Source organism: Haliotis cracherodii, unplaced genomic scaffold (assembly GCF_022045235.1).
Source record: "Haliotis cracherodii isolate W230 unplaced genomic scaffold, xgHalCrac1.p SCAF_12, whole genome shotgun sequence".
NCBI classification, from domain to species: domain Eukaryota; kingdom Metazoa; phylum Mollusca; class Gastropoda; order Lepetellida; family Haliotidae; genus Haliotis; species Haliotis cracherodii.
In genome coordinates this window covers 40,235,119-40,362,946 of record NW_027266267.1, presented here as the reverse complement: position 1 = coordinate 40,362,946, position 127,828 = coordinate 40,235,119, and the positions used below count along the sequence as shown (strand labels likewise).

Genomic DNA, 127,828 nt, shown 5'->3' with positions numbered 1-127,828 from the left:
ATTAGACCTACCCTGATGGAGGAAATGTCTCTTCTTATCGAGCAAAACAAGCAACTAGCAAGCGAGGTGGCCGAATTGAAGTCCAAAATAGACGAGAAAGATGAGGTAATAGAAAATCTGTCTGATAAGCTAGACAGAATGGAACAGTATACAAGGAGGAATAATATCAGAATTACTTGTATCCCTGAAAAAGCAGAAGAGTCAACCGATGAGATTGTGATTAACATCGCTAAATCAATAGGTGTGGATATATCCCTGGCGGATATTGACATCAGCCACCGAGTGCCGAGATTCCCGACAACACCCCAGTCAAACCCGAGATCCATAATTATGATGTTCATCAGCAATGCTACCAAGCGTGTTCTACTCGCTAACAGCTCTAAGTAGAAAAATATGTCACCAAATTCTCCTAAAGCCTACATCAACGAGGACCTTACAAAAACAAGGGCGTTCCTAGCAAAACAAGCCAGAGGTTTAGTCACCGACCACAAAATAGAATCAACCTGGGTGACTGGAGGGGTTATCATAGTCAAACATAAATATGGGAAACTAATGAAAGTGACAACAAAATCCCACTTACAGGAAGTGTATGAAAAAAACAGACTTAAGATGCTTATACAGCTGAGCCAAACCCCAACACCTAAAAACCGAAGTGGTGATTGACAGTGTGCATATAAACTGCACCTATTCATCCCTAGGAGTGAGTAAGACACTAGCAGGTGGTGACTGTTTTTTGTGCTTAAATGTGTACTGGTTACAAATGGTATTATACAATTTTAGTACATGACTTAGTACCTCAATCAAGGGCTGTGTAGATAAATCATGTGGTGATTTGTTATCTACTGAATATCTGTGGACACAGGCATAGCATTCATCCTAAATCCTATCTGTCGATAACTCAATAAAGCGGTTGAGATATATATGAATGTGTATGAATCTGATGACTCACAGATTGCGAGCCTTTAATTTTGTAAATTACTTTTATGTGTTCATTGCCTGTGCCCTTAGAATCTGTTGGTACATGTATAAGACATATTCCTGTATCTGGTGACAACAAAATTTCACTGGCAGGAAGTGTATGGAAAAACAGACTTAAAGTGCTTATACAGCTAAGCCAAACCCCAACACCTAAGAACCTAAGTAGTGATTGACATTCGTACATTCGAACTGCATATATTAATTCCTAGGATTGTGTACAGCAACATCATGTGATGAGTGACTTTGTGCTTAAAATAGTCTTCACATTCCAGGATTCTGTAAATGAACATGTACTGGTTATCAACGTTGTTATAAACGGTTAGTACATGTACTTGTACCTCAACCCAAAGATCTTGAAAGATAATTCATGTGGTGATTGTCTTCTTAATGAATATCTGTGGACCCATGCATTACATGTATTCCTAGAACCTATCAGTTGATGACTTAATCATGTGGTATTGGCAAATATGAATGTCTTTTTGAAACTATTGGACCATTCATAGATTGCAATCCTATGATTATGTAAATTACTTTCATGTGCTTATTGTTGGTGCACTTAGAATCTGTTGGCACATGCATAAGATAGATTCTTATATCTGGAAACCTTAAAAAAAACCACACACCCAAAAAAACTAACTATGTATATGTGTATATGTATGTATATGTATGTGTATCTATGTGTATCTATGTGTATCTATGTAAATGTATGTGTATGTATGTGTATGTATGTGTATGTGTGTGTATGTATGTATGTATGTGTATATATATATATATATATATATGTATGTATATATGTATGTGTTTATATATATATATATGTATATGTATATGTGTGTATGTGTATGTATATGTGTATGTATATGTATGTGTGTATATGTGTGTATGTGTGTGTATATGTGTATGTATATGTATGTATGTATGTGTGTATATGTGTATATGTATATGTGTGTATATGTGTGTATGTATATGTGTGTGTATGCATGTGTATATATATGTATGTATATTATGTGGAGTTTGTAATGTGGGTATGGATTGTTTTTCACATGCACAATATGTACTTCTGACTGAAAAGGTGTATTTTATTTAAAATTTTGATTTCGGATATGTACAGTCTTAGTACACAAGTATGTGATCACAACAAACATGTCTATAACATATCTTCCATTCTACTTTTGACGTATATAACGTACTCTCGGGTATTAGATTCAAAGTGTATATACACTAATTAACTTGAAAATTATGTTTAAGTTGATCAAAATTGGAATATGAATACACTCTTCATATGCTGATCCACTTATTATCAAAACATAAAGGATTATACTTTAAGTATTAACTTACACAAACTGATCAAGTCACAGCTAATCACATACTAAATAACTCAAATAGTGAATACTCTATAATCATAGCTCAAAACTACCATCCCAATCCAGTAAATTTTAGAATTCAATGTCTAAACACTGATGTGGTCCAATTTGCTTGCATATAATAATATTATGATTGTTGACATATTTATAACCCCGGCTGACCACTTATTCTGATACAGCGCCATATATTTCCCCCAAACAAACATTATTTAAAACATCTATTGCACAACTCTCTTAAAATTGTATTCAACATAAACTTACCTTTTGTGTTTCCTTTCTTTATTGTAATGGGTATCCAACGGTATGAAAACAGCCGACAGACTCGCATCGAGGTCGCTTGCGTAAAGCGTGCAGCAGCTTATGTTATGTAACTTAATCGAGTCTCCCGTATTACCCCAGTATGCTGCGCTTACGGCATACAAATATAGTTATCGTAAATTATTAGCCACCTATTTCTCTTAAACTTTACGTGTACTGGTACCTCAACCAAATGACCTAGTAAAATAAACCATGCGGTGATTGACTTTCTACTGCATATTTATGGACACATGCATTGTATGCAGTCCTACTTTAAATTTTAACTTATATAAATTGAATCAAGTCGCAGCTAATCACATATTAAATAACTCAAATAGTAAATACTCTATAATCATGGTTTAAAATTACCTTCTCAATACAGTAAGTTTTAGAATTCAATGTCAAAACACTGATTTGGTCCACTTTGTTTGCATATTATCTGATTGCTGACTTATTAAACGCCGGCTTGACCATTCATTCTGATACAGCGCCATATATTTCCCTCAACCAAACATTTAAAAAAATATCTATTGCATCACTCTCTTAAAACTGTATTCAACAAATACTTATTTTTTGTGTTTTCTTTCTTTATTGTAACAGGTATCCAACGGCATTAAAACCACTTGCGTAAAGCGTGCAGCCAACTTATGTTATGTAACTTAATTGTGTTTCTCGCCCTACCCCAGTATACAGCGGTACCATACAACTATAATTACCGTATAACATTGGCCATCATTCCCCTTGAGTATGACACTTGCATTATGTCCAATGGCTGTAATTCTCTTTTGTATTGATGTGAAACCCTAATATTAAGATATGCATTAACCTTGATTGTTTTTATCGGATATTTTGTTTCTCGAACCGAAAAAAAAACTAAGTTTAAGTTGTTCATTCACTTTTTCATCTCTGTTTTTGATAATTTTTTCATACTTGTTTGTTGTCCAAGAAAAGAAAACCAACATAGTGCCTATTTATGTATCTTGTACCGAGCCATATCTGTAGCTTGTGTGTGTCTGTGCGTTTGTCCATTTCTTTTGCGACCCACTGTGCCTTTGTTTATCATACTAACATTCGATGTCGGTTGACATATCACAATATAGACAAGCAGTGGGTACATTTGCAGTTACACTTCATGTTAAATACTCATCAAAGTTTCTGATTTTTGTACACATTTCTAAATTTCGATGTTTTTATAATCTACGGCTATCAATTTTCTTCATTTTTCTACTCCTCTGCTGTGGAGATGTTCACCCACATCCTGGACCTAAATACTTAAAAGACTTAAATATTATACACCTAAATGTTCGTAGTCTCAGGGATAAATTGAATATTTTAAGCGCAGAACTTTGGTCATACGATGTAATATGTTTGACTGAAACATGGTTAAGTGAAGATATTCGAAACAATGACTCACAAATTCCCGGTTTTCAATCTCCATTTAGAAAAGACAGAACAAAACGTGGTTGTGGGGTTGCGGCTAATGTTAAAAATAATCTAAACGCTAAAATAATGAGAAATTTAGAACTTGCTGAGCTTGAGGCGATATGGATACAGGTTATATGTAAAACTCGAAATTACTTCATTGGTACATTTTATCGTGCCGATAAATGTGTTCATTATTAGAATTTAATTGATGAATCAATAGGCAATGCTGTTGATCTTGATATATTTACTATTTTTACTGGCGACTTCAATCTAGATATTCTATGCGAAACCACAAAAAATTAAACATTTACAATCTATGTTGGCCCAGTCGTCTAAGGCACCGCGATTCGCTGTGCAGAGTTGCGTCCCTTGGGCACGCCAGAAACCTATGATTGTGGGTTCGAATCCCGGTTCGCCCCGATGATGTTTCTAGGTTTGTCAGCACCATACCCGTGCTCGTGGGTTTCACCGAAGTGGTTACGTCTGAGACCTGCATCACTTTGGGCTTTCCTCCCACATTATGCTGACACGCCACGATATAACTGGAATACTGTTAAAAGCGGCGGTAAACTAAACTCACTCACTCACTACAATCTATGTACGGTTTAAAACAAATAATTACAGATCCTACAAGAATAACCTCTAATTCAAAAACTTTGATCGATTTAATATTCGTATCCTGTGTAAACAATGTGAGGTCTTCTGGTGTACTGGATCCAATCTGTAGCAATCACTGCCCTATCTTTGTTCATATAAAAGAAACTATACCCAGAAACTATGCGTTTAAGAGAAAAATATATAAATATCCCTTGGCAGATGCAGATGGTTTAAATCAAGGTATTAATGAGATTGACCTGGAAAGCCTATTCTCATCTGATAATATTAACATTATCACTGAAGATCTGACTTGTAGACTTAAAGACATATTTGATCAATACATTCCAAATAAAACTGTCACAATACGAACAAAGGATCCTCTATGGATAAATAACGAGATACGCTCTCTTATTAGGAAACTTAATCGTATTCACAAAATTGCTAAAAACAGAAATCGACCGTCAGATTGGGTAAACTTTAAGCTTTGCAGGAATAAAGTAATATCATCAGTCAGAATAGCCAAAAGAGCTCATGAACTAAAAATAGATAACATCATAAATACTTCATATGATACTAAGATCTGGTGGCGACTAGTTAAAAAATATGTCAAAACGCACACCGAAAATTCGTCGTTTCCGTCAATAGTATCAAATAATGTTTTATATGATGATATTGAAGATATTACAAATGTCCTAAATGATTTTTTCACTGATCAAGCAAGAGTAAGAAACCCCGATTCTGACCTTCCATCTATTGGACCATATACAATCGACGATCCATTACTATCTGTGAATTTAAATCAAGAAGAAGTTCAAGATATTCTTCTTTCTGTAGATACAACTAAGGCAACAGGGCCAAATGGTATAGGTAACAAGTTACTTAAATTAACAGCGACTCGTCTACCTCCGATCCTGACAAAACTATTTAACTTGTCGCTCAAAAACAAAACCTTCCCGTTAGTTTGGAAACAAGCTTCAGATCAGTAACACCAATTCACAAAAAAAGGCGATGTACATGAATGCTCAAACTATAGACCTGTAGCGCTCACATGTTGCTTAGCCAAATTTTTTGAAAAGTGTATACTCAAATATGTGTTTAACATTTTCAGAGAAAACGAATTGTTGACAAATTTACAGTCGGGATTCGTGCCTGGCGATTCCACATCTTATCAACCCACTTACCTATATAATTTTATTGCTAGGGCATTAGACGAAGGTAAAGAAATCAGAGCTGTTTTTTTTGTGATGTCAGCAAAGCCTTTGATAGAGTATGGCACAAAGGAATTATTCATAAACTCAATGCTTACGGTATCCAAGGTGATCTTTTGAAATGGTTTGAAAGCTACATAGAACATAGAGTCCAAAAAGTAGTCATTAATGGTTATACCCCAGAATCAAAATTTGTACAAGCTGGGGTCCCCCAAGGGTCAGTCCTTGGACCACTGCTTTTTATTGTTTATATAAATGACATTGTCGAAGGTATCGAGAGTAATATACGCCTGTTCACAGACGATACATCTATATATGTCATCATTGATGATCGAATCTATGCAGCAAATTGTATCAACAATGATTTGACAAAAATCTCAAACTGGGCCCAAAAATGGCAAGTAGGTTTTAATCCCGATAAGACCAAAACTGTAACATTCAGTCGCAAAGTCAATTCTGGTTTTAAACCAAACTTATACATGGAGAGTACTGTTATTAAAGAAGTACACATTCATAAACATTTAGGAATTACACTTCAATCTGATTCGGACGGCCAGTCATGTTAAAATTTATAACGAAACAAACTTTCAGTCCTTAAAAGAACGACGACACCACTTCAAATTGATTACATTTTACAAAATGAAAAACAGTATTTCACCTGTATATCTCAACGATCCATCATCTGCGTATTTGGAAGTTTGAATTTTGGTTTAAACACATTTTTATTTCAAAAGAAATCTAAACAAGCAAGCGGTGTCGTCGTTCTTTTAAGGACTGAAAGTTTGTATCGTTATAAATTTTAACATGACTGGTACCCCGAACTGCCCCACAAATAGTTCTCGATGCGTCCAAATGTAAATTCTCGAGTAACAATGATTGTTCGTTTGTACAGTTGTCCCAAATATGACAGCAGTAGTCGAAGTTTGGTAGGATAAAAGATGTGTACATAGTTTCAAGCATGTTTCTTGTTAGCCTGTATTTAAAGCTCCTTAGACAGTTGATCATTGGACTGATTTTTCTAATAATTTCGTGGCAACTGGTAACGCCACGAGTAGATCTTTCCTTAACTTAACTAAAGAAATCAGACACTAACCCACCAATGTATCAGCAAGAATATAATCAATTACGAAGCACTTACAACACTTCTAAGTCCATATTTACTGATGGAGCCAAAGACGGTGACGCAGTTGCTAGCGCCACTGTCATTGGATCCAGAACCATATCATCCAGATTACCGAGTGACAGTTCATTTTTTACAGCAGAATCTCATTCAATCTTAACATCTCTGAAATATATTAATACTAAGTCTAAACATAAGCAGTTCATCATATTTTCTGATTCCCTTTCCTGTCTTCAGGCCATTGAAAATATTTCATCTGAACATCCACTTTTATGTGAAATTATAGAATTACATAACGATCTTGCGACTGGCCAGTATGACATCGTCTTTTGTTGGTTACCTAGCTACGTTGGAATTGTTGGTAACACGATGGCCGATGCTGCTGCCAAAGCAGCACTCAACAAATCTGTGACACCACTTCTGATCCCGTACACTGATTTTAAACCCGTGATTCGATCTTACATCCGAGATCGTATGCAACAGAAGTGGGACGCCCAAGTAGGTATCAATAAATTACGTGAAATTAAACCAAATATCGGTTACACCTACTTGGGTTGTCAGTCCAGATTTGAAGAGGTCATTATGCGACGATGTCGTATTGGCCATTCCAGATATACAAATGAGTATTTGTTACAAGGTGAAGATCCTCCGTTTTGTATCCCCTGTGATGAACGAATCACAGTCAAGCATGTCCTGCTTGACTGTATTGATTTTGCCATCACTAAGGGATACTTATTTCAATGTTTCATCTGAATCTTTTTAATATCAGTTCTCATTTAGTTATTGGTTTTTTAAAAGGAATTGCATTGTACTATAAAATTGATTAATATGTTGTGTATATAATATACATTTTTATAATTGACAGAATAAATGTAATAACTGAGATTGTTAGTGGCTGTATCCTCGACGGGGGTTGAAGTAATGTAAAATGATTGTCCCCTGGAGAGGGCATGTAAGACCACGTCATTCAAAGTAGATTTCTTCTTCCATCGGTTTTAAATCGTAGTATATTTGTTAGTTTTAATCAATGGCTAAACTTGCATACAAACGCCAGCGACTGAAGGGATGGTATAAATCCTGCTGGGGTCCATGTAGGTAGCAAAGGTACTATAAGTCCCCATGGCCCCTAGTATGGTGATCTACCTTCAATTGCTGGCGATCTATAGCCCGTTTTTACAACATATTGTTCTCGTTAGTAATAGCTTTTTATGGTCACATACTAGTTTTAAAAACCAATTGATATCTGTGATAAGTCTAGTAATTTTACTGTCCTTTGCTGACAGGTTTTTATATAGTCTAAATTAATGTTGTTTTTCTGTATAAATTGCTTCGTCACGATATGGCTGAAATATTGCCGATGTGACTTTAAATATTAACTCACTCACTCACATTCTTATAATTTCGTTAATGTGTGTTTTCCATGAACAATCAGATTGAAGTGTAATTCCTAAATGTTTATGACTTTGTACTTTACTGTTTGTAGTTTAGTTATTACTCTGTCATTTTTTATTTTTTTTGAGTGGCTTTTGAAGCAGTTGTTTTAGTTTGCTATCAGATTTCTGATAGTTATTTTGCCACTTTTGGAAGATTTTCTTCTTTGTGATACTTTCAATTTCGTTTTTTTGATATTGGTGGGTTGATGCTTAGTTATAATTTTAGTGCTGATTTCGCTGCTTTGTCTGCGTGTTCGTTGCCAAACATTCTAACGTGGGCAGGGATCCAAACTATTTCTTTGTCTTTACCTAGTTTACGTAGATTGTTGGCGATTTTAATTATGTTGTATTAGTTTTGGGCGCTTTTTTGTGTGTTTTTTGCACTGGAGCCCACTTAATGAGTCTGAAAGTATTAGTATTTTGGGGGGTATATTTATTTGATCGCTGTGCATGGCTGTTACTAGCCCAAATTAATTCGGCTGTGAAAATTGATTGATTATTAGGGAGCCTATAGGATTGTGTTTCTTTTGGGGGTTTGTTGATATGGATGCCGAATCCTGTGCGTTTTGAGCCCGGGTCAAAGGACCCGTCTGTGTACATGTGACACCAATTTGGCCATTGTTCATGAATGTATGCTAGTGTGATGGATTTAGCGGTATTTGGATCAGTTTCTTTACTTAGTCTGGTGGAGAGAGATATCTCGATTTTGGGTGTTTGGAGGTTGGGTGTGAAGGTGCTGTGTTTAACTGTAGGTTATTTAGGTTGTGTGTATTTAGGTAATTTATTATGCGTTGATTGGTGTCAATGGAGGGTTTTTGCGAGCTAGAGCTTGGAGTCTGGGGCTTATGTTAGTTTATGCATCTGTTGGATTTGTTTGTTTTGTGGGGTTGAGGCCCAGTAATTTATTGTTAGATGTTCTCTGTGTAGATCCATATGTGCGGCGTGCCATACTGAGTGCGTGTGATTATCTTAAGTGCTTGATATTGAATTGAGTTTAGTTTATCGCTTAATGAGGAGTTTAAGGTGTTGTATTTTTGGCATCCATCGTCTATTTTTGATCTATTAGTGATTTGTGAAGTGATAGTAGGGTCTCCTTGGAGGCCACCCAGTTGGAACCTGTCAGGCAGCGAAGTGCGTTTAGGTCTTTAGTGCATCTATTTGTTAGGTTTTAAATGTGAGCACCCCAGGTGAGGTGTTCATCAAAGATTAGTCCACGAAATTTGGCTTCTTTTTTGGTTTTTGGTTTAGTTGTTGATTGGGGGTGTTTGCTCGCATATTTCTGTGTTTGAATACTATCCCTGTGGTTTTTTCCACACCAGAAGCATAAACATGGCTAAAGCTTTACTGCAGAATGCATTAAATATAATTCAAAAATGACAGAGTAATAACTTAACTACAAACAGGCCAGACTAAGTGAAACTCCCACCTACACCAAATTTAAAAAAGAACAAAGCGGTAAATGCCCCCACTGCAACTTAAAAGAAACGCCTGAACACGTAATACTATATCGCACACATTACCAGCAAAACAGAACAACACTCCAACCCACACTAGATTGCAACAATCAAATGACACTAGCAACGGTACTAAATCCCCTAAATGACTTACAAACTTTTAAAGAACTAGGCATATATCTCATCAAACAGGCCTACTTGGCCGCATTTAAAAATAAAAGTACAACAAACAAGCTGCCCATAAACCCTAAAATTCTAAACCTATAAAACACACAAACTCCTTTTAGTCAACAGGCTCATTACCTTGTGATCATAATGTTTTTCTTAACAGTTTAGAAACAGAGAAGAAATTTGAAGTTAACTACAGTGGAAAATAAGAGAAGAAATTAATAGTCAATGTTTTTATCATAAAAAAACTCTGTTCAGTAAACAACAGTTGTTTTAGTACTTTCAAGAGGATTCTCAAACCCTCTCTTACTCTGTTACGATATATTATGTCAAAGTGAAAACATTAACGTACAACAAAGCATTTTCCATGGACTTGTTTATTTGCTTATTGTTGATATACATGTGTTCAGATTAATTAAAACATATACTTTATCAACTATAAATTTCTTCCGTGTGTGAATGCGTGTAATATTTGCATATTGGCACCCTAGTTCTCATAATGCTTGATATGAAAGCAAAATTGTGTGTTAAATTAACCTCATCTCTCCTGTCAGTGACTGATTTCAAAGCGCATGTCTTGGTGTTACACAGCCAGTGTCCTAACTCTCGTGTATCTACATTAATGTTACGCCCTCGCGAAATGTCTGTGTATGTTACATCTAGTACACACAAACAGGACCGTTTAGCCTATATAAGGAATGTAGCAGGCAGTGGATCTTCCAGCTGGCTGACTTACTGTTGATAATATCCGTTTTCTTTAAGCAAATAAGAGGATAGTTAGAAATATATGATATACAACGAATATTTGCAAAACTATAAAAAAAAACCATTTGACACTGACACCGCATCAAACCCCGCGGTAGACCAGAAACAGTTATGTGCGCACCGATTAGATAATCCCTACCGACAGGGTGGGGATGGTGGTTCAAAGCAGAACGGACAACCCTGTTTGTTGTCTAATAAATGCTGGGCGGCGCCTTTGATCTTGCCTCTAACCATTCATGTAGTAGGAGTAAATGATGACCAGGATGGCCTGGAAATAAACAAGATTCTTTCTTGCTGCATATCAAGGCACCAATTTATCGGTCGCAGGTTTATATATATATATATATATATATATATATATATATATATGTGTGTGTGTGTGTGTGTGTGTGTGTGCCCAGTGTATCCACAGTTAACCAGAATGTTTCATATCTACAAAAATGTATATGCGGCATGTATAATGCTTATTCACGCTTGGTGTGGCAGACTGATATTGAACATTATGATAGCGTCAGCAGGGATGATAGAGGTCATAAGACATCATTTTATTTGCTTTTCTGGCCACAGACCGTGGCATATGAAGATCATACATAAATTTATTTAAGTTACATGGGCAGCAGTGTAGATTATTTACAGCAATACAGTTCAAATATTGTGTTCAATAAAAGAAAACATTGATAGAGTTTTAACACACTTATTTTTGTACTAATTAACAGACTGTGGACTTTGAAGACATTTTCGCTTATTCTTATAACAACAAGGTAAAAAGTTATATCTATCTCTGAAATCCACGAGCATAGTTGCTGTCAAACATAAGAACATAATCAGGGCGGCCAGTTTTGACTTGTCATTTGCTTTAAAGTGATTTTAAACATGTCAACAGTAAATTACCCAACAGTATAGGACCCTCGTGGAATGGTTCATGCCATAAAAGTCCAGCAGCCGAACACTATTTAAGTCGGGCCGACCTTGTGTTTATGGTCTGGTGACCACAGGTCAATGACCGCTCATCAACTCAAGATTCACAGCTCACTCACTGTTTTGTTTTTTCTTATTATTCATTTGATATATTTGTAAACTTCAACTGAAACCCGGTCCCGTGTTACACGTATGGCACACGCGTGTGCAACGAGTGACCCACGCGTGCTGTAAGGGTTGCACACGCGCTGCACACGTGTTGCACACGCGTATACAACGGGTTCTCAATCCGTGTGCAACCAGTTGTGCACCCGTGTCACACACGTGTTGCACGCGTTCTCAACGCGTGTTAGGGAATGAACTTGTGCTCATCATGCAACATTCATGTCTTGAACGTAAGCTCAGAAACGGACCGTGAAATTGGGGATAATGCATTCATTGGGCAGAAGAAAGGTTGATAGCTTGTTTGGTAAATAAAGAAGTTTTTATTCATGAATTGTCTCTACTTTGTGTTACTGACCTTAACAATATAAACTGACAATTTTGACAAATATTCAAACAGTGCGATAATAAAACTAAATGCATACTGTGTTATATGGCAGTGTACTTTTTGTGTGTAACTGTGTTACTTTGTTTATGTTGTAACTTGGTAGAAGCTCATTGCATTGATTTGGACAGTGATTAGTTGTCAGAAATGTTGTACTGTTTAATGTAAGCATTTTTTTAGGAAGATACTATAGATGATAGTGTCATGTGTAAACTTCCGGGAAAACCGTGGACTGTGATAGTGTGTTATAGGAATATAAGGAATGTTATATGTTGTGAGGGCAATATGTGGAAGTTTCCAGTAGCTAGTAGACTGTATATAAGGGGACAAGAGCGTGCCTCTCGTATCCCTCTCACACATTTCATTACATCGAGATGAGCTTTCTTGTGGATATCATCATCCCTGATTCCCTGCCTTTATCTTTCTTGGAAGCTTGACCACTGTCACCACTGAGTGCATATACTATTATCATTGACTTTTGCTATCACCACTGTATTTTTGTATTTGATACTAACCAGTGCAATCATATTATATACTGCCATTCAATTTTGTACTGCCACTATATTGTGTACTGCCATTGTATTTGCTGTGCAGTAATTTGTATTGATTTGTAAACCTAGGTAATTTTGTAATACATCTGTTGAGTGTACTCCATTTGTTGGTTGCTTGTTGTACGTACAGATTGTGTTAACACATTCACGTAACAACTGGCAATTTAGATACATATTAAAACAGTGTCATAAGGTAACTGAATACATAAATTCAAATACATCATAATACGCATATAATTTATCACTAACTTGTAAGAAGGATCTCAGAGATCAACTTAAAATCCACGAAAAGGACGGTTGTGGTCACTCAATACGGTTGGTGTGCTGAGTGCTAGGATGTCTAGACTGGAACAATCAGGTGTAAGCTGACTTAAACAAAGAAACAACAGAAAACAATATAGAATGACCAAGCCTACCTGTCATACACCACAACTTATTATTGTTGATGCTCAGGCTTTAATATACAGTCGATTAAAAAAAGTACATAGGTTAAGTTCATATTCTGCTGAAAGAAGCTTTGTAGAGTACAACAGCTACATTAAAAGGCCAATACATCATTTCAATACAATATGTCAAAATATGCAAAATACAGAGAGTGCCCTTAAAAACAACACTGCCTCATATATAGTCTTATTCACGTGTTTGGCTTTTAAGTGAGCTCTGACATTTTTGTTAGTGTATATGATGTTTTACTGTAATCAGTTCGCTGTTACATGTATACAAGGTACACTGCTGGAGCATTGACCTTACTGAATGTGATGTTTTGCGTTTCCTGTTGCAAACAAACTTTCATAAATAAGTCACACTCTTGTTTAGTAAGTGATACATGTTTGCAAGTCTACCTCTTTCAATCTTTCATAAATCTTCTCTTTTCCAGTGCCCACAACTGAGCATGTCAGGGTCGGAAGCTATGCCACGTTGTCATGGACTCTCCCGGAGCCTGGGACCAGGGAGTTCAGTGTGTGTAACAGTGAGACAAAGACATGCATTCTTCACGTCACAAGCCACAATGATGTCAGAGCTGCCAGTGACAAGTTCACATCTAGAGTGAGATTCATTGGAAAAGTGTCATCATCGGGAACTGGTTTGTTTAGATTCGTGCTCTCTGATGTAAGTTGGGAAGACGCAGGTCATTACAAGTGTTACATAGGCTCACCAGAATCATGGGGACCAATCATCCCTGACTGTGGACAGAAGCTGGTGGTGCAGGGTAAGTCATATTCAGAAAATTCCGTCTACTGTCTGATACGTATCTGTTGCCTACCAAATGCCTGAAATATCACTTTGATATTCATACTGTTTGATAATGTTGACATCTTGATTAGCTTTCTCACAATGTATGTGTTGGTTGACATTTTAGAAACTGTTAAATACCACGACTAACACATATATGGATATATTTTTGATTTATTGGAAATGTAGTTCCAATGTACACGTAGTGTTGTTCAAATAGAGACAACCTTCTGCATAGCTCTGACACTGTTATTGCATGTGTTTACTTTTCGTTGGTCAAGCAACTATCGTTGCCAATATGATTGCTACACCCTGAATGTTTGTGCTTATAAATGTCACTTATGACTGCTCTACAGCAATGAAATATGTCATGGTGAGGATTTAGAAAGGTATAATGATCCAGAACCATGTCTCTTCTTGATTTTGCTTGTAATACTGACATGTCAGTTAAACTTCTTACTTCAATATTTCTGTTTCATTCAAAAAGTCCTGAAATGAGATCCATGAAATCATTTTATATACACATTCACACCGACTGCTGTCATTAGGTAAAACAAACAACAAGAGGACAGTCATTACTCTTTAATGTTAAACATCATTATGAACAATTCTGAATCACGAGATAGTTATGGTTTAATGTAAAAAACATTTCAAGAAATTATTCTTATTCCAGTCTGTGGAATTATACCTATTATCATATGACATGAAAACCCTGCCAGCATAAACACCAGAGATGTATCTGTAAAACAAGAAAATATTTCTGTGCATTCCTTAATTATGGAATACAGATCTTGCAGCACAGCAACAGGGCAACTTCTGCTCTTATCAGATCCTTCCATGGCAGCAAGTCGCAAGCCATGGAAGTCAGCCTGCCTCTCCATCTCAGTTGTCGACTTCAAGTGACTTTGATATGCTCATTCTCTTATGTAACAACATGAATGCAGCACGTAAAACACAATCTCTGGGGATGCTTTTAATCAACCGGGCCCACTGCACAGAGCATCCTTAGTTACCATCGACCATAGGTGCTTACAATCAACTTTACGAAATACATGCCTGAGTCATATTCCATTTGCACAAACTGATCTTTGTGCTGTTGTAAGACAGTTTGGATTTTAAATCGCGATCTTGCCTCAGACCTTTAACAGTGGAAATACGAATACCTTTAATTTGATTTCTGTCTTGAAGCCGCAAAAGCGCATAGCTTGCTGCATACATCTACCGTGGAACCGGTTCAGTGCCTTCCAACGCACCTTGCACCTTGTTTTAACAAAGCTTTAAAAAAATCAAAGGAAAAGATTACGAGGATAATGGATTATTCTTTCTTCTTTCTTTCTTCCTGGATCGACACTTTCGTAATTGAAGTGTTTTGATTTTGTAACAGCAGCAAGATATATTCCCCAACCATGTTTTATGAAAATATTGAAATTCGTAAGAACACCTCCATAAAGTTGGCTTTAGATTTAGTTACAGTTTGGCATTCTAGAAGTTATGGAGCACCTAAGGAGTACATATTTTTAAAAAAATCATAATACTTATGTCACTAAGCTAGATTAGGAAACACATACTATATGTGTTCCATATCTTGATGTAGTGACACATATATTATGGAACTTAACATAATTATACAATAACAGCAATATTTTGTCGTAACCTGACATGAAAATGTATAACCGACCAGTGGTTGTTATTAGAATTACCTGTCCCTGCCACAGCCAGCTGCACATCGAGAGTGGGTCCTAAGTGAAACTAGCAATGATAATCAAGCTACCCAAAAGACAGACAAATATACAGATAACAACAATGCATGTGCTCTCCAAAACGCATCTAGTGTCAAACAATCAGTCTTGCCTCAGTGATAGAAGATAACAAACTCTCAGCTACTGAGAAATACGGATGTGGCTAATCAAAACATTTCAGCCAACCGTATGACTCATATTTGAACTTGTTGTTTTGGAACATCTCAGGAATTACAAATAAGAGTGGAATCAGAAGGTTTTCTCATTTATTGCACAGTATGAAATCATCAGTTTAACAAAAACTTGGATTGATGATTTTGACTGTTTACTTTATGTTTTGGATATACAATTTACACTTTGCCTGGTTATAGGATATCAACAAATGGAAGGCTTTATGATGGTATAATGCTGTGTATAAATAATTACAATAGACTACCGCTGCCCGGCCCCAGGTAGCCAGCCAAAGCAGATACCACTGCCTGGCCCCAGGTAGCCAGCCAAAGCAGATACCACTGCCTGGCCCCATTAGTAAAACCATTGTCGTGACTACCGCCGGGGGTCCAACTATCAGCTACCGCTTGACAAGATGACTTCCGCCGTCGGGCCCATATCCATGGCAATTGGTTGCCCAACATAAGTTATTATACGATTCCCCGGCTGAAAAGTCGGGAGAGACAAGGCTCCCACTGAGAAGCAGGTAAACCCGGAAAGGTTCGCGCTGAAAAGCAGGTAGCCTTAACCACGAGTATTAATTTGGAATCAAGTTAATTTGTTACTAGCAGTGTAGCCCACAAGAACCCCGCCACAAAGCACTAGAGTGCTACCCCACACCAACGGTCAAGTGATACGCAGAGATAGCATTGTTGCCCAGTTTGCCTATGTATTGAAAAGAAACACTAACCTGTGGAGGTAACATCCTTTCTAGCGCAAAACAAGTGCCAGGGCATACAATAAATTGTCCGTAAACACAACCAGTCCTTTGTCACTGAGGTGGTCGCCCTCCCAGGCCTGCCATGACTTGTCTGATGCCAGGATCTAGGGATGTGGCTCTATTGTACCGCCGAGCCCTTTGACTCGGTTAGTCAGGCAGCGGTTGATATTCTTCCGCATTTCCTCGATCTTTAGTGGATCCCTGGCATCATGCCAGTAGCGCCTGGGGAGCATTGCTGATATGATGATCTTGGTGTCAGGAAGCTGGAGTCGTATCCGAAGGATTGATGCCACCATGTCAAGGTAGAGGTGCCGGCCCTTGACCGAACACAGGTCGTTGGAGCCAAGGTGAATGATGAGGGCTCTGGGGCTTCGCCGTGTCGTTTTGACCTGTGCATCAAGAATGGTGTCAAGCTTCCCCCTCGTGCCAGCCATAGCATCCTTGGTTGGTCCTTACGGAGCAAGTGCTGTCGTGCCCTGGCCATGTAGCTGGTGGCGAGTACAGGACATAGCAGATTACATTGTATAGATTGTCCCCATCCTGTACGGATCAGACTTTGAGTGTGGGAGATGGATTGATAGCTGCTGGGGGTTGCTCAAGAAGCTTCAATTCTGAATGGCGCAACCGGATTTTGAGGGTCCTGTTTGGACCAGCTCACTTACCCTAAAGAAACTCAAGACGGCTGTGCAGTAGACTGCCTTGAACTGCCTCACTTCATATGCTGACGAGCATACGTGTGGCAGATTGTTGGTTACTACCTGCAGCAGATCTGCAGTGATAGGTTTTCTTCTGTCTGGTCGGCCCTTCTTACCCACCAGGAAATGTTTTGTACAATTGGTGAGCCCGTGGAATTTGTGCTGAGAAGACAGGGCTACAATGTAAGTCTTGACTGTGTTAGGGGAGTGGTGAGTGACTGACAGATAAGCAATAAAGTTTACAACCTGATCCAGCGGGACTGGCCACACCTCTTGTAGCTTGTGTGCGGACCGGAACTGGTGTAAGGCATTGATGCCTGTTTGGTACGTGACCCATGTGTTTGACAGACAGAGATTGTTGTAGGAGTCTAACGGCTTCCTGCCTCAGATCAGCCATATGTTGCACGGGATAGGTGTGGGGTTCTGGTCCGCGGATGGTGCTGCCTCTCGGAAGCGTTTGAGTTGAAACCTCGAGAGAACATCGACAATAGTGTTAGCAGTGGAACAGACATACTTTGCCCTAAACAGAACATCATATCGGAGGCACTGCAGGATTCGGTGGCGGAGTAGGCTCTTCCCTCTGGGGGCCTTGGTAGACTTATTGTTGATTATTGCTACGACGCCCTGGTTGTCGAAGAAGAAGAGGACCTATTTCTTTGCTAGTTGCTTGCCCCAAAGTTGGATGGCCAGTGTGATGGGGAACAGCTCCATCTGTCACCCACTGGGTCCACCATGCGCCGTTACACCATTTGCCCTGCATGTAGGCCCAAAAGCCGGCCCCACCCGCTGCATGAGAAATGGTAACCACATTTGTAGGTCTTCCTTGACCCAGCTGGCAATCCTAATGTGGTGAAATGGTTGCTTACCTCTGCTAAGCAGATCGACTAGCCTTCGGCTGAATGCCCTTGCCATTGGTATAGCCCTGCACATAAAGTTAAGCTTGCCTGTGAGGGACTGAAGGGCCCTTTTTGTGATCTTGATGTTACCTGTTGACAGGATGTCTTGGATTTCCCCTGTCGCCTCCTTGATGTTTGGGATTCTGATCTGCACTGCATTGGTGTCAATTTCCAGTCAGAAGAATGTCAGTTGGGTCGTGGGGCCCACCGTCTTGTCGTGGACAAAAGGGACTCCAAGCTGTTCCATTGTATTCACGCATCCTTTGAGGTTGTCTGAGCAGTGACTGGTGCCTGCTGTGGCCCCCGTTAGGAAGTCATCCAGGTCATGCGTGATCTGACACGTTGGTAGATGGGATTGCATGCACCATTGCAGGAAGGTACTCAATGTTTCGAATATGGCGCAAGATATGGAGCAGCCAAATGGTAAACATTTATCAAAATAGAACTCCCCTTCAGAGCTGATGCCCAGTAGCTCGAAATCGGATCGGTAGACTGGTATAATTCTAAAGGCCGACTGAATGGCGAATTTTGCTAGTAACCGTATGAATAGCTTCATCAAATCTGGCATACACCAAGGAGCTGGCCTCTTCATCTATAAAGTCGTTTATAAATTTACCCCTGTAATAGGACAATGGTGAATTAGACGGAATTCTTCCGCATGCTTACCCAAATGCTGACCATAGCCTTGCTGCTTCTTGGGTACCAGGCCTATTGGGGATACTTGGAGGTTGTCCAGGGGGGTGTCCTTGAAGGGACCCGCCATCCTGCCAAGGTCAACTTCCTTTGGTAGTTTTGGTTTAACGTAGCCTGCCATGTCTTGGTGCGTGGCTGATCGCAAGTTTTGTGCAAGGCGGCCTGCCTGTTCGGCTTCATTGGAACTCGACCTTAAAACCAAAACTAAAACCTACCCATCTCTGTAATTGACCTTAGCATATTGGTGTAGCAAGGGTGCCATTTCATTGAGATCCAAAGAGGAAGGGAATTGAATTCTACAGCTGGTTTGCTGTCAGGGAAAGGCTGGTTGGGCTTGTATGGGGTCTGTTGGACCCCATTCCCTCGAAAGCATATCTTAGAGCCATGGGAATTTTTACCACACTTACAACATTTGTGAGTGTACTTACAGTTGTGCCTGCTACAACCAAATTAATTAAAATACCAGCATACCTTACTGGCGATGTCCCCGTGCCATTGCGCCCCGTCCGCCTTACTCGGTTGTCGTACCGGCTGTGTGACCATGTTCTTCAGCCACAACTCCCCGTCAATGTTGTCCCAGCGGCGTGAGGGGTCCCTTGACATTCTGTTTTGGAATTGTTTGTCGCAGGTTGACCAGGCATCCCCTACGAATCGAAGTGCCGCCGTTCTTATGGTTCCTGTGGAAAGCAGAAGTCCAGCTAGCCAGGGACAGGCGCTGTAGTTGCTGCTTTACCGGTTTAAAAATTATCTTACCTGAGGAATCATACGCCATGGTTATCGTACCATCCTCGTGGCTTTCCTCGGTGTTTGGTAGGATTGTGCCTAGGTCAACGAACTCGCCACGCCAGATTTTCTCTCTCACCTGTTGTTTGATGTCTGCATCTATTCCATCCACACAGAAGGATAGTGAATCCCCGTATCTTCCGTTCTTATTGTCTGGCCAAGCCGCGTCACCATCAGCCTCGTTGTGGGCATCGGGGATTCTCTCTATGTTGAGCGAAATGGCGGGAGAACTAAAACCAAGCCTTATCTGATGGTTTGCACTAACCAGGCTGGGCGCTGAATGTTCTAGCAACTGGAGTATTTTTTCCATCTGCTCGTTTACCTGGGTACCCGAGTTAACTGCCTGAGCGTCATTTAATTGTATTGTTGGGAAGAAGCATAGGCGTGCCACCTTCAATATTCCCATAATTCGAAAACTCGCCATCAGCTATTGCCTCCTGTACAATGTGTACTCCCGGGGTTTTATCTACCTGTTGTCCTAGCCTGCTTAGCTCACAAGCTTGTGGTTGATGGCTGCTCTTCTCTTTGGACGGAAGGTCTAGGTGGTGAGTTGGTAATCCACAAGTGTAAAATGTCCCGAGGGTGAAATTAGGGAGTAGAGCGAATATATGCGATACGAGGGTGCTGAAATAGATGGTATTCGAAGTGTAATCTGCAAAACAGTCGCGATTGTGTACAAAAAAAACACGTACAAAGCAAAAGCGATTAGATACAGCGAAACACGTGTGTACTTGAAGAGGGATGGTGCGTGAATGGTTGACCACAGGATGTAACAAAGGAGGGGTGATGCTTGCGCGGGATCCAGTGCCCTGGGCACGGTGCAGGGTGCTGACCTGGGGGTGATTCAGTTACAAGGGGTGATTAGGTTATGGGCGTAATTAGCTAATGGTTTGGATACAAGCGATAAAGTCATTTAGTAGTTAGTACTTAATATCAATCTGAAATTGACAAAAAGCTTGGTAGAACTTTGGCAAACCATTTCTTATCTTTCAACTAAAACCCTCAATTTCAGAGGTTTCGAAAACAGCAGGAAAAAAAACAAGTAAATTTTAACAACAATGAAACTTTCTCACTCCATAAATTGCATACTGCCCTAGGACAAGCTCATGACACTGCGGCAAGAGCCGACAACATACATCATCAGCTCCTGAATCACTTGCTCAATTCATCTTTGGAAACGCTACTTAATACATTTGATGAAATATGGACAACAGGAAATTCTACTACTTCGTGGCACAATGCTATTATCATTCCAAATACTAAAGCCTGGACGGGATCATACAGATCCACCCAATTACCGTCCAATATCATTAACTAGCTGTGTTCGTAAAACCTTGGAACGCATGGTAAACAATCGATTAGTCTGGTAATTGGAGACCAATAACCTCTTCAGTGACATCCAGTGTGGTTTCCGAAAAAAAACCAGAAGTACCATTGCCCATCTGGTGCGTTTAGAATTCTTTATCAAATATTCCTTTGTCAATAAACAACATACTGAATCAATCTTTTTAGACCTAGATAAGGCATATGATACAACGTGGAAACATGGTATTTTAAAAGATTTGCATGAATTTGGATCGAGGGGCAGATCTGAATTTTGATACAACTGACAATTTCAAGTGGGAGTGGGCTCTACCCTGTCTGAACGTTTCGATCAAGATCAGGGCGTCCCTCAAGGCAGCATCCTGTCTGTCACACTTTTTAGCATCCAAATTAATAGCCTCTAACAATAGCGTTGATGGTTCACATTTGTGGACGAATTCAACATTTCTTCTTGTGGTAAGAATATAAATACAATAGAAAGACAGCTACAGGTCTGTCTTAACAAAATTCCAAAATGGGCAAACGAAGTGTCTTCAAATTTTCTAAATTCAAAACAAACTGTATTCACATCAAATATCTAAGTTCCTGAAGGCCCTCGACTTGAAAGACGTTTCCATTTCAGGGTGGGGAGGGGATCAGGCAACCCTCCTTCACTTGTACAGATCATTAATATGCCTCAAACACTAGACTAAATAGACACAATACACAACCAAGGATAAGGACCTGTCCTGGAGTTTTAACTTATATAAGACGTTGCCTGAATCCCACGTAAGGAAGGCGGGTTAAATGCCACAACAACCTCTGTGATAGAGAGACTATAAAACAAACTGAAGCATAGAGCCCACTGGCAGACACCGACGACAGATTCCACCGAGGCAGACTTCAATGCAGCAATGGATAACACAATCACCCGAGTTTCATGCGCCCAGATCTTGGAACCAAACAAGGCGAATCCGGAATCAGTTGGTAGGCCCTACAAATTGTCTCTCTCAACAAGGAGGTGAAATGGGTGTTAAGGTCGCTTTCAAGGTTTTTTCGAGTTAGTGAGTGAGTTGAGTTTAACGCCATTTAACAGTATTCAAATTATATCATGGCTTTAACCAGTATATAATTTCCCTTGATGACTGGGACTGGAAAGTCTGCATCATGGTCAGATGAAACTCAAGATCATAGAAAGGACGAAGGATACGCTCCTCCAGTCCGGACCTACTTGATGAGACAATTCTGGTTTCTTCCTCCAGTGGCTAATCAGAAGATCTCCGATTCCTTGGCACTATAACATTATTCTTGTCAATCAATGAATATGCATGTCAATTCCTCTCTCAGATGACCCAACCTAACCTGCCTGTTGGGCACCAGTAGTTTTGCATTCATACATTATAACTTATGATTAAATGAGGGTCAGGACTGACACCCTGGAAACATCCAGGGACCATGTTTGCTGTAAGTGTAATCAACATGTTACATCATTAAGAAAGAAGTTTTAATGAACTGATGTTAGTTACCTTACACCTTTCGTGGCCTGTTTCAAAATGAATCAGAATTTACGGACATTGATACCTTTGAAGTGTAACTGCTTCTGCCTTGGTGCCAACAAGCAATCCTGGATAATTTTAGCTTTTAGATATATATTATTGTTTGTTTGTGTGTTATTGAATAATAAAAAAACCCCTTAAGTTTCACTGCCAAATACCCGTGTCAATATACTTACTTCAAGTAAGTGCCAATGTATTATTAGTTGCTATAGAGAACCTGAATCTTTTTTTGTTCCCTGCTGCCACGCTTGCACTCGAAGCAGGTTACTTGGCCTTGACCTATGTCTGTATGTCTCATAGTTGTTGTTAACAATTTATCCCCTAGAACTTCTGCTTGAATTTGGATCAGAACTGTTGCCAGTGCGTGGTTTTTGCAAAGCCCTGTTGATAATGATGACCTTGACGTTTTGGTCAAATTCATTGCAAGCATTTGTCCAATTTGTTGTTGCTCAGCAGTGTGTCTCAAGAACCCAGGCATACGCCTAGCACTCGTCCGTTTGTCCAAGGCTAGTGAAACATCTTCAGGGACAAGTTAATTTCCAGTTGGAATTGACCAAGGGGGTCTACCCCTGTAGAACATGTGAGGGGTGTTGGGGTTGTTTGCAGACCACAGTTGATAAAGGTGACTTTGACATGATTAACAGGGTCATGGGAAGCAACTGACCAATTTGTTTATGAGCAGAATTTCTCCAGAACCTCAACACAAAGTTGGGGGCTTGGGTAGCCTAGTGGTTAGAGCGTTATCTTGTCAAGCTGAAGGCATGGGTCCCTCGCTTGGATATTATTGAAATATTGCTAAAGTCTGTGTAAAAATTTACTCATTCATCATTGATTTGGTTCAGTTCTATTGTCAAGGTGTCATGTCGGTGGTTGTTGACCTTTACTGTGACCTCATAGTGAAGGTCAGGGGAAGCATACGTCCTGTAGATTTTTTTAAATGTGTTCATAATGTGGAGGAATGTTCTATCCAAAGATGATGAAATCTGAAATCGTAAATGTCCTGAGGCAATTATCTCTAGAATAACGGATTCAGATGTTACTGGCCATCAGCAATGTGCCAATTAATTATAAAAATGTCCAAAATATTTTGCATATTTAGCCGACGTTTTATTGAAAATGTTTTAACATGCAGAGTCCATTTTGATAGTAATAAGTCGCATCATATCCTTGATAATAATTGCCATCAGAACAAATGTATAAATCTGATTTCTTTATCGAGTGGGTACATTTATTTACCCATGCTTGGATATGATGATAATTAAAAGCCTGAGAATTATCAATGATGTTAAATTGCTTAAATCCGTAACTGTGCATTTTACTAGATTACCTCCGATAATCTTTTGATAAATAACAAACAATAATTCCAAGAGATAATCAACACTACTTAACCAGCAAAATTGTTGACTAGTGCTTGAAGCATGAAAGTATTCAAAACATTTAATCTATTAATTTTTATGATTGTGGACTACCTAAACTTTATCAAGACAACCTCATTTGGTATACCAGATAGTCCGACAGACTACTGTTGTGTTTTCCTGGTACCCATCACTGTTGTTCACAATTTGTAAGAATTGGTTATCATTATTTGCACATTGGGGACATATCCCTACAATTTTCTGAAATGTTCTAAGAGGCTAGGTTCGGTTGGGTCCCCAAAGCACAATTTAGCAGGTGAATCACTGCACCATAAAATCTGTTTTGATGTCTCATGTTGAATTTGGCTTGCTGTTCATTTCGACGTGGTCAGAAACGACCACACCAATCAAAAAAGTGCCAAGTGAATCGGGACACTTCTGAAAACATGACACGTGACAAGCGACGATTATCCCAGCGTATAAACCATTGACGACTGTTGGTAAGGGGAAGCATAAGCATCGAGCTTAGAGATCTGCAGCATGTACACGATCTCTAATCGCTTGCCAGTGACTCGTACTCCAGTAGTTTGCGGCAATGTGATTTGCCGTTCAGTCTCGATTTTGTAGAGCCTGGTTTAGGATCGATCCTGTACGCTTGTCATTGAACTGGGAATCCCTAAATAGGGTCGATCGTCAAACATTTGGTTTGTTGGTACCTATTCCGTAGTCTGCTGATCACAGACTGTGAAACATGGAACGTACTGACAACAGCACACAACTGGTTGTTGCTGGTTCACACACATATGAATGTAGCCTAATTAAATGTTCAGAGTTGGGATGTTCATTAGAGCCAAAAACTGATAAATTGTCATCGATAACTGTTTATCCGTCATTTAAATTTACAGATATAAATGCATTTTATTCATATCAAAGGCTATTTAAGAAATAAACGACGAGTGGGAGTTGTTTATCATACAATTAAACACTGCAGAGAGAATATGTGTGTTTTTTTCCCGGATGTACTCACAATTTTCACGCCGATTTTCTGTACCTTTTCACCTAATACTGACCACCTCCGTGGTCTAGTGGTAGAGCGTCCGCCCGGAGAACGGAAGGTCCGGGGTTCGATCCCCGGCCGCGTCATACCAAAATACGTTAAAAGATGGTACTTCTTGTTACCCTGTCTGGCGCTCGGCATTAAGGAGCTAAAACAAGAACGGGTTGGGTCGGAGTCAATATACTGTGTCTGAGTGGGGTAATCATATTAAACTGCGGCATGTTATCTCATGGAGCTAGCACTTTAAATCGGCATCAGTCCGGACTAGTACAAGCAGCCACACAAACACACACACGTACATGCACGTCGCTATATAAGTGAAATAATCTTGGACGCGACGTTAAACCCCATTTCACCTCACCACACTTCCTTATACTGATTGTCATATCTCGCCTTCTTTTGATTGCGATTGTTCGGCCATTGCATTCATCTGCGTTGCTCAGTTAGATCTACGGGGAACAACTTACTAGACACCTCCCTCTCCAAAAAAACAGTCCAATTTACGACATCATCATGTCGCGAGCGCATGTTCGAATCTCCGGAAATGACGTCAGGATAGAACCATGTTTTATCGTGAAATAAACAACACTTCGTTCTTCATTATTCTTTGCGATTTGTTGCGTAGCTATCATATATAGGCCAATAATACATCAACTAAAGAGGTACAACATCAGCATAGGTTATGGTCACAGGCAGGCAGGCACACAGCCAGTCAAACATTTTAGTTACTCAGTGACAATATATGAAAGTTTATTGTAATATACAAATGTATATGTATAGCAGGTGGTAGTAACAGTTATGCATTTCACAGAATTTGAGTTAAGATGTCTGTCCAAGTAGGAATTACTGAAAGCAGTTTATCTATACACATAAGTTGGACATATGATTCATCCTCAATAAAATTATTTCCTTTGGTGAGATAGGGACAAAGCTTACTTTATAATTTATATCTTTCAACATCAACATTTAGCCAACACTCTAAATTTACTGTGGGATCTACACAAAGAATAAATTATTCTTCATAAAATTAGCAATTTGCAGCGAAGGGTATCTTTCCACATCTAAAAGTGATTTTGTTAGTTTTGGACCAACTTTTTCACGTTTTTCCTCATACAAACGCTTTATTTAATTGATAAGAAGATACATTACATGCACAAACGCCTTTTTGTATCTTCTTCAGGATGCGGAGAACGCTACACAGGCTCGTCTGGCTCTTTCACCTCACCTAACTACCCTGGCAATTACAACAGAGGCCTGCACTGTACCTACATCATTGATGCAGGAGTGACATTGGTCACTCTCGTGTTTGAAGACTTCAGTACAAACGATGTGCATGATTTTGTCAAGGTACGTAAACAAGTGTTATATTGAATATACATATATCTTATTGTGAAGCAGTTAGATTTTTGTGTTGTTTGTCTGCTGTATAACGCCGCGCTTAGCAATATTCCAGCTATATGACGGTGGTCTGTACATAATCGAGTGTGGACCAGACAATCCAGTGACTGACTTCTTGAGTATTGATCCACGCTATTCTGATACGATGACATGCATCAACCAATGCAGCGTGCCTGACCACGCGATCCCGTTAGTTGCCTCTTACGACAAGCATGGGCTGCTGAAGACCAATTCGAACCCCGAATCTTCACGGGGACGTAAAGTAGTTAGAAACAATATGGAATGAAGCATGGAAGTAAATGAACCAGATTATTGAATCTTTAAGACAATACTTTTACAGACACAAAATATAAAGAACGTTGAAGGGCTTAAGATTACGCAATCAAATATGATTATGTTTCGTAAAAATGGCGAATGACTATAGAATGTTTCATCACTTGTACTTAAGGCATGTGTTATATAGCATCTGGTTTTCATTCCATAGCAGTTTGTCTTCTTTGTAGACAAATTTGGATGTCGTCAAAGTGTGACTTAACCTTCTTTTTTATAAACTGCAGGTTTATGACGCCTCCAACAGCCTCCTTGTCACTCTATTTGGAAACAGACGGGGATACATTGTTCAGTCAGCTGTCTACTACCGTGTTGTCTTTATTACGAGGCATCGCGGGAAGGGTTTTAAGGCTGTATGGACAGGTATGTTTTTTTGCGCAATGTTATTCAACACTCCCTAAGTGGCCCTCTCCCCATGCATATGCTCTTCAGAAAAAAAGTAGGAGATAATGAAATATAAATGTTAATGCCAAGTATAAGCACAAAGGTGTTGAGGACAAACATCAAACATCAATTATGTCTGTAAAACACCAAAACACCTCTTATACTTTGTACATACCAGGAAGGTCGAGTGGAACATTATTACTTTTTTTATTCTGCTTATCATACAGCTGAGATTTACTTGATTTCATTCATTGTTTGTGTATAAATTGGCGATGAGGCGTTTTCAACGCACTGAGCGTCTACGAGCTACTGGCATGCTGGAAACTGGAAAGGTCCGCGTGCAGTGGCCATGTTTAACAGTCTGTGATTAGCAGACTATGGAACAGGTACCAACAAAACCAATATATTGACGATTGATCCCAGTCAGGCGCCCAAAAACGACAATAAGAGTACAAGTGCGATTGATCTAAAAACCAGGCTCTACGAAATCGAGCACAAACCTCAAATCAAATTGCTGCAAACTTTAATCAGGCTACTGGAGTACAAGTTACAGGTCAGACAATAAGAAATCGTCTACATGCAGCTCATCTCCATGCTTGACGGTGTGTTGTGCCACCCCTCACAAATCGTCGTATTACCAACAGTCGTCAATGGTGTACACAACGTCGAAAGTGTGGTAATAGTTTGGTATTTGCACATTCGGATGCCAATAGTGGTCATGCTTCGATTAACATTGGAACGGAGAGAAAAGGCAATGGAAATGTTGGATATGGGGGCAACTAGAGCCCATGTTACTGGGGTAATGGGATGTTCGAGAAGGACGATACTGAAGTCAGTCGGCTGGTTTAGGCAGACAGGTGGAACAGCAGACAGAAGCGGTAGACCCAGAGCTATCACCCCTCAGGAGGACAGCCATTTACGGCTGCTTCACCTTAGAAACAGATACCTCACAGTATCGTCATCAGGTCAACACGCTCTTTGTCATCCCATCAGCAGAAAGACTGTCCAGACGACTTCGAGACGACAGTCTGAGAGCCTTTCGACCATTCAAGAGCATGACGTTAATGCGTGAACATTGACGAGAATGAGGTGGGCGAGGAATGTCGAGCTACATCACGCTTCATCAATGAAGTATTAACGCCAGTTGTGCTGCCAGTTCTTCAACGTCACACGTTATTCCAGCAAGATAACGCCACAGTCCGCATTACCAGAACATTGTTCAAGATCAACAACGTTCTTCCTGGCCGGCAAGATCTCCTGGTCTGTGGGACGTCAGATTAGGCAACGTCAGCCACGTCAAGAGACAAGAGTGTTAGCACAGGCAGTGCAGGCAGAATGGCGTCTGATCCCTGTGCATGCCATAAGTCGACTGACTTTCTCTGCTCGGCGTCATGTCAGAGCCTGCATCAAAGCTTTTTCTTCTTACAATTTGAAAGTGGCCGTTCATTTCAATCTCATTTAAATCAGACCTTAGTTCTCGCCATCGCTAAACAAGGATCTGAGGACATCCCATTTAGGGTCACGTCAGAACGACCTTTCATCCCACCAATCAGAGCGTCGCTTACCAGATCATGAAAGTGACTGTTGGAATGTGTTTTCTATTCATGCAACCATGAACACAGGGTATTCCGAACGACAGTTACGGGTTTTATTATTATATCAATACAATCTAGGCCATCTATAAGCCATTTAGGAATGTTCTTCTTATCAGTTTTAATTTTTTTAATCGAGAATACGTCAAAAATGTTTTGAAGCGTAGTCGCCAGTTTGAAATTAGTGTAGTAAAGCTCGAGAAAGCTGCCTTCTGATTGGCTGATGTCGATTTCTCGTCAGTCATTTCATTGGTCGGTCAAAATTCGCGAAAAGTCGTTCTGACATGACCCGTAATGGGATGTCCTCAGATCTTTGTTTAGCAGTAGTGAAAACTAAGATCTGATTTTAATGAGACTGCGGCTCATTTGTATTTGTGATCGAATATTGGACAGTTAACCTTCTTTGCAAAACGTCGATAAAATGAATTTCTACCACTGGATTTGTAAGTGTTTATGTAAACATGTTGTAAAATTACCCTATTTTAAGATACAACAATCACCTGTTTATATACAGCTTTTTTATTGTTGTGGCTTTGAACATATATGAGGTGACGATTCTTATGTCTTTGAGTTTCTGTTTGTTTGTTTCTTGCTTAACGCCGCATTTGGCAATATTCCAGCTACATGACGACCGTTTTGTAAATAATCGAATGTGGACCAGACAGTCAAGTGGCTGACCTCATGAACATCGATCCATGCAGTTGGGATACGATGACATGCATCAACCAAGTCAGAGAGCCTCAATTCCCGATCCTGTTAGTTGCCTCTTTACACAAGCGTAGTCGCCTTTAATGGCAAGCATGGATTGCTGGAGACGTATTCTACCCGCGGGTCTGAGTTTGTGTGTGTGTGTGTGAGTGCGTGCGCGCACGTTGTTGAACGCCGCACTTAAAATATCACAGCTATTTGGGCGGTCTGTATATGGCGGGAAATGGCGTCTTGATATTTTCTCTGAACATTTCATTTACTCTCCTATTGCACTGTTCACAGTTCTCTTCTGTATCACCTTTGTAGGGAAATGTCCGTCATATATATATATATATATATATATATATATATATGCAGTGTTTGCGTTGTTCTCCAAAATAATGGGGTCCCCTGAGGCGCGGTAGCTGCGGTACCTTAGGGAGCGAAGCTGTCTAGGGGGGTTTGGGGGCACGATATATACAAAAGCAAGTCTAGCCAGCTCAAGCTAGGAAATCAGCATAGGGGACATTATATATTTATTTTTAGAGTCGAGAAGGGTATTGTGTAATATAAGATTTCATAGACTAAATGTTAGTCTTACTCTAGTAAAACAACTTTGCAACTGCATGTTATACACAATTCGAAAGGTCTAATCCTACTGTTTATACATATTTATGTTTATCACATTACTTAAGTCAGCTGTAAATACAAAAATGTAAGCTACCACATTCAAACGTCCAGATTTAGGATCCAAGAAGCGAAAAGTTTGACGATTTTTGTCAAATATAAAAAAAATCATAAAATCAACTTACCTATTTCTTCTTCTTTTTTTGACTGTTTACGTGATAGGAAAAGTATTTTAAAAATCATTGTAAATAGTATCTGTCATCATCAAGTTCCCGATAACAGCGGCTGTCCGCTCAGTAAGTAGTATTAGAAAGCTTATTTTTTCATCTACACTTAACTCGCCCAGAGTCCTTTCGTAGCTGTAACGTGCTTTCTTGCTGATATCTGCTACGAGGGTGGGGATTGGTCAAACTAGAGCACATGACCTCAGGCTGTCAATCAAATTACAGCAATGGTAGTGTGTAATGAATTTATGATTTTGGCGAAAGTTTTTTGTTATTCTGAACGTTTCAAGCAGGAAACTCGCGATCTATATTGAAAACATGGAACTTTGTTGATGTATCGTGCTTGGTTAGGTTTTTAAGGCATATTGGAAACATCATATCCGAGCCAAGAAATCGAGGCGACAAAAAGCCGAGATGTCACGCAATCGCACGAAAAATTGGAAATAATAACTTAACTGTAAGTTTGACAACTTAAAGATATATTTTGGTTGATTTAATTGGTTACTTTGTAGACTATATTTAAAGATTTGCTCGAAACGTCTTTATTTTGCTCTTTGACATGTTCAATGTGGACCCATTGTCAAAGTGTGTGTCCAAGAATTTTATTTTCATTAACTTAGCGGGAAATAGTGAATAATTTTTAATCAATCGATAAAATAGGATAAACTGAATGGCATACATATTTCAGACATTGTGAAATGTGATAGATTTCATAAATGAATGATATGACAGGTAAGTTCATAAAATGATATAGATCTACCCTCTATTTTGACGTGACTATGGCTTGGCCGGTCTACCGGCCTATGGTGTTGAAAGAGTATATTGGCTCTTCAAGCAAACTTTCTTGAAACCTATTTTCCTTTTGACAAAGTTTCGGGGATGCTATTTGGACCATAGTCCTTAACATTGTCAAAACACTGTTAACAAGGTCAGCGATTGGCTTACGTTTCTATTTCCGTTTTGTAAACCAATCAGCGATGCCATTACGGACACGACATGGGAGAGAAACGTCATCAGATATCTCTCAGTTTCCCGCGTTCACAACCTATGGTACGTCTGAACTTGGCACATGGTCTTATAGTTATCTCAGTTTCTTTTTGTGAAGTCATAACACACAAGAACTCAACTTATCTCCGCGTTGAAGTATAGTCTGCATTTGCAGGCACATTCACAAACTACATCATCTGGTCTCGACATTCCTATCTGTGAAGACTTAATCAGTGTTGTACCAGTCGCACAGTGGGAAACGATACGTCCTGTGTTAGCATAATCTAGGGCAGTACTAAGTCTATTAATATAAACTAAGAACGTGCATATAGAACTCTTCCTTGCCCAACACCCAAAGACATCTTCAAGAAGTCACGGGTACATCCACCATGTTTCACACATGCTGTAACACCTTTATGTAAATGCTGTTTCAGGTGCCAGACACGACCATATATTCAGCATTCGAACAATTTCAGGAGTACACCATCATGCCAGATACGGTCGAATGCCTTTTCATTGTTTAAGAAACCTGAATATACGTTCTATTGCCTCTCCAGATAATAGGATATAACATCCTTCAGTACATGGATAGCTGTTGTCGCTCCAATGTCCCTTTCTAAAGCCACATTGGAGTGTATTTGCGAAGCTCGAGCTCGGACTTGACACTGATATGTAGTCTTGCAGATAATTAACGATTATCCGTTCGAATAACTTCCTTATCGATTACTTCCCAGGATGATTGCCCACCAATTCGACAAGTGTTTATATAAGCCACAGATTGCATATTTAACATGCTCATTTGTAACTTAATCTAGTCCATGGGACATCGTGTCCCTTTAAACTCTTATGTTATTTCTGACACTAGAGTGGACACTATTATTATTATAGTTGTTATTACGCACAGATTAAAATAAAACATGCTGCAAAGAGGGTTTGGTGATCCTGGCACAGACAGGCTTGTTGGGCTCGTCATCAGCTCAGGGCCCTTGCCCCACGCAGGGACTTCCCAGAAAGCGCTGCCTAGTCTAACCCACCCAGAAACATTCGGAGAATGTGAAGACTCCCAACACTGCAGCCTTCTGCTTTACCCAGATTGTCAGAAGGGCTGTATTCCTGGGAGTAAACCCAGTTACTCTCCTAATGTCAGTCAACAAACTGGGAAGTACAAAACCTAAGGCACCGAGAAGAATGGGGAGTCAGACAACTTGGTACTTGTGATGCAAGCGTGACCTTTTGAAAGCGAGGTCCACATACTTGCCATGTTCTTCCTGAATCTTGTCAGAAGGGACAGAACATTCAATGATATGAATGATTTCATTTGATTTATCAAAAAAGACAAGATCAGGTTTGTTGGCCTGGATACGCCTGAGGCTGTAAACGGGCCTATTCCAAAGAATTTTGTATTCATCAATTTCCATGACCCCTTTTACATATTCCGGGTTGTACCATTGGTGGACCTCTGCGTCAAAACCACAAGCATGGTAATAAAATGATTGAGCTTCTTCATGTCGCTTAAGATACTGTGTTTGTGCAAAAGCTTGGCATCCACTGACAATGTATTGGACAGTCTCATTAAATTCTTTTCAAAATCTACATTTCTTATTTACATTTTAATGCAAAATCAGACATTGACGGTTTCGAGTGGGAAGTGACTGGTCCTGAGCAGCAAACAGAAAGCCTTCTGTTTCACTTTCAGGCCAGCCGACTTCATCAAAGCAAAGGAAGGGGCTGCTGTCCCTCTCGACACACTGCACATAAAATCGATGCAGTGATCGTTAAGACAGTCTCTCCTTGAAAAACCGAGCCTGGGCCGATTTGATATGGCACTTTGCTTGGTTGACACTCATTTCTGTACCGTCCAGCAGTACAGAACCATCAACAAAATCAACACTGACATTGAGATTATGTCCCACATTCTTTGCTCGTTTAAGAAAATTATGGGATGCCTTGTTTTCATCATGAGTTTGACATGCTTCACAAGAGGATCATGAGACAAATATATGTGTGCAAAAGTGCACAAAACAATTCTATCATGAAGGATCTCCACGTTAATCAAACCACACCCTCCAATTATGAGTTGTAAATATAAGTGATTGCAGGAAGAGCAAGGGTGGTTGGATCTATTGTCTAATTGGATTCTTCATGTTAGGATGCCAATAACTTGAATTTCGTGCTTCGTCCAGTCAACACGAAAAGAATATGAGAGGACGGGTACAGCATAAGTATTAGTGGCTTGGTCCCAGAAATAAAATTTGGCAAATTGGTACCACGTGGGACATATGCATTTTTGTACAGCCTAGGAAACATTAGTCATATTATGATATGATAGCAAGGATTTTACGGCAGCTTATTTATAGAAATGACCTTTGACATTTGAGGGTGTCTAAAAATGGTAACAAATATTAAACGTTGGAAATGAAAGATTTTCTGTCCCTTTTACCCATTTAAAGCATAAATTTGTATGTCTTATTGATACTTTAATATCATTTAGCCATATGTATGCTCATCTGGGTTGTGAAATGATAATATGTAATTATTTTAGACCTTTTCATAAGTTGGACATGATTTTGTCCACCACAAGGTATCAAAATCCCAATAATAGAAAATAGAATATGTTAGCAATCATGATTGTCATTAAGGTTTTGTCTACTGATTCTCCATCCACAATTTCATTGAAACACAACTAAGTCACACTTGAATTCATGGTACCTACATGCACTAGTGTGTCCAAGGTCAAGGTCAACATGAGAGAACATGTCTAAATAGTCAGAGGTAACCTGCAATCCCTCTTTATGCTGAGTGGTTGAGATTCATGAAGACTCTATGTCCATCATGTTAAAGAGTGAAGTGCTGTCCTAAGAACTGTCTTCCAAGGTAAGCTGTTTTTCAACAAATGCAGGCTGGATCTCACATAGAAGAGCATGGGGTGAATGACTACTGTCCTTGTAGATATGTTGAAAACATTGACATCCACAAATCCTTTCTCTCTGTCAGTAATCAAGTAGGGTGAGAAGTCAAGGTCATCGTGAGTAGCTGAACGGCTAGTTCTTTGCAATATAGCACATATATTCTGTTAGGGAAGTGCCTTGTCAGTGATAGTGACGTCTGGGTTTGGTGGAATGACAAGCTTCCCAACTCCTGTGCACTTGACTAATCCAAGCTGAAATTGTCTTCAATCAAGCTCCCATTCCTGTAGCACGATGCCTGTGCCTGAGGGTTGTTTAACCAGCATTGTAGGCGTCTAAGACCTGCCTTACTTAAGGTTTTTCTCCCAAATAAGAGCTGACATTAAAATACACTTGATGATATCTGCATAAATACAAACATTATCAGTTCAAGTCAATCTTCTTCGTCTCCACAACTGTCGCCCGACTCGCTCTCCTCACCAAAGTTGGTGCATGTTTGGGAGTTTGCATATGCTAGTACAGGTCAGTCCATATAAGATGCATGTGCAGCTGGGAAGTTTGCATGACTTGGGACACTTGCAGCCCATTAGCTGCAACACAGATTCAGGCGCTGGAAGACCACTCATCCAGTCAACTGCCAGGTCGTATCCATCAGCTGTCTGTTCCATGGTCCATCCAAAGCCATCAGGTGATGGGATGTTGGGCCTGTCGTCGAGAGCTTTCTTCCATATTGCGGTTCTCTGTGAATGTTTCATCAAACAATCTCTGCATGGCGGAAGTTGGTGGGATTCCATTTCACCTTTTCTTGAAAGGAAAAGGTTGTGCTGAAAAATATTCACATGCTTGAGAGAGGAACCATACAAAAAGCAAGTAAAATCCTCAAGTATGGAAAACTCTTCTTCTGGCAACTTATGATGGAGTCCCAGTTCTTTGAAGCAGGCTTGGTACTTCTTGTTAACTTTAAGTAGTCTCAAGGTTGACAGTTTACCTTTCCCAGCAAAGGAGCTGATGGTGACGCATCCTGTGAAGGCATGACATCCAAGAATGGCTTCAGATACGTTTTGTCCCAGTGCCTTCCTAACGTTGGATATACTGATGAATCTTGTTCTGTTTCTTGTTCCAAGCTTCATGTAGAGATCTGACTGCAGGAGGGAAAGCAAAGACAGGCATAGGAGAAATACGTCGGTATCCTCAGAACATACAATAATGGTTCTATAACCTCGAGTTGACGCATGGCTGGCATGAAGAAGAAGTCGAGTATCTGTTTCTTCTTGTGTTGAGTTTAATTCCTCTATATAGTCGACCGCCTCCGTGGTCTTGTGGTAGAGCGTCCGCCCAGGGTTCGATCCCGGGCCGCGTCATACAAAAAGACGTTAAAAGATTGTACTTGTTGTTACCCTGTCTGGCGCTCGGCATTAAGGGGCTAAAACAAGGACTGTTCGGCTCGGAGTCAGTATACTGTGTCTGAGTGGGGTATTCATGTTAAACTGCGGCATGGTATCTCAGTGAGCTAGCACTATAAATCGGCATCAGTCCGGACTAGTACAAGCAGCCACACACACACATACACGTGCATGCACGCTATATAAGTGCAATAATCTTGGACGCGACGTTAAACCCAATTTCACCTCACCTCTATATAGTCACAGCTTTCTGGACTAAGCTGAATGCAGTCCTTAGAAGTATATTTCTCCTTCTTCCACTCAATGACGAGAAACTGGATGAGATTCTGTTTGTTGCTTGACCTAGACAGAAACTTTCGCCATTGTCTGATGTTGTGACCAGGTGCGATGTTCTTAAACTGTGTTCCAGTACCAGTGACTTCTTTCTGCGTTCTTGATGGACACACCATTTACTCATCGAACACTACGTCAATTCGTTGTCTCCTTCGTGCAAAATCTATACAAAAATGTCATCAGCAACAGTTTCGAAAGTCTTGTTATCACCCTTGATTTTCTGTACAATTGCCATTCCATCAATCAAAGTACAAGATGGTTCTGGAATAGTTTATGATAATGGTGCAGTTTTCTCCAATTCCCTGGCCAAAGTTGATTTACTTGTCTTTCTGAGTGATCCATCAGGGTATGCAAGTGACAGTGGTAAAGGTCCAAGGGGGTGGCTGAATACAGATTTCATATTGACTTGTCTGTTCTGTGCTATTATGACCATATGAGCAAACAGATTTCTATCTGCTCTGAGCACTACTTCAGTTTGGCTAGTTTGAACCTTTTGCTTCTTCTTGGTCAGGTTGCTGAAGGTTTTCAAATTGTTTCTTGGCAGCCGATCGTGAAATTTCTGCAATGGAGGGTTGGTAAGAAGACGTCTGGAATGAAAGTCACTGAAAGACTTTTCTCCTATTTCTTCTGCTCTCAGATTTCAGAAGTGATGTTTGGAGTGGCTGCAGCAGCAGTGGATAGTGACACCAACTCAGCATTGCTGAAAGGATTGATCCAGCATATCCACTACTGATTCAACATTACTTCCATCTTTGGCAATCCTTGTCTGTTGCAAATCTGGGTGACTGAATAATGATCTATTCAACTTCGTCATATTACGGATCTGTCCAAGGAAGATGCTGCGGTATTCTGCCATCAGACAGCATTTTGTAACAGCTCCTGCCTTAAGACTGAAACCGTTGGTTCCTCCTGCCGTTTGTGTGTCTTTGTTTGCGGTTTCCTCCAGAGTATAGTCAACTGGAATTCTTCCAAAAGGATTGTCAGACCTAATTTGAACAGAAAACCCACCGTTCTCCAGGTATTCATGAATGTCTCTGTGAGTAGAGGACAAATGTGACATTTGACCAAGATATGATGATAGGTATCGGACATAGTTTTGCTTGTCATATGAAAAGCACCAAGGTGTAATCGATCTGATGCAGGATAAATGCAGCAGCCAGTTGCCTTCCCTTCAAGCAAGGACTAGACCCAAAACAATCTCAACCATGTCTGTATAGGATGTCCAGAATGCAGACATATCTCCATTTCCCTTCCTCAGAAAGTCTTGGTACTGCTGAAAGGCTGTTATTGTATTTGTGTATGATGCATCTTCATGGAGAGCTTCAAACGCTTCTTTGTCAACATTGTCTTGCAAATACGCAACTTTCTCAAGTGCTGACTGAACAGTTTTTACCAAACCCCCACTGTTGTTTTCTGCAACCCATAGTTGAAAACCTTTCCACTGAAGTCTCATCAGTGCTTCATATGCGACTTTATGGACCCGCACTGCACGATTGTAGTGTCGCCCTTCAAAGACACCTGAGAATGAACCATTAGCAAGGATCCCAGCATCAACACAAAGTTCCTTCAAACCAGCATCTTGGAAGCGTTTACCTATGACACCTAGGAATGTACATGCTGTGTGAAAAGAACCAAGTCTCAAGATGATATTGCCAAATATTTCTTGGTGTTTCCGAACAATCTCAGCTGCTTTCGCATAAAGGGCTTGATCCAAAGTGACTACAATGTTTTCAAGTTAAAGAGCATTCATTATGGTCAAAGACTGCTGCAAGATTTCATGAACTGTGGACATGTTAGTGGCAGGTGCATTGGTGGTTGGAAGGCTTCCTATTGTGTCCTGTTTTATGTCATCCTCATCACGAACCAAAATATTGAAGCCAGTCCATGAACTGATCTTCTGTTGTTGGATGTTATGAAGTCTTGCAAAAATCCATGTTAGGATTCTTTTTCATTGATTCACCCATAGCTGATTCCGAGGGAGAGCATGGCGCTGGTATTGCTGGTGGTCCAACTCTATCCCCTGCAATGTACAGCTGTAACAATGGAACAACTGAGTCAATGGTGCGTCTTCTTGTCTTTTCTACTGATGGAGCTGGATGTTTATCAAGATGTGGGCCATGGATGGTAGGCTGGATTGCTATACCATTCACTCTGTGTGAAGTGCCTCATCCTGCATCTTGCATCTTTTGATTTTCTCTGGCAATGGTTTCAATAGATAGGATGTTTGGTAAAAGAAGAAGCTTGCCATTGTTGTCAGTAAATATGTGAAGGCTGACACCAAATTCAGAACTAAGTTTACAATGCAGGTGCTTCATTGTTGATGCCTTGATTTCCTTGCATCCAGCATTTTCAAGCAGACTTCTCAACTTACTAGCAAACCCATCTTGAGCACAGATGGGTTTGAAATTACTGTGGTTCTAATGTGCTCACAAACTTCGTCATAGGCCATTGATACAGCATGTTCATAAATGTGATCTTCTTCGGTTTGCTCTGCAGGAGTTGAATGGTGATACCTCTCTTCATCCCTTGTGTAATCTCTATAGCAACTTCTGTGGTAGTGTACCTCAGCTGCAAAAATATCTCTGCTAGTAACTGCAAGGATTTGAGAATCTAATTTCAGTGTTGCTATTCTCCTGAGAGTTTCATCAGTTCTCAGTTGTGACGATATTACTAACTGCTCCCTAGAGTTGGTACCCTTTTCACACTTGGTCTTGCTGCAAAATACACATTTTGCCTCATACACAGTTGTTGAAGAATGGCCTGACCGGTTCAGTTTCTCTCTCACGAGAATAGACTCTGTGGTTGCTTCAGGTGACAGGAACTGTTTCAGATCTCTTTCATTTGTAAATCTGCTCCGACAATTTCGATGGTACAGCAGTGATGGAAATTTATCTTCTTCTGTTATTTCTGCTACTCTTAAAATATTAACATGTTCTCGAAGTTTTGCTGCTCTGAATAGTGTTTTCCATGAAGAAATAGAAGACATTGTGGTTAAATTTGAAGAAGACTCTTCACAAATGATGCAGGATTCCTTGTAGGTCTTCTGTTTGGACAAGATGGAAACATCTTCATCAGATTTATCTGCCATGGTCCACTGCCTTCACAGATAGGTGCTGCAACCAATAGATAGTTATAAGTCCAGTGCAAACCTATTAACATAAACGTAAATTTATTTTGAAAGATATAACTTTAGGCTGACCCAGCCAAACATATATCGTAATAAATAATCATCCATTGCATATTATATTATCTGACCAGCAAATCGCTAAGTCACTAGGACTACAACCACCTTTTCCCTACAAAGATTCCTTAGAGTTTATAAACAATAAACCCATCAGTCATAAAGCAAATTAAAAAAATTGGGCATAGCTTCCGCATGCTCGGCAACCTGCCCGGTCGAGGGAGCATATCCGCTCAATTTCTTCAACCTCCCAACCCATGAGTCACAAGGGCAACAAACCCATTCCCCAAACAATATGATTACAAATATCAACTTATTTGTAACAAATGTTTCTCTTATTGGTCTTAATAGAACAGCACATATTATTACATTATAGACACACATATTCTTTTTATAAACAGTAATATTCATCAGAGTACTCATGCCATAATAATATAGTCTTAATAAAATACTATCTTCTGTTGTTTGTTTACAGTGTCACTACAGATCTAATTACCAAATATTTTCATAGATACATTTAAACAACAAGAAGCATTGCTCATTGGATAACTAGAAAATGTTTTTTAACTGCTAACTACCAACTTTGAGGATCATTTGTATGTTAGATTTCACTTTTGAGCAGATTACAAGAAAAGTTCATTGGACTATATGTAGACATGACCGATTTCTAAACAAAATTTTACCTTCTCTTACAGTGTAACAATTTTCAAATAAAAAAATAAGGAATGATAATTGGACAGCAACAGTAACTTACCTTGTATAGACCAGTGCTGAGACCTGGTCCCATGCTGCTGCCACCATAAATAGCATGTAGCTACTACTCGCCTGCAACTGGTTCCACAATATATATAATAATCTGGCAGCATCATGGCACTAAATAAAAGTGGCTATAAATGTTAAAAGCTGTGAAATTAACATTGCTTTCACATAAAATCATGTTAAAAACATTAATGTGTAATGTTTGGTATATGTGACACTACCACCCCCCCACCCTCTTCACTGTCAAGCGAACAATTAGTTGTGGCCAAGTAGTCTCGTAACTACCCAAGCCATAACGTAATAATGGCAGCAACATCATTGTTTTCCTGTGTGTGCTAGTGTTAACACCCTCGATAATAGTAGTAACAATCTAGCCCTTGGTAGTAAGTCACATTAACTTAAGATTATTCTAAGAAGTTTCTATAATAACTTGGATAAATTGGACATATGTGATTGGAAAATGTTGGTGGCCTTATATTCGACAAATGGTGCGTCAAAACGACAATTTGCAATGTCTCAAACGGCATTGTTTTCACACTTGTTCAAAAATGTCATGGAGGAAAACTGTAAAGCAAAATGCACGTGCATGTTAAGGCATTGGTAACTCCTGGTAATGGCTATGTTAAGGCAAGCATAAGCCAATAATTTGTCATTCAATTGTCAACATTTTTCAAGTTCGCGCTGCCGATGGGAACATCGCCACAGGACGTATCGAAAGAGGGGAATCGCAGTCTTCTGTTGCACGCCACTTCAACGTCCAGCGCAGCACCATTTGCCACCTTTGTGACCGATACACACAGTTCAATTCCGTCCAAGAACCGGCCGACCAAGAGTTACCACCCCTGCACAGGATCGCTAAATCCGACTGTCATCACAATGCCAAAGCTGCGGAGACTGCAGGACACATCCCTGGTTTGAGGAGGATATCAGACCAGGCTGTCAGGAACCATCTTCGCGAGGCTGGAATCAGACACAGAAGACCAGTTATCATCCCTGTTTTGCAACAGATCCATAGACAGCGACACTTGCGTTGGTGCCATACCTTACAGCCTTGGCATTTGCGAAACTGGAGAAAAGTGTGGTTTAGCGATGAATCACAATTTCTTTTCACCGGCGAGATGGAAGACAACATGTCGTTGAAATTAGCATTTTGCCCCTCATTGTGTACGAGAATATGACAATTTCAGTTGTGGGAGTGTCATGGTGTCGGGGGCCATATCCTACACCACATGATCTGACTTGGTTGTGGTTCAGAGAAATTTGTCAGCAAACCGCTTCATGAATCAAATACTTCAACCTCACCTTCTTCCAATCATTGACCGCCAGAGGGAGCTGTTTTTCGTGTCACGGTAGACTACCTGCATACATGCCATCATCAACGTCTTGCCCTGGTCGTCGAGATCTCCAGATCTCAACCCAATTGAACACGTCTGGGATGAACTCGATCGACGTGTACGTCAACGTCAGACACGCCTCAGACACTCCCACAACTGGCCAACGCGTTGCAAGCAGAATGGCGCAGAATTCCTCTGGAGGGAATTCGTACTCTTATCCAGTCAGTGCCGATGAGATGCAGATCCGTGATTGTTGCCCGGGGCAGTCACACGAGTTTGGATAACTATTCTTTATCATATAATGGGTGGATTTCTCTGCAGGATAAAGCCAAGGTTAACAAGCATGAAATAATCATATCCCCCGCCAATATTACATGTCCAGTTGTGTGCAATGCATTAGCTCGTGTGAATTATGTTAACTGGATCTTTTTTGTAAATGGTGTAATTGCAGCACTAAAAAAGTTATTACTTGTGTTGTTTTGCCATCTGCAGTTTATGATAGAATATGTAACTGTATTAGTTATCAGTTGTGTTATTACTTAAACAATAATCAGAGAAGTAAGTGAGTTCTTACTTTACTTCAAGATTATTGAGAGCAGGGGTCACCACGAGGTGTACTGAGAAGTATAGCACCAATCATCTGATGATTCGAGTAGTAGACTGGAGTCTGGAATGCTACAGAACTGGCATGATCAGTAAACAACAAGTCCAGTGTAGCTTCAAGACGGTGAGTTGGAGAATGAGTGAGTTGAGAAATTTTCGGCACATTAAAGAAATCTGCAAGTTTCAGCTTTTCACTCAGATCACAGTTGAAATCCCCAGTAACTAGGACATGTTCACATTCATGCTGCTTTCATCTTTCTAGTGACTGGTCAACTAAGCTGGTCGGTTTTAAATGGGAATGTCTTAAAAAGGTTCCCATTCAACTCTGTTTGGCATTACTGTTAAGCACACAGGCTTAAGTAGGTTTTGAAATGTGCATTTTCAAATATCGACGAGGTGGAAAATCAATCTTATTAAAATCAGATCTTCGCTCTCGCTACTGCTAAACACAGTTCTGAGGACATCCCATAAGGTGACACGTCAGAAGGAGAGACATGCGAGACATCGTTTATCTCTTGCTTTCCATAACCTGTTGGAAGTAATGTCATACAATTTTAACAATTTGTTGGACATTTCGGAATTTTCTTTTGATCAGTTTTCAAATTTTGATTTGAAGTTTTTTTCAATATATCTTTAAAAACGTAGTCTGGAATAAAAGTCGCAAGTTTAAACTGGAATGGTAAAGTTCGAGAAAGCTGCTTTCTGATTTGTTCATGCTGACTTCCTGTAAATCATTTTTTTATCGGTCAAAGTTCACGAAAGGTCATTCTGACTTTACCTGTTATGGGATATCTTCCGATCTTCCGGGGGCGGTCGGGTAGCCTAGTGGTTAAAGCATTCGCACATCACGCCGAAGAACCGGGCTCGATTCTCGAAATGGGTACAATGTGTGAAGCCCATTTCTGGTGTCCCCCGCCGTTATATTGCGGGAACATTGCTAAAAGCGGCGTAAAACCTCACTCACTCACTCAGATCTTTGGGTAGCGGAAGCGAGCACTTAGATCTGATTTTAATGATATTGTGTGGACAATGTACTTTGAAACCTGGATGTGTTCGTCAGAAACAAGCCACTCAGCAGGTACAACCTTTCAGAAGCATTCAGACTGTTCTGCCACAAACCACTTATGCACAACTGAGTTGGTGGAATGCGATGGCAGCCACACACAAAACAGATTCGTTGATTTTTAATTCAGTTCATTTCGTAAGTGTACGTTATTGGCCATCACCTCATCAATCCAGGAGTACATTTGTATTATAATCGATATTTAGCATAAGTATTATGAAAATGGTTGAATGCAAGTTTGAAGGATGCGATGTATGCTTGTGCAAAAAGAGTTTTCATGGAAGCGGGGTGCTATTATCCAAGTCTATCAAACAGTGTTCAGTAAAAGAGGTTATCACGCGAGTGTGTTTGGGGATGGTACATATCCTGTACTTGGAATAAACATTGTATTTTGCCAGGAAGTCTGTGCTCGAAAATCCCATCTCTCACGAACATTACCTAAACACTGTAACTTTTCCTGGAATGTGCACATTAATATATAAAAGCATCAGAGGTTAAGTGGTGTGTCAGTCGGACAGTGACAGTAGCTAATAATGTTCCAACAGAAACCTATTTCTTCTACAGTGGGGTAACTCCATATATGCAAAACAAACAATTGCCTACACAAATTGTTTTTGATTGCCTTTCGCGGCAATCCATCGGTGAACACTGCCCTTTATCAAGGGGAAGCTACTCTAAACCTAGTCTATGAAACGTCACGGCTAGTCAGACGTTGTTGACATTCGGCCAGTCCTGTCATTGTATTAATGATTTTCCCTGGACCGTGCATGATGTGAATGGTGTGAATGTTTGTCTCATATTGCTGCTACACAAGCAGACTAGTTTGAAACAGAAACTTGTGCAGCATAGATTCTGTTCACTGATCAGTGATGTGTCTCGCAACTAACAATGCTGACTGAACATCTTTCTAGTGACTGGTCAACTAAGCTGGTCGGTTTTAAATGGGAATGTCTTAAAAAGGTTCCCATTCAACACTGTTTGGCATTACTGTTAAGCACACAGGCTTAAGTAGGTTTTGAAATGTGCATTTTCAAATATCGACGAGGTGGAAAATCAATCTTATTAAAATCAGATCTTCGCTCTCGCTACTGCTAAACACAGTTCTGAGGACATCCCATAAGGTAACACGTCAGAAGGACCTTTCATCCGATCAATCGGAGTGTTGCTTACCAGATTGAGACACTGACAGTCGGAATGTGTTTTCTAATTATGCAACCTCAAAAAGGTAGACCACGGGTATTTCAAACGACGGTTATGGACTGGACGACTGATTTCGAATGCGAGCCATCGTTTATCTCTTGCTTTCCATAACCTGTTGGAAGTAATGTCATACAATTTTGGCCATTTGTTGGACATTTCGGAATTTTCTTTTGATCAGTTTTCAAATTTTGATTTGAAGTTTTTTTCAATATATCTTTAAAAACGTAGTCTGGAATAAAAGTCGCAAGTTTGAAACTGGAATGGTAAAGTTCGAGAAAGCTGCTTTCTGATATGTTCATGCTGACTTCCTGTAAATCATTTCATTTATCGGTCAAAGTTCACGAAAGGTCATTCTGACTTTACCTGTTATGGGATATCTTCCGATCTTCCAGGGGCGGTCGGGTAGCCTAGTGGATAAAGCATTCGCTCACACTGCAAACACGAAAAAGTCGTTTTTTCCGTATATGGTCATTGGACGGAAAAACGACGTTATTTGGACGTTTTCAAACCATCGTTTTTCCGTCCAAATAACGTCGTTATTTGACATCGGAATTTACTGGGAGAGAACGATAGCGTTAAGCTCCTCCCTTTCTTGAGTGACATTGTCAATCAAGCAACAGCGTCTACCGGTATTTCTACTTCTCAGTTTTCATTGGTCAGTCCCCGCGTGTTAGATTACAGGCCCGCGTTTGACGCTGCACTCGAAGCGCTTAGCGGAAGTACTGAAATCAATCGTTCTGCGCATGCGGATTACTTAATGCCTTGACCAAATTTTCCGTTCTGTGCATGCGCGATTTCGCGTATTGTTTCCTAGATTTAATGTCACCACTATTTGACAATGGTTCATAAACACAGTCACGTGAAGGTTCGGAATCGTAACGAGTAACTCCATTTAAATTGAACAGTATCCCCAGTGATATGGGAGATTCCAAGATGAAACTATTCTATGGCTATCTAGGCTGCCACCCAAACCGATCTAAACGGGACCCGATAGCTTATTGTATGCTATATAGTCATATGGAAGTGGACAAGAACTATACATTGTATTCCGGCCGATTGTTCTTGCATTTACTTATAAGTCAGGAACATGGACTTAAAAGGGGAGTTGTTGAATGTAATTATTTTAATTATTAAATGTTGCCGATACACTAATCTGGACGAACTTCTCATTGTTCTGTTTATGTCATCCTATATACTATTAGTATGTTACCGTTCTAAAGTCATCCTCTCACATAACATTATATTGTTCATAGTATCAAAGTTTAATCAACAATATCAAGAGCAGCGATTTAAACCACTGAAACACCCAAACACAAGGCTGTTATCAAGCGCTAGTGCAGACGTGATGCATCGTAAAAACTGTATCGTGATGTCTTCAGAAATACAATTATACTACGAGATAGTACGGCTAACGCTGACTCACCGGTGGAACAAAGAGAATATCGCTAATACAGATATAACGTATTTGAATGTTAATACTAAAGACAAACAATCATTATTTTTGCAGTGATGATATAACACGTATACACGTTTATTGTTAACTTTCATCAGTTTTGCTCTTCATTTTAATAACTTTGTTTTCACATATATATGAAGCAATACCCGACAAGCATGTCATACATAATTAAGGGGCAGTTTTCAATCTTGTACTGACTTACTCTGGTGTTAATGAGCGAAGTTTATTGGCTTGTGTGTAAAACCCCGTTTTTCTCGTAATCCTATTATTACTTAGTTTATTTCTATCTAATGACACCCTGTACTCTGGATCATGGCTCCGTGACTATCCATAACAATTAAGATGAACATTCAGTTCAAGTAAATGAATGAGTTTGTTTTGACGCTAAAGTCAGTCAAAAAACCAATGCTGTGAGGTTTGATAACACACTTCTACCAGGTCGAACATCGTGGATCCTCATTTTCAGCCTAAAGAGAATCATAGTTCATCTGCGAATACCCTCCCACTCAAGATGACCTTACTTGTTGCTAAATCTATCATCTATCCCCCCAATCTCACCCCCCACCCCACCCCCCCCCCCCACACGCACGCACGCACGCACGCAAATACGCACGCACACACGCACACACACACACACACACACACACACACACACACACACACACACACACACACACACACAACTGACCTAAATAACCTGGACAGGAAATACTGCTCATAGCCTCCGGTCAACTCAGCCGCGCCACCGCAGAATGTCCGTCCATCTCTGCAGGGGGCATTCTCAGTGGCTTCAACCGCGCTGAAATGTTTTCGCCTTGCATCCAAGATGGTGGACAAGTGAAATCGTATGAAATTTGGCTATTTTAGGTCCTATCTCTTTTTTGATTACCCAATAAAGTCAATTCATAGTTACACGGTTGTGAAGAAGCTTACAACTTTATAAGACTTATTGATCTCATTCCAAAAAAGCTACTCGCGCTCACATAAAGTTGTAGTTATTATGTCACTGTTTTATTTCTTTAAAAATATATTACATGTTCAACAATAACAATTAAGATGAACATTCAATTTCCGATATAAGTAAATGAATAAGTGTGTTTTACGCCACAATCAGTCAAAGACCAACGTTGTCCGGTCTGATGACACACAATCTACCAGGTAGCACACTGTGTACACCCTATCCCCATTGAAGTCTCCACTGTGGGTATTCCTGGGGACGAAAAGGTCCCGTGTACCTAGGAATTTCATCAATACATTCATGCGCGGCATTCTCTGCCTAAAGAAGATCATATAGTTAACATGCTAATCCAACTCGAACTACCATCCCGCTCAAGATGAATGTTTTATGTAACATCCAACAGGCCCACATTTACGCACGCACGCACGCACGCACGCGCACACACATATTTGGATTTACCAATCCCTGAATTGAGAAGACGTGCGTTACGAAGCTCCTCCAAGTCATCATCAATATCCGTATATGTGTGTGATATCATTACCCATCCAAAGCCGAATATACATTTATTGTGTTTTCTTGACAACAAATGTTATAATTGGGATAACACTTTCTGTGTAAAGTACAGATTCTCGTACTTTCTTGGGTTGAGTCCCGTCCAGGATTTGAACCCGCACTGTGAGTGAGGCACCCAATCGCCAGAACACAAAGTTGGCGATCTAACCCAGCCACCGAACCAAAAATGTTAGTCCAGATGACGTATACTTTGTGTACTCCTCTGACAAGTGAAAAATGGCACGGCTTCTATGACCGAAAGCTTTGAACCAACAATGCCTTTAAGAAAGTGGTCAACAGTAACACACATTATATTTGGATACCACTTTCTCAGTAAACTACATATTTTTAGGGTGGAGATAATAGACGTTGATGGTTGATTATCAATGGACAAATTAAAGCCAAAACTTAACTTATGAATGATTGGTAATGGGAAATGGACAATGGGCAAACGGGAGGCGGGGTAATCAGCGCCATGCCAGTTATCTGTTGGCTTCCCTTGTTGCGTTCCCTTCTTTGCTATCTTTTTACTTTTGTTGTTCTTACAGGTACAAATATACGTTCTCTGCCTCATAGCATTTAATAATATGCACCTGCTGAACTGTATCGTGATGTCTTCAGAAAAAACAATTATACTACGAGATAGTACGGCTAACGCTGACTCACAAAGACAATATCGCTAATACAGATATAACGTATTTGAATGTTAATACTAAAGACAAACAATCATTTTTTTTGCAGTGACGATATAACACGTATACACGTTTATTGTTAACTTTCATCAGTTTTGCTCTTCATTTTAATAACTTTGTTTTCACATATATATGAAGCAATACCCGACAAGCATGTCATACATAATTAAGGGGCAGTTTTCAATCTTTAATAATATGCACCTGATGAACTGTATCGTGATGTCTTCAGAAATGTCTTCACCTGATGAAGGAGAAAGTATATATTCCGAAACGCAGTGTTCCTCCGTTGACATCCATAAATATTTTTCCTTGTGTGTATCAGTTCTTAATGCCCTTCAAAGACTCAATCTAGCTTTGTTTTTAAATGTGGTGATATTTGCGTAGAATATAATATAGTCATGCCTATATACATTTGGGTCTTTGTCTACATAAGCATTTAGACGTACAATTTAAAGCTAAGGACATTGCTAACTCTGCAGGCATGAAGTACACGTCATAGCAAGCTGTGATCTTTATTCATACTTTAGATATTCGTAATGGAGATCTGTAACTGAAGTTTACCGTAATCTTCCGCAACTCTCACCTCCTGACCATTTGAACGTCTTAGTGCATTCAGATGCCATTGTAAAATTCCAGGCTGCCCCTCTTTCTGTGATGTTTTGACGGATGAAATCTATTGAGTTATAATAATCTCTGTTTGCTGATATATAATATGTACATGTTGTAAAATATTTACGATATTTTAAACGTGTAATTCGATGCATATGCAATGCAATGTGAACATAAGTGCGGATGCACGAAAGCGGTTATAGTCATAGTTATACTGCGATGGATGTAGGGGAATGGTAGGGGGGTGTATGTATGTATGAAAGCACGAATACCGATACATGAGGGCGGATATAGTTATAGTTCGATGGATGTTGGGGAATGGTGGGAGGATGGATTATGTATGAAAGCATGCGCATGGATCCATGATGGCTGACATAGACATAATGGTGGGGAAAGAAGAATGTGATGTGTGTGTGTGTGTGTGTGCGTGTGTGTGTGTGTGCGTGCGTGCATGCGTACATGCGTTGTGATACAAGGGTTGGCGAACATGTTGTCAGATGATTGTGTGAGTAAGTTAAGTGGTTGAGGATGTGGCAGGTATGAGTATTGGTACATGCAGACTTGGGGTTGGGGGACTGGGTGTTCCTGTACTGAGGTCTTTTGTTTCACTCACTTATAGTGTTTTCTTTCACTCAAATACTGTTTTACGCATTTTAATGACTGAAACTGTAATGACTCAAAGGTCATACTGGCCGGGCATTCAACATTATCTACCCCAACTACAAACGTAGCCATTTTTATGGTGTACAATTCTTCTTCTACCTCTCTCTCTCTCACACACACACACACACACACACACACACACACACACACACACACACACACACACACACACACACACACACACACACACACACACACACGCATTAATTGTTTTATTAAATGTATCTTCGAGAGTCAGTAAGAAACTAGAAATAACTGCCTTTGTTCTGTAAACCTCACCAAGTTTCAGCTTTCGCCTCTTCCTTTGTGGACTGAGGTTTCACATTTGTAAAATGATCTCTCTTATCTGTCTGTACCATCAACTTAACTGACCTCACCCCCTGCAGTTTTCCCGTCCCATATTGCAAAGCAGGTGACCCACAAGGAGGAATACCGCCCTCCCTCAGTCCAGTGATACTGTTCCTAGCACAATATGTTGGGGATACGTAGCCTTGCTGTGGGCACACATTTTGCAACAATTTGGCAACCTTTGATATGTAAACAGCAAATATTATTCAGTTTTATTTCAACAAAAACGGAAAAAATCGGATCCTACTTATTTTGTGGATACCATAACAATAAATCAAGCCAATAGATCGTTTGAGCTGGCATGAATATAAAAAATAATTAGCAAGTCGATAGTCATAATTCCCTCTGTTGGTCCCACGTGAAATGTTCTTCATGAATAGAATAGATGGATGATAGACGTTCGACCGAATAATATCATTTGCAAAATTCAACTGTTCATCTAATTTCCATGAATGTATGTTACATAGTTCATATGTTCATGGGCTTCTTCACTGAATGTATAATGTGGAGGACTACTTCACTTGAGGATAAGTAACATAAATAATAATGATAATTATGATAGTATTGCCATTATTATTCCTTCAGATTATTAAAAAAAAAGTTATTATGTTTTCATAGAGAGAAAGAGGTATGGAGATTGTGAGATTATTTTTAGCATTGGAATTGTTAACATAATTCTTAAAGATATTATGTTTTGTTTGTTTGTTGTTAAATGCTGCACTCAGCAACGCAAGGATATTAAAACATTACATTTAGGTTCAGTTGTATTTTTATATTTGTATCATTTTGCAAATGTTACAGAGACCTGATTAGGGATATATAATAATGTATAGTCGCTATTCTTAAAGTAAGAATATGTTAGATTTATCACCCAGAAATATTGCACACAAGAGGATAATCATATTTCATGACACTATTCAACGTCGAAGTCAACGATATTTGTGTATGTTATTGCTACATGACACGGATACGTCATGATAAAGCAATTAGAAATTGGCATTTGATGATATAAGATAGCTACGCGATAAATCACAAAGAACAAAGAAGGAAGCGATATTTATTTCACGATAAAAATTGTTCTGTCATGGCGTCTTTTATTGAGATTCGAACATGCACTCGCAACTTGAAAAGTAAAATTTGTAAATTTGACCTTATTTTTGAGAGGTATGTGTCTAGTGAGTTGTTCCCAATAAATGTTGCTGGAGAATCCGAAAGTGAGAGTGATATGACAATCGGTATTGGGAGAAAAGGTACAGATGATTGACGAAACAAATATGTTCAACACAGCCCAATATTTGGCGCTTGGCTCCTTGTTCTTATATTTTATAAGTATTGTTTAAACAACTGTTTTTTTCTGTAAAATATGTTCATTTCAGAAATTAGATGTTATTCTAGCATCAGGTCTGTGGTACGTTTACTGCATCAGCATTACATTAAAACGATATTACGTTATATAAATCCACACAGAGGAAATGCTTAACATTTATCTTTTAAGGAAGAGTGCAGGACGACTTGCTTTATACATATAAATGTGGACATATATGTATGGACATTTGGATGATACAGATATACCTCCTTAAAGATAGTGTTCGTAGATGACCGTAGAAAATGGAATAATTATGTGAGTAATCGGGTTAATACCACGTTCAGCAATATTTAGCCATATTGCGATATTGGTTTCCAACATACAAGACGGACCATGAAATTATGACTTGAATTTGGACCTGGCTTTCTGGTGTGATGTAACACCCCAGAATCTCCGGTAGAAAAAGGGCTCAAAGCACGAATGAAGATCACGAGATGATACTGATGTATGCATCTGGACATATACTTGCGTAGTATTACTACCTTAATTCATCAGTATATATGTATTTTGCATAAAAGGATATTATAGGATCGACGCTGACATGCGCATATAACCTTTTCACCAGTGCTGTAATATTTCATTTCTTCTGACACATATCGACACGAGAAATTATATTTAAATTTAAAAGGAGCCCAAGTGGGATAAAAATTTGAGTCTGAACCTATTGAACAAGGCTTGTTTCATTTTGGGCTATAGCATTGCCGCAAGGCCTGGGCGGAAGGGAACACCTGTTTGCAACCATCAGATACCAATCACAACTTCTCTCTCCAAACGAAAAAAAAAATACGAAAAATGTCGGAAGTGTATCCTTCTAATTTTCTATTTAGATACATGTTTTAACTTTAAAGTAATTATATGTATCTCATGTATTATTGGTATCTGTGATGCTGGTACCGTTTTGTTGCCATTGTGTAGCTTTTGTGGAGTTATTATGAATATCAAATACATGCCTTGAAATATGGACTTGTGAAAGAACTCATCATTGAATCATTTGCATTTAAATTAATGCATATACCATTTACTTGGCGTGTATGGACATATTATCCATCTACTTATACACACTTATTATGGACATATACAAAATTTCATTGTACCTTATTATTTATAATACCCGTGAAGATCCGGGTTAGAATAGGCATTCAACAACCCTTGCTTCGCTGACTTGGTTGATGCATGTCATCGTATCCCAAATGCGTAGATCGGTGCTCTTGATGATCATGACTAAATTGTTTGGTCCAGACTGGATTATTTACGAACCACCGTCATATAGCTGGTATATTGCTGAGTGCGGCGTTAAACAACAAACAATCAAACAAAATCTATATAATTATTAAACACCTTCCAACAATGATAAATTAAACTTATATTTTCTAAATATTCTGTTATATTTATAACATAATTTGATTCATAATTTAATTATTGCGTTGCTTTCTTCCCTGTCATTCAATGTGGATGTTCAAACCCCTAAACTTTTAATATTTCATTTTTCATAAATGGCTACGTTAGTGCGTTGCCTAGATCTCTGGTTACCTATTCACAAGAATAGATTAAAATAATTTGTTTTACTATCATATTTCTGTTTATCTAATTCATAATACGAAATTGATAATTCATTTATAATAGTATAGATCATATTCGTGTATATCACTATCTGATGCTAAGGTTTTATTTCAGAAAATATAATTAATTCAAAATGTAGAAAGATACACAATTTCATGATTTGCCATTATTTGACTTTTAAACTGTACAAAGTATGATAAAATGATCAGAATGCCTGTAACGGGTAGTATTTAAGAAATAAATATTTGTCGAGAAGTCCCATTTTTCAGATATGCCCTTCAGTAGTATTATTGCATGTCTCCAGAGAGAGGTTTACATTGTAGTTCTCATTATTTGTGGATAATTCAAAAAGCAACATAGAAAATATATATGCTACCATGACGAAAGAATACAGAGTATACATAACTCGCAATTCTATATATTCAGCAAACAGCCCAAAACCGAAACTCCACAACATATCCGATTACACTGATTAAGGCTGTCCCAGTTCTCCATGCGATACTGACGCCTGTTCGTCTCCCAGACCATACAGAATAAATTTAAAAGGAATCCAGCTCAAGTCTAGAACGATTTGGCAAGCCTAGATTGCCTTAATTCTATCCATGAAAGTAAGCATTAATAAAAAAAATATTGTTCTTGTCTGCTTCAGATTATATTTTGTAGATACTTATTTTAACTAGGAAAATTGTACTGACACCGGCGCTGTCCCTATTGAAGCTATCCATAAGAATTTCGAATTGCCGTCCATTGTTCGGTGTCAATACATCGATGACAAGTGAGGATATCATAAAGTAATCGTTGATGCCGCGCTACACTTTGATAAAAATTATAATCAAGTTGACTGGTGTGTACATTACTACAGTGAACATGTACATGATCATGCCCTAATAATCAAATGCCGTAATGTCAAATACTAATTTATTATTGTGTGATGAATTTAACTGGATCAGTGGTAACATGTGATATTAATATTCCATCAATTTCTTTCCTGGTTGGTCCATCCATGTCTACAAAATGAAAATAATACAATTAAAATGGAGCATAGAACAATTCTTAATTTCAGGCTAGAGCTGTGGAAATCTAGACTTTCCCAATCATTATAGACTTGAGTTGGTCTCATGTTTTACATTATTCTCTTGGGTCAACGTCACAGCTCATACCATACACTAACAAGACCAGCTTGCCCCCCGCCGGAGCTCAAGGATTTTGGTTATATCATCTAACATGGCCAACTCTGCTCTTAAGTAAACAAGAACCTAATCAGCGAGGGGTCCTTTATCATCCCTATGTGGCGGCTTATAAAAATCTGATATCTTTTCCCAAAGACCTGGTTAATAATATATTTTCTGCTGAATATTCGAATTAATAGAGTGAGTTGGTACTACATGTACATATGTATACGGTTCTATTTTAAATGACTGCAGCAACAATTTGTTTTAACGCCGCTCTCAGCAGTATTCCAGTGATATATGACGGCGGTCTGTTGTATATGAAATATATGCAAATTAAATCTTGAATCTTGAATGTTGTAACATTTCCGCAAATAAGTATAACATGCAGTATACAGTATATCAACTGCAATATACTGTATACATCAGAATACAGTGTGTCGCGAGCTCTGCGCTGGGCTGGAGCACACATTTCCTACACCGCTCCCTTCGGCAAACACATCACGAGGGTTGCAACGAGGTCACAGGTCAGGCGTGCACTCGTCAGTTGTCTAATACGGTCAAGAGTAAGATCTTCCGGAAGACCACTGCACTGGAGGTATGTGGATTATTGAGGAGGTACTACGTGTTTGGAACTGGGAGTTGAACACTAAGCACTTTTAGAGAAGAGCTCACAATAAAACTTTATGGACTCGCGGACGGACTTGTGTTTTCATTTCAAGACGTACATTTATCAGTTTGAACTTCCTAACTGTAACAATAACTGAACTTTACGCCTTTTATACACATTTGTGATGGGGCGACAATACGACAACGAGACATATTTTGACCTTGAAAATGTCGCGTTACGGCATCGTCGCCCTTTTGTAAAATAAAGAAAAGGATTATCAAAGAGCGACAATGTGAACACGCGACAATGCGACAAATGGCCAATTGTCGCGCTTTTGTTAATTTTGACACGTTTTGCTTGTTTTTGTAAAGGCGTCAATGCGACAATGCGACAACGAGACAATGTCCCTTCCATAGTAATCCGTGCAAATAAAACTGAGTAATGAAATAGAAGTTTGACATGCCAGTTAAAAGATAGAGTGTTGCAGCTTCTGATTTCATAGATCTTCAAGAAGGGTTATCAATAATGGGATGGGTGATGAGTTCAAATGCATACGCTGTGATTAACAATAATGCTCCGAGTCAATACATTTTGTCAAATGTATGACATGTATTACGTGAATGAACATATTGTTTATACTCGTCCATGTTTTTGACGGACAAAATAATTTACATGCTCGGTAAAACTGAGGACGGGCATCATTGTGTGTTTCCGTGCTTTGTTCAGGTGAACAATTGACTTGTCCTTGCATGTGTTTGTGACGGGTGCCACTTGTGTGGCAGGATACGCTCACCTTTTCCCGAACACTCATTGGATGACCTGAACCACTTCGGATTTTTATCCAACATCAGTCTGATACACCATGATATAACTGAAATACTGATATACTGTACAGTTGAAAATGATGTTTGATGCGATTACCGTAGTGTGTTACTGCAACTGTTCATATTTTGTGCAGTGATGTTATGTAATATGTAAAAGAAAGCATATTCAATTAGCCAATTGATTTGAATAGAATGTACTTGCGTCAGTGTATTTTATTAACGCCCCAAATCGTAATTTAAACACATAAAATAACAGATCACGCATGGTGCCTTGACTTACTACTAGATTTAATGGGCCACCCCGGAATAAAATAGTTCCCCCCAAAGCGAGGAACACACGTTTTAGTATGTTTACAAGAAATATATTCCAAACAATATCCTCATTAGATGAGAAGATCTTTTACAGAATTACCTCAGTAAGTCGATCACAATGACAGAGCGTCGTAATACATTTACATCAAGTACAATACGTCAAAATGGCCGACACGATACACGTGACGGGAGATATTTTCGAAGTTGTTAATTAACCTGTAGCTATTTCAAGCCTTTGGCATCACTGATCAATTGGCCGATCATTGAAAGGTGATTGTGAAGATGTGTCAAATAGATACTAAGGTAAATTCATAGATTTCTGTAAATTGTCACTGCGACAGTTTGGATTTTTTTTCGTGTTTTTTCTCTCTGGGATGGGTTGTAGCGAGGGTATCCTTAAATGGGCTTGCAACCACGCTTCTGTATGAATTCGTACTAGGGTTCCAAGGGTTTTCCCCAGGAATGTGAAAGTAGTCAGTGTTTACACCTTTTCAAGAATACAGTCACGTGAAGAACGTCATGAGACCGACCTCGCGTCCAAGTCGTATATCTTGTAAACTTCACATTAAAAAAATAGTTATTGTTATAACCAAATGAAACACAACCCATTATCCGATAGGGGTAACTGTACATAGCCGTTACCACAATAAACTTAGTAACATTGTTTGGTTTGACTTCTTGGCGCGTGTCTGAATTCCATTAACATGTAACATATCCTAAAACTAGCTTATCAGCAAATCTCGCTGCACTGCGCGCGAGAGATACTAGAGCAAGGCATGCCAGAAATACGAAACCTAAAGCTTCCGAAAGGAAGCCTTGGACATCACGTGCGTCGGGGGACTAGCGCCATCTGATTGGCCGTTAACAGTTGTACAAGGCGGAGCAAAAAGCATCGTTTTTCCGTCCATTTTACGCTTGAAAAACTCGACCCTTTTCTGGACACTTTCTAGACGCTGACCAATTAATCAATTTTAATGAATATTTAGTCGTTTTTCCGTCCAATGACCATATACGGAAAAAAACGACGTTTTCGTGTTTGCAGTGAAAAGAGCTCATGAACTAAAAATAGATTGCATCATAAATACTTCATATGGTACTAAGATCTGGTGCCGACTAGTTAAAAAATATGTCAAAACGCACACCGAAAATTCGTCGTTTCCGTCAATAGTATCAAATAATGTTTTATATGATGATATTGAAGATATTACAAATGTCCTAAATGAATATTTCACTGATCAAGCAAGAGTAAGAAACCCCGATTCTGACCTTCTATCTATTGGACCACATACAATCGACGATCCATTACTATCTGTGAATTTAAATCAAGAAGAAGGTCAAGATATTCTTCTTTCTGTAGATACAACTAAGGCAACAGGGCCAAATGGTATAGGTAACAAGTTACTTAAATTAACAGCGACTCGTCTAGCTCCGATCCTGACAAAATTATTTAACTTGTCACTCAAAAACAAAACCGTCCCGTTAGTTTGGAAACAAGCTTCAGATCAGTAACACCAATTCACAAAAAAGGCGATGTACATGAATGCTCAAACTATAGACCTGTAGCGCTCACATGTTGCTTAGCCAAAAATTTTGAAAAGTGTATACTCAAATATGTGTTTAACTTTTTCAGAGAAAACGAATTGTTGACAAATTTACAGTCGGGATTCGTGCCTTGCGATTCAACATCTTATCAACTCACTTACCTATATAATTTTATTGCTAGGGCATTAGACGAAGGTAAAGAAATCAGAGCTAGTTTTTTTGTGATGTCAGCAAAGCCTTTGATAGAGTATGGCACAAAGGAATTATTCATAAACTCAATGCTTACGGTATCCAAGGTGATCTTTTGAAATGGTTTGAAAGCTTCTTAGAACATAGAGTCCAAAAAGTAGTCATTAATGGTTATACCTCAGAATCAAAATTTGTACAAGCTGGGGTCCCCCAAGGGTCAGTCCTTGGACCACTGCTTTTTATTGTTTATATAAATGACATTGTCGAAGGTATCGAGAGTAATATACGCCTGTTCGCAGACGATACATCTATATATGTCATCATTGATGATCAAATCTATGCAGCAAATTGTATCAACAATGATTTGACAAAAATCTCAAACTGGGCCCCAAAATGGCAAGTAGGTTTCAATCCCGATAAGAGCAAAACTGTAACATTCAGTCGCAAAGTCAATTCTGGTTTTAAACCAAACTTATACATGGAGAGTACTGTTATTGAAGAAGTACAAAGTCATAAACATTTAGGAATTACACTGCATTCTGATTCGGGGTACCAGTCATGTTAAAATTTATAACGAAACAAAATTTCAGTCCTTAAAAGAACGACGACACCACTTCAAATTGATTACATTTTACAAAATGAAAAACCGTATTTCACCTGTATATCTCAACGATCCATCATCTGCGTATTTGGAAGTTTGAATTTTGGTTTAAACATATTTTTATTTCAAAAGAAATCTGGATCGGTAAACAAGCAAGCGGTGTCGTCGTTCTTTTAAGGACTGAAAATTTGTTTCGTTATAAATTTTAACATGACTGGTACCCCGAAACCGCCCCACAAATAGTTCTCGATGCGTCCAAATATAAATTCTCGAGTAACAATGATTGTTCGTTTGTACAGTTGTCCCAAATATAACAGCAGTAGTCGAAGTTTGGTAGGATAAAAGATGTGTACATAGTTTCAAGCGTGTTTCTTGTTAGTCTGTATTTAAAGCTCCTTCGACAGTTGATCATTGGACTGATTTTTCTAATAATTTAGTGGCAACTGGTAATGCCACGAGTAGATCTTTCCTTAACTAAACTAAAGAAATCAGACACTAACCCACTAATGTATCAGCAAGAATATAATCATTTACGAAGCACTTACAACACTTCCAAGTCCATATTTACTGATGGATCCAAGGACAGTGACGCAGTTGCTAGCGCCACTGTCATTGGATCCAGAACCATATCATCCAGATTACCGAGTGACAGTTCCATTTTTACAGCAGAATCTCAGGCAATCTTAACAGCTCTGAAATATATTAATACTAAGTATAAACATAAGCAGTTCATCATATTGTCTGATTCCCTTTCCTGTCTTCAGGCCATTAACAATCTTTCATCTGAACATCCACTTTTACGTGAAATTATAGAATTACATAACTATCTTGCGACTGGCCAGTATGACATCGTCTTTTGTTGGTTACCTAGCCACGTTGGAATTGTTGGTAACACGATGGCCGATGCTGCTGTCAAGGCAGTACTCAACACATCTGTGACACCACTTCAGATCCCGTACACTGATTTTAAACCCGTGATTAGATCTTACATCCGAGATCTAATGCAAAAGATGTGGGACAACCAAGTAGGTATAAATAAATTACATGAAATTAAACCAAATATCGGTTACACCTACTTGGGTTGTCAGTCCAGATTTGAAGAGGTTGTTATGCAACGATGTCGTATTGGCCGTTTTTCAGATATACACATGAGTATTTGTTACAAGGTGAAGATCCTCCGTTTTGTATCCCCTGTGATGAACGAATCACAGTCAAGCATGTCCTGCTTGACTGTATTGATTTTGCCATCACAAGGGATACTTATTTCAATGTTTCATCTGTAAAGAATCTGTTTAATATCAGTTCTCATTTAGTTATTGGTTTTTTAAAAGAAATTGAATTGTACTATACATTTTGATTAATATGTTGTGTATATAATATACTTTTTTTATAATTGACAGAATAAATGTAATAACTGAGATTGTTAGTGGCTGTATCCTCGACGGGGGTTGAAGTAATGTAAAATGATTGTCCCCTTGAGAGGGTATGTACGACCACGTCATTCAAAGTAGATTTATTCTTCCATCGGTTTTAAATCGTAGTATATTTGTTAGTTTTAATCAATGGCTAAACTTGCATACAATCGCCAGCGACTGAAGGGATGGTATAAATCCTGCTGGGGTCCATGTAGGTAGCAAAGGTACTATAAGTCCCCATGGCCCCTAGTATGGTGATGTACCTTCAATTGCTGGCGATCTATAGCCAGTTTTTACAACGTATTGTTCTCGTTAGTAATAGCTTTTTATGGTCACATACTAGTTTTAAAAACCAATTGATATCTGTGATAAGTCTAGTAATTTTACTGTCCTTTGCTGACAGGTTTTTATATAGGCTAAATTACTGTTGTTTTTCTGTATAAATTGCTTAGTCACGATATGGCTAAAATATTGCCGATGTGACTTTAAATATTAACTCACTCACTCACTCTAATAATTTCGTTAATGTGTATTTTCCATGAACAATCAGATTGAAGTGTAATTCCTAAATGTTTATGACTTTGTACTTCACTGTTTGTAGTTTAGTCATTACTCTGTCATTTTTTTTTTTGAGTGGCTTTTGAAGCAGGTGTTTTAGTTTGCAATCATATTTCTGATAGTTATTTTGCCACTTTTGGAAGATTTTCTTCTTTGTGATACTGTCAATTTCGTTTTTTGATATTGGTAGGTTGATGCTTACTTCTAATTTTAGTGCTGATTTGGCTGCTTTGTCTGCGTGTTCGTTGCCAAACACTCTTACGTGAGCAGGGATCAAAAATATTTCTTTGTCTTTACCTAGTTTACGTAGATTGTTGGCGATTTTAATTATGTTGTATTAGTTTTGGGCGCTTTTTTTGTGTGTTTTTTTGCACTGGAGCCCACTTATTGAGTCTGAAAGGATTTTTGGGGGGTATATTTATTTGATCGCTGTGCATGGCTGTTACTATCCCCATTAATTCGGCTGTGAAAATTGATTGATTATTAGGGAGCCTATAGGATTGTGTTTCTTTTGGGGGTTTGTTGATATGGATGCCGAATCCTGTGCGTTTTGAGCCCGGGTCAAAGGAGCCGTCTGTGTACATGTGACACTAATTTGGCCATTGTTCATGAATGTATGCTAGTGTGATGGATTTAGCGGTATTTGGATCAGTTTCTTTACTTAGTTTGGTGGAGAGAGATATTGCGATTTTGGGTGTTTGGAGGTTGGGTGTGAAGGTGCTGTGTTTAACTGTAGGTTATTTAGGTTGTGTATATTTAGGTAATTTATTATGCGTTGATTGGTGTCAATGGAGGGTTTTTGCGAGCTAAAGCTTGGAGTCTGGGGCTTATGTTAGTTTTATGGATCTGTTGGATTTGTTGTTTTTGTTGGGTTGAGGCCCAGTAATTTATTGTTAGATGTTCTTGGTGTAGATCCATATGTTCGCGTGCCATGCTGAGTGCGTGTGATTATCTTAAGTGCTTGATATTGAATTGAGTTTAGTTTATCGCTTAATGAGGAGTTTAAGGTGTTGTATATTTGGCATCCATATTTTTGATCTAATTAGTGATTTGTGAAGTGATAGTAGGGTCTCCTTGGAGGCCCCCCAGTTGGAACCTGTCAGGCAGCGAAGTGCGTTTAGGTCTTTAGTGCATCTATTTGTTAGGTTTTTAATGTGAGCACCCGAGGTGAGGTGTTAGTCAAAGATAGGTCCACGAAATTTGGCTTCTTTTTTGGTTTTTGGTTTAGTTTGGAGGTGTTTGCACGCATATTTCTGTGTTTGAATACTATCCCTGTGGTTTTTTCCACACCAGAAGCTTAAACATGGCTAAAAATGTACTGCAGAATGCATTAAATATAATTCAAAAATGACAGAGTAATAAGTAAACTACAAACAGGCCACACTTAGTGAAACTCCCACCTACACTGCAACTTAAAAGAAACGCCTGAACACGTAATACTATATCGCACACATTACCAGCAAAACAGAACAACACTCCAACCCACACTAAATTGCAACAATCAAATGACACTAGCAACGGTACTAAATCCCCTAAATGACTTACAAACCTTTAAAGAACTAGGCATATATCTCATCAAAACAGGCCTACTTGGCCGCATTTAAAAATAAATGTACAAGAAACAAGCTGCCAATAAACCCTAAAATTCTAAACCTATAAAACACACAAACTCCTTTTAGTCAACAGGCTCATTACCTTGTGATCATGTTAACGTTTTTCTTAACAGTTTAGAAACAGAGAATAAATTTGAAGTGAACTACAGTGGAAAATAAGAGAAGTAATTAATTGTCAATGTTTTTATCATAAAAAAACTCTGTTCAGTAAACAACAGTTGTTTTAGTACTTTCAAGAGGAATCTCAAACCCTCTCTTACTCTGTTACGATATATTATGTCAAAGTGAAAACATTAACGTACAACAAAGCATTTTCCATGGACTTGTTTATTTGCTTATTGTTGATATACATGTGTTCAGATTAATAAAAACATATACTATATCAACTATAAATTTCTTCCGTGTGTGAATGCGTGTAATATTTGCATATTGGCACCCTAGTTCTCATAATGCTTGATATGAAAGCAAAATTGTGTGTTTAATTAACCTCATCTCTCCTGTCAGTGACTGATTTCAAAGCGCATGTCTTGGTGTTACACAGCCAGTGTCCTAACTCTCGTGTATCTACTTTAATGTTACGCCCTCGCAAAATGTCTTTGTATGTTACGTCTAGTACACACAAACAGGACCGTTTAGCCTATATAAGGAATGTAGCAGGCAGTGGATCTTCCAGCTGGCTGACTTACTGTTGGTAATAACCGTTTTCTTTAAGCAAATAAGAGGACAGTTAGTAACAAAAATATACGATATACAACGAATATATGCAAAACTATAAAAAAAACAAAAAACATTTGACACTGACACCGCATCAAACCCCGCGGTAGACTAGACACAGTTATGTGCGCATCGATAATCCCTACCGACAGGGTGGGGATGGTGGTTCAAAGCAGAACGAACAACCCTGTTTGTTGTCTAATAAATGCTGGGCGGCGCCTTTGATCTTGCCTCTAACCATTCATGTAGTAGGAGTAAATGATGACCAGGATGGCCTGGAAAGAAACAAGATTCTTTCTTGCTGCATATCAAGGCACCAATTTATCGGTCACAGGTTATTTTGTATGCGTGCCCAGTGTATCCACAATTAACCAGAATGTTTCATATCTACAAAAATGTATATGCGTCATGTATAATGCTTTTTCACGCTTGGTGTGACAGACTGAACTTGAACATTATGATAGCGTCAGCAGGGATAATAGAGGTCATAAGACATAACATGTAGTGGGAATAAATGATCACCAGGATTGCTGCATCTCACACATTAACTCAAGATTCACAGCTCACTCACTGTTTTGTTTTTTCTTATTATTCATTTGATATATTTGTAAACTTCAACTGAAACCCGATCCCGTGTTACACATTTGACACACGCGTGTGCAACGAGTGACCCACGCGTGCTGTAAGGGTTGCACACGCGCTGCACACCTGTTGCACACGCGTATTCAACGGGTGCTCAATCCGTGTGCAACCGGTTGAGCACCCGTGTCACATGCGTGTTACATGCGTTCTCAACGCGTGTTAGGGGAATGAACTTGTGCTCGTCATGCAACATTCATGTCTTGAAAGGAAGATCAGGAACTGACCGTGAAATTGGGGCTAATACATTCATTGGACAGAAGAAAGGTTGATAGCTGGTTTGGTAAATAAAGAAGTTTTTCTACATAAATTGTCTCTACTTTGTGTTACTGGCCTCAACAATATAAACTGACAATTTTGACAAATATTCAAACAGTGCGATAATAAAACTAAATGCATTCTGTGTTATATGGCAGTGTATTTTTTTTGTGTAACTGTGTTACTTTGTTTATGTTGTAATTCGGTAAAAGCTCATTGCATTGTATTTGGACAGTGATTAGTCGTCAGAAATGTAGTACTGTTTAATGTAAGCATTTTTTAGGAAGATACTTTAGATGATAGTGTCATGTGTAAACTTTCGGAATACGTTGACTTGGAGAGGGTGTTATAGAAATATGTGGAATATTATATGTTGTGAGGGCAATGTGTGGAAGTTTTCAGTAGCTAGTAGACTGTATATAAGGGGACAAGAGCGTGCCTCTCGTACCTCTTTCACACATTTCATTACATCAAGACGAGCTTTCTTGTGAATATCATCATCCCTGATTCCCTGCCTTTACCTTTCTTGGAAGCTCGACCACTGTCACCACTGAGTGCATATAATATTATCATTGACTTTTGCTATCACCACTGTATTTTTGTATTTGATACTGACCAGTGCAATCATATTATATACTGTCATTCAATTTTGTACTGCCACTATATTGTGTACTGCCATTGTATTTGCTGTGCAGTAATTTGTATTGATTTGTAAACCTAGGTAATTTTGTAATACATCTGTTGATTGTACTCCATTTGTTGGTTGCTTGTTGGTTTCACACTAAGTTCTTGTACGTACAGATTTCTGTGTTAACATATTCACGTAACAACTGACAATTTATATACATATTTAAACAGTGTCATAAGATAACTGAATACATAAATTCAAATACATAATAATACGCATATAATATTCACTAACTTGTAAGCAGGATCTCAGTGATCAACTTAAAATCCACGAAAAGGACGCTTGTGGTCACTCAATACGGTTGGTGTGCATGTGAAGTGCTAGGATGTCTAGACTGGAACAATCAGGTGTAAGCTGACTTAAACAAAGAAACAACAGAAAACATTATAGAATGACCAAGCCTACCTGCCATACACCACAACTAATTATTGCTTATGCTCAGGCTCTCATATGCAGTCGATTAAAAAAAGCGCATAGGTTAAGTTCATATTCTGCTGAAAGAAGCATTGTAGAGTACAACAGCTACATTAAAAGGCCAAAACATCATTTCAATACAATATGTAAAAATATGCAAAATACAGAGAGTGCCCGTAAAAACAACACTGCCACATATATAGTCTTATTCACGTGTTTGTCTTTTATGTGTGCTCTGACATTTTTGTTAGTGTATATGATGTTTTACTGTAATAAGTTCGATGTTACATGTATACAAGGTACACTGCTGGAGCATTGACCTTACTGAATGTGATGTTTTGCGTTTGCTGTTGCAAACAAACTTTCATAAATAAGTCACACTCTTGTTTAATAAGTGATACATGTTTGCAAGCCTACCTCTGTCAATCTTTCATAAATCTTCTCTTTTCCAGTGCCTACCACTGAGCATGTCAGGGTCGGCAGCTATGCGACGTTGTCATGGACTCTCCCGGATCCTGGGACCAGGGAGTTCAGTGTGTGCAACAGTGAGACAAAGACATGCCTTCTTCACGTTACAGGATATAATGATGTCAGAGCTGCCAGTGACAAGTTCACATCTAGAGTGAGATTCATTGGAAAAGTGTCATCATCGGGAACTGGTTTGTTTAGATTCCTGCTCTCTGATGTAAGTTGGGAAGACGCAGGTCATTACAAGTGTTACAGAGGCTCACCAGGATCAGGGGGACCAATCATCCCTGACTGTGGACAGAAGCTGGTAGTGCAGGGTAAGTAATATTCAGAAAGTTCCGTCTACTGTCTGATACGTATCTGTTGTCTACCAAATGTCTGAAAAATCACTTTGATATTCATACTGTTTGATAACCTTGACATCTTGATTAGCTTTCTCACAATGTATGTGTTATGACATTTTAGAAACTGTTAAATACCTTGACGAACACATATATGGATATATTTTTGATTTATTGGAAATGAAGTTCCAATGTACATGTGGTGTTGTTCAAATAGAGACAACTTTCTGCATAGCTCTGACACTGTTATTGCATGTGTTTACTTTTCGTTGGTCAAGGAACTATCATTGCCAATATGATTGCTACACCCTGAATGTGCTTGTAAATGTTACTTTTGACTGCTCTACAACAATGAAAAGGTCATGATAAGGATTTAGAAAGGTATAATCCACAATCATGACTTTTCTTGAATTTGCTTGTAATACTTACATGTCAGTTAAACTTCTTACTTCAATATTTCTGTTTCATTCAAAAATTCCTGAAATGAGTTCCATTTTATATACACATTCACACCGATTGCTGTCATTAGGTAAAACAAACAACAAGAGGACAGTCACCAATCTTTAATGTTAAACACGATTATAAACAATTCTGAACCGTGAGATACTCTTGGTTTAATGTAAAAAACATCCCAAGAAATTCTTCTTATTCCAGTTTGTTGAACTATACATATACCTGTTTCATATGGCATAAGATCCTGTCAGCGTAACACCAGAGTTGTATCCGTAAAACAAGAAAATCTTTCAGTGCATTCCTTAATTATGGAATACAGATCCTGCATACCGCGACAGGGCAACTGCTATTCTTATCAGATCCTTCCATGGCAGCAAGTTGCAAGCCATGGCAGTCAGCCTGCCTCACCCTGTCAGTTGTCGACTTCAAGTGATTTTAACATGCTCATTATCGTATGTAACAACATGACTGTAGCACGTTAAACACAAACTCTTGTGATGCTTTTTTATCAACTAGGCCAACTTTCTTTCTTTTTTCTTCCTGGATCGACACTTTCATGATTTAAGTATTATGATTTTTTAACAGCAGCAAGAGATATACCCCAACCATGTTTTATGAAATTATTGAAATTCGAAGGAACACCTCCATAAAGATGACTCTAGATTAAGTACTGTTTGGCATTCTAGAAGTTATGGAGTACGTAAGGAGTACATATGTAAAGGAAATTCATAATACTTATGTCACTAAGCTAGATAAGGAAAAAATACTATATGAGTTCCATATCTTGATGTAGTGACATAAATATTATGGAGATTAACATAAACAATAACAGCAATATTTTCTCATGACCTAACATGAAAATGTATAACCGTCCGGTGGTTGTTATTAGAATTACCTTTCCCTGCCGCAGCCAGCTGCACATCGGCAGTGGGTCTCAAGTCAAACTAGCAATTATAATCAAGCTACCTAAAGCCAACATTATCACCATTTCTTCACACTGCACACACAAAAAACGTCGTTTCTTTGGTCATTGAACTGAAAAACGACGTTATTTGGACGTTTTCAAACCATCGTTTTTCCGTCCAATTAACTTCCTTATTTGACATCGGAATTTACTGGGACAGAACCATATCATCAAGTTCCTCCCTTTCTTGATTGACATTGTCAATCAAACAACAGCGTCTACCGGTATTCCTACTTCACAGATTTCATTGGTCAGTTCTTGTGTGCTATATTACAGGCCCGAGTCTGATGCTGTACTCGAAGCGCTTAGCGGAAGTACTGAAATCAATCGTTCTGCGCATGCGGATTTGTTAATGCCATGTGCAAATTTTCCGTTCTGTGCATGCGCGACTTCGCATAGTGTTTCCTAGATTTAATGGCACCATTATTATCCCCCGCCACGAAGTGGAAGGGGTATATAGGAATAGGTGCCGTCCGTCCGTCCGTCTGTCCGTCGCATTTCGTTTCCGGTGCAGAACACAAAAACCGTGAGAGATATCTTAACCAAACGTGGCATATATATAGGTCTTGTGGTGAAATGGTGCCTTTTGATAGTTTGGGATTTTTGAAAACATTATTTTTCGAGTTTCCATGGCAAAGACTTTGACTTAGGCTAAAAAATGGCGGTAGTCCTCGTTTCCGGAGCAGATGTTGAAAACCATGCCTTTTGATAGTTTGTGAGTTTTTACGAATGTTTCCTTAGCAAGAGCATTACTCAGAAACCGTTTACATATTCTACAAAAACATCTACACAGGGTTGTCTAAGAACCGTTACCATTATAACCTAATTGAGATGTATACCACTTGACACTCAACTCATTCACTCAACTCATTCACTCTTCAACTCACTGTCTAGGAGCTACACTGGACTTGTTGTTTACTGATCATGCCAGTGCTGTAGGATTCAAGACTCCAGTCTACTACTCAGATCATCAGATGATTGGTGCTGTACTTCTCAGTACACCTCATAGTGACCCCTGCTCTCAATGATCTCTAAGTACTCCCTTACTTCTCTGATTATTATTTAAGTTATAACACATCTCATTACAAATACAACTGTGAATGCATCTTAAACCTACTCAACTGTATAAACACTGCATTGCATCCTATCCTGTATATATTCTTGTCAACCATATTCTGTACTTCACTTGCTTGATAACGGTGTTTGAACCTACACCGAAAATGTTACTCCTAATTGTAATAAAGAAGTTGTTCGTCCATATGTCTCATCCTTACTCATTACAAAGAGAGTTACGTATTCTATCATAAACTGCAGATGGCAAAACAAGACCAGTAATAACTATTTTAGTGCTGCAATTAGACCATTACTAAAAAGTCCAGTGAACTTAGTTCACAGGCGCTAATGCATTGCACACTACCGGACCTGTCATATTGGCGGGGGATATGAGTATTTCATGCTTGTTTACATACAGATAAAACAACAGAAAGCAAGAATATAAAAATCGTTTAAAGATCTGTCTGATTCGCTAATTGAGTGGGTTTACTTATTTTTCCATTGTTGGATACGATGAACTCTTTCAAACTTTAGGGAGAAAGTAAAAACAGCTCACACAGTGGTTCTAGCAAAATATATATTTAACACAAAACACATACTTTCAATGTGTGTAAGTTTTTAAAAGTTACGTCTCACAAAATGTATCAACTTCAAAATACTGTTGTTTGACAATGATTCATAAACACAGTCTCGTGATAAGCTCGGAATCGTATAATGTCGCTTAAATTTAGGGCACGTACTTGATCGGGACGCATTTCACATTAACTAATACAATGAGAACGGTAATAATTTTAGTCAAAATAATTAGGAAAGCTCAAGGCTCAGGAACGTCTGAGTACAGGAAAAGGATTTATACTTTCGCAAGTTAAATAATCGTCAAATACGCATACGAATATCAACCAGCTTTTAAAACTTATTTTTGTAGGAGGTGATCTTGTTGTATATTGCCAGATATCATGTGCATATACATTTTCCGATATTGCTTATTTTAATGTTTATAAAAAGTTTCAAGGTTCGTCCGCCTATTTGACGTGATTCTCCTTTCCCCTTTGTACATGACATTTAAGCAGTGTCCTGTTACTGTAAACATATTAGAAGTAACAGCTGGGTACTCTTCCAGTGAACTCAATAAAAAATACAGCAAAATCTCCACCCGATTTTGTCTATCTCTGTTATCATACCAGGGCAATCTCTCCGGCTGGACATATGTAAACACACAGAACACCGCAAACACAAAAACGTCGTTTTTTTCTGTATATGGTCATTGGACGGAAAAACGACGTTATTTGGACATTAATTGACTGGATTCTACTTTCTCATTTGTACATGACACTTAAGCAGTGTCCTGAAAATGTAAACAGATTAGTTTCAAATTCCAAACTGGTGATGTCTATTCAGACTAATGCTTAGCCTCTGAAACTGTATAGTTTTGAAGCAAACAAGTAACTCCATTTAAATTGAAGAGGAGCCCCAGTGATATGGGAAATTCAGAGATAAAGCTATTCTTTGAACCAGAATTATACATTGTATTCTGCACGATTGTGTTCTTGCATTTCCTTTCAAGTCAGGAAAAAAAGACTTAAAAGGAGAGTTGTTGAATTTAATTATTAAATATTGCCTATACACTAATCTGGACGTACTACTCATTGTTCTAATAATATGTCATCCTATAAAACATCATATATACATTAACGCATGTTACCGTTCTAAAGTCATACTCTCATATAACCTTTTACTGTTCATAGTATCAAAGTTTAATCAACAATATCAAGAGCAGCAGTTTCAACAATGGGAACACCCAAAAACAAGGCTGTTATCAAGCGCTGATGCAGACATGATGCATCGTAAAAATGATGTCTTCAGCAATACAATTTCTTGCAATATTTATACTACGAAATAGTAAGGCAATCGCTTATGCACCGATGGAGCATAGACAATATCGCTAATACAGATATAACGTATTTGAATGTTAATACAAAGACAAACCCTCATTATTTGTGCAGTGACGAAATAACACTTATACACGTTTATTGGTAACTTTCATCAGTTTTGCTTTTCATTTAAATAACTTTGTTTTCACATTTACATGTTATACCCGACTAGCTTGTCATACATAATTATGGGGCAGTTTTCAATCTTGTACTGACTTACGCTGGTGTTCCTGCTCGAAGCTTATTGGACCTGACTCCGTGACTATCCATAACAATTAAGATGAACATTCAATTCAAGTAAATGAATGAGTTTGTTTTGACGCCACAGTCAGTCATAGACCAATGCTGTGAGGTTTGATTACTGTTGATGGCCTCTGGTCAACTCCGCTGTTCCACCGCAGAATGTTCGTCCAACTCTGCAGGGGGCATTCTCAGTAACTTCAAACGCACTGAAATGTTTTCGCCTTGCATCCAAGATGGTGGACAAGTGAAATCGTATGATATTTGGCTATTTTAGGTCACTTTCTCTTTTTTCAATTAACTAATAAAGTCAATTCATAGTTTCGCGGTTGTGAAGAAGCTTACAACTTTATAACGCTTATTCATCTCATTCCAACAGAGCTACTCGTGCTCACATAAAGTTGTAGTTACTAGTCACTGTATTATTGCTTTAAAATATATTACGTGTTCATCAATAACAATTAGGATTAACATTCAATTTCCAATACAAGTAAATGAATCAGTGTGTTTTACGCCACAATCAGTCAAAGACCAACGTTGTCTGGTTTGGTGACAACTGTTGGTCCAGATCACGTATTTTGTGTTCTCCTCTGACAAGTGAAAAATGGCACGGCTCCCATGGCCGAAGGCTTTGAACACTTAATGCCATGAAGAAAGTGGTCAACTGTAACAAATGTTATATTTGGATAACACTTTCTCAGTAAAGTACAGATTCTCGTACTTTTTAGGGTTGAGATAATAGACGTTGATGGTTGATTATCAATGGATAAATTAAAGCCCAAACCTTACTTATGAATGATTGGTAATGGGAAATGGACAATGGGCAAACGGGAGGTTGTGGTAATTACCGCCTATTATCTGTTGGCTTCCCTTGTTACGTTTCCTTCTTTGCTATCCTTTTACTTGTGTTGTTCTTACAGGTACATATATATGTTCTCTGCCTCATGGCATTTAATATTCACCAGGTGAAGGAGTAAGTATATACTCCGAAACGTTGTGTTCCTCATAATGTGACGTTGACATCCATAATGTTTTCCCTTAAGTGCACCACTTCTTAATGCCCTTCAAAGACTCGATCTAGCTTTGTTTTTAAATGTGGAGACATTTGCGTAGAATATAATATGGTCATGTCTATAAACATTTGGGTCTCTGTCTACATGAGCATTTAGACATAAATGTTATAGCTAAGGAAATTGCTAAATTTCCAGGAATGAGATGAGGTGAGGTGAAATTGGGTTTAACGTCGCGTCCAAGATTATTGCACTTATATAGCGACGTGCATGCATGCATGTGTGTGTGTGTTTGTGTGTGTGTGTGTTTGTGCGTGTGTGTGTGTGTGTGTGTGTGTGTGTGTGGCTGCTTGGCACATAGATAGATCTAGTGGTGAACTGGTGCCTTTTGATAGCTTTGGATTTAAAAAAAAAATTTTTTTGAGTTTCCAAGGAACGACTTTGATTTAGACAGAAAATGGCGGTAGTCCTCGTTTCCGGAGCAGATCTTGAAAACGGTACTATATTTCTTCATCAAATTTGACACATAGATAGGTTTAGTAGTGAGCTTGTGCCTTTTGATAGTTTGGGATTTTATTTTTTTATTTTTTTAGTTTTCATGCGAGCGACTTTGATTTAGACTGAAAATGGCGGTGGTTCTCATTTCCGGAGCAGATCTTAAAAACAAACCATATGTCTTTACCAAACTTGGCACATAATGTCATCTCACAGTATTGAATACATTTCCTTTCTTGTTGGTAAGTTCTGCATTGTTTGAGTGTATGTTCCTCCAAAAGTGTCATGGACACAGTTGTTGCATTCACTGACTAACTTCATGCAGAAACACAACTCATTACAAATATAACAGTGTGACTGATCTTAAACCTACTCAACTGTATAAACAATATATATTCTTGTCAACCATACTATGTACTTCACTTGCCTGATAATGGTGTCTGAACCTACACCGAAACCAGCGCTCCTTATTGTAATAAAGAAATTCAGTAACATTCAGTAACATATTCTATCATAAACTGCAGATGAAAAAACAACACCAGTAATAACTTTTTTAAAGTGCTGCAATTAGGCCATTTACAAAAAGGCCAAGTGAACATAGTTCACAGGAGTTAATACATTGCACACACCCGTACATGTCATATTGGCGGGGGATGTGAGTATTTTATGCTTGTTGTTTTTGTTTTTAATTCGGTGTTAATATCTGATTTTATACCTGTTTTTTGGTTGATCTGAAGCAATAACAATTTCATTATTTTAGCCTACAACTTTACCAATCTTATGTTCCATATTACTCCGGGATATGTATAGTCCTGCCCCCAAAACGTAGTCTACTTTGGATTGACCGTATTGTAATACATCTTGATAAGGCTGTATAGGAGATGGTTTGTCAACTGGTGAAGCAATAGCATCCTGTACATTTGCAACAAACTTTTTTTTTTCATCAAGCGCCGTCCCAGAACCAATTATTCCTGTCAGTGTGTGAGACTGTGCACCAAGAATTGCCCATACATAAATTCTTATTGATTAATTTACACTTACAACTCCTGGGTTAGTAAAATAATTTTCTGTTTTGTTATTAAGACATTCATTCCAAGCGTTTGCGGTATCGGTGCCGTTGTGTTGCCCAAACTTTGTAACAATATAAGCTAAAACCACTCTTAAAGCTCATAAGATCTCCTCTCCAATCGTTACTTGAAAGTTCCCAGCCATGATAAAGATTATGCATTCTTACAAAAAGATTGTTGTTCTGTAACAACTTAAATGGTTGAATGGTTGATGAGTTTTTTAAAGTAAATCATCACGTTCTTCTTTAACAGATTTTTGCACACTGTACGGAATAGCCTACACCATGGTTAAGTCCTTTAATACACCAATCTTTACTCCTAGAAACATAAAATTCCTGGCAAATACGTTCATATGCGAACCTATTGTACGGATTATTTGATGCATTCCATGCTTGATCCTGCGGTAATGGGGCACTAATTTCTTTAAGTATACGTCTAATCTGATAGTATACATGAAATGATAAAACAGACTTATTTAGTTCAAAGCTGGTGGCATAAAGAGATACACCTCATCCTGTTGTGGCACACAATATGGCAAAGTTTAACTGGTTTTGCCAAAATTGCATTGGATTGTTGAACGAATCATGCACCATTTTGTCGCTAGTTGCTGTGAACCTGTATTTTTCAAAGATATCAGGGAAATGAACAAAAAACTTAGCACCAGAGGCTCTTATTAAAATCGACTGGTTCGTAATGTAAGTTGATTTCATATTAAAGTTATAATATAGTTTCTTTGTATATTTACTCTATATGTTACACTCCCGGGAATAACAAATGGTCAGTCTATTCAACTGTTTCACACTATTGACAACTCGGCTGGGCAACTTCAAGTTGCTCTCTGCAATATAATTTTTTACACACTGTGGACCAATACAAGTGCTGCGAGAGGTAGTAATATCTTCTTACTAGATATATAACTTTGTACTATACCTGATGGGTATTACAGCATATGCTCACTCAATGATGAATGTTTTAAGCCTTTGGGAGCTAGTCTCACACTAAATGAGTCTAATATGGGGTGCTGATTTTAAGCAGTGGAGCACATTTTATGATACTTGAAAGTGGCTCGGCAAACACACTTGGATTTATAAGAGGATAAGTGATACCCATCACAGCAGCAGTGCATGGAGTTAACTTACCTGATATAGTTCCCTATCAAGAGTTATGCATCCATCTTGATCATATTCAACTCGAAAGTCCTTCAACTCTGCTGAGAGCTGTTCCAGTCAAAGATGAAAAATACAATTGTGGTAGGAGAGAATCTTACTCATCATTACAATATAAAAAGTTAAGGCAGGGTATTGTAACAGATCTCAAAATTTCTGAATTATATGTAAAACATCAACCTGTACATATAGGATATTTAAATGTGACACTCCATGTGATAAATAATGGTTGATTCTTCAAGGCGGTTAAACGCATAAGCTAAGACAATGTAACACATTTGCACTTTCCGATCTTGGGGACACAGAAGGATTTGATAAACCTGGTGTCGAGGGCAAGTTATATGCTTTACATTTACAAGATAATGTATACAAGTGGAAAGAAGTTATATTCACAGGACCAGCACCTTATTTAGGAGATTTAAATGATGTCAACGTTAGTAGACTCCATAAAAACACTTAAACGATCTTGTTCGCAACGATAACAATAAATGGACTTTGCTTAAAACAAAAATCGAATGGCTCCTGAATATCATCATTGCCTCACAGTATGCAACGACGGGTAGGGGACATCATTTAACTAAGAAAATAAATGGTGGTTTCATACTCGGGGCTTATATTCCCTCAAAACGTAATAGTGTGGTAGTCGCTCCCCTGCCAGATGTACCAGGTCATATGTTATTGAGTCGTCCATCATTAAAAGATGTCAGCTTAAATTTGGTTACTGAATTCAATGATGTAAAAAATAACTTGAAGTATATACCCGATGGTGCTACACTTAGTATGAAATTCTTGTTGGGGGATGCGCCAGAACATATCTTCGAGATATTACCGGGTCTATCAATTAAATGGCTTAAGAAACACGAACGTCAACGGTGTAGTATTATTCAGTCAGGAATAGGGCTCACTACAAACCTTGAGGGGGTCCAAGTTGATGGGGGGAGCATTTTGATTACTTACATATTTATGCCCTATAATATACATCTAATCAGGCTGATGTATACTGTCAAGACATTATCGCCCGACCAATTAAACACTCTTATATAATATAATAATATACATAATGGGTTCATATCCGGCGCTCGGTGAAGCATCTGAAAAGATGGATACTGTTGATGGATTTCGATTTCATCAAATAAGTGGCATGAAACATCGCATACAGAAGGAGCATGATTCTAGACTTGGATTATATAAAAAGTATCACAGAGCTGTTAATGCTCTCGACAGAGTTGACACTGCACTTGCAACAGCCAGTATGGGACATGGTACGGTCGGTATTGGTTTGTTATCAACTATAATCGCCACAACTATCGTACTTGGCAGGAATAGCTCTTAAATTTTTTTCTCGTAAATTGCAAAATAAAACATTAAAACATGACAGTATTCGTGTGCTCGCTGAAGCAAAGTTAAATAGCATTGAGGATCATATTTCAACAGCAAATACTGTACACAAGATACTGTACTTCGCAATACACCTTATGATGACCCCTGCTCACAATGATCTCTAAGTAAAGCAAGAACTCCCTTACTTTCTCTGATTATTGTTTTATTAATAACACAAATTATTACAAATACATTTACGTATTATATCATAAATTGCAGATAGCAGAACTACACCAGTAATAACTTTTTAGTGCTTGCAATTAGGCCATTTACAAAAAGGTCCAGAGAACATGGTTCACACGAGCTAATGCCTTGCACACAACCGGACATGTCATATTGGCGGGGGATATGAGTATTTCATTCTTGTTTACATACAGATAAAACAACAGAAAGCAAGAATATAAAAATCGTTTGAAGATCTGTCTGATTCGCTAATTGAGTGGGTTTATTTATTTATCCATTGTTGGATGCGATGAACTCTTTCAAACTTTAGGGAGAAAGTAAAAACAGCTCACACAGTGGTTTTAGCTAAATATTTTTTTAACGCAAAACACATGTGTAAGTTTTTAAAAGTTACGTCTCACAAAATGTATCAACTTCAAAGTACTTCGTCTCTCTGAAAACTCAAATATACAACCAAAGACTTACGTATAGTTCACACTGGTGGCCGATCCGAACAATATACTTCTAAAAGAGCTCAGTTTATTTCTGAAGGACTGGTGTGACACTTAATGGTAAATTAAAGGTTTGTCTTCCATTAAATTTTTAGGTTATTGGGACTTTGAAATCCAATGGTGTTGAATAGTTTAAACCTGTAACTGGGCATTATACCTAATTACCTCTGATCTTCTTTGGATATATAAAACAAACAATAAACAAAAATAAAGCAAACTAATGGGACTCATATTTTAACTTGTATTGGTCGACTTGGCTGGGTAGCTGCACTCATTGGGTGGTCGGACAGGGAGTCACTTTACTCATATAGCAAAATAGTGGGTTGGCTACTGCTGAAATATCTGTTAGGTATTCATAACTATTAATCTATGTTGTAAAATGTTGTTGGACTACCTAAATCTCATCAGGAAACCCTCATTTGGTATACCAGGTAGTCCGACTGACAACTGTTGTATTATTCTGGTACCCTTCACCTTTAAGCATTGACTATATTTGTACATTTGCAAAACTATCCCAAAGCTCATCTCAATTTACTAAAGGGCAAGGCCCAAATGTCCCTAAGAAGTAGACACACTGCACTCTATGAATGTTATTGAACTGTTTTTGAAAGGTTTCTTTGAAAACATTAAATGGCGACCTTTACCTTTGCAGACCGCTCTTTATTATTGTGATATTGACCTTTTATTCAAGGCCTCATTTGGCATTTTGATTTGTTTTGGATTTGGTAGTTACTATAGTTAGGACACCTACAGATCGTTTCTGATTATTATGATTTAATTATGAAAGAAACCTGAATTTCATTAAGGAAAAGAGAAAGTAAATGTTCCAGTATGGAAGAAAAGTAGTTGTACACATGTAGTAGTTTAGTAGTACACGTGAAATGTAATCCAACCTTACAAGTTAGTCTACCCTGTTTGCGTCATGTGATTTAACCACATCAGTGACCCGTACTTGGTTTCATATTAATTCCGGAAGGATTCTGGAAACTAAACTGTATTGCTAATATGAAATTATAAGGTTACATCTCGATGTGCTTTTGTGTAAGTGTGAAACAATTGACAATGACGGAAAAGTTTCCAATAGCTGCCTTTGGCACAGTCATATTAACATGGTGAGTGTGTGAGTTGGTACTTACGTGGGTTAGAACAACATGTATTTACACCAGGGTGAGTCAAAAGTGAACCAGGTCATAGACATCATATTGCATTTTTCATACTTGTGCTGACCAATCAAGGATTAAATTGAGTCAAGGGACATAACTCTGCACAGCGACTACACGTGTCACACTCAGACTCTGGTCACCTGTTCCAATTATATCTTGGTAATAATTACCGAAAGCTATTCCTGGTCACTGCTACCTACATATAGTTGTTCATTTGGGCTAGTAGCTGACAAATTGATATCATTTACTTTTTATCCCTCATGCAAATTGACAGATTTTAAATTTGACAGACATACATTTTCTTCATATCAGAGGCCATAGTCCAATAATACATCAACCGTACAGGTACAAAATCAGCATATGTTTATGGTCACTGATAGACAGACAGACACATTTTAGTTAGTCAGAGTTACACAAATATAGACATGTTTATTTGATATATCACTGTTTTCAGCGGTGATAGTATAATTACAATATTTCACGGAGTTGCTTTAAGATATGCAAGCAATCTGAAATTTCTGAAAGCATTTTATCTGTCACACATAAGTAGGACATGTAATTCATCCTCAATAAAGTTATTTCTTTTTGTGAGATAAGGATATGTTTTGTGTCAACATTAAGCCTGAACTCTAATTTACTGCCCCTACACTTCGAGTAACTTATTCTTAATTATGCTGCATTTAGCAGAGAAATATATCTTTCCACATCAGAAAGGGATTTTGTTACGTTTTGGACGAACATTTTCATATTATCCATTCGTACTATACATTTTTTTCATTTCAGTGATTTCCCCAATTTCTCAATTGGAAGATACATTATAAACAATCACATGTACACACGCCTTTTTGTATATACTTCAGGATGCGGTGAACGCCACACAGGCTCCTCTGGTTCTTTCACCTCACCTAACTATCCTGGCAATTACAACAACGGCCTGTACTGTACCTACATCATTGATGCAGGAGAGACATTGGTCACTCTCGTGTTCGAAGATTTCAATACGGAAGAAGGGTATGATGTTGTCAAGGTATGTAAACGTTGTGTTATTTGTAAAGCAATTAGAACCAATATGGAATGAAGCGTGTAAGTAAATGTACCAGATTAATTAATCTTGTGGAAAAAAACTTTACAGACAGAAAATTAGGAAGCATTTCGATAGGCTTATGATCACACAATCAAAATAACATTATGGCAACAAACAGCCGACGATCATTCACACAATTATTTCATACTCAACCATGTATATCGCAAATACTAACATGATTTCGGTTATTTTCGATCTCGTTTTTTACATTATATTATGTCATGTTGTTGATGACATAATTTGTCCGTGCCGGTTTCTTCACAATTTCCTGAACATGTTTGTCTCACCTGTTTCAGTAATATTCCCACTAAATACTTGTGTTTCTGTCAAAATTCACAACTGTCTGACCAACGTTACATGCAGCATATATGAACATGTAAGAACATATTTTGCGTACCATCACAGTCGCCGCTGCACTGAAATGCATGCATGTGTTCTAATTATAACCAGTCCTAAATCAATGGATACGTACAGAACTAAACTACGTAACATGTCTAATATAGTGAAATCTAAAAATAAGGAACAACACTTTAAATACCGATTGCAAAATCTCGACAAAACGACCTGGATTGAACGATCAGCTGATCACACCACTCACTTTGGACGGCATTCAAATGGATTACTATTCAAAATAACGTGGTGATACATCCTGATGATACATCCATGATGTATCACTGGACCACAGACCATATATCATATGACATGACAATAGACGTATCATTGTTTAGGGGCAAAAATATATATTAGCCATACACCGGGTGAATGTTACCAATAAGGCTTCACTGGATAGCCATCTATAAGTGTTACGGAAACATATACTGCTTTCAAATATGCCACATGTCAAATGCCACGTCCGCTTAAGGTTGGTCGGGGCGCACCTGGCGGTTTAGTGAATGGTAGATTATTTTGCTTGTGTAAACATATTTGTTCAAATATTGTTATTTTAGGTGTGTTTCCTGATGCTGTGAAGATGGGTACATAATGTGTTTATCTTGTAATCAATCTGATTGTGTTAATTGTTTTGTTATTTAAAAAGATAAATGCTACTGAAAACAAGAGTCATTGATAACTTCCCAATAATATATTTTTTAGTTGTTGCATATACATATGTTAATATTTAATTCATATATTCTATGTTAATTTTGATCATTATAGTATTCACACATGTAATAATCCTGCTCATTTTTTCTGAAGGAGTGTGGTTTGTATTTCGAATTTGCCTACAGTTAGGGAAGTTAGGATGTAGTCAAAATGGGATTCAATCTCATTTTGTAAACTGCAGGTTTATGATGCTCATAACAACCTCCTTGCCCATCTGAGTGGAGACAGACGGGGCTACATTGTCCAGTCAGCTGTGTACTACCGGGTTGTGTTTACTACGAATCCTTGGGGAGTCGGGAAGGGATTTAAAGTTGTGTGGACAGGTATGTAGATATGTAGTGTTGAGATATTTTGTTTACTTTGTAATTTGTCTCCTTCCACTTCTTTTCATCTTCACCTTACAGCTGGTACATGTTTCATGTCTTCTGTAAACTGTGTTCTTCCAAAGCATCTACATCTTATGCAGCCTGACATGGGTAACCTTAGACTGCAGTAGATCTTCAGCATGCTCTCTTTATTGTCTATGACCGATTGTTCAGAGATGAGTTTTCCTTTAAAATTAGGAACAAAACCAGGGACCAAGGAAAAAGTGGAATACATCAGTGTTCGCATGCAAATGCATTTTGTCTGAAGCCTCCTTTTGGAACAAGACTGGGCTTGTGTTCGTCATTCTGAAGAGTGAATAAATGTATAACCCTGCTTTATCATAACTTGTTACTTCTAATAACATAACTAATATATTCTTGAAAAAAGTCATGTTCTGAGAGCCAGCGAGGAATACTTTGTACTGACAGGGCACTAGGTAACCCTATCCAATATACCAGTGAACCTAGTGACAGTAAATCAAAACGTTTTAGGTTGTTGAAACCGGCATTCCCTCATTAAGTGTCCCTGTTTGAGTTGCTATGTCATGAAACTAATGTGCGCTTTATCGGTTTAGTAGTGGGGATAATTATTATAACTAAATACTGTTCAGTAGACTTTGATAATGGCCCCCCGCCTCTCCACAACCACTCATTCACACCATCCCATTCCCACAACCCAAACAGGCTTAGCTGTTATATGAAAACACTTTTGCACAACCATACATGGCATTATTTCAATCTTTATTCTAACATTTTCATAATGCTTACTCTTGACATCGATTATAATACAAATGTTATAATGGGCTGATGGGCGAAGGTCGATGACATACACTTACAAAATGAACAGAAATGAGAAAAAAACAGAATCTGTTTGGTGTGTGACAGCCATCGCATTTCCGCTCTGGTGGGTATAAGTGGTTTGTGGCCGAACAGTCCTAATGCTTCTTGAATGTTGAAATGATGTAAGGGATATTACTCTCATTCCGGAAGTTCTGGTGTTGTTATTATAGCACGTGAATTGTATCGGTGAAGTTGACCGTTGTAAGTATGGAATTTTACCTTAATTGTGTTTTGTGTTGTCATAGTTTTTTAGGAATGATTGTGTGTGTGTGTGGAGAAGATCGTTTGTCAGTTGTATAATGGAATTCTAATGAATAACAACGGTTAACGTGAAGCAGCGAGTTCTGTTGTCTATCATTGGTGGCAGCGGCGGGATAACATAGTTGTCACAGTGGGACGAGTATGAAGGGGTGATATTGAGAGTCATTTGAGTCAATTGGAAAGTTTATTCGTTGTCAGAGACATCACTGAGGAAGCCAAGAAGGTAGCATGCGTTCATTTAGCGCTGGAGGGAGAAGCCAAACGATTTTTCACGACATTATCTGAGGAGCAGCAGCAATCGTACTCGGGTGTTAAACAGGCGTTTCTAGACAGGCTCGAGTAGGTGAAAAGAGTAGTTTCTTACCTACAGGAACTGACAGATAGGAAACAGAATAAGGATGAAACGGCCATGCAACTGAAATATGTCATAACAGATATTGTGTCAAAGGCATGTCCTGACGTCACCGATGTTGTTGCTCAGCACTCAGAACGGCACACTACAGGAGGGCACTGAATCAATAGGTGAGACACAAATTATCTTGGATAACTGTAGATGATGTTACTTTTGAAACCTCAGTAAAGAAGGCAATGCAAATTAAGAGGGAGGGGACAGTTGTTAGGCTTGTGGCGACAGGAGAAACATTCAGTGGAGGACAGGATGCTATTTTAACTGAATTAGCCCAGAAAATATCCGATCTTACACTAAGCCAGGCAGAATTACCAGTGTCTGTTGCGGCTTTTTCTTGGGAACTGTAGTGAAGTGTTACATGTGCAGTAAGCCAGGACAAGAAATTGTGAACAAAATCAAGGAAGGGAGGGTTCACAGGGACAATGTAGATTTAATGGCAATTGTGACAGGTGTGGCAGACAGGGACACATGGAGAGGCACGTCCGGGGAGAGTTTCGAGGTTCAAACCAGTGAAACTAGATGTGACTGGGGAGAGTTGGGGAACAAAGAGTGAGTGAACATAGGTTTACAGTTGTGAAGAATTCCACATATCAAGCAATTCTTTGCATGGATTTATCCAAAATTAGGATTGAAAGTGTTGATGGGGGATGCAGTGTGCGATGACTCAAATTCAAAAGAATACAAGAAGATACCATCATGGATAGCGACCTTGCTAATTCATCACATACTGGGGAGAATGACAAACACATAGATACAGGAAAATGGTGATGTATTTTCTGTGGACTGAGGAATTGTTCATACTACAGTGATTGAACATTCTATTCCTACCGGAAATGCAGCGCCTATTGCACAGAAGCCTCGGCGGTTTTCACATGATGCCAAGAACAAGAATTCAGACTTTGTTGATGAAAGTTTACAGAATGGCTTGATCAGGCCAAATCATAGTCCATGTTCAAGTCCATTAGTTCTTGTTAAGAAGGCTGACTTAACAAGGTATTGCGTTGAATTTTGCGCTTTGATTGATCATTGTTTAGGGGACAGTTTTACTGTCCCAAGGATAGTCGACAGCTTAGCTGCACTGAGTCACGCTTGTCTGTACATCACGTTTGACATGACCGAAGGGTATTATTGGGTGCCTTTTAAAGAGGAAGATGAAAGGAAAACTGATTTTGCTTGTCATAAGGGACTATTTGAGTTTAGTGTCATGTCATTTGGCTTAAAGGGGGCTCCTGCGACATTTCAGGGAATGACGATGACAGTTTTCAGCGATCTGAAGTGGGTAATCCTACTAATATACTGGGACGATGTGATTGTTTACTCACGGAGCATGGATGAACATTTAGAGCACTTGAGACAAGCTTTTGAGAGCTTACGAAGTGCCGGATTAAAACTAAACCTCAACAAGTTTTTTTTTGCAAGAACTGAAGTAAAATATCTCGGTCACGTTATTAACACCAGGGGGGTTAATCCGGATCCCGGCAAGCTTAGTGCAATCAATAACTTTCCAAGACCACATTTGTTGGAATGTCATCTTACTATCGCAGGTTTATTGACAAGTTTGCTGACATTTGAAAACCTCTGACAGATCTCACACAAAAGAATGTCGTGTTCACATGGACACTGTCAGATGTCATTTGATTGCTAGACAGAGAAATGTTGCCGGCTACAGTATTAGCATATCACGATTTCACATAAGAGTTTGTTGTTGAGACTGATGCATTTGATATGGGAAAAGGTGCAATGCTTTCTCAGGATAAACATGTTGTTGAGTATGCATCAAGAGCTCTCACTTGATCAGAAAGGAATTACTCTGCTACTGAGAAGGCACTGGACACTGGAAAAGTTTGCCATGTATCTAGAAGGGAAACAATTCACTGTAATTACAGATCATAAACCGCTAACTTACCTGCTCAATTTTAAGAACCAAGTGGGCACCTTGCAAGATGGAGAGTATCATTAGAGAATTTTGAGTTTACCATACATCATCGGCCAGGAAAGGACAGTGAAGTACCAGATGATTTATCTAGGTAGATGCAGTGATGGTCCCAGGACTATTTTCACTCGCACAACACCTTATCATCCACAGTGTAATGGTCAGGTTGAGAGAATGAATCGGACACAAGCATAAAGACATGCTGTACTCATTGAAACAAAGGACCAGAAAGATTCGGATCTGAAACTTCCAGCTACATTGAGGGTCATTAGAACAACTCTAAATAAAGTGACGGATGAAACACCATTTAAAGTGGTGTTCGGACGTATTGCTCGGAACAAGGTGCATTTGGATGCTGGTTCGAGTGAAACATTAGATCCTTTATCTAGATTTTCTAAGATGTTGGTTGGTTGGTAGGTTGGTTTGTTATTTAATGCCGCACTCAGCAATATTCCAGCTATATGACGGCGATCTAAGATGTTGGAAATACAGGAACAAGTTAGGAAGAAAAAAGTGGATAAGCAGGACAAACAGAGTCATGCACAATTTGTTCCTTATAAAAAGGGGGAGAAGGTATGGTTATTCCATCCTGAAGATAATCCAGGAACCACCAACAAGTTTAATGCAAAGAGATGGGAAGGACCTTTTGTTGTCGAAGAGCAGACCAGCCTGGCAGCATACAGGATTCGGCCGTGTGCTGGATATGGTCGACCAAGGGTCATCAATCATCGACGTCTGAAGAGACATCATGATTGTCCAAGACATCTAGAGACCCAAATTGACACTGTAGTGGATAAAACAGCTGACCCAGTAGAGGCTGACACTTTTCATTCCACTGATTCTAACCCTGTTTCAGACAGTATGGTTGTGCTTGATTTGGGTGATGATATCCTCTCATGTGCTACTCGTGACTGTGACATCGATCATGCCAATGTTACTTCAAGGGAGCAGAGACAGTCAAGAAGAGCACATAAGTGGCAAAGTGACTATCTGTTTTATGGAAACTGATTGATATTCTGTGAGAAAGGGGGGCACGGGTGGCCCAGTCGTCTAAGGCGCCGCGATTCGCTGTGCAGAGTTGCGTCCCGCAGGGCACGCCAGAAACCTATGATTGTTGGTTCGAATCCCGGTTCGCCCCGATTATATTTCTAGGTTTGTCAGCACCATACCCGTTCTTGTGGGTTTCACCGAAGTGGTAAACGTCTGAGACCTGCCTCACTTCGGGCTTTCCTCCCACATAAAGCTGACACGCCGTGATGTAACTGGAATACTGTTAAAAGCGGCGTTAAACTCACTCACTCACTCTGTGAGAAAGACAAATGTCCTATTCTGCATGTATATGTTTAAAGTCCATATCCTGTAGAGTTTGTAAATATATTTTAAATATGTATAAGTAAGTTGATACAGATTGTATCTGCTGATGAAATTTAAAGAACTACTATTGGATGTATATATTATCTTATTTAACATGTACTTGTGTTGGAAATGAATGAATGTCTTGTATCATAGGGTGGGATCTGAGAGGGAGGAATGATGTAAGGGAGATAACTCTTATTCCGGAAGTTCTGGTGTTGTTATGATAGCACGTGAAATGTATCAGTAAAGTTGACATTTGTAGGTGTGGAATGTTACCTTGATTGTTTTGTGTGTTGTCATGGTGAATTTTAGAATGATTGTGTGTGTGTAGAGATGATCGTTTCTCAGTTGTATAATGAAATTCTAACGAATAACAACGTTTGACCTGAAGTTCTGTTGTCTATCAGAATGGCCTATTTCTGAAGTACAAACACAGGTTTGAAGGTAAATTTTCTAACCGATCTTATTTAAATCAAATCTTATTGGACATCCCATTGCAGGTCACGTCAGAATGACCTTTTGCCAACTTTGACCGATCAACATAATGAATACTGCAATCAGGCATCAACAAATAAGAAAGCAGCTTTCTCGAGCTTTACGATTCCAGTTTCAAACTAGTGACTTTTACTCCAGACGGCGCTCTAAAAAATGTATTGACAAAGTTTTCAATTCCTAATTTGAAAACTGAACACAAGAACATTCTGAACATTGACACCTCAGAAATGAGGGCTTTCAAACTTATAACTCTACCTAACTTGTCACAAGGTTTGATGTAGGTCTGTTAAAGAAAAATCCTTATTTTTAATTATTTATGACACTGACAATTTCAAGCACTTAACCAAAGATCATTTAAGGAAATATAAATATGATTGAAAATATTACTTTCCTTCAGACTTCTTGTTTCATGATGGCAGGGGTACCTTTATACACACCAGCTGAGGAAGCTGTGATTGCATAAATGGGAAGTGTGCAGCAGTACACATGCGGCAAAATAAACTACATAAGCTGACAAATTCATGGTGTATCTGACAGGAAAGAATACATCAGACAAGGGTAATCATGTATACAGGCACATTTCTTTTCACTCCAACATGAATACTGATACATATGAAACATATAGACTTGATATTCTGAAGCCCATCAAATGATGAAGGATGTCGGATCCAAGACTAGTCATGATCTGCATTTATTTTGAAATTTCACATTGATTGATAAAAGAAACTCTGTTGACCACAGTTTACAATGGTCCTTCAGGGACATGAGGCTTGCTGTCAGACATCCGAGCAGACTATAACAAACCTGGAAAGTCCTGCCAGACTAATTACACATTTTTGCATTGGTGAGAATCTTAAAACAATACACCCGGTAGTATATTTGTCATGTACTTTTTCCCTCAGAAAAGAACTGCACGAATTGTCAGTGTACGTAATTATGTGTCCTATTCTTTTTTTCAAAACAATCTCTTACAAATATTTGGCTACCTCACCAACTTCAGTGCCACCCTGTTTTTGTGATAAAAAGTAAATAAAAACAAAAGTTGCAAATAATTAATGTATCATAATCATGTTACGGGTATATTTCAGCATTCCCCAAATTCAATGTTAAATACTAAAAAATATTTATGTAGTATTTTTTATATGTATACAAATGTTCCTGTGACACAATTATTTTACTGTAGTTTTCAAACAAGTAAAGTTAGGTTTTCAATATTGTAGTACATGTATGAAATCAAGTCACAGAAAACGCACTTGCTACAGAAAAGCATGCAAAAGTGGACTTGCTCAGGATTCTCTTCAACAAAACAATGTAAATGTTTTCCCCTGGCCGGCTCGCTCCCCTGATCTCTCACCAATCGAACACATGTGGGATGAGATGGATCGGCGCCATCGACGTTAACCACGTGTTCCACAGACACTCCAGGAACTTCGAAACATGCTCCAGCTGATATGGACAGATATCCCACAGGATACCTGGTCCATTCCTTGAAAGGAAGATGTGTTGCTTGCATCGCAACCAGAGGTGGACACACACGCTATTGATTTGTAAATTGACATTTTGGCATGTTTTTATGAAATCACGCATTTTCTGAAGCCAGTATGGCAAATTAAACCATTTGAACACTCACAGGAGTCTTTTATCTGTTGCAAACCGAAAGTGTTCCAGATTTGGTAAAAAACATAACTTTGCATTAAATCTTATTCAATGTCAAATGAACTTTTGTTGTTCAGTATATATATACATGTATATGTATATCTGAAACAAGCATCAGGGAGACCTTATGTAAAATCCAGCTTTAGGGAGACCAGGTGTATATTTTGTTGCACATATACTTTTATTAAGTTTAACGATGTATTTTAACTCTAAATCATCCTGACAATCGATAGCTAAAAGATAAAAAAAAATATATAAAAAAATACAAAATATACATGTTTTTGGGTCTCCTTAATTTTCATACATGGAATCAGCCTTAGGGAGACCAGCTGATATATATATATATATATATTCATATATTTAAAAAACAACATTAAAGGGACCAGGTGGTATATATATTTAAAAAAACAGCATTAAAGGGACCAGATTGTATATATATTTAAAAACCAGCATTAAAGGGACCAGATGGTATATATATTTAAAAACCAGCATTAAAGGGACCAGATGGTATCTATATTTTAAAACCAGCATTAAAGGGACCAGATGGTATATATATTTAAAAAACAGCATTAAAGGGACCAGGTGGTATATATATTTAAAAAACAGCATTAAAGGGACCAGATGGTATATATATTTACAACCGGCATTAACGGGACCAGATGGTATATATATTTAAAAACCAGCATTAAAGGGACCAGATGGTATATATATTTAAAAACCAGCATTAAAGGGACCAGATGGTATCTATATTTAAAAACCAGCATTAAAGGGACCATATGGTACATATATTTAAACACCAGCATTAAAGGGACAATATGGTATATATATTTAAAAAACAACATTAAAGGGACCATATGGTTCATATATTTAAAAAACAGCATTAAAGGGACCAGATGGTATATACATTTAAAAAACAGAATTAAAGGGACCAGATGGTATATATATTTAAAAAACATAATTAAAGGGACCAGATGGTATATATATTTAAAAAACAGCATTAAAGGGACCAGATGGTATATATATTTAAAAAACAGCATTAAAGGGACCAGATGATATATATCTTTAACAAGCATGAAATATGATATGACATGTTGGGTGTGTGCAATGCATTAGCTCCTGTGAACTATGTTCACTGGGCCTTTTTGTAAAGAAATATAGTATATTTTTCAAGATCTGCTCCGGAAACGAGGGCTACCGCCATTTTCAGTCTAAATCAAAGTCATTGCCATGGAAACTTGAAAAATAAATTAAAAAAAAATCCAAAACTATTCAAAGGCACCAGTTCACCACTAGACCTATCCATGTGCCAAGTATGACGAAGAAATATGGTACGGTTTTCAAGATCTGCTCCGAAAACGAGGACTACTGCCATTTTCAGACTAAATCAAAGTCGTTGCCATTAAAACTTGAAAAATAATTTGTTTAAAAATCCAAAACTATCAAAAGGCACCAGTTCACCACTAGATCTATCTATGTGCCAAGTTTGGTGAAAAAATATGGTACGTTTTTCAAGATCTGCTCCGGAAACGAGGACTACTGCCATTTTCAGTCTAAATCAAAGTGGTTGCCATGGAAACTCGAAAAATATTTTTTTGTTAAATCCCAAAATATCAAAAGGCACCAGTTCACCACTAGACCTATCTATGTGCCAAGTATGGTGAAGAAATATGGTACAGTTTTCAAGATCTGCTCCGGCAACGAGGACTACCACCATTTTCAGTCTAAATCAAAGTCATTGCCATGGAAACTCAAAAAATAACTTTTTTAAAAATCCCAAACTATCAAAAGGCACCAGTTCACCACTAAATCTATCTATGTGCCAAGTTTGGTGAAGAAATATCTGCTCCAGAAACGAAATGTGACGGACGGACAGACGGACGGACGGACGGACGGACGGCACCCATTCCTATATCCCCCTTCAACTTCGTGGCGGGGGATAAAAACCAGCATTAATGGGACCAGATGGTATATATATTTAAATACAAGCCTAAGGGAGACCAGATGGCATATATATATATATAATTAATACCAGCCTAAGGGAGACCAGATGGCATATATATATATATATATATATATATATATATATATATATATATATATATATATATAAATACCAGCCTGAGGGAGACCAGATGGCATATATAAATATATATTAAATACCAGCCTTAAGGAGACCAGGTGGAACATATATTTAAATACCAACTTAGCACAAAGATAATCGAACTCCAATACTTTAACATAGGCTTAAAATACCAGCCTTAAGGAGACCAGATGGTATACATACGAGGGGTGTTCATTAAAGATTTCCCCTGACCCCGTTCCGATGGACCTAGTGGAATGAAACTTGGCATAGGTATTAGTCTTTCTCCACATAGGAACCACCAAGAGTTACACACTTCTCCCATCGTTTTATGCAACTACAGAGACCTTGTAAAAACCCTCATTTTGCCTCTCAAACCAGGACTTGACTTCAGAAATCATTGTTTCATCATCTGTGAAACGTTTCCCTTCAAAAATGACTTCATGGTTGGAAAGAGGTGGAAGTCAGATGGTGCAAAGTCAGGAGAGTAAGGAGGATGTGGAAGGATTTCATAGCCACAGGACCGCGCTTCTGTCTGGGCAACATGAGAGTTGTGTACTGGAGCATTGTCTTGCAGGAGAAAAGACACCCTTGGTCAGCATGCCACGCCTCTTAAGCTTGATAGCGTCCCGCAATTTCTGCAGCAATGGAGCTTAATAAGCTCCTATAATTGTGGTACCCTTTGCCAAGAAATCCATCATCACTACTCCGTGCTGGTCCCAAAACACCGTAAGCATGACCTTGCCTGCAGTGAGTTGGACACGTGCCTTCTTTGGGGATGGTAACTCCACATGCTTAGATATATGTATCATTACACATAACCCTAAATGGTTTAGGGGAAATCTTTAATGAACACCCCTCCTACTTAAATACCAACCTAAGGGAGACCAGATGGTATATATATTTAAATACCAGCCTAAGGGAGACCAGATGGTATATATATTTAAATACCAGCCTAAAGGAGACCAGATGGTTTATATGTTTAAATACCAACTTTAGGGTAACCAGATGGTATAAATATTTAAATACTAGCCTAAGGGAGACCAGGTCATATACAAATATTTAAATACCAGCTTTAGGGAGACAAGAGGGGACAAATAATTTAATACTAGCCCAAATGAGACCAGATGGTTTACATATAAAAATACCAGCCTAAGGGAGACCAGATGGTATATATATTCAAATACCAGCCTTAAGGTCGTTTGTTTGTTTTGTTGTTTGATGCCACACTCAGCAATATTCCAGCTATATGACTGCGGTCTGTAAATTATGGAGTCTGGACCAGACAATCCAGTGACTGATATCATGAACATTGATCCACGCAATTGGGACTGATGTCATGCATGAACCAAGTCAGTGAGCCTGACCACCTGATCTTGTGTGCCGCCTCTTACGACAAGCATGGTCGCCTTTTACAGCAAGCATGGGTTGCTGAAGAGCTATTCTACCCCGGATCTTCACGGGTCTCCAGCCTTAAAGAGACCGGATGGTATATATATTTAAATACCAGCCTAAGGGAGATGAGATCATATACAAATATACTCTTCAAAAAAAGAAACGTAAAAAATAAAAACAACAAAACCTTTTCAGTTAAGAGTAATTTATTTTCATGATATAGATAATTTAGAATCCCTTACGACAGATAATTCATCTATTACATATCTGCCATAAATCCTGTATTTAGGCAGATATGTAATACAGGTAGTATTCTTAGAACAATGATAACTATTGTTTATAATACCCCCATGTTAGAATGTCTAGATCAAATTGCTTCACATGATCTCAAAAAACAATGATGTATCCGGACTGAGGGAAATAAATTTCTGAGAGGGAGAATAAATCCCTTACACCCCACTTTGAAGCTTTTCCAGAGTCAATTAAAGTCACGTGACATAGCACAAGTTATCCTCAGCTCAATCAAACAGCTGTTTTCCATCAATTTTGAGCTTTTACAATGGCAGATTTAAACATGTTGGTGAGATAAACTTGTTGAAGAACTTATGCTGGTATTATACAATAGGTTGTAGCAGGATCACTAGTGAGTGAGTAAGTAAGTATGGTTTTACACCGCTTTAAGCAATATTCCAGGAATATCACGGCGAGGGACACCAGAAATTGGCTTCACACATTGTACCTAGAGGTGTAACGATACGGGAGGGTCGCGATACGATACGTATCGCGATACGATACAGTGTTTACTGGTACAAGCTAAGCCAAGTTGATGTCTTTCTGCTCTCTAAAAAATGTGACAAGTGCAGTTGAAGAAGATATAAGGTGTTTATTTACTGTTATAGCAAATTGTCAGCAATACAGTATGTTTTACTGAAACAACAAACTGGCTTTGAAACTGTTAAACGTATTTCATGTTTAAAAGTACCTTATTTTCTTGAGTATAGTGCGCAGCCCCCTCTAGCGGGTTCAATACTTTTGAAAAAAATAAATTTGAATATTATGCGCAGAAAAAAGTCCGGCAAACGAATGGGTGATGAGAAACTTCGTCAGTACAAATTCGAAATTTGAGATAAAAAATAACCAGACATGTTGATTAACCGTTTAAATTGTATTTTTTGTTCAGCTAGGCATTGTTTTATATCCAGGTATTAAGATTACCTTGTGTATTTTCTCGTAAACTAAGCCGAACACAGCAATCAGCTGTACACACGTTTTCTTGGAATCTACTGGTAATTCGGTCAAGACACACCCAATGATATAACTTTACAGGATTTTAATGCAAGGGTCGGAAAAAGTTGTATCTGAAACTATTTTTTTTTATTCCAATATCTTGTTAATTTAGATGTAGCTTTTACTAACATATTTAAAATAATAATAACCCTAAGCGAAGCAGCCGATCGCTATTGCTGGGTATTATTTTTTACGTGGAACCAGTCTGACCAGTCACCGTCAAGGCTCCCGTGCACGTGATCGCGTGATCGCGAGAATTACGTGTTGACACAGAATCGTCCAACAAAAACAAATATGGTTTTTAACGAATCAAAGTGTATGGCATTTATGTTATGGTTGCTGTTAATAACGGTGAGTTGTGCGATCTTCCGATCGCTTCACACACGATTTCGCCGAAATTAATTAAAACAATATTAAAAGGAATTTTGAATGAAATTAATGAAATAAGTTACAAACATAAGTCCAAATATACAAATAACACTTTTTCTAGCCAGACAGTGTAATTACATGAATAATTTGCGAACTTCAGTATGGATTTGTTGACATGGTATTTCCGATGTTACGTGCTCACGGTAATGTCTTTCCATGGGGGAAAAAACATCAAAACTCATTAATTCGTGTATAATGCGCACCCCTTTCTACACAGCTGTTTTTTGGAGAAAAAACGTGCGCACTATACTCAAGAAAATATATAAGTAAAACTGTGTTATGAAAATATCGTATGTATCGCGATACATGTTTTCCAAATCGATGCATCGTATCGTGGGCTGTGCATCGGGATACAATACTGTATCGCCTTATCGTTAAACCACTAACTGTACCCATGGTTTTCGGCGTGATGATCGAACACTTTAACCACTAGACTACCCGACCGCCCCAGCAGGATCACTAGGGTACATGGGATAAACCCAACGAAGGTTGCATAAAATCCCATGTACCCCGAGTGATGCTGCTACAACTTAAAGTATAAATACTTCTAACAGCATTTTTTTTGCTGTACCAAACCTCTTAAACAGTCTTAAACATACATGCATTTAGACAATTTGTTGGGAATGTTTGTTTGTTCCATGCAGCAATATTCCAGCTAGGTGATGGCGGTCTGTAATTAGTCCAGTCTGAACCAGGCAATGCAGTGATTGATATCATGAGCACCAATCTCTGCAATTTGGATACAATGACAGGCATCAACAAAGTCAGCGAGCCTGAACAGCCTACCTTATGACAAGCATAGCCGCCTTAATGGCCAGTATGGATGGCTGAAGACCTTGTTGGGAATGAAATAGGTAGAGCCATACAACTTCATAATTTCTCTCTACCTTAATAAGAATGTATGCTCTTCTGGTTTAATTGTGAACCACTTTGCATAGTGCCACATTCCTATCTATAAATATCCCATTAGTCAAATAGAGTTTTATGAACCGAGCCTCTAATAATTGCAAATCACAATTAAATTACCTATTCAATTCAAAACATGAAAAATAAACTGAACAATCTCATGAAAACCATCTAAAAGAGGGGCACAAAATTACCGAATGCACTAAAAAGGTTACACAAACTGCTTATTTTGATAACATTGCACAACTAAAAAAAAAATATTGAGGTATCTGTAAAACCCATATACTCTGCAACAGAAATGCAAAAGTAGTAAAATTGTAAATATCTAACAGTGTTTTAGACATCCATACAAAATAAATCCCCAAAGGAATTGGTCATTTCTACATGGATTGGGATTGATTTGTGTTGAAAGAATGAGGTACTGCAGAAATTTGGTGAAAAGATGGACACAACCAGGTGAGAGCCTGGCACCAAAACACACCAACATGACATACACGTGCAACATCACTTTTTTGGCTATGAATACATGGGGTTTTCACAACATGCCAACACAATCTTACAGCAAGTGAACAGTGAAAACATGCCACAACGGACGGAAGCCCAACGCAACAACACCATCAGTTGACTGCAAACATTCGAATCATCTGTAGCCAGGTTTTCCATGTTGCACCAAGCACCATTACAATACTGTGGAAACGACTCACGGGACAACATGTGACGTTCCCAGATCCGATGGACCACGTACTGGTAGAGCACAGGACAGATTCATACGTCCACTTACGTGAAAGAACCATCACGGCCACTATGGCAATACCAGGATTGCGTAGGATATCAGCCCAGACAGTGAGGAACCATGCTAAAGATATTTGTGATAGACGACCAGTTTGAGGTGTCATTTTGACGGACCTGCATTGTCAGATGCAACATCAATGGTGTCAAGGTCACAGAGTATGACCATCACTGCAATGGAGACAAGTTTGGTTTAGTGACGTGTCATGTTTTATGCTTTCCCATGCGGATGGTAGATGTGGTGTTTACAGGCGTCATGGGGAACGTTATGCGGGAAACTGCATACATAAAGTGGATAGATTTGGTTGTGGTAGTGTGATATGTGGGGCCATAAAGCGTCTGGTGTAGTTCTGATGAGATTCTTCGGCCACACATGCTTCCCATTATGTAACAAGTGAATGTCATTTTCCAACAAGACAACACCCGTTCTCACACGGCAAGACTAGCCTTTTTTCAGGAATCACAACATCCAGGTCCTGCTAAGGTCCTCCAGGTCTCTTCTATGGGACGATGATGCCAGTCAGTAGCCATACAAGATATTGAGAACAGATGACTTTCAGCTTGGAAATATATTGTTCCATGTGTCATATGGAACCTGGGTCAATTATAACGATTTGGAACAATCGATTACCATCTGTTGATAATTGATATGAAATATAAAATATACATCTAAAAATCACTTTAGAGTTTCTTTTTTTGCAGAGTATTCCCTATCAGTTCCTATCCTTTGCCATTTGCTAAACAACATAACTGTTGTTATTTTTTTTTAAAAACACAGTTATTTAAACTGCAGAAGCCTATATATCAGTTGTACATTGCCAAATAAAACTATTCAATATATACAACATGGATCTCAATTTAGGCCTTTAAATTACAGAGGTGAAGATGTGAAAACTGTGTTCTCTTGTAAATTGTTTACCTTAGAGTCATTTAAAACTTACAATTAAGTTACTAGTATTTCAATTTCTATTGTCATATTTTCCTCATCTATATGTGTATTGTACCTCTTACTAACTCCCTTACACACTGAGAAAATATACATCGTTTACCAATAATTGTTCAAAGAAAGTGACAGAATACATATTTCAAACCTGAAATTGAAAGTATGAACTCACAGTTTGAGCACTCTTCCTGTTAATGTAAATGTTCATTCTTTTACCATGCTTCGTTCAAATAATAAACAGCTTAAATATTAGTAATCCCATAATGAAATTGCACCTTACAGGTTGCAAACTTTCATTTCACATTTCCACTGGAACTAACATCATATACAGGCACCAGCAACTGAAACAATATTAATACCAATCTTATCCACATACCCTTTCACTAGTGTTAATAGATTTTCTTTTATCAAATCATCAGAAATATTTAGAAAAAACAATGAATACCTGTGAGGAGGGTATGGCAATAAAATATCAAAATCTATACAAAAGTGTTTAGTATATGAAAGGGTTTATATAAGACAAAGTACACACTTTTATAGATATTATCTTCCATATTTCCACATTCTCTTCTGTATTTCCAATCAGAAAAAATAAAAGTGCTCAAAAAAGGGGATAATGAAACATAATGTTATGATCGGTATGAACATCATATACACATAAGAACTGAGCAAGAGGTAGCCAATATGATGAGTGTGTCTCAACCTGTGATATGCAGACTTAGGAACAGGTTTCTGCAGACACAAATGTGAATCATGATGCACAAGGTCAACAACACAAGTCCCGGGTCGATTAATCATAAACCAGACCTTAAGGAATCGAACCCAAACAGCTATTCAAATTGTTGTCCAGTTGCGGCAAGCCACCAGAGTTTGTGACATTGTGTGAAAAAACCTAATGTAATCTTTTCAGCTTGCTCACGTGAATATCACCATATATCTTCCTTTTATTATATAAAGACCTGTGTTATCAATGCTACAGACCATGATCCGATAGATATGCAAATGAGGTCACTTTTAGGAACTACTTTCAATACCACATACATCAATATCATGCCTTCTTTCTCAATAAACTATTGACTACCTGGTAATGTATCCATAATATTTAGATAGTGGTTTCTGAATGTGTCAAGGAAACATGCCTGTATTTGGCACAGTATGATAAATTGCACAAGTCACTCAAAAATTATATAGATACATGGTTTTTAACGCCACTCTCATTGAGTGAAATTACATCTTAAACATCCATCTTTTTAAGATTGGCATTACATGATTAAGAGATTACCCTCCTGTTCCGTTATCACTTGCATAATACTATTCTTATCTCTAATTTGATATTTATGATACAGAAACACACTTGGCCATCAAATAATCTATATGTACTGATCAAATACTGGCATAAGATACACATAAACTCTACAGCAATGAATAATGCACACCATCACTATAGGTCTAACTTATTGTAACCTAAACATGAAAATCTTGGCTGTTGGCTTAATATGCATATTTTATGCGACACAAACTAGAATTATCTGAAACAGCATGTTGAGAAGAGTTCCTCCACTTCTAGACTAGTGCAACACACTGGTAGCACATTACCATGGTTACAGAAGTTAAAAATAGAATAAAAATATTCAAGGCTAACATATATGGTACTGGTACACGAGCTCCCACATTATCAGAGATTTAATATTATTACGATAATGATGATTAAAACTTTTCGCAATTGAAGGACAGTTTTCATATGAAGGAAAACAAGTATTTGTCACAGAAGTGACGAAATGTCCCCCGCCTGTGTATACACCATAGTACCAAACATGAAGACAATCCTGCGATTACTTCTTGAGATATCGCGGCAACACCGTTTTCCAACTCCAAAAGCAGATTTACCTGCTGTGACCTCGAAAATGGGGTCAAGGTCACCAAAAACCAACTGGTGTCTGCGGAGTCTGTATATACACCATAGTTCCAAATATGAAGACAATCCAGTGTTTAGTTCTTGAGATATCGCGGCAACAAACAGGTGGGACGTACGGACGGGCGGACGTACGGACGGTCGTGAATTCTATATCCTCCGCTTCGCGCTTTCGCGCGGCGGGGGACAATAACAAACTGAGATAAACACACTATGCCAAAAGGATCTGTAGCATACTTGACTCTAAAATAATTCCTATTAATAATTAATTTTATGACCACAGAACATCAGCCTTCGGTTGGTTGGTTGGTTTGTTGTTTAACGCTGCACTCAACCATATTCCATCTATATGACGGCGGTCTGTAAATAATCGAATCTGGACCAGACAATCCAGTAATTAATATCATGAGCATCGATCAACCAAGTCAGCGAGTCTGACCATCCGATCCGATCCCGTTAGTCGCCTTTTACGACAAGCATAGTCACCTATTACGGCAGGCATGGGTTGCTGAAGACCCATTCTACCCCGGAATCTTCACAGGGGGTGAGAAGCTAAACTTTGAAATACTCTCACAGGCGATCAAGCTGTCTTTCCCACGTCACTTTCGCGACGTCACTCCTAATTCCCATCTTTTCTTACCCTCTAGCTAAGCTTTCATGTTTTATGTCTCACTATGGGCACTCACCATGTTTGGATAAGGTGCAATAGTAATGTCCATTCTGATTATCATTTTGGTCACACACATTTAGCAAGTTAAACATTGCCCATTAGATTAAAAAATATATATTTGGGAACAGTTTACAACATTGTTGTTTAACTCATCACTCAGGTATTCTAGCAGGGTCTGCAAATAATTATGTCTGGACCAAAAAGTCCCATGATTGACATCATCAGCAATGATCCACATGATTGAGATACTATGACATGCTGAATGTAAGTAAGGCAGAAGTAGCACAGGTGACCCTTAATCTGGTCATCCTGCAGACTTCACGTTTGAAACCATCAATGCCACATAACTTCTTTAGATGAGAGAAGCTATCAAGGAAAATGGTTAAGGAAATCTGCTTCAGGACACGGTTCCCCTTACTATTCTGACCTTCCACCCTCCAATATCTTTTCCCCCCAAGTTTTTACCATTAATCAATTTCAAGGTATTTTGGAAGATCAAGATGAGGACACCAATAGGGCAGGGACAACAAAGCTGGAGTACCATGTGTATTGAAGCAAAACCAAAGATGATAATAGTGAAAAATAATGTGTGAAAAGTTAGTATTCTGAAAGATTTTCAATATGAGGCAACAAACCTTTTCATTTAAACTCAGACGTAAATTCAGGTCAGCTATAAAACCAAAATTATGGTCAACTAAATGTTGGTATTTAAACATCTATCCTATTTAGCTTATAAATAACTATCTAGTCTCACTGATGATAGTTAATAAATACATATACTGCCTGGTCCCACTGACGCTTGTTCATAAGCACATATACTGTCAGATTTGCAAAAAGGCTTGTTTAAAAAAAATAATTTACTGTTTGATTCCCTTAATGCTGGTTTATAAAAATACTACAGCAAACAAGTAGGGGAACACCCAATATTTCCATCATATCTCAATGACTACAAAGACAACCTGAACACATTGGGTAATTTCAGATACTGTGGCATTTAATGGAGGAATTTTTCTGACAAGACGCCAGCAAACAAATTGAATGATACCCTTATGTTGAAAGGAAAGTGTGAAGGGTTATTTTGAAAAGTCACATGCCATTATACACAGTTAATAATGGGTGTGGCCATCCCCGTTCACAAGTGTCTGTAATGTTGCCTGGGCCGTTGCCTGCCATATTTGCTGAAGGAATACGATGAGCTCCAGCAGGTTTGCAGGCGGAGGGTGGTTATCATGAACACGTCATCCCAAAATGTTCCAAACAGATTCAATTGGGCGAGATCAGGGGAATATGTTGACCACTGCATTCACTGAATGCCCCTTTGAACAAGATCCAATGGCTTTGAGAGACAGAATCACAAGGGGTCCAAACACCTCATCTCTGTATCGGCCACCAGTCAGATTGCCATGAATATGATAAAGGGGGATCCTTGGATGCAAACTGATGCCCCCCCACACCAGGACTGACCTCCGCCAAACCTGTCACGTTCACGGACAGTTGCATCATGGAAACGTTTACCTTGCCTTCTGAATACATGGATACGGCCGTCTTGATTCCGCAAACCGAATTGAGACTCATCTGAAAACACTATCTGTGACCAGACCTGACGATTCCATCTGGTCAACGGTATTAGCTTGGTAGAGGTCTAATTCTGTGTCATCTTCCTTCTACTTTCCCCTGTGCTGTATACTACCTTAAAACAAATAGAAGAATTTTGATTATATGAGAAATTTCAATTTCCTTAGTCTAGGGACCACACGCAACAGTATATATATATATATATATATATATATATATATATATATATATATATATATATATATATATACTAACAAACACCCTGGTTGCTTAGGAAATTGATGAAAGAAGGTGTTTAACAAAATCAGACACAAAAAGTTAAAAAGTCATCTATATCCCTGCCCATTTTAACACGTTATGGTCCAAAACCAGGTAACTGACCCAACGTTTCTCTTAGCCCATGTCAAAATAGCTGAAATGGAAATTCTAAAATACAACTTCTAAAACTCTTTAATATCAGATGACACCCTTTCTGTTCAGTATGTGCTTTATATATAGACATGCAATGTTTGCCAAGGAAATATTTCAGGAAATAATGCCCAGTAATACAAATTTCAAAATTTCCTATAAATAGCTAAAGGCAACGATTCAGCATGTGTCTGATAGATGGGGAATATTTCATCCGGAATCTAACCCTTCCCTTATTGTTTTCTCAGTCCAACTTGTTGCCATGGAAACGTAAAAAATAAAAATTTCTAAAAGTGCTAAATATCAAAAGGCACCAGGTCAGTATGTGCCTAGTAGACATGCAAAGTTTTGTAAGAAAGTATTTAACGTTTTTTTAGTTGTGCTCCGGAAATGAACTCTACCCTATATAACCTAAGTCCAAATTGTTGCCATGGAAATGTAAAAAATAAATATTTCTAAAATTCCTAAATAGCAAAAGGCACCAGTTCGGCATGAGTGGGATAGACATCCAAAGTTTCGTAGAGAAATATTTAACGGTTTCTGAGTTATGTTCCGGAAACGATTTTGGGACGCACACGAATGCCCGCCGCATGCACGCCCATTGACAGAACCCATTTCATATCCCCCCGCCAACTTCGTTGGGGTGGGGGATAAAAAGAACCATACAAAACAGTTAGAAATTGTTTGTATAGTTTACCTTAGAAAGTGAGTGAGTCAGTACAGTTTTATGCCGCTTTAAGCAATATTCCAGCAATATCACGACGGGGGGACCCCAGAAATGACGTCACACATTGTACCCATAACTTAAAAAGACATGGTACTAGGACTGTGGCAGTGAGAACTATCAGGATATAGTGTATTTGCCACATTAACATGATTCTCCGTATAATTGCCTCTCACCAACTTCCAGATCAAACTGCACTAAATCCTTATAAGCACCCTGTACCAAGTAAGAAAGGTAACATGACAGGAACTTGAAATGGAAAAATAAAAAACACCACGTTTCAAGTGCCCTCCTCATACTATTGCTTGTTGGCCCTCTCACTGTCTAAAACCCTCCATGCACATTGCAAACATATACTGAACAACAAAAGTCTATGTGACATTGAATAAGATTTAATGCAAAGTTATATTTTTTTACCAAATCTGAAACAATTTCGGTTTGCAACAGATAAAATACTCCTGTAAGTGTTCAAATTGTTTAATTTGCCACACTGACTTGCATGATTTCATACATGAACATGCCAAAATGTCAATTTATAAATCAATAGTGTGTGTGTCCACATCTGGTTGCGATGCAAGCAACACATCTTCTTCTAATGGAATGGACCAGGCGTCGCACAAAGTCCTGTGGGATATCTGTCCATATCTGCTGGAGCATGTTTCGAAGTTCCTGGAGTGTCTGTGGAACACGTGGTTGACTTCAAAGGCGCCGATCCATCTCATCCCACATGTGCTCAATTGGTGATTGCCGTATTGTCACCTCGAGGTCAGGACACTCGAATTCTTCCATAGCTGTTGCTGAGGTGAAAACGAGACTCGTCAGTGAATAGAACTTTTCCCGACTGCATGGCCGTCCAGCGTAGACGCCGTCTGCGCCACTGTAGACGTGCTTGACGGTGGTTTTCTGTCAAAATGGGACATCTGGCGGGTCTTCTGGCGACAATCCCTGCAAATCTGATGCGACAACGTACGGTTTGTGAAGATATTCGTTGAAGGCCAGGGATGCTTCTTGTAGTCACTGTTGCTGGCTGGAATTTCGTAGGTGTGTTGTTCGAATCCAGTTGTCTTGTCGATTATTGGTTACGCGTGGCCTGCCACTCCGTGGATGGTCTCTGATTGCATTCGTCTGTTGCCAATGTTGCCATAACCACCAAAATTGACGTTAAATTGTCTTGCAACATCAAGCATACAAGCATATGCTACAAGCATACCAATGGCTCACAGGCGCTCATTTTCGGACAGGCGTTGCATTTCGTAATGTTGAATAATTGCGTAATTTTGTTGTTTTTCTGAGTGGTTGTTGTCAGCACGATGCTAAACAATGCATATGGAATCCCGTTAACGCACATGTTTTTATACCCATTCTTGGGTAGTGAAATGCATGGGGCTTGCATAAAAGTTAACTTTTGCATGGAATACATGCTTTACTGTAGCAGTTGTGTTTTTGTGACTTGATTGCATACATGTACTACAATATTGAAAAGCAAACTTTACTTGTTTGAATAATACACTAAAATATTGGTGTCGCAGGAACTTTTGTTGTTGAGTATAGCTTTGTGATCAGTGAGTGCTAAGTGTATGAAATGAAATAAAATGCAAGACTGCCTCGGGCCTATGGACAGGCACTTATTTCAAACACTGCCAGTTAGATAAGATAACACTTTGTTTACATTATTTTCGGGAAATTTGCAAGTGAACAGATCACAGCAGCCACTGTCAGATTATTGCTATATCATGTATATTGATACCCTTACTGACAAAAGAATGACAAACCTCAGTTGACAAAGAGAATGGCAACTTGATTCTTAAAAAAAGTAAATATATTGTTTTCCTGTTCAAAAGACCCGTGAAGATTCCGGGGTAGAATAGGTCTTCAGCAACCCATGCTTGCCGTAAAAGGTGACTATGCTTGTCGTAAAAGGCGACTAACGGGATCGGGTGGTCAGGCTCGCTGACTTGGTTGATGCATGTCATCGATCCCAATTGCGTGGATCGATGCTCATGATATTAATCACTGGATTGTCTGGTCCAGACTCTATTATTTACAGACCGCCGTTATATAGCTGGAATATTGCTGAGTGCAGCGTTAAACAACCAACCAACCTGTTCAAAATAGCAAGGCCGCAGTAAGCCTTGTCGCAATCCCTGGTTTGTTGATCTCTAATGGTGACTTGTTAAATGGGTCCGTACTTTAAAAATAACCTGTAATACACAAAAGTGCTACCCTTGCAATTATTTACAGTGATCATGGTGAAAGCAGCAACTAAAATAACAAGTCATTAAAATACATTATTCCTAGTACAATGATTGTTTGAGATATAATTTCTTCTGACATCTGCATTAAGATTCTCTAAAGTTATCTTATAGTATATTGTTAACGGATTCACCAGTAGATCACAGGAAAAATTGTGTGAATAGCTAAATCTTTATACGGCTTATTTCACAACACAATTACACCCGATAATCTTCATACCTGCATATTAAAAAAAAGCCAAACACAGGTCAATAATCTTGTAAATGTTACATCACCTAAATTTGGAACAGAGTAGCACATTTGTTATCACCCAGGGTAGTGTTAATTTAGGATGATGATCAGTTAAGATAATATTTTACCAGAGAGTCCCATTCCTTTAGTTACCTCAACCTTAATAAGGAAGTTGTTGAATGATATCACATCCGGTTGGGGAAATACATGTTATATGCAGTGCGACTGCCTCCAATTATCTGAGTACACATAACATTCACCTCTTATGACCTTATCACTCAATTTCAGCCAACCACATGCTTCATTACCATGGGTTCTTGCAAACATGTCTCACAAACACAAGGGATTGGTTCAGTACACAAAGAAGGCGTACTAACATAAGAACGCCAAAAAAGTGATCTTTAATGAGGATCACTAAAAAGTTAACACTTCAACAGTTCAATGCCCCCAACTTAGGAACATATGCACCAGAGTTCATCTTACTAAAGTAAACACTTCTTGAGTTATCATGAAGATGAATTTGAGAGTGAATTCAATATAAATTGCAAGTGCTATTCGGCATGTAACATAATGTCCCCTGGTGGAATTTGATTTTCATAACAAAAACATAGCATACAGTAAACTATAGTTATAACGAACTTGAAGGAAGCACTAATTTTAGTTTGTAATAACCATAGTTTGTTATGAGCTTATATTCAGCATTTTTACAACAAATGTTTAGGACTAAAACATATGTTCGTTATATGTTCCTCAGTTCCTTATAAGCATGTTCGTTATAAACATAGTTGACTGTATTTAACTGATTGGAAATAGAGCGAGTGAGTAATTGAGTTAGGTTTAACATATCTTTGAAAAGTAATCGGAATTAGATGACAATGACCTGGTTGAAAGTTAATGCAGATCTTAGATGTTTACCACTTTGGCCTGAGACCAAACCCATATGTCAAGATTCAGGCACACGCTTGTTAATACATTTTTTTGCAAATGAACTTTCAAGTTCCTGCACTTGTATCAAAGTAAGAATTGTAAAAAGAGCCATTAGGATAAAGTGCAGTTGTTGCGTCTGATCTTTTTACCAAAGCATCATAGTATTTAAACTTGGGGCCATTGCCCCAAATCTAAACAAATCAAGTTTAGATTTGTGAAAATACATGTAAATGTAAAGTTTCATGACTGTAGAGTGAGTGAGACTGAGTGAATTGGATTTCAGGCCACTTTTAGCAATAATATTCCAGTAATATATAACATAGGAAACATATCGGCTTCACATATTGTACCCATGTTGGGAATCGAAAGATCCTTGCCGACATTGTAGAATAATACACATCCTCTACCAAGTTATGAGCCTGACCAATGACTCCATTGTGTGGACACTGTACAGCCAGCATAAGAATCTGGAAACAATGTACTGTACCATCCTCGATATCTCCAGTGTATCAACAAAGCGGTGGCAATGTGTAAGGCTATAGTATGGAGATGATACACAGAATAATTGAGGCGGCCATCATCCCAGCTGAAAAACGTTACCTGAGTAAGTTTTCTGCGTGCATAACAGAATGGAGTACCTGACACTCATTTAGGACAGAAATATAAAGTTCTCTAATTTGTTTAGTTTACAAGTAATTTTGAGCATGGTAAATTATTTGAATTGTTTGCTGTTTAACGCAGCTCTCAGCAATATGGCGGTGGTCTGTAAATAATCATGTATGGATTGATTGATTGATTGATATGAGTATCAAACCAAGCAGTTGGGATATGATGACATGCATCAAGCCTAATCAGTGAGCCTTAGCACCCGATCCTGTTAGTCGCCTCTTACGACAAGCATGGATTGCTGACGACCTATTCTAACATGGATCTTCCAGGTCCTTACCAAAACTAAAATGTGGGGTCCCTGTGCTTGCATGAAAATCTTTGTTAAAAAGATAATATTTTGAGTAAAGTTGTCTATTTGGTCCATGTTCACATTCTGCCCCTTTTATCATCCAAATCTTCATCATTTTATTCCCGAAGTGTAGGCCATCAGGAGAACCTTTACACATATTACCATGGTTACCCTCATATCACCGTTTTATGGGTTTTCGAACATTCGTAGTTTTCTCGATATTCACAAGAACAACTGTAAAACTTCCCACTCGGTTATAGAAGACAACTTTATCGAAAATTCATCTGGGTATTTACAACGTCTGTGAGTCGCCACAACCCTTGTTTATAACGCGAATAATCGCGATAAACGTGGCCGTCCGAAAACGTACAATGTCAGAAAACCTATTAGTCTATATATTAGATCTATCCGAAAAAATAAAAAATAAACATAAAATCATTATAAGATTTATATCTGCAGTGACTGCGGGTGACTGACGCGTGAGTCAAGAAACTGAATAGACCTACTGGTGTACCAACATAGATTGTGCAGTATGGGGCTGCACCTGTGAACTGCACCCTTGCCGAATACATTGAGATATCACCGCGTGAATGCCACAGTGAACGAAATTTGTAACCTACTTACCTAGGCCTAACTCTCGTACAAGTACTGACCGGAAGCTGATGACTTGGTGATTGTCAGCCAACTCAACACAAAACCTCAAAATATTTAGATTGCGGGACAAATGGGCAACAAGTCCCGTTTAGTATTTTCCGTAAAAGACGGCTGAGCACAAATAGTCAGATCGAAGCAAAGGTAGCATGGTAGATTTAAAATGGCCGCCGAATCTAAAATTGAGCACCGCACAAACTGTCTCTAAAGTAATAAGTATAGGACGAACCAACGAGTAGTTTATTGTCTTGGTCGTTGTTATGATTTTTAGATAGAACAATAAAAAATCGTCTCAGGTTTGATTTTTCAGTGAAATATTGGTCGGAAAGAAAGTCTGGTGCTGGGCTGACCCAGATCTCGAGTCGCGCACCAGACTCGACAAATAATAGCTTATAGTCATCTTTTCCTGACAATAATTGAGGTTGAAAACACTTTGTATAATACACTGGTACTAATGGATCCATATATATCAGTATAATGCTTTTATTTGCCATTTGAAACGGTCGCCTAAAAGCGTAAGTTTAAATACATGTATATATATGCGACTGTCGTTATTCATCGACATATAGCCTTTAAAGGTTATCAAATAGATACTTTCGTATAATGTTAAAGTAAATGTTAAAATGAACAAAACAAGCCAAAGGTAATAGGTAAGGAGCACTGTTTGATGCAACTCCCGACTGCTTGAAAATTAGGGAGACCGGGTATCGGTCTGCCTAAGTCTGCGGTCTCCCTAATGCTGGTTTTTAAATATTATTGGTCTCCCTAATACTGGTCTTATATATATATAAATATATATATATATATATATATATATGTATGTATGTGTGTGTGTGTGTGTGTGTGTGTGTGTGTGTGTGTGTGTGTATACCGCAGTTGCGTATATCTTATGTTCAGCAAAGCGCCCATGAATGCTATTTTGAAACACAAGTTTTGTCACTCCCATTTTCGCGCACCTGTTGTGGAGGGTGATCATTGCCGATCGACGATATAGATCTATAATATGTAATGCGTGGGACACCAATTATTGTAGTGAAAAAAAAGTCATCAGCATGTACTTGGCAGAAACAAGAATCATACCCCTTCAAAATCAACGTAACATCAAATGACCATCCTTATAGATCAACAAAAGTTCAAATAAACATACTGAGAAACTTTCATGTGACTAGTTGATTCATCGTCTACCGTATCCGGGTCATGGGAGCATACAAGGTCAAACGGATTTAATTATGCACTACTTGTATCGTCACATTGTTATTTCATATTAGTGTTGATTATCACTGATACGCAACCCGTGTGCGCCCCGTTGGTCACTCGTGTGGAACCCGTCCGCCATGCGTGTGATACCCGTGTGCAACGCGTTGACACGGGTGTGCACCCCGTTCGTTACTCGTGTGCAACGCGTGACACACTCAATACAAGGGGAACACACTTTTGACCAAAGGAGGACCCATGTTAAGCTAAACTTGTAGGTGGTAACACAGAGGTAATTTTTGTATTTCATAAAATGTTAATATGTACTTACGGATGTCTCATTTATAGATGTGATTGTGTTGGAGTGAATAAGAATGGTTTTACGCCGCATTTAGCAATATTCCAGCATTATCACGGTGGGGGACACCAGAAATGGGCTTCACACATTGTACCAGTGTCGGGAATTGAACCGGAGTCTTCGGCGTGACGAGCGAACGCTTTAACCACTAGGCTCCCTGACCGCCCCTGATTTTGTTGGAAAATATGAGTACTGTTGTGGCTTCTACCTGATGTTTTGCGATTGTTTTAAGAGAATTCATCATCCTGTTAAATGTCATTGCTATTCAAATGCCTTTTTGTGATTTGACATTAGACGTCTGTAGTAAGACTTTCAGTGATCATGTTTATGAGGTTTGGCGGAGCATTGTTTTTATTGGACCCTAATTACTTTATGATGGTTGGTTCTCTTTCTCTCAGCTCCATAGCCGTGACGGTGGGAAAGGGCAGCATTTAATTAATGAAAGTAGGTTATATCATGGAGGAGACACTTGAGGGATAGGGTTCTACTAATTACAGTACCACAGGAAGAGACCTGTAGACGTGGTTCACTCCCAAAGCTTCTACATGCCAAAACGTCTACATGCCAAAACATCTACAGAGAGTTGTCATGGCTGATTGAGTTTGCCTATTGTTGTAATGGTATAGTCCTCCTGTAATTAAGAAGACTCATTAGCTTCTTTACGATGTTAAAGAACATCCCAGCACTCCCACAGACAAGAGCTGAAGTCCAACTTGAATGAAACTGGACTGAAACAACAGACAGCCACCCATTTCTGCTTTTCACTGATGGAGATGCCAACAAGATTGTTGTATTTTCTACCCATGACCACTTCCAAGCTTTGCAGTCTGCAGACACTATACATGGACGGAACATTTACATTGTGCCCAGATCTGTGGAACCAGGTATACATGATACCGATTTGTAGAAATGATTAAGAAGATTGAGTGTGCAGACAGGACAAAAATCGCACAGTTAGACTTTGGTGTCGCCCCACCCAGCAGGAAGCGAGTTTACAGAGAGACTGAAAATCGCCTGAGACGTCTTAAGGACATGTTGACTCAAGGACAGAAAACCCCTATCGAGTTCCTTGATGCTGTTGGTCATCTTCTCAAACTTGATTAAGAAACTTGAAATATAGCAATTTTAGTGCTGTATGTGACAGAGTGAGGCCAGTTGTGACATTAAATTAGTGTGTGTACTATTTATTTTTACCAGTGCTTATATTAAGTTAGTAAGTAGTCTAGTGCAAAACGTGTGTGTACTATTTATTTATACCAGTGCTATATGAGTTAATTGTCTTCATTGTCTTCAAACTGTTGCTTTGTTGTATGTTGTACACTTATTTAATTGGACTGTTCCAATCAATGCCCAACAGGTAATAGCCAGCAGATTAGTGGTGCAGTGGACCATAAGCTTTGTTGTTTCTAAGCTGTAGAAATAATTTTGGCATGTAGAAGTTGTGGGAGGACACCGTAGACGTGAGCACGGGGTTGTGTGTAAGATGGCCGTTGCATAATGGCCGCCAGGAGAGGTAAACATTGAGCTAAGGCAATGATGTTTTCACGGGCTTGTTTAATAAATTCCCAGCGCTTCTGTCAATATATCTTCTACTTGATCCTAGGGACATCATTTTGGCATTTACAATATATATGTTTTAAACGTGCATTTATGGTTTACTAGTGATATCTTTCAGAGTATTTGTCAATTGTGTTGAGCTTACTAGCAATAATTGTCATTTGTTGTGACATGTAAAATATAAAATGTCTCATTTAAAACATGAAGTGGGTACGATAGTAAATAATAATAGTCAAATCACATTAAAATACAATAATAACAAAATACATATGTAACCCTAAAGCCTGTGTTCCACATTCATAGCCAGGAGGAAAAATGATTTATCAAAGGGAAGAGGCTTGCCCTTACATATATGTAGAGACATCATTTGAATATGGCTATATATGTAAATGTTACGATACCGTACCTATCTTCACGAATTATTAAAAATGGGCATCAAGTTCATGGAGACGAAGGCTAGAGATACATCCCATATTCGATTTTTAGATGATAAAGTACATTATTTGATAATATTTGATATAAATTCAGTTATTTATACATGAAAATTGATTTGTGATATCAATAAACATTTCATTACAAAATCAAATAAAATTTGTGATATAAATTCATTCTTTGGTATCAATAAATGAATTGTCGACATCAAATAAGGAATAAATAGTTAAAAGGCGACCTATATATTGTTCTTTTTGCATTGTATTAAGTAACGCGATTGCATCACGGTTATAGTGTTAATTGCTAGTCTTTTTTCTGCACCATCATTTCTTTCATCTTATGAAAAACTGTTTAAAAAATGGCTTATAATTAACCAAGGTAATAATACTTACCCGACCTGCGTTTATTTGTCTCTCTGTCATTAACATGTGTCTACTTTTAAGTGTATATACTTATAATATAAATCTTTCTGATTAAGGAATGACACATAATCGTAACATATATATACTGTATATACTTGTAGCTCGCCGGTATTTTGATTCTATAATACCCGTTACCCCGAATTAGTGTGTAACGGTTCACCCCTTGTTTTCAGACGTGTCATTCAGACAAATAAGTAAGGTGTGACAGTTATAACATTGGCACCGGTTATAAAGAGTTGCTACATGCCGACTGACACTCTTGATGGGTCAGTGATTAAGACAACAGATCAATACACACACTTCCTATTCAGTATGTAGGTATGATTACATGGCTGTGTGTATGCATGGTATGTGTGGCTGTGTGTATGCATGGTATGTATGATTACATGTATGTACGTAAATTATGTGTGTGTGTATTTATGTGTATGCGTGCATGTGTGTAAATGTATGTGTAAATGTATGTAAGCCTAGATTACAAAATAAATGCTTTGGTCGTCTGAAGCCAGTGGCAGAGGTATTCCCGGGAAAGAAGCCTACTCTTGCAGTTGGCCATTGGAGCTGAAACTTCTCTCGTGGAATAATTTTTAAATAAGGCGAGTGGAGCCGAGTAAGCTTTGGCATTATCGGCTGTTGTGTGAAAAAATGCTTCAGAGAGATCGACGTCCTGTTCCTGTGAACAAACCTACAGATTACGGATTGAACGCCAAAAGTGTCATACAGGTTTTAAGCCTTATTACTTTTGCTGGGGAATATATTTCTTGTACAAGCTCTATAAAACATGTTAACATCAAAATATATGAATGTTGAAGCTAGGCTTTACTTCAGTTTTCCTTTATTTAGCAGGCCCCTCATACCGAAAAACAGTCTAACTGTTTATATTACTATATCCTGCTATGCTTTACCTCTAAGAAAGCTATACATTACTATTATATTAGGCCTTAATCTTATCTTTATTAAAAACTTTCTCCCTCTGTGACACAATCCATATGTTCTAGTATTGTATTAAATATATCCGCATTTACATATATAAATCATTTATAATTTATAGTCAACATATATACCTATATGTTTAAACTCCCCCCCTACAATTAAGTATGGTGGTTTATATCTATCAAGCATAGTATTTATTATTCAACCCCACCTACCCCGTCGACGAAATACAGGACAGTGAAGTTGACGTAAAACCTTAAAATTTATGATGATAATATATGAATGTTAATGCAACAAGCGCTGTGTGTGAAGATAAATTTAAATACGTTTAAACATTGACATATTTCAACACTTTTTTTAATGGTACAATTAGATACATTTAAACGTCAGTAGCATATAATCGTTGAAATTAAAAGGTCTACAAACAGATGTATTTCTTATAATAGAAGGTCCATAAAGGTATTTAGTTAAGTACCGTAACTCGTTACGAAAAAATAGTTCTCTTCATATCCAATACTGGACATTTTCCCACACCCCACTTTTTATTTGTTTTTGGTAAAAGTTAAGAAAAGGGGGTTTGGTGGGGAACTAGAGGTGTCTTTTCAGAGGGTGTCATTCTGGCATTACCCACTATTTACTGGAGGATATTGGAAATGAATATAGACTGTCATGTTGCTGACTGCAAGAAAGGATTTGTTGTCTTAACAATCACTGGGAGTTTCATATTAGGGATTGTGATTTTTACAATTGCCCAAATGACCCTGCTGAGTATGGTGCTTAGTGATGTCAATATACCATGTATACAGGATATCTTCAGTATTTTAACCCTTTCTTTCTCTGTGTGTAATTCAGATAGATAGAAGTCACTCAACCAGTTCGTGCATTTCATGGTAAAAGAAGATCAGACTTGGTTAGAATCCGGGCCAACTAAAACGACAATACACAGTAGGCATATTTCGAGACTTCTCTAAAGCTTTCGATATGGTATGGCATAACTGGCTAATACAAAAACTAAAAAAAGCAGGACTTAAAGGCCAAAAACTAAACTATATCCAAGACTTCCTAACTAATCGCAAAATAACCATTGGTGTCGACCAAACGCTATCGGACCAGTGGCCCTTAGAAAATGGCACACCCAGGGGTAGCATTCTAAACCCAGCACTCTTCAACATTATGATTAATGACCTATTCGAGGGAATGCCCAATTCAATTCAAACTTCCAAATATGCGGATGATAGAGCCCTCTGGATCCGCACCAGAAGCATAATTATGGCTAAAAAAATAGTGCAGAATGCATTAAATAAAATTCAAATATGAGCAAATAAGTGGGGTTTCTCACTAAATGCTGACAAAACCACAGGGATAGTTTTCAAACACAGAAATATGCGTGCAAACACGGACCCAATTTCTTGGACTAATCTTTGATGAACACCTCACCTGGGGTGCTCACATTAAAAACCTGACAAATAGATGCACTAAAGACCTAAACATACTATGCTGTCTGACAGGTTCCAACTGGGGGCCTCCAAGGAGACCCTACTATCACTTTACAAATCACTAATAGATCAAAAATAGACTATGGATGCCAAATATACAATACCTTAAACTCCTCATTAAGCAATAAACTAAACTCAATTCAATATCAAGCACTCAAGATCACACGCGCTCAGCATGTCACGCCGCACATATCGATACAGGCACTAACAGGCGAAATACCCCTGGATCTAAGCCGAGAACAGCTAACAATAATTTACTGGGCCTCAACCCAACAAAACCAACAAATCCTACAGATCCATAAAACTAACATAAGCCCCAGACTCCAAGCTCTAGCTCGCAAAAACCCACAATTAACACCAATCTCTCAACGCATAATAAACTACCTAAATACACACAACCTAAATAATCTACAGTTAAACACAACACCAAATACCACCTTCACACCCAAACTCCAAACACCCAAAATCGACATATCTCTCTGCACCAGACTAAGTAATGAAACTGATCCAAATACCGCTAAATTCATCAAAATAGCATACATTCACGAAAAATGGCCAAATTGGTGTCACATTTACACAGACTGGTCCTTTGTCCCGGGCTCAAAACGCACATGATTCGGCATCCATATCAACAAACCCCAAAAAGAAACACAATCCTACAGGCTCCCAAATAATAAATCAATTTCCACAGCCGAATTAATGGAGATAGTAACAGCCATGCACAGCGATCAAATTAATAGACCCCCCGAAAACCTAATCCTTTTCAGACTCATTAAGTGCGCTCCAGGGCATAAAAAACAAAACACAAAAAAGCGCCCAAAACTAATACAACATAATTAAAAACGCCAACAATCTACGTAAACTAGGTAAAGACAAAGAAATAGTTTGGATCCCTGCCCACGTTCGAGTGTTTGGTAACGAACACGCAGACAAAGCAGCCAAATCTGCACTGAAATTAGAAGAAGTAAGCATCAACCTACCAATATCAAAAAACGAAATGGAAAGTATCACAAAGAAGAAAATCATCCAAAAGTGGCAAAATAACTATCAGAAATCTGATTGCAAACTAAAACACCTGCTTCAAAGTCACTCAAAAATGTTTAAAAAATGACAGTGTAATAACTAAACTACAAACAGGCCACACTAAGTGAAACTCCCACCTACACCAAATTAAAAAAACACACCAAATCGGTAAATGCCCCCACTGCAACTTAAAAGAAACGCCTGAACACGTAATACATTACCAGCAAAACAGAACAACACTCCAATCCACACTAAATTGCAACAACCCAATGACACTAGCAACGGCAATAAATCCCCTAAATGACTTACAAACCTGTAAAGCACTAGGCATATATGTAATCAAAACAGGTCTACTTGGCCGCATTTAAAAATTCAAGTTCAACAAGCAAACTGCCAATAAACCCTAAAATGCTAAACCTGTAAAAATACACAAAGTCCTTATAGTCTCCTACCTCATCTCTCCTGTCAGTGACTGATTTCAAAGCGCATGTCTTGGTGTTACATAGCCAGTGTCCCCACTCTCGTGTATCTACTTTAATGTTTCGCCCTTGCGAAATGTCATCGTATTTTACGTCAAGTACACACAAACAGGACCGTTTAGCCTATATAAGGAATGTAGCAGGCAGTGGATCACCCAGTTGGCTGACTTACTGTTGGTAATATCCGCTTTCTTTAAGCAAATAAGAGGATAGTTAGTAGCAAAAATATTCGATATACAACGAATACTTGCACAACTATCACAAAACCATTTGACACTGACACCGCATCAAACCCTGCGGTAGACTAGACACAGTTATGTGCGCACCGATTAGATAACCCCTACCGACAGGGTGGGCATGGTGGTTCAAAGCAGAACAGACAACCCTGTTTGTTGTCTAATAAATGCTGGGCGGCGCCTTTGATCTTGCCTCTAACCATTCATGTAGTAGGAGTAAATGATGACCAGGATGGCCTGGAAAGAAACAAGATTCTTTCTTGCTGCATACCAAGGCACCGATTTATAGGTCGCAGGTATATATATGTGTATGTGTGTGCCCAGTGTATCCACAGTTAACCAGAATGTTTCATATCTACAAAAACGTATATGCATCATGTATAATGCTTATTCACGCTTGGTGTGGCAGACTGAAATTGAACATTATGATAGTGTCAGCAGGGATGATAGAGGTCATAAGACATAACTTTATTTGCTTTTCTGGCTACAGACTGTAGCAGCAGTGTAGATAATTTACAGCAATACAGTTCGAATATTGTGTTCAATAAATGAAAACATTGATAGATTTTTAACACACTTATTTTTGTACTAATAAACAGACTGTGGACTTTGAAAACATTTTCGCTTATTCTTATAACAACAAGGTAAAAATTTATATCTATCTCTGAAATCCACGAGCATAGTTGCTGTCAAACATAAGAACATAATCAGGGCGGCCAGTTTTGACTTGTCATTTGCTTTAAAGTGAGTTTAAACATGTCAACTGTAATTTACCCAACAGTATAGGACCCTCATGGAATGGTTCATGCCATAAAAGTCCAGAAACCGAACACTATTTAAGACAGGCCGACCTTGTGTTTATGGTCTGGTGAACACAGGTCAATGACCCCTAATTAACTCAAGATTCACATCTCACTCACTGTTTTGTTTTTTGTTATTATTCATTTGATATATTTGTAAACTTCAACTGAAACCCGATCCCGTGTAACACGTATGGCCCACGCGTGTGCAACGAGTGACCCACGCGTGCTGTAAGGGTTGCACACGCGCTGCACACCTGTTGCACACGCGTATTCAACGGGTGCTCAATCCGTGTGCAACCGGTTGAGCACCCGTGTCACATGCGTGTTACACGCGTTCTCAACGCGTGTTAGGGGAATGAACTTGTGCTCGTCATGCAACATTCATGTCTTGAACGGAAGCTCAGGAACGGACCGTGAAATTGGGGATAATACATTCATTGGGCAGAAGAAAGGTTGATAGCTTGTTTGGTAAATAAAGAAGTTTTTATCCATCAAATGTCTCTACTTTGTGTTACTGACCTCAACAATATAAACTGACAATTTTGACAAATATTCAAACAGTGCGATAATAAAACTAAATGCATACTGTGTTATATGGCAGTGAATATTTTGTGTGTAACTGTGTTACTTTGTTTATGTTGTAACTCGGTAGAAGCTCACTGCATTGTATTGGGACAGTGATTAAATGTCAGAAATGTAGTACTGTTTAATGTAAGCAGTTTTTAGGAAGATACTATAGATGATAGTGTCATGTGTAAACTTCCGGAATATCGTGGACTGTGATAGTGTGTTATAGAAATATGTGGAATATTATACGTTGTGAGGGCAATGTGTGGAAGTTTCCAGTAGCTAGTAGACTGTATATAACGGGACAAGAGCGTGCCTCTCGTATCTCTGTCACACATTTCATTACATCAAGATGAGCTTTCTTGTGGATATCATCATCCCTGATTCCCTGCCTTTACCTTTCTTGGAAGCTCGACCACTGTCACCACTGAGTGCACATACTATTATCAGTGACTTTGGCTATCACCACTGTATTTTTGTATTTGATACTGACCAGTGCAATCATATTATATACTGTCACTGCCACTATATTGTGTACTGCCATTGTATTTGCTGTACTGTAATTTGTATTGATTTGTAAACCTAGGTAATTTTGTAATACATCTGTTGATTGTACTCCATTTGTTGGTTGCTTGTTGGTTTCACACTAAGTTCTTGTACGTACAGATTTCTGTGTTAACATATTCACATAAGAACTGACAATTTAGATACATATTTGAACAGTGTCATAAGGTAACTGAATACATAAATTCAAATACATAATAATACGCATATAATTTATCACTAACTTGTAAGGAGGATCTCAGTGATCAACTTAAAATCCACGAAAAGGACGGTCGTGGTCACTTAATACGGTTGGTGTGCTGAATGCTAGGATGTCTAGACTGGAACAATCAGGTGTAAGCTGACTTAAACAAAGAACTAACAGAAAACAATATAGAATGACCAAGCCTACCCGTCATACACCACAACTTGATGCTCAGGCTTTAATATACAGTCAATTAAAAAAAGTACATAGGTTAAGTTCATATTCTGCTGAAAGAAGCATTGTAGAGTACAACAGCTCCATTAAAAGGCCAAAACATCATTTCAATACAATATGTCAAAATATGCAAAATACAGAGAGTGCCCTTAAAAACAACACTGCCACATATATAGTCTTATTCACGTGTTTGGCTTTTATGTGAGCTCTGACATTTTTGTTAGTGTATATCATGTTTTACTGTAATCAGTTCGATGTTACATGTATACAAGGTACACTGCTGGAGCATTGACCTTACTGAATGTGATGTTTTGCGTTTGCTGTTGCAAACAAACTTTCATAAATAAGTCACACTCTTTGTAATGAGTGATGCATGTTGGTAAGTCTACCTCTGTCAATCTTTCATAAATCTTCTCTTTTCCAGTGCCCACAACTGAGCATGTCAGGGTCGGAAGCTATGCCACGTTGTCATGGACTCTCCCGGTGCCTGGGACCAGGGAGTTCAGTGTGTGTAACAGTGAGACAAAGACATGCCTTCTTCACGTTACAAGCCACAATGATGTCAGAGCTGCCAGTGAAAAGTTCACATCTAGAGTGAGATTCATTGGAAAAGTGTCACCATCAGGAACTGGTTTGTTTAGATTCCTGCTCTCTGATGTAAGTTGGGAAGACGCAGGTCATTACAAGTGTTACATAGGCTCACCAGGATCATGGGGACCAATCATCCCTGACTGTGGACAGAAGCTGGTAGTGCAGGGTAAGTAATATTCAGAAAATTCCGTCTACTGTCTGATACGTATCTGTTGCCTACCAAATGCCTGAAATGTCACTTTGATATTCATACTGTTTGATAATCTTGACATCTTGATTAGCTTTCTCACAATGTATGTGTTGGTTGACAGTTTAGAAACTGTTAAATACCTCGACTAACACATATATGGATATATTTTTGATTTATTGGAAATGTAGTTCCAATGTACATTTGGTGTTGTTCAAATAGAGACAACCTTCTGCATAGCTCTGACACTGTTATTGCATGTGTTTACTTTTCGTTGGTCAAGCAACTATCGTTGCCAATATGATTGCTACACCCTGAATGTTTATGCTAATAAATGTCACTTATGACTGCTCTACAGCAATAAATTATATGTCATGGTGAGGATTTAGAAAGGTATAATGATCCAGAATCATGTCTCTTCTTGATTTTGCTGGTAATACTGACATGTCAGTTAAACTTCTTACTTCAATATTTCTGTTTCATTCAAAAAGTCCTGAAATGAGATCCATGAAATCATTTTATATACACATTCACACCGACTGCTGTCATTAGGTAAAACAAACAACAAGAGGACAGTCATTACTCTTTAATGTTAAACATCATTATGAACAATTCTGAATCACGAGATAGTTATGGTTTAATGTAAAAAACATTTCAAGAAATTCTTCTTATTCCAGTCTGTGGAATTATACCTCTTATCATATGCCATGAAAACCCTGCTAGCATAAACACCAGAGATGTATCTGTAAAACAAGGCAATACTTCTGTGCATTCCTTAATTATGAAATACAGATCTTGCAGCACAGCAACAGGGCAACTTCTGCTCTTATCAGATCCTTCCATGGGAGCAAGTCGCAAGCCATGGAAGTCAGCCTGCCTATCCATCTCAGTTGTCGACTTCAAGTGACTTTAATATGCTCATTCTCGTATGTGACAACCTGACTGCAGCCAGTAAAACACAATCTCTGGGGATGCTTTTAATCAACCGGGCCCACTGCACAGTGCATCCTTAGTTACCATCGACCATAGGTGCTTACAATCAACTTTACGAAATACATGCCTGAGTCATATTCCATTTGCACAAACTGATCTTTGTGCTGTTGTAAGACAGTTTGGATTTTAAATCGCGATCTTGCCTCAGACCTTCAACAGTGGAAATACCAATACCTTTAATTTGATTTCTGTCTTGATGTGGCTGCAAAAGCGCATAGCTTGCTGCACACATCTACCGTGGAACCGGTTCAATACCTTCCATCGCACCTTGCACCTTGTTTTAACAAAGCTTTAAATAAATCAAAGGAAAAGATTACGAGGATAATGGACTATTCTTTCTTCTTTCTTCCTTCCTGGATCGACACTTTCGTAATTTAAGTATTATGATTTTGTAACAGCAGCAAGATATATACCCCAACCATGTTTTATGAAAATATTGAAATTCGTAAGAACACCTCCATAAAGTTAGCTTTAGATTTAGTTACTGTTTGGCATTCATGAAGTTATGGAGCAAATAAGGAGTACATATTTAAAAAAAATCATAATACTTATGTCACTAAGCTAGATTAGGAAAAACATACTATATGTGTTCCATATCTTGATGTAGTGACACATATATTATGGAAATTAACATAATTATACAATAACAGCAATATTTTCTCGTAACCTGATATGAAAATGTATAACCGACCAGTGGTTCTTTTTAGAATTACCTGTCCCTGCCGCAGCCAGTTGCACATCGACAGTGGGTCCTAAGTGAAACTAGAAATGATAATCAAGCAACCCAAAGACAATATTATCACCAGTTGTTCAAAAAGGGACCAGACTGGATCCTGGTCGATAAAGGGGTGATATTAGACATTAGTAGGTATCTTTCTACAACCACGAGGACTTAATAGGCCATATTAGGTGACATAACCTGCTTGTTAAGAGGCAATCCAGTATGGGGGGTAGGCTAAGAACTTCTGGCGACGTGCTCGTGTTATATACTTTACGACGATGCCAACGACCGAACAAAATTTTAATTATATTATTTTAGGAGACGATGAACTATGGACCTTAAAACAACCCTCAAGAAGGAGATTTTCCGGTGGTTTCACTCACTTTAATCTCTTGTCTCTTGACAGCATCACAAGATATACAATGTGGTAAAAGAAATACATAAGGAGCTTGACAAAGTAAAAAAAACAACAAAAATTATTCCGTCTGCATGTGGGTGCGTTTGAGAGACTGGATTTAATAGGAATCACAGACAAGTGATATATACTGATTAGCCCATGTCATTGAAGATATCCAGAATTTTAACAGAGTGGAACAATTTAAGCGAAGAAATAATATCATATGAGAAACCTGATGAGAGAAGTTTTGATTGTAAAGATGTTGTTTGTGTTTTATTGAAGAATTCTACAACAGACACTCCCTTTCTTTTGGACTGTATTGTGGATGTACATACATGTAGGATAGGTTGAGATGCTTGTGTGAATCGAAGGCCAATTAACGCCCATTTTTTTGTCATCTTAATTCCAAATCTAAGCTAGTGCCATGATTCGTTAAGGACCAGTTGCTATACTGTATCCAGTGATCTAACAATGAAACAGAGAGTTATTTCAGAATTGAAACTGTGTCATAAACATGGATATTTTATGAATGGTGGTTGTTGAAAATCTATCATCAAATAAATGTGCACGTTGTCATCCTTATGACAACAGAATGCCGAGTCGATCTCAATATACAGATAACAACAATGCATGTGCTTTCCAAAACGCATCTAGTGTCAAACAATCAGTCTTGCCTTAGTGATAGAAGATAACAAACTATCAGCTACTGAGAAATACGGATGTGGCCAATCAAAACATTTCAGCCAACCGTATGACTCATACTTGAACTTGTTGTTTCGGAACATCTCAGGAATTACAAATAAGAGTTGAATCAGAAAGTTTTCTCATTTATTGCACAGTATGACGTCATCAGTTTAACAAAAACTTGGATTGATGATTTTGACTGTTTACTTTATGGTTTGGATATACAATTTACACTTTGACTGGTTATAGGATATCAACAAATGGAAGGTTGTATGATGGTACCGCTGCCCGGCCCCAGGTAGCCAGCCAAAGCAGATACCACTGCCTGGCCCCAGGTTGCCAGCCAAAGCAGATACTACTGCCTGGCCCCATTAGTAAAACCATTGTCCTGACTACCGCCGGGGTTCCAACTGTCAGCTACCGCTTGACAAGATGACTTCAGCCACCGGGCCCATATCCGTGGCAATTGGTTGCCCATCATAAGTTATTTTACGATTCCCCAGCTGAAAAGTTGGGAGAGACAAGGCTCCCATTGAGAAGCAGGTAAACCCGGAAAGGTTCGCGCTGAAAAGCAGGTAGCCTTAAGCACGAGTATTAATTTGGAAGCAAGTTAATTTGTTACTAGCAGTGTAGCCCACAAGAACCCCGCCACAAAGCACCAGAGTGCTACCCCACACCAACGGCCAAGTGATACGCGGAGATAGCATTGTTGCCCAGATTGCCTATGTATTGAAAAGAAACACTAACCTGTTGAGGTAACATCCTTTCTAGCGCAAAACAAGTGCCAGGGCATACAATAAATTGTCCCTAAACACACACACAGTCCTTTGTCACCGAGGTGGACGCCCGCCCAGGCCTGCCATGCCTTGTCTGATGCCAGGATCTAGGGATGTAGCTCTATTGTACCGCCGAGCTCTTTGACTTGGTTAGCAAGTCAGCGGTTGATATTCTTCCGCATTTCCTCGATCTTTAGTGGATCCCTGGCATCATGCCAGTAGCGCCTGGGGAGCATTGCTGATATGATGATCTTGGTGTCAGGAAGCTGGAGTCGTATCCGAAGGATTGATGCCACCATGTCAAGGTAGAGGTGCCGGCCCTTGACCGAACACAGGTCGTTGGAGCCAAGGTGAATGATGAGGGCTCTGTGGTTCGCCGTGTCGTTTTGACCTGTGCACCTCGTGCCAGCCATAGCATCCTTTGTTTGTCGGAGCAAGTGCTGTCGTGACCTGGCCATGTAGCTGGTGGCTAGTACAGGACATAGCGGATTACCTTGTATAGATTGTCCCCATCCTGTACGGATCAGACTTTGAGTGTGGGAGATGGATTGATAGCTGCTGGGGGTTGCTCAAGAAGCTTCAATTCTGGATGGCGCAACCTGATTTTGAGGGTCCTGTTTGGACCAGCTCGCTTACCCTAAAGAAACTCAAGACGGCTGTGCAGTAGACTGCCTGGAACTGTCTGAATTCATATGCTGACGAGCATACGTGAGGCAGATTGTTGGTTACTACCTGCAGCAGATCTGCAGTGATGGGTTTTCTTCTGTCTGGTCAGCCCGCTGATTTGTGTTAGCCTGTTAAAATCTTACCCACCAGGAAATATTTTGTACAATTGGTGAGCCTGTGGAATTTGTGCTGAGAAGACAGGGCTGCAATGTAAGTCTTGACTGTGTTAGGGGAGTGGTGAGTGACTGACAGATAAGCAATAAAGTTTACAACCTGATCCAGCGGGACTGGCCACACCTCTTGTAGCTGGTGTGCGGACCGGAACTGGTGTAAGGCATTGATGCCTGTTTGGTAAGTGACCCATGTGTTCGTAGACAGAGATTGTTGTAGGAGTCTACCGGCTTCCTGCCTCAGATCAGCCATATGTTGCACGGGATAGGTTTAGGGTTCTGGTCCGCGGATGGTGCTGCCTCTCGGAAGCGTTTGAGCTGAAACCTCGAGAGAGCATCGGCAATAGTGTTAGCAGTGGAACAGACATACTTTGCCCTAAACAGAACATTATATCGGAGGCACTGCAGGATTCGGTGGCGGAGTAGGCTCTTCCCTCTGGGGGCCTTGGTAGACTGATTGTTGATTATTGCTACGACGGCCTGGTTGTTGCAGTAGAAGAGGACCTATTTCTTTGCTAGTTGCTTGCCCCAAAGTTGGATGGCCAGTGTGATGGGGAACAGCTCCATCCGTCACCCACTGGGTCCACCATGCGCCGTTACACCATTTGCCCTGCATGTAGGCCCCAAAGCCGGCCCCACCCGCTGCGTCTGAAAACACCTGACGGAAAATGGCTGTCTACCCATAGTTGGTTCTGAAACACTGAAATGCCATTATAACTCATGAGAAATGGTAACCACATTTGTAGGTCTTCCTTAAGACCTGCCCTGCATATAAAGTTAAGCTTGCCTATGAGGGACTGAAGGGCCCTTTTTGTGATCTTGATGTTACCTGTTGACAGGATGTCTTGGATTTCCCCTGTCGCCTCCTTGATCTTTGACTCTGGGATTCTGATCTGCACTGCATTGGTGTCAATTTCCAGTCAGAAGAATGTCATTTGGGTCGTGGGGCCCAAACTTCAAGCTGTTCCATTGTATTCACGCATCCTTTGAGGTTGTCGGAGCAGTGGCTGGTGCCTGCTCTGGCCCCCGTTAGGAAGTCATCCAGGTCATGCGTGATCTGACACGTTGGTAGATGGGATTGCATGCACCATTGCAGGAAGGTACTCAATGTTTCGAATATGGCGCAAGATATGGAGCAGCCAAATGGTAAGCATTAATCAAAATAGAACTCACCTTCGGAGCTGATGCCCAGTAGCTCGAAATCGGATGGGTAGACTGGTATAATTCTAAAGGCCGACTGAATGTCGAACTTTGCTAGTAACCATATGAATAGCTTCATCAAATCTGGCATACACCACGGAGCTGGCCTCTGCGTCTATAAAGTCGTTTATAAATTTACCCCTGGAATACGACAATGGTGAATTAGACGGAATTCTTCCGCATGCTTACCCAAATGCTGACCATAGCCTTGCTGCTTCTTGGGTACCAGGCCTATTGGGGATACTTGGAGGTTGTCCAGCGGGGTGTCCTTGAAGGGACCCGCCATCCTGCCAAGGTCAACTTCCTTTTGTAGTTTTGGTTTAACGTAGCCTGCCATGTCTTGGTGCGTGGCTGATCGCAAGTTTAGTGCAAGGCGGCCTGCCTGTGCGTCTTCACTTGAACTCGACCTTAAACCAAAACTAAAACCTACCCATAAGTAATTTGTATCTCTGTAATTGACCTTAGCATATTGGTGTAACAAGGGTGCCATTTCATTGAGATCCAAAGAGGAAGGGAATTGAATTTCTTGGCGGCTGGTTTACTGTCAGGGAAAGGCTGGTTGGGCTTGTATGGGGTCTGTTGGACCCCATTCCCCTCGAAAGCAGATCTTAGAGCCGTTGGAATTTTTGCCACACTTACAACATTTGTGAGTGTACTTACATTTGTGCCTGCTACAACCAAATGAATTAAAATCCCAGCATACCTTACTGGCGATGTCCCCGTGCCATTGCGCCCCGTCCGCCTTACTCGGTTGTCGTACCGGCTGTGTGACCATGTACTTCAGCCACAACTCCCCGTCAATGTTGTCCCAGTGGCGTGAGGGGTCCCTTGACATTCTGTGTTGGAATTGTTTGTCGCAGGTTGACCAGGCATCACCCCCGAATCGAAGTACCGCCGTTTTTATGGTTTCTGTGGAAAGCAGAAGTCCAGCATGCCAGGGACAGGCACTTTGGTTGCTGCTTTACCGGTTTAAAAAATTATCTTACCTGAGGATTCATACACCATGGTTATCGTACCATCGTCGTGGCTTTCCTCGGTGTTTGGTAGGATTGTGCCTAGGTCAACGAACTCGCCACGCCAGATTTTCTCTCTCACCTGTTGTTTGACGTGTGCGCCTATTCCTACCGCACAGAAGGATAGTGAATCCCTGTATCTTGCGTTGTGATTGCCTGGCCAAGCCACGTCACCATCAGCCTCGTTGTGAGCATCGGGGATTCTCTCTATGTTGAGCGAAATGGCGGGAGAACTAAAACCAAGCCTTACCTGATGGTTTGCACTAACCAGGCTGGGCGCTGAATGTTCTAGCAACTGGAGTATTTTTCCCAGCTGCTCATTTACCTGGGTACCCGAGTTAGCTGCCTGCGCGTCATTTAATTGTATTGTTGGGATGAAGCATAGGCGTGCCACCTTTGATATTCCCATAATTCGAAAACTCGCCATCAGCTATTGCCTCCTGTACAATGTGTACTCCCGGGGTTTGTCTACCTGTTGTCCTAGCCTGCTTAACTCACAAGCTTGTGGTTGATGGCTGCTCTTCTCTTTGGAGGCATAACGGAAGGTCGAGAAGGTGAGTTGGTAATCCACAAGTGTAAAATGTCCCAAGGATGAAACTAAGGAGTAGAGCGAATAAATGCGATACGAGGGGTGCTGAAATAGATGGTATTCGAAGTGTAATCGGCAAAACAGTTGCGATTGTGTACAAATAAAACGTACACAGCAAAGGCGATTAGATACAGTGAAACACGTGTGTACTTGATGAGGAATGGTGCGTGAATGGTTGACCACAGGATGTAACAAAGGAGGGGTGATGCTTGTGTGGGATCCAGTGCCCTGGGCACGGTGCAGGGTGCTGACCTGGGGCTAATTCAGTTACAAGGGGTGATTAGGTTATGGGCGTAATTAGCCAATGGTTTGGATACGCGAGATAAAGTCATTTAGTTGTTAGTACTTAATGTAAATCTGAAATTGACAAAAAGCCTGATAAAACTTTGTTAAACCATTCTTCATCTTTCAACTATAACCCTCAATTTCAGAGGATTCGAAAAAAAGCAGGAAAAGAAACAAGTAAATTTTAACAACAATGAAACTTCCTCACCCCATAATTTGCATACTGCCCTGGGGCAAGCTCATGACACTGCGGCAAGAGCCGACAACATACATCATCAGCTCCTGAATCACTTGCCCAATTCATCTTTGAAAACGCTACTTAATACATTTGATGAAATATGGACAACCGGAAATTCCCTTACTTCGTGGCACAATGCTATTATCATTCCAAATACTAAAGCCTTGACGGATCATACAGATCCACATAATTACCGTCCAATAACATTAACTAGCTGTGTTCGTAAAACCATGGAACGCATGGTCAACAATAGATTAGTCTGGTACTTGGAGACCAATAACCTCTTCAGTGACATCCAGTGTGGTTTCTGAAAAAAACCCAGAAGTACCACTGACCATCTGGTGCGTTTAGAATCCTTTATCAAATATTCCTTTGTCAATAAACAACATACTGAATCAATCTTTTTAGACCTAGAAAAGGCATATGATACAACGTGGAAACATGGTATTTTAAAACATATGCATGAATTTGGATCGAGGGGCAGATTACCTCAGTTCATATCTGAATTTTTATACAACTGACAATTTCAAGCGGGAGTGGGCTCAACCCTCTCTGAACGTTTCGATCAAGATCAGAGCGTCCCTCAAGGCAGCATCCTATCTGTCACACTTTTTTAGCATAAAAATTAATAGCCTCTAACAATAGCGTTGATGGTTCACTTTTTGTGGACGAATTCAACATTTCTTCTTGAGGGTAGAATATGAATACAATAGAAAGACAGGTCTGTCTTAACAAAATTCCAAAATGGCCAATTGAAAATGGCTTCAAATTTTCTAAATCCAAAACAAACTGTATTCACATCAAATATCTGAGTTCCTGAAGGCTCTCGACATGAAAGTCGTTTCCATTTCAGGGTGGGGAGGGGATCAGGCAACTCTCCTTCACTTGTACAGATCATTAATACGCTCCAAACACTAGACTATGGTTCCATTGTCTATGGTGGAGCCTGCAAAAGCAATTTAGGAAAAATAGAAACAATACACAACCAAGGCCTAAGGATCTGTCTTGGAGTTTGACCTTATATGAGACTTTGCCTGAATCCCACGTAAGGAAGGCGGGTTAAATGCCACAACAACCTCTGTGATAGAGAGACTATAAAACAAACTGAAGCATAGAGCCCACTGGCAGACACCGACGAGAGATTCCACCGAGGCAGACTTCAATGCAGCAACACAATCACGCGAGTTTCATGCGTCCAGATCTTGCAAGCAAAACAAGGCGAATCTGGAACCAGTTGGTAGGCCATACAAATTGTCTCTTTCAACAAGGAGGTGAAATGGGTGTTAAGGTCGCTTTCAAGGTTTTTTCAACCAAGAGTTAGTGAGTGAGTTAAGTTTAACGTCATTTAACAGTATTCAAATTATATCAACGCTTCAACCAATATATAATTTCCCTTGATGACGGACTGGAAAATCTCCATCATGGTCAGATAAAACTCAAGAGCATAGAAAGGACGAAGGATACGCTCCTCCAGTCCGGACCTACTTGATGAGACAAAGCTGGTTTCTTCCTCCAGTGGCTAATCAGAAGAGCCCCAATTCTTTGTCACCATAACATTGTTCTTGTCAATCAATGAATGTGCATGTCAATTCCTCTCTCAGATGACCCAGCCTAACCTGCCTGTTGGGCACCAGTAGTTTTGCATTCATACATTATAACATATGATTAAATGAGGGTCAGGACTGACACCCTGGAAACACCCATGACCATGTTTGCTGTGAGTGTAATCAACAGGTTACATCATTAAAAAAAAGTTTGAATGAACTGATGTTAGTTACCTTACACCTTTGGTGGCCTGTTTCAAAACGAATCAGAATTTACTGACATTGATACCTTTGAAGAGTTACTGCTTCTGCCTTGGTGCCAAAAAGCAATCCTGGATAATTATATCTTTTAGATATAGATTATTGTGTTTTAGTGTGTTATTGAATAATAAAAATCCCTTTAGTTTCACTGCCAAATACCCGTGTCAATATACTTACTTCAAGTAAGTGCCAATGTATTATCAGTTGCGATAGAGAACCTCAGTTGTTTTTGTTCCCTGCAGCCACGCTTGCACTCGAAGCAGGTTACTTTGCCTTGACCTATGTGTGTATGTCTCATAGTTGTTGTTAACAATTTATCCCCAAGAACTTCTGCTTGAATTTGGATCAGAACTGTTGCCAGTGCGTGGTTTTTGCAAAGCCTAGTTGATAATGATGACCTTGACGTTTTGGTCAAGTTCATTGCAAGCATTTGTCCAATTTGTTGTTGCTCAGCAGTGTGTCTCCAGAACCCAGGCATACGCCTAGTCACTCGTCCGTTTGTCCAAGGCTAGTGAAAAATATTCAGGGACAAGTTAATTTCCAGTTGGAATTGACCAACGAGGTCTACCCCTGTAGAACATGTGAGGGGTGTTGGGATTGTTTGCAGACAACAGTTGATAATGGTGACTTTTACATGATTTACAGGGTCGTGGGAAGCAACTGACCAATTTGTTTATGAGCAGAATTTCTCCAGAACCTCAACACAAAGTTGGGGGCTGGGGGAGCCTAGTGGCTAGAGCGTTATCTTGTCAAGCCGAAGGCATGGGTCCCCCGCTTGGATACTGCTGGGATATTGCTAAAGTCTGTGTAAAAATTTACTCATTCATCATTGATTTTGTTCAGTTCTATTGTCAAGGTGTCATGGAGTGTTTGTTGACATTTACTGTGACCTCATAGTGAAGGTCAGTGGAAGCATACGTCCTGTAGATTTTTTAAAATGTGTTCATAATGTGGAGGAATGTTCTATCCAAAGATGATGAAATCTGAAATCGTAAATGTCCTGAGAGAGTTATCTCTAGAATAACGGATTCAGATGTTACTGGCAATCAGCAATGTGCCGATTAATTATCAAAATGTCCAAAATATTTGGCATGGTTAGCCCAAGTTTTATTGAAAATGTTTTAACATGCAGAGTCCATTTTGATAGTAATAAGTCGCATCCTATCCTTGATAATAATTGCCATCAGAACAAATGTATAAATCTGATTTCCTTATCGAGTGGGTACATTTATTTACCCATGCTTGGATACGATGATGATTAAAAGCCTGACAATTATCAATGATGTTAAACTGCTTAAATCCGTAACTGTGCATTATACTAAATTACCTCTGATAATCTTTAGATAAATAACAAACAATAATTCCCAGAGATAATCAACACTACTTAACCAGCAAAATAGTTGACTAGTGCTTGAAGCATGTTATCGAAAGTATTCAAAACATTTAATCTATTAATTTTTATGATTGTGGACTACCTAAACTTTATCAAGACTACCTCATTTGGTATACCAGATAGTCCGACAGACTACTGTTGTGTTTTCCTGGTACCCATCACTGTTGTTCACAATTTGTAAGAATTGGTTATCATTATTTGCACGTTGGGGACATATCCCTACAATTTTCTGAAATATTCTGAGAGGCTAGGTTCGGTTGGGTCCCCAAAGCACAATTTAGCAGGTGAATCACTGCACCATAAAATCTGTTATGATGTCTCATGTTGAATTTTGCTTGCTGTTCATTTCCACGACCACACCAATAACAAAGTGCAAAGTTAATCGGGACACATCTGAAAACATGACACGTGACAAGCGACGATTACCCCAGTGTATAAACCACTGACGACTGTTGGCAATATGACGATTGGTAAGGGGAAGCATAATACGTGGCCCTCGAACCAGGACATCTGCAGCATGTACACGATTTCGTAGAGCCTGGTTTGGGATCGATCTTGTACGCTTGTCATTGAACTGGGAAACCCTAAACAGGGTCGATCGTCAAAAATTTGGTTTGTTGGTACCTTTTCCATAGTCTGCTGATCACAGACTGTGAAACATGGAACGTACTGACAACTGCACACAGCTGGTTGTTGCTGGTTCACACACAAACGTATACATGTAGCCTAATTAAATGTTCAGAGTTGAGTTGTTCATTAGAGCCAGAAACTGATAAATTGTCATCGATAACTGTTTATCTGTCATTTAGATTTACAGATATAAATACATTTTATTAATATCAGAGGATATTTAAGAAATAAACGACGGGTGGGAGTTGTTTATCATATAATTAAACACTGCACGGAGAATATGTGTGTTTTTTCCGGATGTACTGACAATTTTCACGCCGATTTTCTGTACCTTTTCTCTTAATACTGACCACCTGCGTGGTTTACTGGTAGAGCGTCCGCCCGGAGAACGGAAAGTCCAGGGCGCTTGGCATTAAGGGGCTAAAACAACAACTGGTTAGGTCGGAGTCAATATACCGTGTCTGAGTGGGGTAATCATATTAAACTGCGGCATGGTACACTACTGCCTAGAAGTTCATTCCCCTTACACGCATGGGCAACGCGTTACGCAACCAGTGTGCATCGGGTTGGTCACGCGTGTGATACCCGTGTGAAACGCGTTGCACACGGGTGTGCACCCCGTCCGCCACTCGTGTGCAACGCGTGACACACTCATTAGAGGGGGAAAAAACTTTTGACCAAAGGAAGACCCGTGTTAAGCTGAACCTGAAGGTGGTAACAGGGAGAGAAAATTTTGTTATCCTGACGAAAAATGGTAATACACATGTATTTCCTAATGTCTCCTTTCTTTATGTGATTTTGTGGGAATGACATGAATACTGTTGTGATTAAATAGATCTGTTTTGTTTTATACGACCATTGCTTCTAAATCCGATGGTGTTATGAGAATACATGGTCCTGGAACATGTTATTGCAATTGAAATGCTTTTTGACATTAACCGTCTGTAGTAAGACTGTCAGTGATAATATGTATGAGGTTTGGCGGCGCTTTGTTTTTATTGGACCCTAATTACTTTAGGATGACTTGGACTCTTTATCTCAGCTTTAAAGCCGTGAGGCTGGAAAAGAGTAGCATGTAATTAATGAGGGTGGGTTATATCATTGAGGATACACTTGAGGGAGAGAATACTAATTACCGTACT

General features: G+C 38.9%; 1 protein-coding gene across 1 annotated transcript; it reads left to right on the top strand.

Annotated features, from left to right (window-relative positions):
* The first annotated feature begins 6,263 nt into the window (after window positions 1-6,263).
* LOC139457380 (scavenger receptor cysteine-rich domain-containing protein DMBT1-like) lies at window positions 6,264-78,747 on the top strand. The gene is made up of 7 exons (XM_071238784.1): window positions 6,264-6,270; window positions 13,703-14,035; window positions 26,246-26,412; window positions 27,021-27,156; window positions 64,279-64,611; window positions 77,092-77,258; window positions 78,598-78,747. The coding sequence occupies exons 1-7, from the start codon at window positions 6,264-6,266 to the stop codon at window positions 78,745-78,747; spliced, it is 1,293 nt and encodes a 430-aa protein (XP_071094885.1).
* Window positions 78,748-127,828: the final 49,081 nt, after the last annotated feature.

Coding starts and splice junctions, on each gene's coding strand:
- LOC139457380 (XM_071238784.1), top strand. Junction 14,036..26,245: donor ACAGAAGCTGGTGGTGCAGG/GTAAGTCATATT, acceptor TATCTTCTTCAG/GATGCGGAGAACGCTACACA. Junction 27,157..64,278: donor TTTTAAGGCTGTATGGACAG/GTATGTTTTTTT, acceptor TCTCTTTTCCAG/TGCCTACCACTGAGCATGTC.